The following is a 123,254-nucleotide window of genomic DNA, read 5'->3' on the forward strand; positions in this document are numbered from 1 at the left end:
GTACTCCTCTAGCCTTTGTTGTTTGTTTATTTGTTGTTGTTCTTGTGGTCATTAGACCTTGCTGTCTTGAATAAGATTAAAGAATAGGGTGAAAGCTCAGTTATTAGGATTTGCTTCTTTAGTTGCTAGGGTTCAAAAAGCTTGCTTGAGATACTCTTTAGACACCTATTTTTTTTTTTTTTTCTTTTCTGAACTCTGCACAGATCAAAGAACCATTTTTAAAACTGGTTCTTGTCTTACAGACTTTTTTTAGTCTTTCTTTTTTATATATTCTGGGTATGATTCTTTTGTCACATGAATAAAAATGACAAAGAGTCTACTCTTAATTTGTAGGCTTTCTCTTCAGCTCATTGTTTCTTTAACAGTGTAAAAGCTTTTAGGATTTACAAGTCCTACTTTTCAAGAGTTGGCCTTAATGTTTGTTCAAATGGACTTCTATTCAGAAAGTCTCTTTATAGCTTAGTTCTTCTGCATGTGAACATTTAATTTTCTTACCTTTGTTTAAGATGCTTTTCCCCCCACAAGGATGTGTTTATTTTGTAACTTTCTTAAATATTAGTTGGTCTAAGTTAATTGTATTTTTTATTGTATTTTTGTTTTTTTTCATTAGTCTATGTGTCTGGTTTTGTGCCTAAAACAATCTTTTTATTTCTTAGATTCTGTAACATATCCTAAGATCTCAAATCATAATTCCTCCAGCATTGTTGGTTTTGCTCAAGAACATTGAGTATTTAGATTCTTTTGTGAAATCTAGGAGAGTTTTTGTTTTTTATTTCTCTAAAAACTTGGCACTGAGATTTTGAATGAAACGTCCTTGAGTGTATAAATGGCCACTCTCAATGTGATAATTCTACCCACATTTTCAGTCCCTATGTAAATACTAGAAAGAAAATTCAAACTGAAGAAGTGTTGCAGTAAATATTAAAATGGATTGGCTTATCTCTTTATTGGCCCCAATGGTCTTACTCTGCGGATGCTGCTTTTAGCATGGAGCCAAGCACATGGAGTCTGTCACTCAGCCCTTCACCTGCCTCCTCCACTGGATTTCCTTCACAGGTGGTTCACTCTGCTTGCCCTGCTGCTTCAGTCCCGGGTGGTGGTTACTGCTCTTACATCTTCTTTCCTCCACCGCCCATCACAAACATCACTTTGAAGCTGAGTAACTTTTCAAACAGGTTATATAAGATTATAAATGATATAAGAATCTCAATTCACAAACCCTCTACACAAGAAGATTACATCTAATGGACAATGATACAAACTGCCCTTCCATAAAGACCTATAGAATCCCTTTAAATATTTATATTTACCTATGTCTGATTACAGCCACCAGGATCTAAGTCTGTTTTCCCTGACTCCATCTTGATTTTTGTTTCTTTTTCCCTCTTTCTCTTCCATTTTACTTTTCTCTGCCTACCTCCACTGTCAGATCACATATTGACTTAACATAAATCTACAAAGAAGGATCACTACATGTAAGCAAAGAGAGGATATAAATAATTTTATTTCAGCAAAAACAAGGAAAGCACCAACCCCCCCCCACACATACACACACACACACACACACCACCACCACCAATATGAAAATAGCAGGAAAAAGTTATCACTGGTTATTCATCTCTCTCACCACCAATGGACTAAATTATTCAATAAAAAGACAGAAGCTTACAAAGATTGGATGTGAAAAAAGGATTCTTCATTCTGCTTCATACAAGAAACAACTCTCAGCTATCAAAGATAAACATTAACTCAACCTTAGAATTCTTTTAGTTTTATCATTTTTTTCTGACTGATGTATCAACTTTTCTATCATATTTTCTATGCTTGAGATTCACTTTTCTATCTGTTGGATTCTGCTGGTGATGTGTCTGTATGTCATTCCTGTTTTATTTTCTAGGTTTTCTCTCTCCATGATTGCATTGGTTTGTCTTTTCATTATTGCTTCAATCTCCATTTTCTGGTTTTGAACAGTTTTGCCTATTTCTTTCACATATTTTACTGCATTTTTCTGAATTTATTTAAAGGATTGTTAATTTCTTCTTGAAGACCTCAATCTAACTTCATAAGATTAGATTTAAGTTTACTTTCTTGTGATTCGGGAATGATAGGCTATTCAGTATTTGCTGTTGTGTGATTCCTGAGTTCTGTTGCTGCCACATTGCCCTGGCTGTTGTTGATTGTGTTCTTACACTGGCCTGTCATCATCTTGTTCCTAGATTTGGCATGCCTTTTAGTCCCTGATAAGGTAAGGTATCTGGGTTTATAGGTAGAACTCACCACCAAAAGAAGTAAAATGTTTAGTGGGCCTATTTTGAGTCTGAATAAATCACATTCCTCACTTAGGAGTACTACTATGGTGAATATACCTTGTGACTGCTAGCTTTCTGTCAAGTTTAAAATAAGAGAAATCTCTCCCAAAGGTCCAGGCTGATATGACAACTGATCTACTACTTCGACCATATGATCCAGAAGACTCAATGGAACATGAGGTGTCAATGGCAGATAAGAATGCTCTTTGGAGCCTGTCACAGGCCCCAATAGCTGAATTACAGAATAGACCATTTGGATTTTGAAGCAAATCTCTTCCATTAGCTGCAAACAAATGATTTTGCATTTAAAAGACAGCTCTTGACTTGCTATTGGGCATTAGTTATCATGTGACCTAAGAAGCCCACAAGGTGATAAGTGTTAGCAGACGAATAAATTAGGATGTACACAACAACAGTATACTGTCAAATGTAAGTGATACATTATTGGGTCTAAGCATCTCCTGAAGCCTGCACCAAGTAAATTACATGAAGTTGGCCAAATGATATTTACTCATGTTAAAATAATGTCAGCTGAAAAATGTGTACTTAGAGTCTCATGGTGTGTTTCTTATGATTGATTGACTGAAAAAAAGAAGGCTAGGGCCTAGTTTACTTTTGATTCTGCATGTTATACATGCATGACCCAGAAGTACACAGTTGCAGTGTTACAAAACTGTCTAGTAATGCTGAAAGTCATGTGTTAGGAGATATTTTCACAGAGGGCAATACTTCAAAGATTACACATGATCAATTTGAACTCTTTTAGATTTTTTTTAATAATACAAAGGTAGCATAGAGTGATTAATTATATACATTTATGATATTATGTATGATAGCTTTGGTTGACATGTATTTGGGAAATAATACTAATTTGAAGATGGATTCAACATGTCTTCCACTCACTATAAATCAGAACTTTACATCAAAAGATATTCAGGAAAATCTGAAAAGCTCCGAATAAAAACAGACATTGAAGTACTTATATTTATTTTCTTGCTTATTTTGTCCTTGGACATATTATATTTTGGAATAGGAGTTTCAAATGCACTGCTTTTGCATCTGGCAACAGTCTCTAAGTTTACAAATTAATCACCAATAACAAAAACGTTTATACTAATTAGAAGAAGTAAGATAAACAATATTTCAAATGTAATTTTAAACTGTACTAGTAATATACATGCCCATCTAAGCAAAGTTCACTCATAATATTTATGAATAATTGCACTCTAATTTTATTCACAAGTGGGATAATTGATGTGACCATCAATACAAATTGGACGCAATGAAGGAGATTCTCTGCGTTTCTTATATCCATGTTTACACATGAATTCAGCATTCTCCCCTGAATGGATATAAATCTTTGTATTTTCTCTCCATCTCAGAACTATGTTATGTTTTTCCATAGTATCTTCTTGTATTACACATGCACCTGAAAGACATGTTATCAAAGTTCATTAAATAATACATAAACATGCAGAAATTACCCTCTTTCTATAGACAAATTTCATTTTTCCTGAAAATTAACTGTAAGGGCAATTTCATTATCAGTAACTTCAAAAATTCATTCAGCTATGAATTTATCAACAGAAATGAAAACTTCAGTCATAAATATTAGTTAACTGGTAAAAGAATCATAAAAGACAAAAATGTAAAACTTGTTTATTAATGCATTGTAAGAATTAATCTTAATATATTAATGTCCATATCTTCTATGATTACTAGTAGCATCTATGTGCCCACAGTAAAATACAAGAACATTTTTCATACTTATAGGTGTAAAAATCAAAAATTTTTATGAAAGTACAATAGAATGAGGAGGCAAGTAGAGCTAGAACATAAAGAAAAACTCTGGAAATATCACAATACCTTATCATCATACACCAAGAGTTCCACAGTAACCACACTATAAACACTACAATGAATGAGAAAAGTGTTTGAAAATTGACCTATGCATCTACATGTAACTTATATTAATAGACTTTCCAAAAACTTATGTTAGAGAACTGATATCATATCCAATAAATGACATAATGATAATTGATAACCACAGGGAGATGATTAAAATGTGATATCTGTCATCTTTGACAAAGTCAACTGAAAGTTGATCAAAGATATCGACATAAGCACAAACCACTATAAGTACAATGAAACACAACAGGGAAATATTTCACTGGCTTTGGATACTGTGTGTTCAGATGGGACTCCAAAACATAAGGAAAAAGCAAATGTTGACCTATGGATTTTATCACAATGTGGTACTGTGTATATCACAGAGCAGAAGCCATACAATTAAGAAATTGTCAGCCAGGTGAATGGCAGTAAATGATGTCGTGTTTCCAGGTGTTTGCATACCTTTTATAGGGGTGTCCTATGTCCAAAAAAAAAAAAAAAAAAAAAAAAAACACAAGGAAGTGAAAATACCATATCTGGCTTTGTTTTGTTTTTACTTGATTTGATTTGATTGCTTTGGGTCTGGTTGGTCTGTTGCAAGTTACAACACCATTTTCAATAAATTGAATGTAATAATGCTTTGTACTATATCTGTCTTTTAAGTTATAGTTAAATAATTGAAAATGATTTCAGTTGATAACCTCTAACAGAACTGTCATTAGTCTGTGGAATAGCAAACTTTAATAGAAAAATAATCCAATCAAGACTGGATAAAAGCATAGATACTTCTTTTTTTATAAAAGCACCTAAATATTATTAGCTGCCATTTCATATCCAGTGCCATAGTAAGATACCATCTTAGTCAGTTAAAATAAAATCCAGAAAAAGGAGCCCGTAAAATTACAAATGCTCATGAGTATGTGGTTAAATTTCAAAAACCATTGTTGAGACTATGTGTTTGAGAAGTTACTATAGATAACAACTGAGAAAGATTTTTACATATAGTGTTCCCATATGCTTTTTTTGGTATGTACCCAAAGAAAATGAAATTAAATTACTCAAACTGCATGTATATATTTACTGTAAACTGCTACATGAATTTAGGTAAGATGAAAACACTGTCTGAACTAATAGTAATTGGTGAATTTATAAAGACAGCATGGTATATAAAAGTGTAAAATAATCAGACATTAAAGATATTTATTGTTTTAGTTAGAAAAGGGCATTGGCAGACAGCAAGTGAATTAAACCAAACACAGGATGGCAACTACTTTGTATTCTTTCTCACACAGAGAAAAGAAAGACTATAATTTTTCTAGAATGCATGACTATTATTAATAGATGTTAGTAGTCTTATACTAGGGAAGGAGATGTCGTATGGATTTACTAACAGCAAGATGTATACAGATGTGGTGATTTGAAAATGAATGGCATTCATAGACTCAGAATATTGATTTCTCATTGGAGAATGGTGATATTTGAGAAGGATTAGATGCTATGGCCTTGTTGAAGTTGGTGTAGCCTTGCAAGAAGAAATATGTCTATCTCTTGCTGCTCCCTGCAGAGCCAAATGTTGAATACTCAGCTACTTCGCCACCATCAAGTTTGCCTCTGTGCCACCATGCTCACAAACATGATTATAGTTGATTATATCCCTGAACTTGTAAGCATTTCCCAACAAATGCTTTCTTTTAAAAAAGTTGCCATGGTCATAGTGCCTCTTCCCAGTGATAGAACACTGACTGAGACAACAGGTATAAAATATCATGCTGGTACCCAGTTTTGTGGCCATTAATTTATTTTAGCCAAACTTAATTATAAATAATAACATGCACAATTTTTTTGATTGGTGGTTTTTATAAAAAGGATCTAAAATTCTTATGTTTTTTCATATGCTGATGTTTGACATTGAAGCACAAACAAAACAGGACATGTATTTTGGGAATATTCTATTCTAACAGAAAAATATTCATAATATGAAACAGAATCTCCTATAATCTATGGCAATAAGGTACTTACGTAAACAGGTTGGTGGCTCAGACCAATTTCCTTTTATACATGTTATTGTCTTCTCTCCCTTAAGTATATAATAGTTCTGGCACTTATATTCAACTGATGAAAATGGTTCATATTCTTGTAATGACAAAGAGGTGATGTCTCCATTGTCAATAGGTGGAGGAGGCCCACATTTCTCTGTGGAGTCGAAGGAGACAACATTTGAACGTTTGAGAATCTAGTCAAATTACAGGCTCAAACAGAACCAAAAAGAGAACATTATCAAACAGGTATAAAGGGGCTAGAGAAAGGACTGAAGGAGCTGAAAGGATATGCACTCCCATGGAAAGAACAACATTATCAACCAACCAAACACTTGAGAGCTCCCAGGAACTAAACACCAACCAGTAAGTACACATGGAGAAACCCACGGCTCCAGTTGCATATGTAGCAGAGGATTGCATTGTCTGGTATCAATTGGGAGGAGAGGTCTTTGGTCCAGTGATGACTAGCTTTCTTAGTTAAGGAGAATGCCAAGGCACTGAGGTGGGAGTGTGTGGATGGGAGTGGGAGCATATTCATGGAAGCAAGGGAGGGGAGATTGGAAAGGAGTTGTGAAAAGGGGATAACATTTGAAATGTAAATATATAGAATATCCAATAAAAATGATTTTAAAAAAGAGTAAGAAAATTAAAATTCAGGATATATAATAGATGATCATCATATTCATAAAATTTGGTTTGTGTTTCAAGTGAGGCCTAGCATTTAAGAATAGTGATAAAAAACTAATCATAGGAGGCAGAGAATGGGAGCAACATAAAAGGAGAAGGGAAGAGGGGAGAAAAGAAGAGGAGAAGGATAAGACATGGGGAGAGATAGGAAAGAATACTAGAGTGCCATGAAAATGAATAAAAATATGCAGCAGTGTTTTTAGGTGACTGGAGAATCTCTAGAAAGTCCCAGACAACAAGGATATGAGAGGCCTTCAGGATAAAATGGAATAAACTTAGCCAAAATATCCAACAGTGAGGAGATGGAACCTTAAGATACCACTGCTAGGTAAATATGGCCCACAATTCAAGGACAGGATCGCCTACTCATCTTAAAAATGTTTGACCTAAAATTTTTCTGTTTAAAAGAAATGCAGGGATAAAAATTGAGCACAGTCTGAAGGAAAGCCCATCCAGTGACCCTCCCAATTTGGGGGTCCATTCCATTCACAGGCACTAAACCTTGACACTATTGCTGATACTAAATACTGCCAAGTTGTATTTCCAGAGAGAAGCCTAGCCTGCCTGTCCCTTAGAGGCACTACCAGCAGCTAATTAAAACAGATGAAGATACTTTCAGCCAACCATTGGAATGAGGTCTGAGATCTCTATGGAAGAGATAAGCAAAGGATTGAAGGAAATTGTGACCTCACAGGAAGAACAACAATATCAGCTAATCAGGACATCTCAGAGCTCTCAGAGACTAAGCTAACAACAAAAGAGTATATATGGACCACATAATGTGTCACAAACAAGCCTCAATTGATATAAAAAGATTGAAATAATTCCTTGCATCCTATCAGATCACCACAGCTTAAGGCTGGTTTTCAATAACACCAAAACCAACAGAAAATTTACATATCCATGGAAACTGAACAATTCCTTATTCAATGATAACTTGGTTAGAGAATAAATTAAGAAAGAAATTAAAGCCTTTCTGTAATTCAATGAAAATAATGATACAGCGTACCCAAACTTATGGGACAAAATAAAAGCAGTGCCAAGGGGAAAATTCACAGAACTAACTGTCCTGGTTTTAAAAAAAGGTAGAGATTTTACACTACAACTTAACAGAAAACCAGAGAGCTGTAAACAAAAAGAAGCTAACACATCCAAGCAGAATAGAAGGTAGAAGATAGTCAAATTCAGGGCCGAAGTCACACAAATACCAAAAAGAAACAAAAACAGCAATACTAAGTATCAACAAAACCAAAAGCAGGTTTTTGTTTGGGGGGGGGGGGGGCAAAATCAACAAGATAAATCCTTAGTCAAACTAACTAGAGAGAACAGAGACAGTATCCAAATTGCCAAAATCAGATAGAAACATGGAAAAAGAACAACAGAAACTGAGAAAATACAAAATCTCATCTGATCCTACTACAAAAGCCTATACTCAACAAAACTGGAAAAATCTAGAAGAAACAGTATTTTCTAGACAAACAACATGGACCAGAGTTAAATCAAGAGCTGGTAAACAATCTAAACAGACCGTTATGGGTTTCATGCAGAATTCTACCTGACCTTGAAAGAAGAGCTAATACCAACACCCTTCAAACTATTCCATAAAATAGAAAGAGAAGGAGCACTAAATTTATTCTATTAGGCCATAATTACTCTGATACCTCAACCACACAAGACCCATAGAAAAATAAAACTTCAGAACAATGGAGCTAATGAATATTGACACAAAATTACTCAATAAATTTCTAGGAAACTGAATCCAAAACCACACCAAAACCATCATTCAGTATGATCAAGTAGGCTTCCTCCCATGAATGCAATGTCAGTTCAATAAGAAAATCCATTATCATAATCCACTATATAAACAAACTAAATGCAATATACAACAAACCCTCAGGCGATATCAAATTAAATGAAAAGCATTATCATTAAAATAGGGGATAAGACTAGTATTCCCACTCTCACTACATCTATTGAATATATTATTTGAAGTGCTAGCTAGGGAAATAAGAAACAAAAGAAGATCAAGGTGATATAAATTGGCAAAGGAGAATTCAATAAATATCTGTTTGCAGATGATATGATAGTATACTTAAAAATACCCCCCAAAATACCAGAGAAATTTACAAATGATAAACCACTTCAGCAAAGTGTCTCTATATAAAATTAACTCAAATAAATCAGTAGCTGTCTTTTATACAAATGATAAATGGGCTGAAAAAATAGATAGGGAAACAACATTCTTCACACTACTCACAGATATTATAAAATAATTTGGGGTAACTTCAACAAAGCAAGAAAGAACTCTGTATGAAAAAATTCAGGTCACTCAAGAGAGAAATCAAAGCAGACCTCAGAAAATGGAGAGATCTCCCATGTTCATAGATTGACAGGATTAACATAGAAAAAATGACCATTCTACTAAAAGCAATCTTCATATTCAATGAAGTTCGTATCAAAATTTCAACTCATTTTTTTTCACAGAAAATATAGAGCAATTCTCAATTTCATTTGGAACAATAAAAAACCCCCCATGATTGTAGAAACTATTTTCAACAAAAAGAGAACTTCTGGGGGAAATCACCATTCCTAGCCTCAAGCTCTACTACAGAACAATAGTGATAAAAACTGCATGGTATTAGTACAGTGACAGACTGATCAGTGAAATAGAACAGAAGACTTAGAAATAAAACCACTCACTTATGGACACTTGATCTTTGTTAAAGAAGCTAAAAATATACATTGTGGAAAAAGAAAGCATCTTCAAAAAATGTTGCTGGTCTAACTGGTAGTCTTCATGTAGGTGAATTAAAATAGTTTCATATTTGTCACCTTGCACAAAGCTCAACTCCATGTGGGATCTAAACATACAACCAGATACACTGAATTTAGTATCAAAATTGGGATAGAGCCTTTTGCTCATTGGCATAGGGAGCAATTTCCTAAACACAATTCTAATGGTTCGGGTGCTAAGATCAAGAATTGATAAATGCAACAAATCAAACCTACCACAGCTTCCAAGGACTAAAACACTAACCAATGTGTTCACATGGACAGTCCCATGGCTCCAGGTGCATATGCAGCAGAGGATAGCATTCTCTGCGTTAATGGGAAGAGAAGCCTTTGGTCCAATGAAGGATTGTTTTCCCAATGTAGGAGAATGTCAAGGCACTGAGGTGGGAGAGGATGGTTAGGAGAGAGAGCACCTTTATGGAGGTAATGGGAAAGGGGAGGGGATGGGATTGGGGGGGGGGAGGAGAATAACATCAAAAATGTAAATACAGAGAATATCAAATAAAAAATTTCTTTAAAAATTGATAAATGGAACTTTATCATGAAACTGAAAAGCTCCTATATGGCAAAGGATATAATCAATAGGAAAAATGAGCAACTTACAAATTAGGAAAAAAGTTACTAACCTCACATTTCAATAGAGGGCTAATATCCAAAATATATATTGAAGAAGCTAATCCACAAGAAACCAAGACCCCAATCCAAAAAATGGGATATAGAACTCAACAACAACAACAAAAAAGGTCAGGAGAGGAATCTTGAGTAGCCAAGAAGCACTTAAAGAAATGCTCAAAGTCCTTACTCATCAGAAAAATCAAATCAAAGCAACCCTGTCATTCTACCTTACACCAATCAGAATGGCTAAGGTCAAAACCTCAGGTGACAGCCTATATTACTGAGGATGTGGAGAAAGAGGAACACTCCCCCATTGCTTGTGAGATTGCAAACTAGCTCAACCATTCTGGAAATCAATCGGGAGGTTCCTCTGAAAAATGAAAAGAGATATACTTGAAGACCCAGCTCTACCACTCTGGGCATATATCCAAAAGATTCTCCAATATGCCATAGGAGCACATCTTCCAGTATGTTCATAGTGGCATTATTTGTAATAGCCTGAAGTTGGAAACAACCCAAATGTCCCACAACATAAGAATGAATAAAGAAAGTTTGCTTCATTTTCACATTGGAATACTATTCAGGTATTAAGAACAAGGGTAGTGTGAGTTCGCAAGGAAATTCATGGAACTAGAAAATATCATCCTGGGTGAGGTAACTTAACCCAAAAGAACATGCATGGTATGTACTCACTAATATGTAGATATTTGGGGGAAAATGTGCAGAATACCCAGGAAAAATTCCTTAGACCTCAAGAAGATTAACCAGCTAAAGGGCCCAAGTGAGGATACCTCAGTCTCACATGGCAGGGAGAAGAAAACAATCATGTTAGGGAGGTGGAGACAGATACCTGTGTGGGAGCTGGAAAGGGGACCATGATCAGGTATTGGTGGCATGAGTAAATAGGACTGAATTCTTGGGGCCAGCAGAAAAATGGGAATTGACAATGTTGGATGATAAAAGTTGGGGGAAAGGGGGCTATTGAAAGTACCAGAGATCTGGAAGTGGGCAGCTCTCAGGTCCCAAAGGTAGTGAACTTACATGAGATATCCTACAATAGAAAGAGATTACTTGTCAACGTCCAGTAGAAAGACAGGGCATCAAGTGGAGGTATGAGATTGTCATCAGAAAGTTAAAAAAAAAAATCTCTGACTTAGAATTTTTCCTGTCTAAAAAACTGCAGGGAACAGATCTAAATACCAAAGACAGACACAGATGGTATCTCAGAGTAAAATGATAGAAAAGGTTTTCCAAGAAAATGGTCCCAAGAAACAAGCTGGAGTTGCTTAATATCTAATAAAATAGACTTTCAACCAAAAGTTATAAAGTATGATGGTAAAGACCCTTTATACTCATCAAAGGGAAAAGCCACAAAGAGAAAAATGGCTGAGAAGCTTCTAAATAAATGCTTAATATTGCTAGTCACCAGGGTAATGCAAATCAAATCGACCCCAAGATTCCACCTCATACCAGTCAAAATGGCTACGATCAAAAACTCACAGTACAGGAGATGCTGTCAAGGATTTAGAGAAAGAGGAACACTCCTCCATTGTTAGTGGGATTTCAAACTGGTACAACCATTCTGGAAATCATTCTGGCAGTTCCTCAGAAAATAGGACACAGTACTATCTGAGGATCCAGCTATACCACTCCTGGGCATATACACAAAAGATGCTAAAAGATATAAGTAGGACACAGGTTCTACAATGTTTATAGCAGCCTGATTTATAATAGCCAGAAGCTGGAAAGAACCCAGATGTCATTAAACTGAGGAACGGATACAAAAATTGTGGTACATTTATGCAATGGAGTACTAGTGAACTATTAAAAACAATGACTCCATAAAATTTCTAGGCAAATGTATGGAACTAGAAGCTATCGTCTCGAGTGAGGTAACACAGTCACAAAAGAACACTCATGGTATGCTCTCACTAGTAAGTAGATACTAGCCCAAAATGCTTGGAATACCCATGAAACAATTCAGACCTTAATGAAGCTCAAAAGGAAGGAAGGAAGGCCAGAAGGTGGATGCCTCAGTCCTTTATAGAAGGGAGAACAAAACATTCACAGAAGAAATAAAGGGAGAAATGGAGAAGCAGGGATTGAATAAAGATTATTCAGAGACTGCCTTACCTGCAGATTAATCCCAAATGAAGCCACTATATTCGGGCATTATTTTGATGGCAAGAAGTGCTTAATAGCAGGAGCCTGATATGGATGACTCCTCAAACTCTCTGATGGAGTCAATCTGATACAAATGAGGATGCTTGCAGGGAACCATTGGACTGAGCATGGAGACTGAGCAATGGAGGGGCTAGAGAAAGGATTGAAGGAGTTGAAAGAATTTACAACCTCATGGGAAGAACAACATTATCAACCAACCAAAGCTTCCACAGCTCTCAGAGACTAAAACATCAACCAGTGAATACATATGGAGAGATCCATGGCTCCTTTTCCATATGTAGCAGAGGACAGCACTCTCTGGTATTAATGGGAGGAAAGACCTTTGTCCAGTGAAGGCTAGTTTTCCCAGTGTAGGGGAATACCATGGTGTTTAGGTGGTAGAGGAGGGTTTGGAGAGTGCGTTTGTGAGAGGCAGCACCTCATGAGGACAAGGAGATGGGGAGGGAGATTAAAATGGTGGAAAAGCACATAACATTTGAAATGCAAATACATAGAGTATCCAATAAAAAGGAAAAAAATAAAGTCAATAAAAAGACCTTTATTTCATCCAAAATAGTAAAGATCATTGTAAGTTTTGAAGATCACTGAAGGATGCAAGAGCACAATGTTTCCGTACTTACTGGTGGAAATGCATTTGGGAGGAATCGACCAGCCCTCTTCAGCACATGTGGTGGAGTTCTGATTACTCTGAAGACTGTAGCCTTGATTGCATACAATCTGTACAATATCACCTTGTACGTGGGTTTTACCTGAAGATGTAGAATGTCCATTTTCCACAAAAGGAAAGAAGCATAGCCCTAAGAGAGAGAAAAAGGTATAATTCCCAATATGAGGAATGTTAATAGAAAGTTAGATTGTATATTAGAATATGGTTATGGAATGAAACAAGGCAAACAAGCTATACAAAGGAAGACCCCAAAGCTTGGAAATTTCAGCTGATTCAGATAGGCAGTTTCCCCCAGGGATTCCATGTCTCCACATCACAAGCACTAAGACTGTAAATGGCCACTGTGCATTTTATGTGTATTCTGTATGTCTGAATTCTGGCATTCCTATTTATAGGCAAATTGATCTTGTCTATTGAACTACCTATCTATTCATGGTGCTTTTGAAATATGCTTTGAATGAAATATTTTCACTGATAAAATTCTCTGCATAAATTAGTTATGATATACTTTTTAGTCTTTCTTCAATAAATAATGACTCTTGCAATCTGATTTTTCATTGATCTATATTGTTTCCTTTAATTTTTTACATAAATCCTAAATTGTGGGGCTTGCATACATTTGATTAAGGGTCCATATATTATAGATAAGAAATCTGGGCTGGAGAGATGGCTCAGTGTTTAGGAGCACTGAGTGCTTCTCCAGAGGTTCTGAGTTCAATTCCCAGTAACCACATGGTGGCTCACAACCATCTGTAAGGAGATCTGATGCTCTCTTCTAGTATGTCTGAAGAGCTACAGTGTACTGTATATAAATAAATAAATCTAAAAAATATTAAAAATAACAAATCTAAGGATGAAATAAGTTTTTGAAAATAGAATAGTAAAATGTCTGGCTATGCAATATTTAAGAGAATAGGTAATTCAAAAGCAGTGGATTACTAAGTAATTTTCTTCCATTAAAAGAAGGCCATATTGCTAATAAGCACCTGTTTGACAAGAGCTGTTAGTAGTCACATATATTCACAATCAGCTTTCAATTCATACTTTTCTAGATTACCTGTCGACAGTATGTTCTCTGTTGGATTTTTCTGAGAAAAAAGAATAGTTCATAAAAGAAATCTTGTATCTACTTCTTGGCCCAACTCTGTGATTTTCCAGACCCCACTTTTCCTTCTTACAGATTTTTCTCTCTCATGGACTTAGTGTTTATCTAAGGGTGGTTGTTTACTCACTGAGACACTTTGGGGTTGGTGACCATCCTTCTTCTGTGCAAGTTATGGGAGTCCAGAAGGAGTTTGAAGGAGATGTAAAACTATATTCACAGGAGTAATATAAAGTCTTCCCACCAACAACAGGTAAAAATGGCTCATATTTTTTTTCATCATATAGTTTTCCATGGCTTATTTTTGGAAAATCACAAATGCTCCCTTAAAAAACATAAAGCACGGATAAAGTATTAATCATTAGTAACAAATCATTAATTACATTTTCTATTTTTATTTGATGATTTTGCCCCCTGCTTGTGGGTTAAATGAATACAGTTTAAGTGCCTTCTGCTGTACCATTTGACTAGTAAAGAGTGGAAATCTAGCCTCTTATAAGTATAATAATGCCACAGTGATATCCACTATAATTTATAGTTAGTACATGCTCCTGAGTATGTCAATATTTGAGGATGGTCTTATTAATAAATATAATGTTTATGTTTTGGATTGTAAAGTTTTTGACATTCCTTACTAACGTAGCTTACAGGGCTTTTTAAAAACGTGACATACGATGCTAGCAAGGTCACTTGACTGCAGAGTAAGCAATGGCTAGATGAGAGGGCAGTGCTCAGACATCAACACCCCTCCTCTCTTTTCCTTTTCATTGACATCATCACCACAATATCTACGAGGTATCTGTGGTGCATATTTTAATAGAATAGTAAACATGTTCACTATTTAGTTTAGTATGACTCGAGCAGGTCAGGAAGCAGGAACTGATGCAGAGGTCATGGAGGGATGTTGCTTATAGGCTTGCTTGAGTTTCAGTCCTGACTTCCTTTGATGATGAACAGCATTATAGAAGTTTAAGCTGAATAAACGCTTTCCCCTCCAACTTGTTTCTTGGTCATGATGTTTTGTTCAGGAATGAAAACCCTAAGATAAATTGGTATCAGGACTTGGATATTTCTGTGACAACCTGACCATGTTTCGGGGAGGATTGTGGAAGGAATTTGGAACTTTGAGCTAGAAGAACCATTGGAATATTAAGAGCTTAATATTCTGTAGGAGCTTGGAAGATAATGTTAACAGTGCAGAAGATGGAGGCCTGGCTTGTGAACTTTTAGAGGGAATATTACAGACTCTTTTCAGGACTGTTGCTGTTTTGATTGTATAGATTTTGTGGTTTTGGTATAGGGGGCTGAAGAATCTTCTGTGATTAAAAAGATACCAGAACTACTAAATTGAAAGCTTTACATTACTGGGACTATTGATAGTGGTCTGTTGAAACTTAGAAATTAGTGGTGATTAAGAAGAGACCAGCATCAGTGAGGTGAAATCTTCTGGAAAGTGTTTTCTGATAGTATAAAGAGGTTCCAGAAATAGTCAAGGTTGTGCCTCTTGCAGTACCTGCACTTGGTAGTGTGTAAGAGTTACCCAGGTGGTACTGATTTTTAAGCAGTCATTAAGAGCAGCTGAGTCTCGGCAATGTGAGAGGCCATGTTGAAGTTGAAGGTGCAGCCTCCATTGCAATTAATGCCCCAAGACTAAAGGGGTCATGCTAAAGAAGTTGGGGCTTGGCACCATGAAGAGAGCCTATGAGAGGATATTAGTGATGCCTAGTTGCAGTTGAAGACATTGGTGTTTTGAAGATGACAATATCATGAAGTGACCACCAAGAACAGCAGCAGCAGTGGAGAACAGACCTGGAGCATAAAAGACAAGGTGTGTGCTACAAAGGGTACATGTGGAGAAGTGGTCCAAGCCCTTGAAGGATCCCAGAAGTTTGTGAGCCCTTGGAGGAGCCTGAAAGTTCATGAGTGGATCCCAAACATTGGATGGTTAGAGTTTGACGTTGCTTTTGATTGTGACTGTGCCCTGATAGTTTTTCCTCTTGAAGAAAATATTTTAGTGTAGCCCACAATTAAGAGATTTTGAATTGAAAACAGACTATAAATTTTAAATGAGATTGGATATTTTAAAGGGATTGATTTTAATATGTAAGATTTTATAAAGACTGTGAGACTCTTAAGGTTAGTTAGACCTTGAGGATGAATAGGAAAGTAAAGATTGAGGCTTAATAGTGATATTTTTGTGTATCAAGTTGACAAAGGGTCAATTGTACTGGCTGGTTTTGTGTCAACCTGACACAAGCTGGAGTTATCACACAGAAAGGAGCCTCAGTTGAGGAAATCCAGCTGTAAGAATTTTCTAAACTAGTAATTAAGTGCAGAGGGCCAAGCCTATTGTGGGTGGTGCCATCACTGGGCTGCTAGACCTGGGTTCTATAAGAAAGTGAGCTGAGAAAGCCAGGGGAAGCAATCCAGTAAGCAACATCCCTCCATGGCTTCTGTATCAGCTCCTAATTACTGAACTGCTTGAGTTCCAGGCCTGACTTCCTTTGGTGACAAACAGCAAAGTGAACAGTATAAGCTGAATAAACCCTTCCCTCCCCAACTTGCTTCTTGTTCATCATGTTTTGTGCAGGAATAGAAACCCTGACTAAGACATCAAAATAACCCAAAGAAATAAAAATTGGTGAGGAAAACTTTTTTTGGTCAGCCATGTTTAGTTCCAATATGCAGAGTAATGTCCCATTGCATGAGAATTTCAAGTAGCCAGAGACTGCCTCATTTGGGGATTCATCCTGGAGTAAGGGAATAAACCACCAAACCCAGTCTTTAATGCCGATGCTACAAAGTGCTTGGTGACAGGAGCCTGATATGAATGTCTGCTGAGAGGCTTTACCAGAGCTTTACTGATACAGATGAGGATGCTTGCAGCTAATCATTGGACTGAGCATGGGGTCCCCAATGGAGGAACTAGATAAAGAACTGAGGGAGAAGAAGGGGTTTGCAACCACATAGGAAGAACAGCAATTTCAACCAATCAAACCTCCAGAGCTCTCAGAGACTAAAATACCAAACAGTGAGTACACATGGATAGACCCTGGCTCTATCAGCTTAAGTAGCAGAGGATGACATTGTCTGGCATCAGTAGGAGGAGAAGACCTCGGTGCTGTGAAGGCTCATTTTCCCTGTGTAAGAGAAGGCCAGGGCAGTAAGGAGGGAAAGAGTTGTTGGGTGGGGGAACATTTTCATAGAAGTGGCAGGAGAGGACATGGAAAAGGGGGAACTGGGGATAATATTTGAAATGTAAATACATAAAATATCCATGAAAAAAGCAAAAATAACATAAAAACAGCATTTCAAATTGACTTTCTGATATCCCACAGAAACAGAGTATGCATGTCTAAGGCAGCCAGCTTGAGGACTTCATCCACATTCCCAGGAAGGGCGGAGAACACAACTGAAAGATTACCCATGGTAAAGTTATCTTTGAAGGAAAAGCAACTGGACACTTCAGCTTACTGTTTCAACTCAGTTTTGGCTACATAATGTGGGAACTGATTTGATCATGTGACTTCTATGCAGAGTTATTTGTTCTATTGCTAAATGTGTCATCCAAAACCACTCTCAGAGGGCAAGTCCACATGGCTACTGTAAATTAACAGCCCTAGAAGATTAAAGCAGGATATCTTATTGCCAGAAATAATGTTTTGCTCCCTCCCTTTCTGATTATCTGTCTGGTCTGTCTGTCTGCCTCTCTCTCTCTCTCTCTCTCTCTCTCTCTCTCTCTCTCTCTCTGTGTGTGTGTGTGTGTGTATGTGTGTATCTGTCTGTTTGTGTCTCTGTCTGTATCTATCTGACTACCTCTCTGTCTGTTGGGGGATCTCTCATATCTATTCATGAACTAAGTTGCTACTTATTCTCTTATTATGTCTAACCTTATTCTTAGTAAACAGGTCAAAATTATAAACTTGACCACTGTAAATCATTTTTTCAGATTGTACAGAATATCGGACACTCAGTATTTATAAATGAAATTTTGTGAACATAGGTATATTTAAAAATATATATGTATACACACACACACACATATATATATGTATATACCATTTAGAAACACCTACAAAAGAGGCCATGGTTTGGAGAGTAAGTAGGTATATATATATATATATATATATATATATATATATATATATATATGTATATATATATATATATGTATATATATATATATAATAGTTTGTAGAGACAAATGAGAAGAATTAAATTATAATACATTATAAACTAAAAAATTAAGTTAAAACAAGAAAATAAACATTTTCTTTCATTTAGCAGATTAAAAATTTTCTCTCATTCTGTGACCATTTTTCCCTGATTACCTCTTATAGTGAGATGTGGTAAACTCAATTAGTTAAATCTATGAAATAATGTTGTAAAATTTGTTATGGTAGATTTTAAAACGAAAATGATCTTGTTTCTACTTTTTTCACTTATGTGAGAACTGAAAAACTCTCCAAATAACCCTTAACTATATGTGAAGATTAGGGAAAAAAACTAAAAACATCAAAATATACTTTTTTCTGAAACTAGATTCAAGAACAGTGACTAAATTCCAGAACTGCACCCCTTATTGAAAGAATTCTTTGATTCCATGGATGTGAAGTGAAAAACAACACAATTCCTCATTATCAGAAGACATTTCCAGTTGGTAAAAGATAAATTTGGTTGAAGTAGAAAAAGTTACTCATATTAATGACTATGAAGTTAAAATGCGTGTAGTCTGTGAAAAGGAAATCAACCCCACGCAGATTTAGGAATGTTTAGCATCTGTCTAGATATTTTTTTGTAAGTGATTCTATTTTTAGGTTGAAATTCATTTTGAAAATTCATCTTATTACATTTATTATTTATTCATTTTAAAGGATATTATTTTGTTCTATTTAATTTGCATTTTGATATGATGACACTTTAAAGTTTAGATAACACAAGAAAGAAACCCCCTTTATCCAATTTCTCCTTTAAACAGTTTATCAGCAACTATTTCCATGAGTAGACTGTTTTTTACACTTGAGAATATTTCTTATTTTTCACTAAAACATTTTAGTTTATTTTCCATTTTGATTTTAATTAAAAATTAACTAAATTAAAAATATCTTCATATACAAAACAGGTTTTTTTCACATGTTTCTGCTTACCTTCACTTTTGGCAATAGGGAACGATGAGATTATGAGGAAGTTGGCTAAGAACAGCAGGTGAAGGAACTTCATCTTATCAAGCCTAGAGCACCCCAGCCTTTGTGTTGCTCTGGGAACCCTGTCTTTAACTGTTCTGTGCATGACTTTCTGCTTCAGTGAATTAATGGTAACTAGTTTGGTAAATTCAAAGTTCACAAGGGAGGAGCAAAACAAATAAACAATGTCCAATGGGCATTTTACACTAACATTCAACACTCACATTTACCATTTACTTAGCAAGATAAGAGGAACTGAAGTTCATTTTCAGTAGAAACATGTTGATTTGCACTGAAGACTCCTACTTCCAAATCTTCACATGTGAGTCTACATCCTGAAGTAATGACAGAATGCAGGAAAGTAAAGACAGACCATTGCCAGAGTAGTAGATTGGGTATATGGAAAAGTGATAGCAAGTTTTCTATCAGCTCTTGAACATTCAGAATGAACTCTAATTTGCGTAACTCTATGTAATCATATATAATACACATAACTATCTTTACATACATTGTTATCATACATGTATTGTGTTATCATAGTATTAAATAAAAGTTTCTACTCTAGGCTGTCAATGCTCCCTCTAAGAACCAAAGACCATCAGATAAATAAGGTAATAGAGACATCTGAGTTTTTTTCCATCTGGATTAGCAGAATTATACCCTACTTCTCAACAGAGACTATGAAAGCTAGAAAATCCTGGACAGGTATCATACAGACCCCAAGTGAACACAAATCTCAGCCCAGGTTACTATACCCAGCAAAACTCTCAATCACCATAGATGGAGAGACAAAGACATTCCAGGACAAAACTAAAATTACAAAATATAGTACCACAAATCAAGCCCTACAAAGAATAAGAGATAAAAAACCCAACACAAGGAGAGAAAATACACCCTAGAAAAAAAACAAGAAAATAACTAAGCCAGAAAGAAATTAGGGAAAAGATACCTTTCACAAAACTCACAAACAATGTGAAATACCTTGGTGTGACTCTAACTAAGCAAGTGAAGGACCTGTATGACATGAATTTCAAATCTCTAAACCACCAACTAAAGAGCACACATGGACAGACCTATGGCTGCAGGCTCCTATGTAGCAGAGGATGATGTTGTTGGCATCAGTGGGAAGTGGCCTTTGGTCCTGTGAAGGCTCCATGCTCCTTGGGTAAGGGAATGTCAGGGCAGGGAGGTGGGAGGGAGTAGAAGGATGGGTGGGAAACACCCTCATTGAAGAAGGGGAGGAGCATAGGGGCTTCCTCTAGGGGAAACCGGAAAAGAGGATACTATTTAAAATGTAAATAAATAAAATATACAGTCGAAATAAAAGAAAGAAAAGACAGCCTTCCCACAAAGGATGCTGGGTAAACTAGGTATCCGCAAGCAGAAGCATGAAACAGTATCTCCATCTATCAACCTGAATGTAAATTAGTTCCACATGAGTCAAAGACACTTACATAAGGACTAAAACTTTAAAAATGACTGGAGCGGCAGCGACTTCAGGGCGCAGAATAGAACAGAGCCCGGCCCATCTGCCACCCGGACCAGCAGCTCCTAAAGGTCGAAAAACTGGTGAGTAAGAGATCTAGGCAGCTAGGGAGCAGAGAGATCTCTGCGGAGTGATCACAGAAAGCCCACACCCTGCCCTGCCCTGCCTGATCCAGGGACCAGGAACACAACTTTGGAACTTCTGTTCCCACCCAGCGACTCTGAGGCACAAAGCAGAGCTCAGCCCATCTGCCACCTAAACCAGTCGAGATCCAGGGACACAGACCAGATACAAGGGAAAGGTGAGAACATATCACTGACAACAAAATAGCAAGAGGAAAGCAAAAGAGTATATACCAAGGAAACCAAGACAACCTGGCAGTTCCAGAACCCAGCTCTCCCATAACAGCAAACATTGGAATGTCAAACACTCCAGAAAAAAAAGGCGGACCTGAAATAATACCTCAAGATGCTGATAGAGATACTTAAACAAGAATGGAAGGAAAGGCAAAAAGATTCAGAAGCTTTTAAAGAGGAAGCAAGAAAAACACTCAAAGAACTCAAAGAACTAGTGGAAAACACAACCAAAGAGATGAAGGAATGGAAGACGGAATTTAAAAGAGAAATTGACACAATAAAGAAAACACTAAAAGAGAAAACCCTAGAGGTAGAACACCTAAAAAAGAAATCAGGAGTCACAGAAGCAAGCATTTCCAATAGATTACAAGAGATGGAAGAGAGAATCTCGGGGGTGGAAGACAACATTGTAAACATAGAAAAAACAGCCAGAGAAGATGCAAAAAACAAAAAGCTCCTAATCCAAAATGTCCAGAAAATCTAAGACACAATGAGAAGGCCGAACCTAAGGATAATAGGAATAGAAGAGGGAGAAGAGTATCAACTAAGAGGCACAGTAAATATCTTCAACAAAATCGTAGAAGAAAACTTCTCTACATTCAAGAACGAGATGGCCACGAGCATAAAAGAAGCCTTCAGAACTCCAAATAGGTTAGACCAGAAAAGAAATACCTCCCGACACATAATAGTCAAAACACCAAGTGCCCAAGCAAAGAAAGAATACTAAAAGCAGTAAGGGAAAAAGGTCAGGTAACACATAAAGGCAGGCCAATCAGACTCACACCCTATTTCTCAACAGAGACTATGAAAGCTAGAAGAGCCTGGACAGATATTATGCAGACCCTAAGAGAGCACAAGTGCCAGCCCAAGCTACTATACCCAGCAAAACTATCAATCACCATTGATGGAGAGATGATGATATTTCAAGACAAATCAAAATTTACACAATATCTGACCACAAACCCAGCACTACAAGAAATTATAGGTGGAAAACCCAATACAATGAGGGAAAATACAGCCTAGTAAAAACAAGAAAACTCCTAAACAAGAAAACCAAAAGAAGAAAAAGACACAGACACAACTCAAACCCAAAAAAGCAATAATAGCAGGAAACAAAAACAACTATTCCTTGATATCTGTTAACATAAATGGACTCAACTCCCTAATAAAGAGAAATAGGCTATCAGACTGGATACATAAACCAAATCCAGCCTTTTGCTGCATACAGGAAACTCATCTCAGAGACAAACACAGACACTATCTCAGAGTAAAAGGGTGGGAAAATAACTTCCAAGCAAACAGCCCCAAGAAGCAAGCTGGAGTGGCTATTCTAATATCGAATAAAGTAAATTTCCAACCAAAAGTTATTAAAAAAGATAAGGAAGGACACTTTTTACTCATTACTGGGGAAATTGGTCAGGAGGAACTCTCAATCCTTAACATACATGCTCCACATAGAAAAGCACCCACATTCATAAAAGAAACTCTACTAAAGCTCAAAAAATACATTTCACCCCACACAATAATAGTGGTAGAGTTTAATAACCCACTCTCACCAATGGACAGATCATGGAAACAGAAACTGAACAAGGACATTGCAAAACGAGCAGAGACTTTGAACCAACTGGAATGAATAGATATATACAGAACATATCATCCTAAAGTAAAAGAATACACCTTCTTCTCAGCACCCCATGGCACATTCTCGAAAATTGACCACATAATTGGACACAGAATGAGCCTCAATCGATATAAGAATATTGAAATACTCCCATGCATCCTCTTAGATCACCATGGTCTACAGCTGGTCTTTAACAACAACAAAGACAACAGAAAGCCCACATACACATGGAAACTAAACAACGCTCTATTAAAGGATAACAGGGTCCAAGAAGAAATAAAGAAAGAAATTATAGATTTTCTAGAATTCAAAGAAAACGAAAACACAACATACCCAAACCTATGGGATGCAATGAAAGCAGTACTGAGAGGAAAACTCATAGCCCTAAGTGCTTCCAAAAAGAAACTGGAGAAAGCTTACATCAGCAACCTGACAGCACAGCTAAAAGCCCTAGAACAAAAGGAAGCAGATATACCCAAGAAGAGTAGACGGCAAGAAATAATCAAAATTAGGGCAGAAATAGACCAAATAGAAACAAAAAGAACCATTGAAAAAATCAACAAAACCAAGATTTGGTTACTTGAGAAAATCAACAAGATTGATAAACCCCTAGTCAGACTAGCTAGAGTATCCAAATTAACAAAATCAGAAAGGAAAGTGGCGACATAACAACTGAAACTGAGGAAATTCAAGAAACCATCAGATCCTACTACAAAAACTTATACTCCACAAAATTGGAAAATCTGGAGGAAATGGACGAATTCCTAGACAGATACAAGATCCTAAAATTAAACCAGGACCAAGTAAACCATCTAAATAACCCTATAATACCTAAAGATATAGAAGAAGTCATCAAAAGCCTCCCAACCAAAAAAGGCCCAGGTCCAGACAGGTTCAGTGCAGAATTTTATCAGACATTTATCGCAGATATAACACCAATACTCTCCAAATTATTCCAAAAGATAGAATCAGATGGAATACTACCTAACTCATTTTTTGAGGCCACAATAACTCTCATACCTAAACCACACAAAGACCCTACAAGGAAAGAGAACTTCAGACCAATCTCACTTATGAACATTGACGAAAAAATACTCAACAAAATCCTTGCAAACCGAATCCAAGAACACATCAAAATGATCATTCATCATGACCAAGTAGGCTTCATCACTGGGATGCAGGGTTGGTTTAATATAAGGAAATCCATCAATGTAATCCACCGTATAAACAAAGTCAAAGAAGAAAATCACATGGTCATCTCACTAGATGCTGAGAAAGCATTTGACAAAATTCAACACCACTTTATGTTAAAAGTCCTGGAAAAAACAAGAGTCCAAGTTCCATACTTAAACATAATAAAAGCAATATACAGCAAGCCAACAGCCAACATCAAACTTAATGGTGGGAAACTTGAAGCAATCCCACTAAAATCAGGGACTCGACAAGGCTGCCCACTCTCCCCCTACCTATTCAACATAGTACTGGAAGTCCTGGTGGGAGCAATTAGACAGCAAAAGGAGATCAAGGGGATACAAATCGGAAAGGAAGAGATAAAAACATCACTCTTTGCCAATGACATGATAGTGTACTTAAGTGACCCCAAAAACTCCACCAGAGAACTTCTATAGCTGATAAACAAGTTCAGCAAAGTGGCCGGATACAAAGTCAACTAAAACAAATCAGTAGCCATCCTATACTCAAAGGACAAACATGTGGAGAAAGAAATTAGGGAAAAGGTACCCTTCACAATCGTCACAAAAACTATGAAATCCCTTGGTGTGACTCTAACTAAGCAAGTGAAGGACCTGTACGACAAGAACTTCAAACCTCTAAAGAAGGAAATTGAGGAGGATCTCAGAAAATGGAAAGATCTCCCATGCTCATGAATTGGAAAGATCAACATTTAAAAAATGGCCATCCTTCCAAAAGCAATCTTCAGGATCAACCCAATCCCCATCAAAATTCCAACACAGTTTTCATGGAATTGGAAAGATCAATGTGCAATTTCATATGGAATAACAAAAGACCTAGAATAGCAAAATCCATCCTCAACAACAAGAAAACATCTGCGGGTATCACAATCCCTGAGCTCAAGCTATAATACAAGGCAATTGTGCTGAAAACTGCATGGTACTGGTACAGAAATAGGCATGTGGATCAATGGAATAGAATAGAAGATCCAGAAATGAGCCCTCACATATATGGTCACTTGATTTTTGACAAAGGAGCAGTAAACATTCAATGGAAAAAGGACATCCTATTCAACAAATGGTGCTGGTCCAACTGCTACTCAGCATGCAAAAGAATGAAAATAGACCCTTTTTTATCTCTTTGTACAAAGCTCCAGTGTAAGTGGATCAAAGATCTCCACATTAAACCATATACACTGAAACTATTAGATGAGAAAGTAGGGAAAAACCTTAGAACACATAGGCACAGGAGAAAATTTTCTGAACAAAACACCAATGGCTCAAGCTCTAAGGTCAAAGATTAACAAATGGGACTTAATGAGACTGCAAAGTTTCTGTAAGGCTAAGGACATTGTCAAAAAAACAAAATGGCAACCAACAGAATGGGATAAGATCTTTACCAACTCCACATCAGATAGAGGCCTAATATCCAAGGTATACAAAGAACTCAAAAAGCTGGACACCAGAGAATCAAATAACCCTATTAAAAATGAGGTACAAAGCTAAATGAAAAGTTCTTAGTTGAGGAATATCGAATGGTTGAGAAATATCTGAGGAAGTGCTCTACATCCTTAGCCATCAGGGAAATGCAAATCAAAACAACCCTGAGATTCCACCTCACACCAGTCAGATTGGCCAAGATCCAAATCTCAGATTACAACAGATGCTGGCGAGGTTGCGGAGAAAGAGGAACACTTCTCCACTCTTGGTGGGGTTGCAAACTAATACAACCTCTCTGAAAATCAGTCTGGTGATACCTCAGAAAATTGAACATAGTACTACCTGAAGACCCAGCTATTCCACTTCTGGGCATATACCCCAGTGACACCTTAGTACACAACAAAGATATATGCACCACAATGTTCATAGTGGCTCTATTTATAATAGCCAGAAGCTGGAAAGAACCCAGATGTCCTTCAGAAGATGAATGGATACAAAAATTGTGGTACATATACACAATGGAACACTACTCAGCCACCAGAAACAATGACTTAACCAAATTCTTAAGAAAATGGCTGCATCTAGAGAAAATCATCCTGAGTGAGATAAGCCAGTCACAAAAGAACAGACATAATATGCAGTCACTGGTAGTGGGATGCTCACCCCAGAGACTTGCATTGCCCCAGGAACACCTCACAGACTGTATGAAGTCCAATAAATAACGAAAACAAAATAAAACAAAAATAATAGTCATGCTCAATTCTTACCCACCAAGAACACATTGACAAATTCCGGGTTGCACCCTTTATTACATGTACTGTCTGCTTATTGTAAAAAAAAAAATCTTTACACACCAAGAAAACTTTGACTATTTCCAGGTTGCATCTTGTTTTACATGTACTTTATGCTCATTGTTACTGGTGGGATCTTTATCACACTATCAAACCTTTTAAAAATGTACTGACAAAAATGTATCGTATAATTTTATGCAAAAATGCTTAAAATCTGTACATTTATCTTTATTTTGTAAAATAAAGTTGTTAAAGAAAAAAAAATGACTGGAAAAATAGGAAACATACTTTAGTACAAAAAATAAACATGAACTATGAGTGGAATTCATCATAGCCACTTGAAATTATTACCAACTACTGGCAAACTGGGCCTCATGAAAGTAAAAGGCTTCTACACACGATACACCTACCAGAGTAAAATAACAGTCTACAGACAGATAAAAAACAAGTTTTGTTGTTATACATCTGACAGTGAAATTCTCAAATTAAAATAAAAAAATCTTTTAGAAACACTAACTTCTATTGGTTGAAGCCTGACCATAGCCTTAAAGTGATTATATGACCTGAAAAATAAAAGTAAGAAAAAAGAAAAAGAAAAAGACAACCTGATTAACAACTTACAAGAGTATTTCTCTTGCCTAGTATTACTCTATTTGTCAAATGGTCTTTGGTACTTGGAGGGAACATTGTCACCCTAGATGAGAACGTTTTATTTAAAATTATATGTACATAGTAATATTCATATACATAATAATACCTATGTGTAGGATATATGTGTTCATCACATTTGAAATGTAAGTAAAAAAATATCTAATAAAATATAAAGAACTACTCAAATTATGGTTCATCCTGATTGGCAGGACGTTTATAGTATGATTTGTTATGATTTTCCCATACATCCTTACTGTTATTTTACCTCTCTTCCCCATGAATTTATTTCTTCCACGTCTCCCTAATTAGGGACACCCTACTTTTTACCCATTCCGCTGGTAGGTCATTTATATCCTGCTTTTCATCTTTCCATTGCTCAGCCACCCCTCCGGCAATGGTCTGTCTTGACTTTCCTGTATTCCGTCCTTACTTCAGGACTCACATATGCAGATTTGGACATAGGAGTCTTCAGTGCAAATGAACATGTTTTAAAGTTGTATAATCAAGTCATTAGCCCATTTTTGAGTAACACGTTTGCCATTTTGTTGGTTAATTTTTAAAATCCATTGTATACTCTGTACATTATTTCTCTATCCTATGAACAATTAGCCAACATTTTTTCATCCTATATGTTGACTGCACTCTTTGCTGTTTGTTTCTTTACTTGCATTGAAAAAAACATTTAATATAGCACAATATTTTTATTGATTATTAAAATCATTTACTTAACTATTAGAATGCTATTGGAAAGCCATGGGTTACCATTATTTCTTTGATAAATCTATATTTACGTTCAGCAGTATGAAAGTTTCAGTCCTATTTAAGGTCTTTGATAAGAGGTAGCTTGGAAATTCTGTATTGATATCAAGTTATTCCAACACCATTAATTGTAGACTTTATTTTACCTCCAAGTGAAATTTATCTCCTTCATGAACAATCAGCTGGCTATATATTTGTAGGCTAACATATATCCCATTCATTTTGTGTGACTTGACATCTATTTCTGTACTAGTTTCATACTTTGAAATATCAAATGTAATCAGGTTGGTGATTCGTTCAGCATTACTCTATTTTCTTGGGGGTTATTTTGGTAAGGTGTGTCTCCATATGAACATTATTTTCTAACCTACTTCAACAAACAGTATAAAGGATAAGAACTGTTGAATCTTTAAGTGTGTGTGTGTGTGTGTGTGTGTGTGTGTGTGTGTGTGTGTATGTGTGTGTGTGTGTGTGTGTGTATGTGTGTGTGTGTGTGTGTGTGTGTGTGTCTATTCAGCTCTGGAAATCAACTTGTATTGCTTGTCTGGTTCTGAGATTAGTTACTCATGCTGTTATCATACATTCAGCTTTTGATATAGATACTGGGAATTCTAACTTCAGGTCCCTATATTTGTGTGGCAGACACTTTACTGACAAAGTCACACTACCTATTACCTATTCTTAAGTAATTTCTGTAGAAAATAAAATTTCTTTATGCTATATTTCTCAGAAAAATAATTATTCCCATCTTAAAAATAGGATATTTGGGTGTTTATTTTATATCCTGATATACCACAATTATTTATCGAAAATTACAATCTTCTGAATGAGTCATCAGAGTTGTTTATGTATAAGAAGATAATATATACACTTTATGGTAATTTACTGTAAGCTTTTCTTTCATTTTTCATTTTGTCTTAATGTATGGAATATTTCAAGTGCTATATTGTTCAAAAGAGAGAACAGAGAGTATTTTTGTCTTACTTTGAATACCAGAAACAACATTTTTTCCATTCAATTTAATTTGGATACCCATTTTGTTTGCTAAGATTTGAGATTCTAGATTCTTCTCTTTGTCTTTTAAGACTTTTAGAGCGAAGGATATTGAACTCTGTATTGGGCTTTCTGTGACCATTGACATGACCACATAATTTTTCATTAATTTGCTTATGTGCTACAATGTAATTATACTAGGACAATGTTACATATAGTAAAAATATTTTACAACTTCAACTATTTTTAGTTCAGTGTATTTAGTGTCTTTACTTATGTGAAACAGGGCTTAGTATCTGCCCTTGTTTATTTTTTTACCTCTTATATACCTAAATATGGATGTATTTTACTTAATTTATGTAGTTTATTCTGTAATTTGGTTGAAAATGTTTCATGACTTTGATCTGAATTTTTTCTGTTATGTCTTTGTTAAGTAGATTATGTCTTTTCTTTTCATAGGGTTCCTGTTTTATTTTGGTGTTTTATTTTGATTTTTTCTTTTCTTTCCCAGAGTTAATAATCTCCTCCACCTTATATTCATGCTCTGAGATTTTTCTTTCACTAATTCATTCTCTCTATGAAGATTTCTGTTCAGCTTTTTGTCATGTTTAATGGCATCTTTCTATTATTTTTATTTGGGATTTTTTTGAATTTCTGTATTTATTCAGCTTTATTTTATTGGATATTTTAATTATTTACATTTCAAATGTTATCTCTTTTCCCAGTGGTTTCATCTCCCGAAAGTCAGTATCTCATTTTCCCTTTCCCTGCTTCTATGAGAGTGCTCCCTCACCCATCCACCCACTCTCTACTCCTGGCCCTAACATTCCCCAACACTGGGGCATCAACCTTTCACAGGACCAAGGGCCTCCTGTCACATTGATGCCCAACTAGGACATCCTTTGCTACGTATGTGGCTGGAGCCATGGGTACCTCTATGTGCACTCTTTGGTTGGTGGTTTAGTTTCTGGGAGCTCTGGCGTTCTGTTTGATTGGTGGTGTTGTTTTTCCTATGTGGTTGCAAACCCTTCAGCTTCTTCAGTCTTTCTCTAATTCCTGCATTGCAGAGCCTGTGCTCAGTCCAATGGTTGGTTATGAGTATCTTCCTCTGTATTTATCAGGTTCTGGCAGAGTATCTCAGAAGACAGTTATATCAGTCTCCTGTCACCAAGCTCCTTGTGGCATCCAAAATAGTGTCTAGGTTTGGTGTCTGTATATGGGATGGATTATTTTCATATAATAACTTATTTTACTTATTTCCTGCAATTATGTAGATTATTTTTTATTTTTTCCCTATTACTCTATAATATCTTCTTTGAGTTTTGTCAAACATATTTTAAAATGTTCCATTTTAAAAGAGGAATTTTACACCCCTAACCTGGTGATCATGCCTGTGAGCATGTATATGTGTGTGTGTGTGTGTGTGTGTGTGTGTGTGTGTGTGTGTGTTTGTGTGTATGTATATTTATAGATAATTTCAACCATTTTATATAAATGCTTTAAAGGAAACTTGCCCTCTGCAAGAGCAGTACTTATCCTTAACTTTTGACTCATCTTTCAGAATTTTTAATTGCTAATTTGAGTTTGTCATCCTGTCATCTAATTTGATTTCTTAAAGATGACAACTATTACAGTACTAATTTTGGAGGAGACATACTGTGGTAGGTTAAAAAGTTAAAATGACTCCCCATAGAGTCATTTCTTTGAGTTCTTGGTCCATAGAGAGTAGCATTATTAAAGGTTATGGCCTTCTTGAAGTAGGTATGACCTTGTTGGAGGAAGTATGTCATTGTGTGGGCAGACTTTGATGTCTCATATGCTCAAGCTCTGCCCAAAGTGACATAGACCCTGTCTTCTACTTTTAGGTAAGGATATATAACTCCTGGCTCCTCCAGGACTAAATATTCCTGCATGCTGCCATGTTTTCTATCATGATGATAATAGATTAAACCTATAAAAATATTAGCCAGTACCAATTAAATATTTTCCTTTCTAAGAGTTGCCTTGGCCATGTTGTCTGTTCACAGCAATAAAACCTTAACTGAGACACCTACCATCTTTTGTTTTTATGTATTGATGTCTTTCAATGGGAAATGGGCATCTGGGAGTAGGTTCATAGTTGTACCTTTTGGTAAGGTTACCTGTCTCACATTTATTGAGTGGTCACTTGGATTTGCATAATTTATGTGTTGTAATTCAGCTTGGCAGTCATTGGATCATTTAGTTCAGGTTCATTCATGGGGCTACTCAGTGCTGATATGGAATGGTAGAATCAGAAGTCTGTGCTAGCCTAAGCAAGGTAAACCTCACTACATGAAAGGACACTCTGGAAAACCTAAAGTTTGTCATTGAGACCCTGTCTGGCTTGAACATGTACAGATGCTGTGCATTCTGCCAATATTTCTGTGGTGTCTTATGTCATGACTTCTGCTATGTCTGGTGGAAATACTAATTCCTTTGTGTCATATATCCCCTCTGCTTCCTACACTTTTTCTACCTTCTCTTCTGCATAGCTCTGAGAAATCTGAGAGGAGGGTTTGATGTAGACATTCCTTTTAGGAATGCATGATACAACATCCCTCACAATCTGCACATTGTCCAGTTAAAAAATCAATGTTTTAGTTTCTGTCTAATACAAAAGAAGATTTCTAATTTTAACTGGAAAAGGTACTGGGTGTATCTTAATGTACTTAAGAAAGTTTAGACAGTAAAGTGGATATTGGCTCCATTACTAATCAAAAACCAATTGACATTATTTGCAAAAAAAAAAAAAGATAGTTTTATTCAATAGAGACTTATTGGGAATATCAACCACATTTAAAAAAAGGTCCCATGCCTTGCAGTGGACAACAAACACAACCAAATTCAATGGTACTTTTTTATACATTTGTCTCACATTCCTTTGGATATTTCTTTTGTTTAATTGGCATTTTGACTTTTGCAATATTGTGTATTTATTGTCTTGGTTTCTTTGTATACTTTGATTAGTTTTGTTTCTTTTATTTGTTTTTTATTGATTTGTTTGTTTCTTTTGTTCATTTGTTTGATTTGTTCATTTGTTTATTTGTTTGTCTTCTAAAAAAAAGGAAAATGTTCATGGGTGTGTTAGTGTATGTGAAGGACATGGGTTGAGAAAACCATGGTCACTATAATATATGACCTTTTTTTCAATTAAATAATAGCAAGGTCTCTGTACTTTATTTAAGAATTTAAGGTTGGACATGAGAGAAAAAAGTAATGCATGTGGCCAGCAGGGCAGAAAGACTCTCGGACAGCATAGACTATCATATGACAAGGGGAGGGTTATCATATGGCTCCTTTTTAGTGTACCAGGGACTCAAATGCAAGTCATCAAATAACCAGGGTTTGGGATTCCAGTATTGTGAAAAGTTTCTTGAGACACATGCACTTGACTATGGCCATGTTGGCTCAGGATGCAGATGCCGATGCTCACATGACAAGGGCATGGGGTTGTGAGAAGACTGAAATAAAAATTCAATTAGTTTTTTAAAGATGGATTTCATTGTGTAACATAGGATCTATGCTGGAGAATCTTTTTATATGCCTCTGGAAGTGATGTGCACCCTGCTCTGTTTAGTTAGCATGTTCTTCATATACCAGACAGGCTTGATTTTTATATTAATCAGTAGTGTAAAGTGTGGCAAATTGGTTTTACATTTTTGTGAAATAATATTTTGAAGATCAAGGCAATATGACTAATGTATTGTTCAATTTTAGTGTTGTACAGTGTTTCTCTCTGTCTACTTAGTACAGATTTATAAGATGGTTATACAATACTCTAATAGTTAAAATACCTAGGTAAATTTCTTTCTTTGGGTACATAAATATACCCAAATATATTATACTTAGTTATACATATATCTCTTCGTTTTCTATATTTGATGAATTGATTTTATAATTACACACTTGATTTGAAGTTTCCTTTATTTTTACTTTTTAGGTTCTATTTTGTCTGATGTTAGTAACCGTAGTACTGTTTTTGCTTCCCAATCCAGGAATTGTCTTTTTTATTCTTCTGTTATGGTCTTTATAGAGATTGTCCTTAACATTTGTATGTTGCTTCTATGTTACCTTGGTGATGAGAAAGATGAAAGAGATTGCCAGACTATTGGGATAGGAAGTTCTTTTCTCACTGATGGAGTTATTTCCATTGCAAAAAACCCAGAGTTTTTCCTTCCCAAGGTACATCCAGAAAGCAAGACCCATGAAAGGGAAGCCTGGTCTAACATCAAATCTTATGTCCCCATATTACACATGCCATCCTGTAGAACTCCATGGAATGAGTGCCTTTTTCAGCTAGGACATCCAGGTTATGGTAGTTTATTATAGTGATACTTTTAGACAACTAACTTTACAACTGTGAAACTTAAACACAATTATCTTTGTACTTTTGCTACTAACAGTAAACATTTCATTGAAGTTTGAATAGCTCTCATTTTGTATATTAAAAGGTATAAAGTATCTATTAAATTTTATTCCCTTGAGTATACCTTCAGTTTTATGTTAAACAATTTTTTTTACATTGAAAAACTTTGTCTTTAGACATCTTTCCTTAAAGCAATCATTATTTTAGAAGTTTATACACAAAATGCTTCTTAGACATATTTTTATTAAAAATGAATCATGTAACACTTATGCTCATTAGAAATGTTAAGTATGACAATTTGCTTGTTACATGTTTGTGAAATAATACTAATTTGAAAAGTGAGACAATATATCTTCCATTCACAGTGAATCAGAGATTTAGATAAAGAGGTGTGCAAATGATTGGAGCAACTTAAGACAGCACTGGAGAGAAACAGACACTGAAGCAGCTACATCTGTTTTCTTGCCATCAGTTTTGTGCCAGAACCCATGCCATTTGGATTAAGAGTTTTGACTGCACTGCATTTCTATTTTTGGCAACAGTCTCTCATGCCCAAATTAATCACCATTTGTCAACAGGACCTTGTACTTAGGGAACAAAGGAGTCAAACAATGCTTCCAATGTGACTTGAAGCTGTGTTAGCAATGTACATGCACATTTCAAAGCAAATGGTCAATTATAAGCTATACTAATAGTTCTAACTTATTTGGAGCAGGTGGGACGATTGATGTGACCATCAATGCACTTTGTACGAAGTTCAGGTGATCCTTGTGTCTTTTGATATCCAGTTATACACTGAAATTCAGCATACTCCCCTGACTGAATGTAAACCTTCTTATTTTCTGTTCCTTTGAGAGTTACATTCTTTCTTCTCATAATTTCTTCTGTTAAGACACATGGAGCTGAAAGAAATATTATGAAAAGTGTTCATTAAGTGATATATAAACCTACAAAAAACAACTTTCAAGCATTATGTCTGAATCAATTTAAGAAACATATATAAATATGTACATAGAGTTAATAAATTTTGAGAAGCAAATAGCATAGAATGATATGTTGACTAGGATAATTATACCATTTACATATAAAGCATACATTTCATGACATTCATGGTTCACATTAATTTATGTTTTAAGCCAAGTTACAAAATTTGAACCTTGACATGTGTATAATATTCAGATCTAATGTTCAGTGCTATAAGTATATTTTAAAAGCTGCTTTTAAAATCCCAAATATTAATTACTTCATAAAATTCATCATTCACTCTTAAACTGATACTATGAATAATATTTGATGAATTTTATCTGGTAGTTTTAAAATCAAGTCTATTTAATTATCACACTGGACAAGCAACAAGCATAGGTTTAAGGAAAGGCCAATTAGAAACTGCCCCACCTGGAAAGAAAAATAATAATATCAACCAACCAGATCCCCCAGAGCTTCCAGAGAGTAAACCACTAACCAAAAAGTACCCAAAGTGAGCCAAGGCTGCAGTTGCATATGTAACAGAGGATGGACTTGTCAGGCATCATTGGGAGGAGAGGCCTTTGGTGTTGTGAAAGCCTGATGCCCCAGTGTAGGAGAATACCAGGGCAGGAAGACAGGAGAGAGTGGGTGGGTGGGGGAAGACCCTCATAGAAGCATGGGGAGGGGGCATTGAATAGGAGGTTTCCAGAGGAGAAACCGGGAAAAGGGATAATATTTGAAACATAAATAAATTAAACTAAAAATACAAATAATATTTTATATTTAAAAAAATTGAATACTTGTTTTAAAAAACACAATAGTGTAAACAAATGAAACTTTAAAAAAATCTTTGGATATTATACACATACCCCCACACACTTACATACACACATATAAACACACACACAAACACATACACAGACCTTATTTCAAGATACACATGAGCAACTGTAATGAAAACACTATGGCATTGGGTTACACCAATAAATAAAAGTGAATGAGACTTTAGAAACTGATCTATTCATCTATAGTTAATTTGAGCTTAATAGACTTTTCAAAACATGCTGGAGAGATGATAGGATCTTCAACAAATGACACAATGAAAACTGATATCTATGGAGAGATGATTAAAATTTCATTCCAGTCTCTGAAAATGGGCAAAAATCAACTCACAGTGGACAAAGTATATAAAAGAATAAAAGAAGAAAAACACCGAGTTTAGAAGGATATAATAAAATAATCAATCAAGAAAACACTTCACTGGGATTGTACAATGACAGTTTGAATGTTTGTGTGAAATGCCAAACCATGAGACAGAAAGCACATCTTGACCACTCATGTTAATCACAATGAAGTGCTTGTGTATAGCCAAGAACATAATCAATACTATTAACAAATGACAGCCTGTAGAATTAAAAAAATGGTTGTCAGGTTTTTCTTTTATTCTCAGGGATTTATGTATGTTATAAAGAGTGTTTCCTATCTCAAGATAACATATGGAATTAAAAATAATTTTAAAAAAGAAAAGTAAGGCAACCAAAACTTGGTAAAATGAACAGATATTCCGCAAAAACAAAAATACAAATGTGAGTGAGGAAAAGAAAATGCTTAATAGTATTAAGTCTAATGGTACTGTCAGTCAAAGCTGCAATGAGATCCCTTATGACCCAGTTAGAATGGCATTATATAAAGCAATGTTAAAGAATATCCATGTGTATGTAGAGTAAAAAAAAAAAAACTCATAAGATGTTGATGGGTTATGGGTATATTCAATTACTATGGAGAGCAACATGGAGATGTCATAAAATCCTGAAAATAGATCCTTTAGATATCATAGCTGTGTCACTGTTTTGGTATTTACTGAAAGAATTTAGAATCAGCTGATTCCACCTGCAGGCATATCTTTATTGTACATTGCTTTGTCACAGTAGGTTTAAGATGAAAAAGTGATCTGGACACAGATCGGCCGATGAATGTTTAAGGAGAATATATATATATTGAAATGAGTTCATACATAACAGAAAATTGTTTTTATCATTCTAGTGAAAAATCATAGTGCTGGACATTAAGTAAAATGATCTAACACTGGAAAACATCCTTTGTGTTCTTTCTCACACAGTGAAAAGTAAAACTAAAGTAGTTCTTGAATATGAGGCACTTTTTAGTAGAATTAGATGATGCATTGTGAAAGGGAAACTGTGTATCTGTGAGGCTAGATTTGATCAGTGCAAGGTACATATAGGTGTGGTGATTTGGAAAAGAATGTTCTCAAAGGCTCATATATTTGATTGCTTGATCATCAGGAAGTGAGCTCCTACATAAGGTGTAAGGGTGTGGCCCTATTAGAGTAGGTGTGGCCTAGTTGAAGGATATGTGTTTTTGAGGGATAGGCTTTGAAGTTTCAAAAACCCAATATATAGAGGCTTTGCACACACACACACACACACACACACACACACACACACACACGCACATACACACACAGAGGTAAAGAGAGAGAGGTTACTACTAAAGCTACTAAATATGTAGATTTGCTTGATATTTTACTGCCTAAATATATAGCAAAATACTATGTTTATATAAAAAAATCAAAAAAGTAATCTGCTGTGTTGTAAGTAAACAGAAAGGGTGATGTGTAGATTTATGTTAAGATCTATTTTATTCTATACATGACTGGATAGAAGACAGGCTGGGAAAGGTCGCCAAGCAGAAGTGGAGGCAGAGGCAGGAGGAGACTGTAGGGAGGTTAAAGATGTAGCTTGAGAAGGAGGATCTACACCCAGGTGGTCATAATTGGCATTAGGTAGATATGAATATTTTTTAAGTATTTCTGAAGGTCCTTTTATCATATATGGAAGGGTGGTTTGTATCTTTGTCCTTTGAATGTTAGCTTATTGTACAGATGGTTTGTGGACTGAGAATTTAATATATAAACCAACATGAAAAGACAGAAAAAAAAAAAGACCAGGATTAGGCTTAGTGGCTCCCTCTTTTGGCTGCCTGCAGATCTGAATGTAAAAATTATCAGCTATTTCTCCAAAATATCTGCCTGCATGACATGGGGCTTCTTCCACAACGATAATAATCTAAACCTATGGAACTGTAAATCAGCTCCAATTAAATGATTTATTCTATAAAAGATGATATGGTCATCATATCGCCTCACAGAAATAGCAAACTGACTAAGACAGTCATGGTGGCACCCAGTTTAATGGTTATCTATGCATAAGAAAAACATCAATAATAAAGGATGAAATATATCAGCAGTTTTCAGTCTGTGAGTTGTGAACTTTTGGAGGTTGAATGACTCTTTCACAGCAGTCACACCATCAGAAAACACAGACATTCACATTTCAATTCATGAAAGTAGCAAAATTACAGATAGGAGATAGTAAGAAAAATAAATTTATGATTGATAATCATAAAAACATGAGAGTTGCAGCCTAGAAAATTTGAGAACCACTTACTTTAAATTCTGTTTTCTACTCTGTTATATCTGAAAATCTTGATTTACATACATGGTTATATTTTGGAATCAAACAATCATATAAACAGTACTTTTAACCACTGAATATTTTATTTTATTCTAAAAATTACCAATCTTGAAAGTGAAGTTTTCAAAGTCCACCCACGAGGACAGGGTACTTACATAAACATTTTGGTGGCTCTGACCACTCTCCATTCTTACATGTTATGGTCAAGTTGCCCTGTACTTTGTAGAGGAATTGGCACTTATATTCAACTGATGATAATGGTACATATACTGGTAATGGGAAGGAGGTAATGTCTCCATTGTCAATAGTAGGAGGAGGCCCGCATATTCCTGTTAAATCTAAGAAGAAAACATTTGAGCAGTTGAGAGTTCAAGTCAAAGTACAGGCTTAAACACAACCAATAAAAAAGTACAGTGCTAACCAAGACTTGAGTGATGGATGTGAGGTTACCGAAATAATTGCTTAAAGAAATTTATCTCTAACTAATTAGAGATACACAGTAAGTGCCTCCTTTCTTCTTATTGAAAGCACTTACTAAACAAAAGCAAGCATGTCTGCTCTCTGTCTTCCACTGCTCATCTTTAAGACACCAGTTGTTTACTGTTCCTCTAACCACCTATTCTTGGTCTGCATTCTCATTTTTGTAGAAGAACACATTTGTTGGTAAGAGCATGAAGTTTATCAGCACACATAAAGCAAATGAGGTTTTCTAAAGGGTTAACGTGACTATGGCCATCTATATGCAATACTTTTTCTAGGTACAACAGATTTCCTAAATATAATATTTGTAGAAAACAATATAGGAAGAGGAAAAAAGTGAAAATTTTCGTGGAAGAACTTTATGGCTCAGCTAACTGCTTGATGCTGTGCTATTTGATTCTCTAATTGTAATGACAAGGCTGCTGGAGATGATGATAATCCTGTAATAACATTATATTCTGGTGGATAGAATTTAACAGGAACATCCTGAAACAAACATAACTTCAATGTTGTTAGAAAAAACCCCAAAATATTCAAATTCCAAACAAAATATCTTAGTTTTAAGGAAAATAAAGGGAAAAATATAGGTATAAGGCAAATTCCTGCTTATTTATGAGCTGAGTAAACTCACACAGGATAATGGAGATATTTGAGAAGCTCATAAATAACTCCCTCAAACAATTACAGGAGAACCAGGAAAAATCACTCAAAGAACTACAAAAAAAGCATAACAAGACAGATAAAGAAATTGAAAATGTAAACAGTACTGACAAAAATGTATAATTTTAAGCAAAAAATGTTTAAAATCTGTACATTTATCTTTGTTTTGTAAAATAAAGTCATTTTAAAAAATAATAAAAAAAGAAAATGTAAATAGAAACAATAAAGAAAACAAAAAAGTGACAACACTTGAGATGGAAAAACAAAGAAAGAAATCAGTAGTCACAGATGCAAGCATCAACAACAGACTACAAGAGATGGAAGACAGGATCTCAGGGGCAGAAGACAACATAGAAAACATAGACAAAAGATTCAGAGAAGATGCAAAAACCAAAAAGCTTCTAACAAAATATATCAAGGAGATCTAAGACATAATGAGAAGACAAAACCTAAAGATAATAAGTGTAGAAGAGGGCAAAGAATATCAACTAAATGGCACAGTAAATATCTTCAACAAAGTCATACAAGAAAACTTTGCTGCCCCTAAGAATGAGATGACCATGAACGTATAGGAAGCCTACAGAACTTCAAATAAATTTAACAACAAAAGAAACTCCTCCCAACACATAATAGTCAAAACATTGAATAATGGATACAAAGAAAGAATCTTAAAAGCTGTATGTGGGAAAAAAGCAAGTAACATATGAAAGCAGACTAATCAGAATTACCTCAGACTTCCCAACAGGGACTATGAAAGCTAAAAGATCCTGGATAGAAGTCATATAGACCCTAAGAGAAGACAAATGCCAGTCCAGGCTACTACATCCAGCAAAACTTTCAATCACCATAGATGGAGAAACCACAATATTCCAGGACAAAATCAAATTTACACAATATCTGTCTACAAATCCAGCCCTACAAAGGATGATAAATAAAAAAAATTCAACATAAAAAAGGAAATTACACCCAAAGGAAAAATAATCACGAAAGGAAACCAAAATAAGAAAAGAACAGAAACATAACACTACCTCTAGCAACAATAATTACAAGAAACAAAAATCACTCTTCCATAATTTCTCTTAACATCAATGGACTAAATTCCCCCAATAAAAAGACATAGACTGTCAGAATGGATATATAAACAGGATCCAGCATTTTACTGCCTACAGGAAACTCATCTCAGAGACAAAGAGAGATACTACCTCAGAGTAAAAGGCTGGGAAAAAATCTCCCAAGCAAATGGGCCTAGGAAACAAGTTGGAGTGGCCATTCTAATATCAAATAAAATAGATTTTAAACCAAAACTTATCAGAAAAGTTAAGGAAGGATGCGTTTTACACATCACAAGAAAAGTCTGTCCTGATGAACTCTCAATTTTGAACATCAATGCTCCAAATACAAGGGCACCCACATTTATAAAATAAATCCTACTAAAGTTCAAAGCATATATTATACCACAGTAAATATTAGTGGGATACTTCAACACCCCACTCTCATCAGTGGACATATTATGGAGACAGAAAGTGAACAGAAACACAGCAAAAGTAGCAGAGGTTATGAACCAACTGGAATTAACAGACATCTACAGGACATTTCATCCAAACACAAAAGAATATACTTTCTTCTCATCACCTCATGGTAGCTTTTCCAAAATTGACCATATAGTTGGTCAAAAGCAGGCCTCAACAAATACAAGAAAATCTAAATACTCCCATGTATTTTATGAGGTCATCATGGACTGAGGCTGGTCTTTTTTTTTTTTTTTTTAAACGACTTTATTTTGCAAAACAAAGATAAATGTACAGATTTTAAACATTTTTTGCTTAAAATTATATATTTTTGTCAGTACTGTTTTTTCAGACATTAAAATAAATTTTACATAAAACCATGTGAATATATTTTTTAGTCAGTACATGATTTTTTTCAAGGGCTTGACAGTATGCATTGAAAACCTACTAGCTGCAATAAGCGTAAAGTAAATGCAAAACAAAACGCAACATGGAAATAGTCAAAGTCTTCTTGTTTTGTGAATATATGTATATTTTTTGTTTTCTTTATTTCTTGGACTTCATACAGTCTGTGAGTTGTTTCTGGGGGAGTGCAAGCCTCTGGGGTTAGCATCCCACTATCAGTGACTGCATATTATGTCTGTTCTTTTGTGACTGGGTTATCTCACTCAGGATGATATTCTCTAGATGCAGCCATTTTCTTAAGAATTTGGTTAAGTCATTGTTTCTGGTGGCTGAGTAGTATTCCATTGTGTATATGTACCACAATTTTTGTATCCATTCATCTTCTGAAGGACATCTGGGTTCCTTCCAGCTTCTGGCTATTATAAATAGAGCCACTATGAACATTGTGGTGCATATATCTTTGTTGTGTATTAAAGTGTCTCTGGGGTATATGCCCAGAAGTGGAATAGCTGGGTCTTCAGGTAGTACTATATCCAATTTTCTGAGGTATCACCAGACAGATTTCCAGAGTGGTTGTATTAGCTTGCAACCCCACCAACAGTGGAGAAGTGTTCCTCTTTAGCTTTACAGAAACTTTGCAATCTCATTAAGTCCCATTTGTTAGTCTTTGACCTTAGAGCTTGAGCCATTGGTGTTTTGTTCAGGAAATTTTCTCCTGTGCCTATGTGTTCTAAGGTTTTCCCTACTTTCTCATCTAATAGTTTCAGTGTTTCTGGTTTAATGTGGAGATCTTTAATCCACTTACACTTGAGCTTTGTACAAGAGGCTGGTCTTTAATAACAACAAAAACAACAAAAAGCCCACATATACATGGAAGGTGAACAATACTCTGCTCAATGATAACATGGTCAAGGAAGAAATAAAGACATAAATCAATAATATTTTAGAATTTAACGAAAATGACAACACTGCATACCCAAACCTACAGGATACAATGAAAGCAGTACTGAGAGGAAAACTCATAGCTCTGAGTGCTTTCAAAAAGAAACTGGAGAGAGTATATACTAGCAGCTTAGCAGCAGCAGCACAGCTGTAAGCCATAGAAGAACAAGAAGCAGATACACCCAAGAGGAGTAGATGGCAGGAAATAAACAACTCAGAGAAGAAATCAACCAAATAGAAGCAAAAAGAATGATACAAAGAATCAACAAAACCAAGAGCAGTTTTTTTTTTTTTTTTTTTTTTTTTTTTTTTTTTTTTTTTGGGGAAAATCAACAAGATCGATATCCCCTTTGTCAGACTAACTAGAGGGCAAAGAGAGAGTATTCAAATTAATAAAATCAGAAATCAAAGGGGAGACATAACAATAGAAACTGAGGAAATTCAAGAAATCATCAGATCTTATTACAAAAACCTATACGTAACAAGACTAGAAAATCTGGAAAAAATGTATGAATTTCTAGGCAGATACAAGTACCAAATTTAAATGAGGATCAGATGAAACATTTAAAATGTCCCATAACACCTAAAAAAGGAGAAGCAGCCTCCCAACTTAAAAAAAAAAACAGGACCAGATGAGTTTAGTGTAGAACTCTGTAAGACTTTTATAGAAAACCTAATACCTATACTCTCCAAACTATAAAACAAAATAGGAACATAAGAACACTATCCAGCTTATTCTTCAAGTCAAAATTATGCTCATACCTAAACTACTCAAAGATACTACAAGAAAAGAGAACTTCAGACCAATACTCTCATGAACATTGATGCAGAAATACTCAATAAGGTTCTTGCAAACCAAATCCAAGAACACATCAAAACAATTATCCACCATGAACAAGTCGGCTTTATCCTTGGGATTCAGGGATGGTTAAATTACAGAAATCCATCAATGTAATCCACCATATAAACAAACTCAAAGGAAAAAAAAATGATCCTCTAACTAGATTCTTGGAAAGCATTTGACAAGATTCAACACTCCTTCATCTTAAAAGTTTTGGAAAGATCAGGAATCTAAGGCCCATACCTTAAAATAGTAAAAGCAATATATACAGCAAAAAAGTAGCCAATATCAAAGTAAATGGAGAGAAACTTGTAACAATCCCATTAGAATCATGGACTAGAAAAGGCTGCCTTCTCTCCTTCTACCCATTCAATATAGTAATGGAAGTCCTGGCCAGATCAATTAGACAACAAAAAGAAATCAAGGAGATTCACATTAGAAAGGATGAAGTCAAAATGTCACTAATTGCAGATGATATGATAGTACACTTAAGTGACCACCAAATTCCACCAGAGAACTTTTATAAGTTTTGAATAAACAAAGTCAGCAAAGTGGCTGGCTATAAAATTAACTCAAACATTTCATTGCCTTTATCTATGAAATGGATAAACAGGCTGAGAAAGAAATTAGGGAATCTTTATCCTGCATCATAATCACAAAGAGTATAAAATTCCTTAGTGTGACCCTAACTAAGCATATGAAGTATCTGTATGACAAGTACTTCATGACTCTGAAGAAGGAATTTGAAGAAGATCTTAGAAGATGGAAAGATCTTTCTTGTTCATGGATTGGCAGAATCAACATTGTAAAAGTGACCATCTTGCCAAAAGTAATTTACAGATTCAATGCAATTCTCATCAAAATTGCTACTCAATTATTCATAGAGTTGGAAATAACAATTTGGAAATTCATCTGAAATAACAAAAAATCTGGAATATTGAAATCTATTCTCAACAACAAGAAAACTTCTGTAAGAATCACCATCCCTGACCTCAAGCGTTATTACAAAGCAATTGTGAAATAACTGCATGATATTGGTACAGAGATAGGCAGGTAGATCAGTGAAACAGAATTGAGGACCCTAAAATGAACCCACACACCTAAATTTACTTGATCTTTTTAAAAGTATCTATAAACATTCAATGGATAAAGGATAGTCTCTTCAACAAATGGTGTTGGTACAACTGGCAGTCAGCATGCAGAAGAATGCAAATCCACTCTTTACTATCTCCTTGTACAAAGCTTAAGTCTAAGTAGGTCAAAGATGCCAGCACAAAACCAGGTACACTGAAACTATTAGAAGAGAAAGTATGAAGACCTTATAACACATAGGCACACGGGAATATTTCCTGAACAGAACACAAATGGCTTATGCTCTAAGATCAAGAATTGACAAATGGGACCTTATAAAATTGCAAAGCTTCTGTGAGGCTAAAGACACTGTTAAGACAAAACAGCAGGTGACAGATTGGGAAAGAGTTTTTACCAATTCTATATCTGATAGAGGACTAGTATCCAATATATACAAAGAACTCAGAAAGCTAGACTATAGAGAATTAAATAATCCTATTAAAAATGGGGTACAGAGATAAACAAGAATTCTCAGCTGAAGAACATCAAATGGCTGAGAAGCACCTAAAGAAATGCTCAATATCCTCAATCATCATGGAAATGCAATTAAAAACATCCCTGAGATTCCACCTCACACCAGTTAGTATGGCTAAGATCAAAAACTCAGGTGACAACAATGCTGGTGAGGATGTGGAGAAATAGGACCACTTCCCCACTGTTGGTGGAGTTGTACACTGGTACAACCTCCCTGGAAATCAATTTGGTGGTTCCTCAGAAAACTGAATGTAGTACTAACTGAAAACCCAGCTATTCTACCCGGGTCTATTCCTCAAAGCTGTTCCAACATATAACAAAGATACATGCTCCACCATGTTTATAGCAGCCTTATTTATCATATCCAGAAGCTGGAAAGAACCCAAATGTCCATCAAAAGATGAATAGATGCAGAATGTATGTTACATTTACACAATGGAGTACTACTCAGGTATTAGAAACAATGACCTCATAAATTCATAGGCAAATGAATGGAACTAGAGAATATCATCCTGAGTGAGGTAACCCAGTCACAAAAGAATACACATGGTATCCACTCATTGATAACAGGATAGTAGCCCCCAAAAGCTCAAAATATCCAATACCCAAGAAACAATTCACAGACATTATAAAGCTCAAAAAGAAGGAAGGCCAAAGTGGGGAGGCATCAGTCCTTCTTAGAAAAGAGAATAAAACTCTTATGGGAGGAAGTGCAAGGTCAAAGAGAGAAGCAGAGATTGAAGAAAAGATCACTCAGAAGCCCCCTCACCTGGAGATCTACCACATATGCAGTCATCAAATCCAAGCACTATAGCTGATCCACAAAAGTACTTACTGGGAGAAACTAGACAGAGATGCCACTTCAGGGACTATGCTAAAGTCATATAGATACAGCTGAGAATGCTTGCAGCTAAGGATCAGTCTGAACTCAGGGATCCTAATGAGGTTGCTAAATAAAGGACCAAAGGAGCTGAAAGGGGTTGCAACCTCATGGGAAGAAAACATTATCAATCAACCAAACCCTCCAAAGCTCCTAAGGAGTAAAACACCAACCTCTGTGTCTACCTTGAGAGACCTATTGATCCAGTTTCATATGTAGTTGAAGATAGCATTGTCTGGCATCAATGTGAGAAGAAGCTTCTGTTCCAGAGAGGGCAAGTATTACCAGTGTAGATAAATGCCAAAGGAGTTGAGAGGGGGATCAGGAGAGGGTGCAGCTTTGTGAAGTCAACTGGACTGAAAGGGGGTTGGGAGCAGGCAGGGTAAATGGATAACATCTCAAATGTAAAGACAAAGTACTAATGAGAGAGAGAGAGAGAGAGAGAGAGAGAGAGAGAGAGAGAGAGAGAGAGAGAGAGAGAGACTTGCATATGTTGAATTCATTATTTGAGAAATAAAGAAATACAATGACAAAATTATTGTCTTTATTCATAAAGATATATGAATATATTTTGTTGTACCATTCAATTACAACCCAAAAAGTTTTCAAGTTGTTTCTTAAGGTACATATAAATATTAATGTATACTCTTAATATTAAATAAATAAATATGTAGGTTATCATTAAAAATGAGTGTTGTTCTTGACTTCCAGTTGTTCTAATCTGATAGAATCTTGGTTGAAATTTTCCTATTATTCTTCTTCATTAAGTTTACTAAAATAATGAAACCTTTTCATGTTATTTTATTTTCATTGAAACAAAATTCTTCTCACAAGAATCATCCTAATTTATTTTCACTAATGTGCAATTAGTAACATTTTAAGTAATATTATAAAATGTGATGACCTGCATTTCTATTTTCTTGGTTCTGTTTAAATACTATTTTAACTCTTTTCTTCTACACCCCCAAATATTTTAAATGGTTTATTACCTTACTCTCTCATGAGATGGGTATTTAGCCTTTGGTCTTTTTACTAGGGTCAAATTTTTCATTTGTGGTCATGGATTATCTCACTATACTAATATTTTTATCTTGTTGTATATTCACAAAGGAACAGGCAAAACAAAGAATCATTACCTCATTGTTCATCTTGAGTATTAAACCAACACAAAAGATTCCAAATATATTTCCCAACATATGATTGCTGTACCTCAACATCCAGCTATAACATACTTGGTCTATACCCAATGAACACTTACTTCTACCACATAGACAGTTGCTCAAGTATGTTCACTGTAGCTCTATTTATTATAGCTAGAAATTTGAAGTAACCTAGATATCCCTCAACATATTAACTGATAAAGAAAATGAGTAGTTCCACAATATTATATTACTTATATATTAAAATATAAAATCATGAAATTTGTCAGTGAATGAATAGAGTGAGCAAAATCATTTCTGTTGAGTGAGGTAATGTAGAACTAAGAAGACAGATATGATATGCAGTCACTCATATGTGGAGATTAGCTATTAATTTAATGATAGTTAGCTGAAGTGTATATAGCCATATAGGTTAGTTACAGAGAAAAGACTGGAGATACTCTTTCTAAGAAAAAGAAATAGAATAAGTAATTAACAATGGCTAGGTAGGGTGTTAGATTAAATGGGAGCGGGGGAGAAGACAGACAACCAACATAATACTTTGAGAAACAGCTAAAATTAAGCCTGACTTGTCGAACAGGATGAAAATTAAATGCAGTTGAAGTTTTCAAAACACATTCACACACACACACACACACACACACACACACACACACACTCACACACACAAGTGTGTGCACACACACAAAGAAATATAAATGAAATCACAAAAGAATGGGCGGAGATAGAGCCACACTAAATCATTTAGTGATTTATTATCACTGAATGAAGCTTCCATTATGATGATTTAGCTACCCATAGCTGAATTGTTGGCCAAATGGATCCTACATGAACTCTCAAGCAACTCAGGCTATTGCCAAAGTAACATTGTCATTCACAAATTGGCAGCAAGACTACAAGTTGAAGGCAACTTGAATGCATTTCAGTGAATATAGAATGTTGAAGTCAAGGTACTGAGGTTGAGAGAGTAAATGGGAGAGGGAGAGACCTTCATGGAAGCAAGTTGAGGGAGAGGAGAGAAAAGAGTGAGGGAGGATATAATATTTGAAATGTAAATACATAGAATATACAATAAAATTGAAAAAAGAAAGTTGAATTGGTGCCTAATAGAGACACAAAGACCCCTACAAGCTTGCATTTTTGATACACCTCCATTCTATGTTACCAGAGGAGAAACAAACACCAGTCAAACCACAAACTCTCAGATCTACAGTGGTGTTATGCTTGCAAACTATGTTAGAAAAATGGTGACACAAACTTGGGAAAGTAACCAAAGAAAATCTGACTTGACTTAAAGCCTACTTCATACCCAGCACTACTTAACAAAGATCTTGACAGTATATAGAACAGAGAACTAGGGAAAAACGAAATACTACTATTTTAAGAATGAAAACAAGCAAGCAAGCAAATAAACCACCCTTAAGAGTAAAATGATGCCACCTGCAATCCCTTTATATTCATAGAATGGTGGCATAATTTTGTCAGTATCATAGATGTTTCCTCCTGCAGCTGATGGGAATAATTACAAAGATCCATAGGCAGACATTATGTAGAAATCACTGAATACTCAGCCATAGAGGTAAGTCTCCATCACATCCCTCTCAAGAAGGATCAGGGAAAAATGCAGAAGAGGAGGCAGAATGAATGCAAAACCAGAAAAGATGGAAGACACCAAGAAAATAATGCCCTCTAAGACAAAATGATCTGGATCAGTGTCCTATGAACTTACAGAAACTGAGGTAGAATTCATAAGTCTGCAACACTTGGGTTCCTAGAGCTGAAAGGAAAAATGGATAGATGTCCTCATGCCTAACCAAGAAGAAAGCTCTAATTGATAACACCTTGTAGATAAAATTATAGTTTTATTCACAGTAACCTTAACTAGAAAAGAAATTACTCATAAGTGTAAGCTGAATGCATAACAACAAATAGTCAACAGAAATGAACTCAAAGACTTCTTTGGGGTCCTTGTCTCCTTAATAAATATCATGGCTTCTCATTTTTTTAAAATTTTATATGATTTTAATTTTGTTTTTATTTTATATTATTTATATTTTCTCTATTCTACCTAAAGATACTTTGTGTATATATTATAGCTGCCAGTTTTGTGTTTGAGTTTTGATAGCATTTCCAAGTCTGCAAATAAATGGGTCTTGTATTCATAGAGCTTTCTTTTGCCTTTTCTAGGTTTTTTTCTTGTCTTATTGTTATCTTCTCTCTCAACATGTTAGTCTTCATTGTATTTTACTTTGTTTTATTTTATTATATTTCATAGAGGAGTGTTCACTTTCTAATGAGAAACAGAAGTGGATGAATTCAGATGAGACAGGAGGTGAGGAGGAACTGAAGCAGAGGGATGTTTACAATAATCAGCATATATTATGAGATGCAAACATATTTTACCATAAAAAAGGAAATGTTTTGTCAAGAATACTATAATAAAAAATGATTATAAAATATAGCATCTTGTATCTTAATAGATTTAAGAAAATGAGATATAAACAAGACCTCAATGGAAAGGTTATTCTTTAACAATATGTCTACAAATGTTTACAGCCTACAGTGCTTTCCAAACTGAGTCATACTTTATAGGACTTTATAGATGACAGAAGATCTCACCTCTAGATGTTCTCCTATTTAGCATCTCTAGCATCAGCGCCTCGTTGTTAGTTTACATTCACAAAAAGTGGTCCAAAGATTTTGACAGTGTTGACCGTGGTAACTCTCATATAATAACCAACATCATTTCCCTTTAAAGGGAAACCTATGTCCACTTTAAGTTATGCTACACCTTTATACCCATCCTATGAAATTTAATATATCTTAAAGCTCACCAAACTGCCTTTGATACTGGTTTTCCAATCCACTTGCAATGCATACATGTCAGAATGTTTTGTCCATCAAGTTGATGATTAGGTAGACATTTGAGTGTCATTTGTTCTCCTCCTGACATGTATAAGACTTTTTTCCCTTCTATGAGTATGGCATTTTCAAATTTGGTTAAATTGTCACAAGGTTTTGCAATTTAATTATTCTTCATTCTCTGCCCTCAAACTGTTCACATTTTCTTTCTTTTCCTTATTTTTTTTAAAGGTTTACTTTATGTACATGAGCACTCAATCTGCTTGTATACCTGCATATCAGAAGTGGGCATCAGAACTCATTGCAGATGGTTGTAAACCACCATGCCCTTGCTGGGAATTGAACTCAGGACCTCTGGAAGAGTAGCTCATGCTCATAACTTCTAGCCTTCTTTTACGCCCCCAAATTTTCATGACCTAATTTCTTATTTCATCATAATTTTGATAACTGAGACATAGTCTACCTAAGAGTTTGAATAACATAAGAAGTTTCCTCTAATCAGAGATTCATGATATACCTATGCCAAACAAAGGATTCATTAGTTTAATTAAATTTTCAATTTGTTTGCTTTTGTAAACAGAACTTTAGTATATAGCCTCATATAACCTCAACCTTAATATCTTAAGGTTTTTAAAGTTAAAACTTAAGGTTTTCTTTTTTACAGTAAGAAAGTCCAATAAAGTCATGAGAATAATTTTAATTGCCTTTTCTTAAATTATATCCCGTAAAATAACAGTAGATGAAATAGAGTAAATATTACAAAATTAGAGAATATCTTAAATCACCTTATTTAAAGACCCAGCACTACAACGAATTATAGGTGGAAAACCCAATACAATGAGGGAAAATACAGCCTAGTAAGAACAAGAAAACTCCTAAACAAGAAAACTAAATGAAGAAAAAAACACAGACACAACTCAACCCAAAAAAGCAATAATGGCAGGAAACAGAAAAAACTATTCCTTGATATCTATTAACATAAATGGTCTTAACTCCCTAATAAAGAGACATAGACTATCAGACTGAATACATAAACAAAATCCAGCCTTTTCCTGCATACAGAAAACTCATCTCAGAGACAAAGACAGACACTATCTCAGAGTAAAAGGGTGGGAAAAAAAACTTCCAAGCAAACAGCTCCAAGAAGCAAGCTGGAGTGGCTATTCTAATATCGAATAAAGTAAATTTCCAACCAAAAGTTATCAAAAAAGATAAGGAAGGACACTTTTTACTCATTACCGGGGAAATCTGTCAGGAGGAACTCTCAATCCTTAACTTATATGCTCCAAATAAAAAATCAACCACATTCATAAAAGAAACCCTACTAAAGCTCAAAAAATACATTTCACCACACACAATAATAGTGGGAGACTTTAATACCCCACTCTCACCAATGGACAGATCAGGGAAACAGAAACTGAACAAGGACACTGCAAAACTAGCAGAGACTTTGAACTAACTAGAATTAATAGATATATAAAGAACATACTATCCCAAAGTAAAAGAATACGCCTTCTTCTCACCACCCCATGGCACCATCTCGAAAATTGACCACAAAATTGGACACAGAACGAGCCTCCATCAATATAAGAAGATTGAAATACTCCCATGCATCCTCTCAGATCACCATGGGCTACGGCTGGTCTTTAACAACAACAAAGACAACAAAAAGCCCACATACACATGGAAGCTAAACAATGCTCTGTTAAAGGATAGAAGGGTAAAAGAAGAAATAAAGAAAGAAATTAAGGATTTTCTAGAATTCAAAGAAAACGAAAACACAACATACACAAACCTATGGGATGAAATGAAAGCAGTATTGAGAGGAAAACTCATAGCCCTAAGTGCTTCCAAAAAGAAACTGGAGAGAGCTCACATCAGCAACCTGACAGCACAGCTAAAAGCCCTAGAACAAAAGGAAGCAGATATACCCAAAAAGAGTAGACGGCAAGAAATAATCAAAATTAGGGCAGAAATAGACCAAATAGAAACTAAAAGAACCATTGAAAAAATCAACAAAACCAAGAGTTGGTTCTTTGAGAAAATCAACAAGATTGAAAAACCCCTAGACAGACTAACTAGAGGGCAAAGAGAGAGTATCCAAATTAACAAAATCAGAAAGGAAAGTGGGGACATAACAACTGAAACTGAGGAAATTCTAGAAATCATCAGATCCTACTACAAAAACTTATACTCCACAAAATTGGAAAATCTGGGGGAAATGAATGAATTCCTAGACAGATACAAGGTCCCAAAGTTAAACCAAGACCAATTAAACCATCTAAATAACCCTATAACACCTAAAGAAATAGAAGAAGTCATCAAAAGCCTCCCAACCAAAAAAAGCCCAGGCCCAGACGGGTTCAGTGCAGAATTTTATCAGACATTTATTGAGGATGTAACACCAATACTCGCCAAACTATTCCAAAAGATAAAATCAGATGGAATATTACCCAACACATTTTTTGAGGCTACAATAACCCTCGTACCTAAACCACACAAAGACCCTACAAGGAAAGAGAAATTCAGACCAATCTCACTTATGAACATTGATGCAAAAATACTCAACAAAATCCTTGCAAACCGAATCCAAGAACACATCAAAACGATCATTCATCATGACCAAGTAGGCTTCATCCCTGGGATGCAGGGATGGTTTAACATAAGGAAATCCATCAACGTAATCCACCATATAAACAAACCCAAAGACCAAAATCACATGGTCATCTCCCTAGACACTGAGAAAGCATTCGACAAAATCCAACACCCCTTCATGTTAAAAGTCCTGGAAAGAACAGGAATCCATGGCCCATACTTAAACATAATAAATGCTATATACAGCAAACCAACAGCCAACATCAAACTTAATGCCGAGAAACTTGAAGCAATCCCACTAAAATCAGGGACTCGACAAGGCTGCCCACTCTCCCCCTACCTATTCAACATAGTACTGGAAGTCCTGGCTGGAGCAATTAGACAGCAAAAGGAGATCAAGGGGATAAAAATCGGTAAGGAAGAGATAAAAACATCACTCTTTGCTGATGACATGATAGTGTACCTGAGTGACCCCAAAAATTCCACCAGAGAACTCCTACAGCTGATAAACAAGTTCAGCAAAGTGGCTGGATACAAAATTAACTCAAACAAATCAGTAGCCTTCCTGTACTCAAAGGACAAACATGTGGAGAAAGAAATTAGGGAAAAAGTACCCTTCACAATCATTACAAAAACTATGAAATACCTTGGTGTGACTCTAACTAAGCAAGTGAAGAACCTGAATGACAAGAACTTCAAACCTCTAAAGAAAGAAATTGAGGAGGATCTCAGAAAATGGAAAGATCTCCCATGCTCATGGATTGGAAAAATCAACATCTTAAAAATGGCCATCCTACCAAAAGCAATCTACAGATTCAATGCAATGCCCATCAAAATTCCAACCCAGTTCTTCATGTTATTAAAAAGATCAATGTGCAATTTCATATGGAATAACAAAAGACCTAGAATAGCGAAATCCATCCTCAACAACAAAAAAACATCTGCGGGAATCACTATCCCTGACCTCAAGCTATATTACAAGGCAATTGTGCTGAAAACTGCATGGTACTGGTACAGGAATAGGCATGTGGATCAATGGAATAGAATAGAAGATTCAGAAATGAGCCCTCATGTATATGGTCACCTGATCTTTGAAAGGAGCAGTAAACATTCAATGGAAAAATGACAGCCTATTCAACAAATGGTGCTGGTCCAACTGGCACTCAGCATGCAAAAGAATGAAAATAGACCCTTTCTTATCTCCTTGTACAAAGCTCAAGTGTAAGTGGATCAAAGATCTCCACATTAAACCAGATACACTGAAACTATTAGATGAGAAAGTAGGGAAAACCTTAGAACACATAGGCACAGGAGAAAATTTCCTGAACAAAACACCAATGGCTCAAGCTCTAAGATCAAAGATTAACAAATGGGACTTAATGAGATTGCAAAGTTTCTTTAAGGCTAAAGACATCGTCAAGAAAACAAAATGGCAACCAACAGAATGGGAAAAGATCTTTACCAACACCACATCAAATAGAGATCTAATATCCAAGGTGTACAAGGAACTCAAAAAGCTAGACACCAGAGAATCAAATAACCCTATTAAAAATGGGGTACAAAGCTAAACAAAACGTTTTCAGCTGAGGAACACCGAATGGCCCAGAAACACCTGAGGAAGTGCTCCACATCCTTAGCCATCAGGGAAATGCAAATCAAAACAACCCTGAGATACCACCTCACACCAGTCAGATTGGCCAAGATCCAAAACTCAGATGACAGCAGATGCTGGCGAGGCTGCGGAGAAAGAGGAACACTTCTCCACTGTTGGTGGGGTTGCAAGCTAATACAACCACTCTGGAAATCTGTCTGGCGATACCTCAGAAAACTGGATATAGTACTACCTGAAGACCCAGCTATTCCACTTCTGGGCATATACCCCAGAGACACTTCAATACACAACAAAGATATATGCACCACAATGTTCATAGCGGCTCTATTTATAATAGACAGAAGCTGGAAGGAACCCAGATTTCCTTCAGAAGATGAATAGATACAAAAATTGTGGTACATATACACAATGGAATACTACTCAGCCACCAGAAGCAATGACTTAACCAAATTCTTAAGAAAATGGCTGCATCTAGAGAATATCATCCTGAGTGAGATAACCCAGTCACAAAAGAACAGACATAATATGCAGTCACTGATAGTGGGATGCTAATCCCAGAGGCTTGCACTCCCCCAGAAACAACTCACAGACTGTATGAAGTCCAAGAAATAAAGAAATCAAAAAAATATATACATATATTTACAAAACAAGAAGCCTTTGACTATTTCCATGTTTCGTTTTGTTTTGCATGTACTTTACGCTTATTGTAACTATTAGGTTTTCAATGCATACTGTCAAGCCCTTGAAAAAAATCAAGTTCTGACGAAAAAAATATATTCACATGGTTTTATGTAAAAATTGTTTCAATGTCTGAAAAAACATTACTGACAAAAATGTATAATTTTACGCAAAAAATGTTTAAAATCTGTACATTTATCTTTGCTCTGAAAATAAAGTCGTTTAAAAAAACAGAATGTTGAATACTTCTTGAGAAATACCACTGGGTATTTGTTCTAATAAATAAGATTAGATGAAATAATTGTTAATCCTAGAAAATTTTCATTAACTGAATATCCTGATACAAGGGAATGTTTACGAACACCTCTATTGGCTGGTATCTGAATGTATTTTTTCCTTTCTAATATCAAAATATTTAGACATCTTAAGAGGGAAATGTTCTGATATGGACTTTAACTCATAGTGCCAAATACATATTATAAGGTTATCACATATTCAAGGATTTACAGCTCATTGAATACTCATCCACTAGATTTAAAACTATAGGATATTTTAAAGCATTGATAAGCGAATGAACTGAGATACTACAATGCAGGAATAAGTATAAATAGAAAAAAAATATGATTTTTTTTATAAATATTAAAACCTGTTTACAAATGAAACAATATCAGTCATATACAAACAGAATAAAACTAAACTCCTATGCAACATCAGTATAATTGCAACAATATAATAAAATACTTACTAATGCATGAGGGTTGAGGTGACCATCCACTTTGAAGGCAAGTAATTGATCCTGAAGTTTCTCCAGTACTTGTCACATACCCTTGTTTACATCTGTACCATGTTTTGCTATTTAGAACATATGTAAATTCAGATTCAGAAAAAAATCCGTTCTCAATTTCTATATCTGATAGTGAACAATTCTCTAAAAGGGTAAAAGTAAGAAAAATTTAGTGTATGCACAGCAGCTTAAAGATTTACAATATTAAAAGATACAAAATTAGCCATTAGTCATTTGTACATGAAGACCTGAAATAATGAAAATCATTCACATTACTAGGCCAAAAGAAAAAAGAGAAAACAAAATTTAAAAAAACCCAAAAAAACATATAGGTTTAGAAACATATCATCATAGTCCTTTGAGAATGTTTTTTTTTTTTTCTAACAAAGGAAAATTTAAAGGACTTATAATCTGTTCTAAAATAGTTTTCATGGTTTTGTCCAAATGAATCTATAATCTTAAAGATTGTCAGAGCTCTGGAAAATATTGTCTTCCTTCCTTCCTTCTTTCCTTCCTTCCTTCCTTCCTTCCTCCTTCCTTTGTATCTTCCTCCCTCCCTCTCTCTCTCTTTCTTTTTTCTCCTCTCTCTCTTTCTCTTGCTCCCTCCCTCCCTCCCTTCCTTCCTGCCTTTCACTCCCTCTCTTTCTTTCTTTCAGCTTAAGAATAACTGGATCTTTTAGGAACCCAGAACTCAACATTCACGTGGACAAGGAACACAGAATCATGTCAGTTAACTGAGGACCTTGTAAGACTTTAGGAAAAAAGAAGAAAAATTTGAAAAGTGAGTAGAATTAAGAGTGCAATTTGTGTTATTTAAAATAACAAAAAATAATTTTACATTTTCATCCTATGAAAGATCCCTAAATTAATCAAATTCAAGAAGACCTAAAATACTACTAGGGAAAAATAGTTATGGTACAAATTATTATCAGCTATGATGTGGATTGTATCATTAAAAGTTTTTGCATACTTTAAAAATAGGGAATCTTGTGGACCTTCATTTTACAAAATAAGTTAATAGAATCATTAAAAACCATAGACTATACCACTCTCCCAAGAAAATAAATATGATGAATATAATTATTACAATTTGAAAGTGTGTATTAGTTATCCGTGTACTGAAGCTGCTGCATACAACAGAGCAGTTACACAAAAAACTAAGGGTCTGAAAAATCCACAGATAAATAATAGTTATTGAAAGAAAAATTTAAGTCCCATATCTTGAACAGAACACCAATGGCTCATGTTATAAGGTCAAATATTGACAAATGGGACTTAATGAGATTGCAAACTTTCTGTAAGGCTAAGGACATTGTCAAGAAAACAAAAAGGCAGCCAACAGAATGGGAAAAAATCTTTACCAACTACACATCTGATAGAGGCCTAATATCCCAGGTATACAAAGAACTCAAAAAGCTAGACACCAGAGAATCAAACAACCCTATTAAAAATGGGGTACATACTTAAACAAAAAGTTCTCAATCAAGGAATATCGAGTGGCTGAGAAACATCTAAGGAAGTGCTCAACATCCTTAGCCATCTGAGAAATGCAAATCAAAACAACCCTGAGATTCCACCTCACACCAGTCAGATTGGCCAAGATCCAAAACTCAGATGATAGCAGATGCTGGCGAGGCTGCAGAGAAAGAGGAACAGTTCTCCACTGTTGGTGGGGTTGTAAACTGATACAACCACTCTGGAAATCAGTCTGGCGATTCCTCAGAAAATTGGACATAATACTACCTGAAGATCCAGCTATTCCACTTCTGGGCATATACCCCAGAAACACTTTAATATACAACAAAGATACATGCACCACAATGTTCATAGCAGCTCTATTTATAATAGCCAGAAGCTGGAAAGAACCCAGATGCCCTTCAGTAGATGAATGGATACAAACATTGTGGTACATTTACACAGTGGAATACTACTCAGCCATCAGAAACAATGACTTAACCAAATTGTTAAGAAAATGGCTGCATCTAGAGAATATCATCCTGAGTGAGATAACCCAGTCACAAAAGAACAGACATAATATGCAGTCACTGATAGTGGCATGCTAACCCCAGAAGCTTGGACTGCCCCAGAAACAAGTCACAGACTTTGTGAAGTTCAAGAAAGAAAGAAAAAAAAAAAAACAAAAAAAATTAGAAACCATAAAGATAACAAAACACATTTATACACATCAAAAAGACCTTAAATTTACAAACATCTTTTCCAAAAAAAAAAAAAAAGTGCAACAGGCAATGAAGCAAGCGATTCTTACATACTAAAAATTTTCTCCAAGGCTGGTAAAGGCAGGCAGGAACTCTGCATACCCCAAGGATATAATAAGAGATGGAATACCAATCAATATCTTTCACTGTTGAAGAAGTTGCAACCTCTGATATTTACCAAATGTGCACAATAAGCCATCTCCCTTTAGACTTTTGGGACAGCTTTCTGGCCTGTTGCAGACTTGGAAGAGATGTCCAAAGGGTATCCAGTTCTGAAAAGAGCTCTTTAGTTCCCTTCTTCATTGATTTCACAAGCTCATTTATTTGTCTCTATCTTGCCAATCCTATGAAGGAAACTTCCCTTCTCTCAGTAACTCTTTAAGTGGTTCTGACTGCACTTGAGCAGTGGCCAGTGCTGGTACGAATTAATCTGTTCCCTTGAAAAGAAAACTGAAAAAGGTAGTTGGAGTTATTCTTACAGAGAGACATGGAAGTAAGAATAACCTTTTCTGAAATCATCTATGTACTGCAGTTATAAACCAGTAAAGATTTTTTTCCATCTCTGTGGAACAGAAAAAAATAAAAATAAAAAAGAAAGAAAAATTTAATTATGCTATATCTATTTTTTCAAAATTGATCTCACAAAATAACTTTTTGTACATGTGCAAGCTTATTCTAAAAGTCAAAAGGTAAGGAAAGGTAGCAAGATATTTCTTTAAGGTGCTCAAGAATATAGATATTTTAAAGCTATTGTAGGTATTATATAATGGATGTATTGAATAATAAAATTAGTATAGTGCCTAACAAGACATTTTTATAACCTATACTTTCATTTAATATTTGAATAATTTAATTTTAGCTGTTTAAGAAAGAAATGAGTGTAATGTCTAATTTTAAAAATATTAAGTCTTATATAATTTAGTAGTCACTAAAGAAACCTGTGATATTCGTTACTCTACAAAATAATTTTTATACCTAAGGTTTGAGGAATCATCATCCTAGAAGGAGCAGAAAGACATTTAGGGCAAGAAAACTAGGATGCCTACTCTGAGATAATATCTTCTATCTATGACTGGCAGGCAAAACCCATGGAATCGCAAAAATATGGTTGTCTAAGTGAATTTACTACAATAGCAGTTGACATCCCAATATATATGGAAAAAATCACAAAATCACTACCGCTTGATGAAGAGTAACAACCACTTAATATTTGCTGAAGATTCAATCTTCTCTAGAAATAAGCCACTCTCTGATAAGTTATCTAATCCCAAGTGACAAAAACTAAAACATGTACATTCACACTGCCAGGAGTACATGGACACACTGTGTGTGTGTATATGTAAGTGTGTGTGTATGTGTATGTTTGTGTTTGAACCATTAATATTAAAGAATGGGTTAAGAAGGGGAAAAAAAGATGAGAATGTAGGAGCAGGAATATGATAAAATGTAGTACTCATATGATAGGTGCATCTTCAAAAAATTAATACAATTCTCAACTTTTACCAGAGCAGCTTCTGTCTGAAGTAGAATTCATTCGAACCTATACATACAAGTATTCAACACACAGGTAATAAGAGATTGAAATATGCAGCTTTATTTTGGGTTGTCTTTATCACATTCCCTCTAATCAATGCTCAAGGAACACCACAGAAGAAAGGCAAAAGGAGTAGAAGACTGAAGAAAACACATGAGTTCAAGGAAGCCATATTTTCAAGATATAGGAAAAAATATTCACATATGAGGCCAGAGTGGTTGTGAGAGCATGTCCAAGTCTCGCCCAAGAGTAAGCTAAAACAATCCAAGCATGGAGGGCTGATGGAAGCAGAATTGCACTCCTAGTAGCTGCAGGCAAATGGAGAATCAAGTTTTTTTTTTTTTATAAGTGTGCAATCTGGTAAATTCACTGGTGGGACTGGGACACCTACCAAGGCTTAAAACTTTGACCCACTACCTGTCCTGCTTGCAAGATGGGCTAAGACAATGGTCACTCAGTACTTATGGGAGTGACCAACAAATGACTGGTCTAAATTTAGGCCCAAACCATGTAGGGAGTCCATACCCAACAATGTGTGGATGGCCAGAGTGAAAAGCTGCATGGCTGAGAGAAATGTGGTGGTACCAAACATGTCCCCCACAAAAACCCTTCATGATTCCTAATAAAATTCTGGTATACTCATAGATTACTTCTTGGCCTAATCATCATAAGGGAGCTTTGTCAGGTATCTAAAAGAAACAAATGCAGAGACACATAGACAACAGAGACACAATATACAACAATAGAACAACTCGGAGAACACCAGGAGAACATGGTCCACAGAAACAACTAAGCAGCACTTATAGTGTTACAGAGATTGAAGCTGTAATCATGGATCCAGAGTGGTTCTGTATTAGATCCCCTGTATATACACACTGTGCCTTCTTACTTTGGGAATTTGTGGGACTACAAACAGTGGAACTGGGGTATCTCTGACTTCATTGCCTGCTCTTCAGACCCCTTTCTGCCTGCTGAATTTTCTTTTTCAGCTTTGGTATGGTAATTTCTATGAAGCCTTATTGCATTTTGTTATGGTGAGTTCATCTGATATTCCTCAGATGCCTGCTCTTTCCAGAAGGAAAAGTGAGAATCGTGCATATGGGAAAGATTGGAGAAAGGGGACTGGGAGGAATTGAGGGATGTGGGGCTGTCATGAGGATGTATTGTATGAGATGGGAACAAATAAAAAAGATTAAAAGAAAAACTAAAATTACTATGAAAATGAGCATGTAATCAAACAAAAAACAAAACATCACACTGTATTAACTTTTGACATCATGTAGTTGAGATGATACATAACAGTACCCAATGGAAATTTTAATACCTACAGTAGTAGAATTGAACTTAGACTGAAGAAGGGGAAAAGATAATTTTCTGAAAAGGTTCATTCTAATTACAATTGTAGTCATATAATCACACTGAATTGTCTTTGTCACTGACCTGAATACTAAATATGTGTGAACCAATTCCTAAAGAAAAAATCATTCTTTTAATAGATAAGTCTTGGAATATGTGCATAAAGCTGTTGGTTCTTTCAAGATATTTAAGTTACTTGAAGAAAGAAAATTAAAGCAATATACCTGAATAGGATCTTAAATATTACATACACAAGAAATATATTTAAAATATTGTAAATTCATGTAGAGCAACTCAATTAATGAAAACTCTGGAAATAATATGTAAAATCAAAGTTATAATCAAAACTATAATAAAAAATCAAATAGAAACACAGTAAAGGTTTTTTTAATATATCAATAATGTTAATCATTTAAAATTTTAAATAAATAAAGAAAAAATTTTGGGGATTAAATAATAAAGGACAAACATCTTAAAAAGAATGAAGCCAAGAAAAGTTTTTCATCAACAATGTGGTATAATAAAAGGCAATTGACAAGCATTCAAAAACAGATTATACTTTAAAATATGTATCACATTCATAAAAATAAGACTCAATATTACATGAAAATTTCAAAATTGTTCTGAAAATGCAAAGTAATGTCAGTCAACTCTACATAAATTAAGTTGACAATATGCAGTAAAAAATATCTGTAACTTAAATAACTAAAGGACTATTTTTTAGAATTCTTAACTTTCCAACAAATCAATTACTAAAGTTGAAATAAGCCAAAATTTTCATTTTAAAATGAGTAACTACACTCTTACTTAGGATTATATTTTTAAAAACCTAAATGATGCTAAAAGAAATGCATATCAACAATATGATGTTGTAATAATTTATAGATATTTATTTTAAAGATAATAAAACATGACAAAAATTATTCATTTATAAGTATGTACAACAGAAAGAAATTAAAACAACATAAATATATTGGGACAAAATTTGGAGAAGCACATTGAAACTGGACCATGTACACTATTCAAGAATTATCTTGCCAGTAACATATCACAGAGCATTCAGAATTAATTAGCAGTTCTGTGAAGTACTAATATATAAATGTTGTGTTTAACTATTTTGCCTAATTGTTTAATTTTATGATTGTTTTGACTCAAATGACAAAGCAAGAACATAGTACTATAAAATATAGAAAAGGTTGGTAAATGTATTGTTGCATTGTAACTTAAGATCTACTAGGAGTGTTTCGTTTCCTATAATCTTATCAAGAATATTCAGTATTGCTCATACACACTGGAAACAATGAAGCAATTTACCACAGTTAATACAGATGAAACAGAGAGTCATGAGCATCTTGTGATCTAAGGGCTGTCACTTACTCATACTCATAGGGAAGCATTTGGGAGGAGGAGACCAGCCATTCTCTGTACATGTCATTGTGTCTTGACCATTTGGAAGACTGTAATCAGGGTAACAATTGACTGTTACAGATTGGCCCTGAATATATACTTTTTCCCATGACGAAGATTCTCCATTCTCCACATGATGGAAAACACATTGCTCTACGAAATATAAAAGTTAAAAATTAAACAAAATGCTTTCATGTGTTTAAAACTAAACTAAGTTAAATGTTATGTTATCTTGAAAACTTCTTAAGAAGCATACTGCACATTCAAAAATAAAATTAATAACAAATGTTAGTTTTACTTTGTATAAATAGCATTTATCTTTACTTTGTATAAAGAAAATATGCAAGTAATAAAGTGTTTCATAGTCCCAACTGTATGTACACATTTCATGAAGAACTTCTCACAAAGGACAGAAACTAGCCTTTTGTTCACAAATTCTTTTGTTGGTCTTTTTTTGTCATGAGGAACTTAACTGTAGTTGTGTATGTGCTTTCTCTTTAAAGGATTAAATATAAAGACAAAGGCATTGACTTACTGAGGCATGGAACTTTAGGCTGCCATCCATCTGTTGTGCAACGAAGGTAGTTCCAGTATGACTTTGATGGGGTTACAAACCCGTTGACACAGTAATAGCTGTACTGCTTTCCTAATTGTGCTGGAAAGTAGGGTCTCCGACTTTCTTCATAATATAAATGTCCATTTTTAAACTGTGGAAACTCACATAGTTTCACTTGAAATAAAATAAAATAAAACAACCAGAAAACAATGACATCTGAGATAAAACTCTTGATTAGTAAATGACTCTCAGTTAGTACAAAAAACTAAATGATAGAACAGTAGGTGTATGGGACAAGGACATAATACAAAAACAACTTGGTTTGTGAGGATGTTTCAACATGAAATCAAGTTATAGCTGATATGCTAACAGAGAATTGGATTAGAGATATTTAATAAAATCCAATACAACAGTTTATTTATAATGTTCACAGCAACTAAAATATGGTATTAATATGGGGTCATATAGAGCTATTCTTGTACCATTGTATTAATATAGTGTATTGTTCATTATATTAAGTTTATACATAATATGTGATTACTTTATTATATCTAATAGTTTAAGAAGATTAATTATAGTTTGTACTGTAGTAGGAAACTAATGTCACATTTATCAGGAAGTATGATTCTGCTTCAGAAAACCTCATGCAATATATAAAAAGTCATTTCAACAAATATGTATAAAAACAAATTCCTTCAAGTTTCCTCATTCATATTAGTTTTGGTTTTATGCAAGAAATTTTTCAAAAAAATTTTGCACATTCATCACATTGTTTAAAATTTTAATTTCTTTCTATCCTAAATGTTCTTCTTTAACAAGTTTGAGGATGATAATTTTTATATTACATCAATAAGTTAAATTATTTAACTGAGATTTCTGTTTTAAAATGTAACAAAAGGCCAGTCACTACTATCAGGATTCTGGGCCTACCAACAGACTGCTCAGAACCCAGTAGAGCATCAGAAGCCCTCACCCACCTGAACCCACATGTGAGTCTCCCACTTCCTCCTCACTGACTATCGAGGGAGAGACTACAGGGAACTCTCAGGGCATAGGTATCATGGTACCACTTGGGTGTGTACCCTTCAGGCCTCCATCTATACCTATAAATAGAGCCAGCCAATCACCATCGAAACTCACAGCCATCCCATAGAGACCCAAACACGCAGGACAAATCTTTTTCCAGAACCCAGATCCCACAGATGTACAGGAGAGATAAGGTCCATTCAGAGACAACAAGATGAACTAACATCAAAGATAAGAAGATAGCAAGAGGCCAGGGCATAAATTTAAGCAATAGAAACCAAGACAACCCTGCAAAGAAGGAAGCCAGCTCTCCCACCATTACAAGCACCAAAGGAAGAATCTGTCAAGATGAACTCTAAATTCTGAATATCAATGTCTAAAAACCAGGGTTTTATAAAAAAAATCTACTACAGATCTATGCATACGTTTCACCACACACTAAAATATTGGGAGATTTCAACATTCCATTCTCATCAAAGGACAGACCATGGAAGAAGACTGAACGGGAACACAGTGAAACCAATAGAAGTTATGAACAAAACAGATTTAACAGAAATCTATACAATATTTCACCTTAAAACAAAAGAATATACTTTCTTCTCAGTACCTCACAGCACCTTCTTCAAAAATGACCATATAGTTGAACATAAAACAGGCCTCACTAGATTCAAGAACAACAAAATTATCCTATGCATCTCATCAGATCACTGTGGACTAATGCTGTTCTTCAATAACAACATAAACAACAAAAGCCAAAATACAAATGGAAACTTAACAATCTACTCAAGAAAAGTTTGGTCAATGAAGAAAGAAAGAAAGAAATCAGACTTTTTAGAATGTAATGAAAATGAAGGTACAGCTTACCCAAACTTGTGAGACACAATGAAAGCAGTGCTAAGATGAAAACACTTAGCTCTGAGATCCTCCAGAAAGAAAGTGGAGAGATCATAAACTAAAACCCTGACAGCACACCTGAAAGCTTTAAAACAAAGAAGCAGATCCATGCAAGAGGAGTAGGTGGCAGGAAATAATCAAACTCAGAGTTAATATCAACCAAATAGCAAGAAAAAGAACTAGGGACTGGTTCTATGAGAAAATCTATATTAATAATCTCTTAGCCAGACTAAAAAGAGGGCACAGAAGGAGTATTTAAATTAACAAAATCAAAAATGAAAGGGGAGACATAACAACAGAAATTGAAGAAATCATCAGATCCTACTATAAAAGCCTATACTCAACAAAATATGAAAATTTAGTGGAAACAAACAATTTTCTATACAGATATCTGGTACCAAAGTTAAATCAGGATTAGACGAATAATATAAACAGCCTCATAAACCCTAAAGAAATAGAAGTAGTCATCAAAAGCCTTCAAATCCAACAAACCAACAAACAAAAAGTGAAAGACCAGATGGTTTTACTGCAGAATTCTACTGGACCTTCATAGAAAACCTAATACCAATATTCTCCAAGTAATTCCACAGAATAGAAACAGAGGGAACACTACCCAGTTCATTCTTTGAAGCCGCAAATACACTCATTCCTAAAGCACATAAAGACCCTCCAAAGAAAGAGAATTTCAGATCAATTTCCTCATGAACATTGAGCCAAAAATACTCAATAAAATTCTTGCAAACTGAATCCAAGACCACATCAAAATGATCATTCACAATAATCAAGTATGCTTCATCCCAAGGATGCAAGGATTATTCAATATATAAAAATCTAAAAATGTAATTCACTATATAAACAAACACAATTAAAAAACCATGATTTTCTTTTTAGATACTTATAAAGCATTTGACAAAATTCAACACCTCTTTATGACCAAAGTCATGGAAAGATCAAGAATTCAAGGTCCATATTTAAGTATAGTAAAAGCAGTATACAGTAAACCAATAGCCAACATCAAAATAAAGGATGAGAAACTTGATGCAATCACAAAAATAATCAGGGACTAGACAAGGCTGCCCACTCTCTTCCTACCTATTCAATATCGTACTGGTAGTACTAGCCAGAACAATCAGATAGCAAAAGAGGTAAAAAAGATACAAATTAGAAAGGAAGAAGACAAAATATAGTTATTTGCAGATTATATGATAGTATACTTAAGTGACCCCAAAAATATCAGCAGAGAACTTCTACAAGTTTAGCAAAGTAGCTGAATATAGAATTAACTCGAAAAAATCAGTAGCCTTCCTCTACAAAAAAGATAATAAGGCTGACAAAGAAATTAGAGAATCTACACCTTTCACAATAGTCACAAAGAACATAAAATACCTTGGTGTGGCCCTCATCAAGCAAGGAAAGGAATGTATGAAAAGTATTTCACATCTCTGAAGAAAAAAATTAAAGAAGACCCCAGAACCTAGTAAAATCTTTTATGCTCATGGATTGGAATGATCAATATAGTAAAAATGTTCACCTTACCTAAAGAAATCTACAGATTCAATGCAATACCTATCAAAATTTCAACTCAATTCTTCATAGAATTAGAAAGAGCAGTTTTAAAATTCACTTGGAATGATACAAAACCCAGGATAGCAAAAACCATTCTCAACTCTAAAGGAACTTTCAGGGGAATGACCATACCTGACCCCAAGCTGTATTACAGATCAATTTTGACATACACTGCTTGTTATTGGTACAAAGACTGCTTGGTAGGTTAATGGCATAGAACTGAAGTTCTAGAAATGAACCCATACTCCTGTGGTCACTTGGTCATTGACACAGGAGCTAAAAACATTCAATAGAAAAAGAACAGCCTTTTCCACAAACAGTACTAGTTCAACTGGCAGTCATCATGCAAAATAATGCAAATCGATCCTTTCTTATCTCCTTGTATGTAACTCTGATATATCTATAATGATACAGAGGAGGATGCTTACAGCTAACCCTTGGAGTGAACATGGGAACCCTAATAAAGGAGAAAGAGATAGGACCGAAGAGCAGTAATGGTCTGACACCCCATGGGAAGAACAAACTTATCAACTAAGGAAACCCACGACAGTTCCCAGGGACAAAAAAAAAAAAAAAAAAAAAAAAACAAACAATGAGGTCCCATGGAGAGACTCATATGTCCAGGTTCATATGTAACAAATGATAGCATTTTTTGGAATCAATGAGAGGAGAGGCCATTGGTCCAGTGAATGCCCATTTTACCAGTATAGGGGAATGCTAAGCTCTTGAAAGGGCAGACCTTAGTTGGGAGAGGAAACACCTTCATGGAGCTAATAGGAGGAGATAGTGATGTTATTGGGAAAATGAGAATAATATCTGAAATATAAATACAGAGAATATCCAATTTAAAAAATATACAAATGGAACTTCATAAAATTGCAAAGCTTCTGTAATGTTAAGGACATTGTCAATAAGACAAAACAGCAACCAACAGCTTGGGCAAAGATCTTACCAATCCTACATCTGATAGAGGGCTAATATCCAATAAATCAAAAGAACTCATTAAATCAGACTCTAAAGAATCAAACAACCCTAGTAAAATGGGGTCCAGAGCTAAAAAAAAAGAATATTAATGCAAAGTATATCAAATGTCTGAGAACCTAAAGTAATGTTTTACATCCTTTGTCATCAGAGAAATACAAGTCAAAACAAACCCAACATTCCATCTTATAAAGTCAGAATGGCTAAAATAAAAAAAAAATCTCAGGTGACAACAAATGCTGGTGAGGATGTACAGTAATAAGAATACTCCTCTATTGTTGGTGGAATTGCAAGATAATACAAACTGGAAATCTGTCTGGCAGCTCCTCCGAAATTAGGACATAGTACTACCTGAAGACCCAGCTATTCCATTCCTGGGCATATACCCAAAAAATACTCCAACATATAATAACGAAGGGCACTCAACTATGATTATAACAGACTTTTAAAAATAATAACCAGAGCCTGGAAACAACTCATGTGTCCCTCAGTAGAAAAACTGATACAGAGAGTGTGCTACACTTATACAACGGAATACTATTCATCCATTTAAAAAAAGGAGGACTCCACAAATTTTGCCTGTGAATTGATTGAAAAGGAAAATATCTTAAGTGAGGTAACCCATACATAAAATGACATACATTGTATGTACTTACTGATAATTGGTTATTTGCCCCAAAACTCATCATACCCACATCCTAATTCAGATCATACAAAACTTATAAAGAAGGAAGACCAAAGTGTCTATGTGTGGATATCCAATCCTACTTAGAAGGGGGAACCAAATACTCATGGGAGGTTGAAAGGGGGATAAGGACCTGGGAGGTAGAGAGGACAGTGAGAGAAAAATGGGGGGGGGGACTTTTATATGAAAAGAGCCAGAAAAGATATTAAGAGGGTCAGGAGAATGAATAAATATATGTAGCAGTGGGAGTGGGGATTGTTGGGGAGGGATCACTAGAAAGTCCCAGAGACAAGGGACGCAAGAGGTTCTAAGTATCCAATGGGGATGGCATTAGCCCAAATACACAATGAAGGGAAGAGAGAGCCTGGAGAGATTACCTTCAATAGAAATACATAGCCCCAGTTGAGGGATAGGGCCACCTACCCATCTAAAAATTTTAATGTAGAAATTTTTCTGGCTAAAGAAAATGCAGGGATGAGAAAAAAAGCAGAGAGTATTGAGAGACCATCTAGAAAATGCCCTGTGTTGGGACCCATGTCATCTATATTCACCAAACCCTGACATTATTGCTGATACCAAGATGTGCTTGTAAACAGGATTCTGTTACAGCTGTCCTCTGAGAGGCTTTGCCAGCATTTGACTAAGACAGTAGCAGAGGGCCAGTGGACCCAAATAGAAGACATAGGGAAATAACTGAAGGAGCTGAAAGGGATTGCAACCTTAGAGGACGAACTGCAGTATCATCTAACTGGATCTCTCAGAACTCCCAGGTACTAAGCCACCAACAATAAGTTATACATATGCTACTTCATTTTATTGCTACATAGGTAGTAGAGGACTGCCTTATCTGGCATCAGGGAGAGGACAGGTACTTAGTCCTGTGGAGGCTTGATGCCCCAGGGAAGATTGATGCTATATGGGTGAGATTGGAATGGCTGGGTGTGGGACTGAATGGCTAAAGTTGGAAATGTAAGAGGTAGAGTTCAGTAGAAGCACCGAACAGGTGACTGTCACTTTGCCTGGATGCACCACAATGCGGCTCTAGGCAAGCCCCAAATCCCACCTCCACAGGAGAGAGTGATATAGACTCTAGCCAAATCAGCCACTCCCTAAGTCCCTCCCCTGCACACAAACACACACACACACAAACACACACACACACACACACACACACACACACACACAAACGCACACGCACACGCACAGGTAGCATTAGAAAAACAACGATAGCCAATCTTAGAGGCAAACGTATGGGAATCTGATGGTTGGATCTCAGGCTGTTTAAAAGAGAACAGAACAAAGGAAAGAGGCACAAAAATAAAGACACACATTTAAACCTTCTTCCCAGTCCTGGCTCCTTTGTGATCCTGACTCCTTAGTCCTCCAGAGCGCTTTATACCAGAGCCTTATCGCAGGCTCTGCACCTTTCTAACAGGCAGGCAGGGGTTTATGGCCCTGGCCAGCAGGGTTATAATCTGAGCACCAGACTGAGTCTTGGCTTGCCAGAGTTTATAGGCCTGGCTGAAACCTACTGAGATTCGTTCCCACGCCTCCCAGCTTGAACTCCTGTGGGCTAGGCAGAGGGCACCACAGAAGCAGCCTTCCCTGGGACCTGCACTGTGAGGACCTACCTTCCCCAGGAAGAGCAGAGAGTCAGAATGCCCAGCCCCCCTCCAGACCTATTATGTACAACAGGTGGGTTGGTGAAGAGCCTCTTAAAGGCAAAGAAGAAGGGGTTGTGGAGGGGGGTTGTGGAGGGGAGACATTATATAAAATGTAAATAAATAAAATAATTAATAAAAAACAAACAAAAAACCAAAAAGGGGGGGGAATTATCTTACTGTATGTCTTCATGTAGAATACAAATAGATCTATATTTATCATTCTGCATCATACTCAAGACCATTGGGTCAAGGACACCAACATAAAACCAAAATAGTCCAACCCTGATAGAACAGAAAGTTAGAAATTGCCATCAACACAATGGCACTAGAAATAACCACAGTGAAGGCACTAAGATCAACAGTTATTTACATGAAACCTCACAAAACTGAAAAGTGTCTGTAAGATACCATCTTCCTACAAAAACTATCTATGGGAACAAACAAACAAAAAACAAAACAGGAGCCTACAGAATATGTAATAATTTACACAACTCCAGATCTGGTAAGGGCTAATATTCAGGACCTCTAACACAAGGAGAAAGAGCTGTCACTTACTCTGTTGCTTGCCTTTGGATCCCATGACATTAATTGGACCATCCTGTTGAACATCATTAGAATATGTGTTTAGTCATAGTACAAAATAATATCAAGGTGGGTTGATATCTGTAGTGCTTTGAATATGCTTGGCCTATGGGCAGTAGAACTATTAGGAGGTGTGGCCTGGTTGGAGGAAATGTTTTACTGTAGGGGTGGGAAATGATATATCCTATGTTAAACCTCTGTCCAGTGTAGAAAGATGGTCTTCTATTGCGTGTCTTTGGATCTAGATACACAACTCTTTGTTCCATTAGGAGCACTTCTTCCTGTATGATGCCATGCTTCTCACATGAAGATAATGAACTGAATCTCTGAAACTATAAACTATCTTGAGTTGAAGTTTTGTCCTTTGTAAATGTTGCCTTGGTCATGGTGTCTCTTCACAGCTATGAAACTCTAACTAATACAGAAGTTGGTACCAAAGAGTAGGGTATTGCTGTTATAGAACTGGCCAAATGTTTGCCTAGAAGAATGTAGATGTGGGGAATTTGGAAAGCAATAGAATCCTTTATGTAGGGCTTAATGGGCTGTATTAGTAAAACCATGAAAGACAGTGGTGCTGAGGGTGAATTGAACTGTGGGGGGCCTGGATCTAGATGTTTTAGAGAAGAATTTTTATGTGTTTCCTAGAAACTGTTCTCATTATATTTCAATAAATACGGCTTTTGGCCCCTATCTAGACTAAAATGAGATTGAGATTAATTGCATTTACAAAGGAAGTCTCAAATCAACCAAGCTGACACTCTGTCCTGTGGTCCACTCTTATGAGGAGCATTTTGATCAAGCATAACAAACTATGAAAGGAAAACCACAAAATGTATGGTTCAAGCACTAACATGGCACTGGGAAGTGAAATGGAGCTATATTCTCTGTTCAAAGGTATTCAGTGTAATTAAGGGAGTGGTGACATTGGGTCAAGATTTCACCCAGCTAAGCTTATAGTTTGTGTTTGCAAATGAGCAGGGATAGTTGCATTATGTTAACTATTTCTATTGCCTGGTTATTTGTTTTATTTAGAATTCTAACCTGAACTGAACTCCAATCTAAATATGGAGGGAACACCCATGTTCCAGATATTGAGGCTGGGAAATAGAGGCCTTTGCTTTGACTTTTGACAAGGCACGACAGACGATTTTGTTGGAGATATTGAGACCTAATGTCTGTAAAATGCTTAACTCCAAGCATGGTGGTATACACCTAAATCACTGGAGACAGGAAAAGAGAACAGATCTCTGAGTCCATGGTCAGTTTAAAAGAAGATTTGAGGAGAGCCAAGCCTAGGTAGTAAATAATAGAAGAAGAGGAACATGTTCCAGCCATTCAAAGCCCTGTACTGAAGGAGTCATGCATCAAAGCTGGGTCTTGGTACAACGAAGGAAGCCAGTGAGTGTTGATTGGTGTAGTATAGTTGCAAAAGAAGACTCTAGTGAATTGGAGATGGTAGTACCTTGAGATGATCACCGAGATAGTAGCCAGAGTGGAGTGGCATCAAACAGAAATAATCTAGTCTTCCTCAGCTGAATTATCTATCAAGAAAATGGAGTATTTTTACATAAAAATACTACTCAGTTGATAGAAAAATGGGAATTTTGAAATTTGTAGACAAATAGATGTAACTAGAAAAAAAAAGTCATCCTAAGTAAAGCAACCCAGATTCAGAAATACAAATATAGTATAAACTCACTTATAATAAGTGGATATTATCTGTAAAGTTAAGGAAAATATGCTTCATTTAGAGACCCAGAAAGGCTAAGGAACAAGGAAAACTTCAGTAGGGACAAATGGATTTCCTCAGGAAGAAGAAGTAGAATAAATTTTGTGGATGGATTGGGGGAAGTTAGGATGGGAAAAAGAAGGATCACATGAGGAGAGAGGAAGGGAAAGAAGGAGAGGCCTGGGAGAAATAAGGGAAATAGTTGAAATTACAGGCTATGTGGAAACATAATGCAGTGTAACCTTCCCAAAACCTATAAAGTGACCCTAGTGAGGACTCATAATGGAGAATATATAGCCTGAACAGACTATAATCTCATATCATTAAGGATCCACTGGTGGGACTGGGACACTAACCAAGGCTTAAAACTTTGACCCACTACCTGTCCTGCCTGCAAGATGGGCTAAGACAATGGTCCCTCAGTACTTATGGGAGTGACCAACAAATGACTGGTCTAAATTTAGGCCCAAATCATGTAGGGAGTCCATACCCAACAATGTGTGGATGGCCGAGTGAAAAGCTGCATGGCTGAGAGAAATGTGGTGGTACAAAACATGTCCCGCACAAAAAGCCTTCATGATTCCTAATAAAATTCTGGTATACTCATAGATTACTTCTTAGCCTAATCATCATCAGAGAAGCGTTGTCAAGCAACTAAAAGGAAACAGATGCAGAGACACATAGTCACCAATAGACAACAATAGAACAACTCAGAGAACACCAGGAGAATATGGTCCACAGAAACAACTAAGCAGCACTCATAGTGTTACAGAGATTGAAGCTTTAATCATGGACCCCAAGTGGTTCTGTACTAGATCCTCTGAATATACACTGTGCCTTCTTACTTTGGGGGATTTGTGGGAATACAAACAATGGAAGTGGGGTAACTCTGACTTCATTGCCTGCTCTTGGGACCCCTTTCTGCCTAATGGGTTGTCTTCTTCAGCTTTGGTATGGTAATTTCTACCAAGTCTTATTGCATTTTGTTATGGTGAGTTCAGCTGATATGCCTCAGATGCCTGCACTTTCCAGAAATATGGGAAAGATTGGAGCAAAGAGGACTGGAAGGAATGGAGGGATGTGTGGCTGACATGAGGATGTATCGTATGTAATGGAAACAAATAAAAAAGAATAAAACAAAAACAAATATATTATAATGAAACTATGCATGTAAGCAAAAAAAAAAAACTCTTAGTGTTTTAATCTTTTGACATCATGTAGTTGACATGATACATAAAAGTACCCAATGGAAATTTTAATATTTACAATAGTAGAATTGAACTTAGAATGAAGAAGGGAAAAGATAATTTCCTCAAAAGATTCATTCTAATAACAGTTGTAGTCATATAATCACACTCAATTGTCATTGCCACTGACCTGAACACTAAATATGTGTGAACTGATTCCTGAAGAAAAAATCATTTTTTAGTAGATAAGTCTTTGGAATATTAGCATAAAGCTATTGGTTCTTTCAAGATATTTAAGTCACTTGAAGAAAGAAAATTAAAGCAATATACCTGAATAGGATCTTAGATAACACATACATAAGAAATATATTTAAAATATTATAAATTCATATAGAGCAACTCAATTAATGAAAACCCTGGAAATATGTAAAATCAAAGTTATAATCAAAACTTTAATAAAAAATCATATAGAAACACATAAAAGGTTTTAAATAGATCAATAATACTTTTAGCATAAAGGGGTTTTGAATTTTGTCAAATGATTTCTCAGCATCTAGTGAGATGACCATGTGATTTTGTTCTTTGAGTTTGTTTATATGGTGGATTAAATTGATGGATTTTCTTATATTAAACCATCCCTGCATCCCAGGGATGAAACCTACTTGGTCATGGTGAATGATTGTTTTGATGTGTTTTTGGATTCGGTTTGCAAGGATTTTGTTGAGTACTTTTGCATCAATGTTCATAAGTGAGATTGGTCTGAAGTTCTCTTTCTTTGTAGGCTCTTTGTGTGGTTTAGGAATGAAAGCTATCGTAGTCTCAAAAAATGAGTTATATAGTATTCCATCTGATTCTATCTTGTGGAATAGTTTGGAGAGTATTGGTTTTATGTCCGCAATAAATGTCTGACAAAGTTCTGCACTGAACCTGTCTGGACCTGGGTTTTTTTTGGTTGGGAAGCTTTTGATTACTTCTTCTCTTTCTTCAGGTGTGATGGTATTATTTAGATGGTTTACCTGTTTCTGGTTTAACTTTAGGATCTTATATCTGTCTAGGAATTCATCCATTTCCTCCAGATTTTCCAACTTTGTGGAGTGTAGGCTTTTATAATAGGATCTCATGATTTCTTGAATTTCCTCAGTTTCAGGGGTTATGTCTCCACTTTCCTTTCTGATTTTGTTAATTTAGATACTCTCTTTTTGCCCTCTAGTTAGTCTGGCTAAGGGTTTATCAATCCTGTTAATTTTCTCAAAGAACCAAATCTTGGTTTTGTTGATTCTTTCAGTGGTTCTTATTGTTTCTATTTGGTTAATTTCTGCCCTAAGTTTGATTATTTCTTGCCATCTACTCCTCTTGGGTGTATCTGCTTACTCTTGTTCTAGAGCTTTCAGTTGTGCTGTCAGGTTGCTAGTGTATGCTCTCTTCAGTTTCCTAACGGAAGCACTCAGAGCTATGAGTTTTCCTCTCACTACTGCTTTCATTGCATCTCATCCCCTTCATGCTGAAAGTCTTAGAAAGAACAGGAATCCAAGGTCCATACCTAAACATAATATAAGCAATATACAGCAAACCAACAGCCAACATCAAATTTAACGGTGAGAAACTTAAAGCAATCCCACTAAACTCAGGGACTCGACAAAGCTGCCCACTCTCCTCCTACCTATTCAACATAGTACTAGAAATCCTGGCTGGAGTAATTAGACAGAAAAAGGAAATCAAAGGTATACAAATCGGAAAGGAAGAAGTAAAAACATAACTTTTTGCAGATGACATGGGAGTGTACTTATGTGACCCCACAAATTCCACCAGAGAATTCCTACAGCTGATAAACAAGTTCAGCAAAGTGGCTGGATATAAAATTAATTCAAACAAATTAGTAGCCTTCGTATATTCAAAGGACAAATTTGTGGAGAAAGAAATTAGGGAAAAGATACCCTTCACAAAAGTCACAAACACTATGAAATACCTTGGTGTGACTCTAACTATGAAAGTGAAGGACCTGTATGACAAGAACTTCAATCCTCTAAAGAAGAAAATCAAGGAAGATCTCAGAAAATGGAATGATCTCCCATGCTCATGGATTGGAAGGATCAACATTCTAAATATGGCCATCTTACCAAAAGCAATCTACAGATTCAATGCAATCTCCATCAAAATTCCAACCCAGTTCTTCATTGAGTTGGAAAGAGCAATGTGCAATTTCATCTGGAAAAACAAAAGACCTAGAATAGTGAAATCCATCCTCAACAACCAGAAAACATCTGCGGCAATCACTATTCCTGACCTCAAGCTATATTACAAGGCAATTGTGCTGAAAACTGAATGGTACTTGTACAGAAATAGGCACGTGGATCAATGGAATAGAAAAGAAGACCCAGAAATGAGCCCCCACGTATATGGTCACCTGATTTTTGACAAAGGAGCTGTAAACATTCAATGGAAAAAGGACAGCCTACTCAACAAATGGTGTTGGTCCAACTGACACTCAGCATGCAGAAGAATGAAAATAGACCCTTTCTTATCTCCTTGTAAAAAGCTCAAGTGTAAATGGATCAAAGATCTCCACATTAAACCAGATACACTTAAACTATTAGATGAGGAAGTAGGAAAAACCTTAGAACACATAGGCACAGGAGAAAATTTTCTGAACAAAACACCAATGGCTCGTGCTCTAAGTTCAAAGATTAACAAATGGGACTTAATGAGCTTGCAAAGTTTCTGTAAAGCTAAGGACACTGTCAAGAAAATAAAAGGGCAGCCAACAGAATAGGAAAAATTGGGAAAGGATTTTTACCAATTCTATATCTGCTCAATGATAACCTGGTCAAGGAAGAAATAAAGATATAAATCAAGGATATTTTAGAATTTAAGGAAAATGACAGCACTGCATACCCAAACCTACGGGATGCAAAGAAAGCAGTACTGAGAGGAAAACTCATAGCTCTGAGTTCTTCCAAAAAGAAACTGGAGACAGAATACACTAGCAGCTTAGCAGCAGCAGCACAGCTAAAAGCCATAGAACAACAAGAAGCAGATACACCCAAGAGGAGTAGATGGCAGGAAATAATCAACTCAGAGAAGAAATCAACCAAATAGAAGCAAAAAGAATGATACAAAGAATCAACAAAATCAAGAGTAGTTTTTTTTTTTTTTTGAGAAATTCAACAAAATCGATAATCTCATTGTCAGACTAACTAGAGGACAAAGAGAGAATATTCAAATTAACAAAATCAGAAATCAAAAAGGAGACATAACAATAGAAACTGAGAAAATTCAAGAAATCATCAGATCTTATTACAAAAACCTATACTTAACAAGACTAGAAAATCTGGAGGAAATGTATGAATTTCTAGGCAGATACAAGATATCAAAGTTAAATTAGGATCAGATGAAACATCTAAAATGTCACATAACACCAAAAAAAAGGACCAAATGGATTTATTGTAGAACTCTATAAGACTTTTATAGAAAACCTAATACCTATACTCTCCAAACTATAACACAAAATAGGAACAGAAAAAACACTATACAACTTATTCTTCAAATCAATTTTATGCTTATACCTAAACTACTCAAAGATACTACAAGAAAAGAGAAATTCAGACCACTTTCTCTCATTAACATTGATGCAGAAATACTCAATAAGGTTCTTGCAAACCCAATTCAAGAACACATCAAAACAATCATCCACCATGAACAAGTCGGCTTTATCCTTGGGATTCAGGGATGGTTAAATTACATAAATCCATCAATGTAATCCACCATATAAACAAACTCAAAGGAAAAAAAAAAAACATGATCCTCTCACTATATTCTGTGAAAGCATTTGACAAGATTCAACACTCCTTCATGTTAAAAGTTTTGGAAAGATCAGGAATCTAATGCCCATACCTTAAAATAGTAAAAGCAATATACAGCAAACCAGTAGCCATTATCAAAGTGAATGGAGAGAATCTTGTAACAATCCCATTAGAATCATGGACTAGAAAAGGCTGCCTTCTCTCCTTCTACCCATTCAATATAGTAATGGAAGTCCTGGCCAGATTAATTATACAACAAAAAGAAATCAAGGAAATTCACATTAGAAAGGATGAAGTAAAAATGTCACTAATTGCAAATGATATGATAGTGTACTTAAGTGACCCCCAAAGTTCCACTAGAGAACTTTTATAAGTTCTGAATAAACATATTCAGCAAAGTGGCTAGCTATAAAATTAACTCAAACATTTCATCACCTTTCTTTATGAAATGGATAAACAGGCTGAGAAAGAAATTATGGAATCGTCATTCTTCATCATAATCACAAAGACTATAAAATACCTTTGTGTGACCCTAACCAAGCACACGAAGGATCTGTATGACAAGTACTTCATGACTCTGAAGAAGGAAATTGAAGAAGATCTTAGAAGATGGAAAGATCTCTCTTGTTCATGAATTGGCAGAATCAACATTGTAAAAGTGACCATCTTGCCAAAAGTAATTTACAGATTCAATGCAATTCTCATCAAAATTGCTACTCAATTATTCATAGAGTTGAAAAAAGGAATTTGGAAATTCATCTGAAATAACAAAAAATCTAGAATATTGAAATCTATTCTCAACAACAAGAAAACTTTTGTGGGAATCACCATCCCTGACCTCAAGCTTTATTACAAAGAGATTGTGATAAAAACTGCATGGTATTGGTACAGAGATAGGCAGGTAGATCAATGGAACAGAATTGAGGACCCAGAAATGAACCCACACACCTAAAGTTACTTGATCTTTGTAAAAGTACCTAAAAACATTCAATGGGTAAAGGACAGTCTCTTCATCAAATGGTGTTGATACAACTGGCAGTCAGCATGCAGAAAGATGCAAATCCATTCTTTCCTATTTCCTTGCACAAAGCTGAAGACTAAGTAGGTCAAAGATCTCAGTACAAAACCAGGTACACTGAAACTATTAGAAGAGAAAGTAGAAAGAGCTTATAACACATAGGCACATGGGAATATTTCCTGAACAGAGCACAAATGGCTTATGCTCTATAATCAAGAATTGACAAATGGGACCTTATAAAATTGCAAAGCTTCTGTGAGGCTTAAGTCAATGTTAAGACAAAACAGCAGTCGAAAGATTGGGAAAGAATTTTTACCAATTCTATATCTGATAGAGGGCTAGTATCCAATATATACAAAGAACTCAGAAAACTAGACTATAGAAAATTAAATAATCCTATTAAAATGGGGTACAGAGATAAAAAGAATTCTCAGCTGAAGAACATCGAATGGCTTAGAATCACCTAAAGAAATGCTCAATATCCTCAATCATCATGGAAATGCAATTAAAAACATCCCTGAGATTCCACCTCACACCAGTTAGTATGGCTAAGATAAAAAAACTCAGGTGACAAAAATGCTGGTGAGAATGTGGAGAAAGAGGACCACTTCTCCACTCTTGGTTGAGTTGTGAGCTGGTACAATCAATCTGGAAATCAATTTGCTGGTTCCTCAGAAAACTGAATGTAGTACTAACTGAAAACCCAGCTATTTCACCCCAGGTCTATTTCCCAAAGCTGTTCCAACATGTAACAAGGACACATGCTCCACCACGTTTATAGCAGCCTTATTTATCATATCCAGAAGCTTGAAAGAACCCAAATGTCCATCAAAAGATGAATAGATGCAGAATGTATGTTACATTTACACAATGGAGTACTACTCAGGTATTAGAAACAATGACCTCATAAATTCATAGGCAAATGGATGGAACTAGAGAATATCATCCTGAGTGAGGTAACCCAGTCACAAAAGAATACACATGGTATCCACTCATTGATAAAAGGATAGTAGCCCCTAAAAGCTCAAAATACCCAATACCCAAGAAACAATTCACAGACATTATAAAGCTCAAAAAGAAGGAAGGCCAAATTGGGGAGGCCTCAGTCCTTCTTAGAAAAGAGAACAAAACTCTTGTGGGAGGAAATGCAAGGTCAAAGAGAGAAGCAGAGATTGAAGAAAAGATCACTCAGAAGCCCCCTCACCTGGAGATCTACCACATATGCAGTCAACAAATTCAAGCACTATAGCTGATCCACAAAAGTACTTACTGGGAGAAACTAGACAGAGATGCCACTTCAGGGACTATGCTAAAGTCATATAGATACAGCTGAGAATGCTTGCAGCTAAGGATCAGTCTGAACTCAGGGATCCTAATGAGGTTGCTAAATAAAGGACCAAAGGAGTTGAAAGGGGTTGCAACCTCATGGGAAGATAACATTATCAACCAACCAAACCCTCCAAAACTGCCATGGAGTAAAACACCAACCTCTGTGTCCACTTTGAGAGACCTATTGATCCAGTTTCGTATGTAGCTGAAGATAGCCTTGTCTGGCATCAATGTGAGAAAAAGCTTTTGTTCCAGAGAGGGAAAGTTTTACCAATGTAGATAAATGCCAAGGAAGTTGAGAGGGGGATCAGGGGAGAGTGCACTTTTGTGAAGTCAATTGGAGTGAGAGGGGAATGGGAGCAGGCAGGGTAAATGCATAACATCTCAAATGTAAAGACAAAGTACTAATGAGATAGATAGATAGATATATAGATAGAGAAAGAGAGAGAAAAACTTCCTTATGTTGTATTCATTATGTGAGAAATAAAGAAATACAATGACAAAATTATTGTTTTTATTCAAAAAGTATATGAATATATTTTGTTGTACCGTTCAATTACAACCCAAAATGTTTTCAATTTTCTTAAGGTACGTATAAATATTAATGTATACACATAATATTAAATAAATAAATATGTAGGTTATCACTAAAATGAGAATTGTTCTTGATTTCCAATTGTACTAATCTGATAGAATCTTGGTTGAAATTTTCCTATTATCCTTCTTCATTAAATTTACTAAAATAATGAAACCTTTAGCATGTTATTTTATTTTCATTGAAACAAAATGCTTCTCAGAAGAATCATCCTACTTTATTTTCACTAATGTGAAATTGTAACATTTTAAGTAACATTATAAAATGTGATGACCTGCATTTCTATTTTCTTGGTTCTGTTTAAATACTATTTTAACTCTTTTCTTCTATACCCGCAAATATTTAAAATGGTTTATTACTTTACTCTCTCATTAGATGGATATTTATCCATTGGGCTTTTTACTAGGGTCAAAATTTTCATATGTGGTAATGGATTATCTCAATATACTAACATTTTTATCTTGTTGTAGATTCACACAGGAACTGTCAAATGGGCAAAACAATGCATCATTACCTCCTTGTTCATCTTGAGTATTAAACCAACACAAAAGAGTCCAAATGTATTACCCAACATATGATTGTTGTACCTCAAGATCCAGCTATAACATAACTTGGTATACACCCAAAGGACACTTCCTTCTACCACAGAGAGAGTTGCTCAAATATATTCACTGTAACTCTATTTATTATAGCTAGAAATTTGAAGTAACCTAGACATCCCTCAATATATTAACTGATAAAGAAACCAAGAGTAGTTCCACAATATTATATTACTTATATATTAAAATATAAAAACATGAAATTTGTCAGTGAGTGACTGGAGCGAGCAAAATCATTTTTGCTGAGTGAGGTAATTTAGAACTAGGAAGACAGATATGATATGCAGTCACTCATATGTGGAGATTAGCTGTTAATTTAATGATAGTTAGCTAAAATGTATATAGCCATATAGGTTAGTTACAGAGAAAAGACTGGAGATACTCTCCCTAAGAAAAAGAAATAGAATAAATAATTAACAATGGCTAGGTGGGGTGTTAGATTAAATGGGAGTGGGGGAGAAGACAGACAACAAACATAATACTGGGAGAAACAGCTAAAATTAAGGCTGACTTGTGGACGGGATAAAAATCAAATGCAGTTGAAGTTTTCAAAACACACACACACACACACACACACACACACACACACACACACACACACTCACACACACATGTGCATGCACACACACAAAAAAGAAATATAAATGAAATCACAAAAGAATGGGCGGGGATAGAGCCACACTAAATCATTTAGTGATTTATTATCACTGAATGAAGCTTCCATTATGAGGATTTAGTTACCCATAGCTGAATTGTTGGCCAAATGGGTCCTACATGAACTCTCAAGCAACTCAGACTATTGCCAAAGTAACATTGTCCTTCACAAATTGGCAGCAAGACTTCAAGTTGAAGGCAACCTGAATGCATTTCAGTGAATATAGAATGTTGAAGTCAAGGTACTGAGGTTGAGAGAGTAAATGGGAGAGGGAGCACCTTCTTGGGAGCAAGTTGAGGGAGAGGAGAGAAAATAATGGGGGTGGATATAACATTTGAAATGTAAATACATAGAATATACAATAAAATTAAAAAAAGAAAGTTGAATTGGTGCCTAATAGAGACACAAAGACATCTACATGCTTGCATTTTTGATACACCTCCATTCTATGTTACCAGAGGAGAAACAAACACCAGTCAAACCACAAACTCTTGGATCTACAGTGTGTTATGCTTGCAAACTATGTTAGAAAAATGGTGACACAAACTTGGGAAAGTAACCAAAGAAAATCTGACTTGACTTAAAGCCTACTACATACCCAGCACTACTTAACAAAGATCTTGACAGTATATAGAACAGGGAACTAGGGAAAAATGAAATACTACTGTTTTAAGAATGAAAACAAGCAAGCAAGCAAATAAACCACCCTTAAGAGTAAAATGATGCCACCTGCAATCCCTTTATATTCATAGAATGGTGGCATAATTTTGTCAGTATCATAGATGTTTCCTCCTGCAGCTGATGGGAATAATTACAAAGATCCATAGGCAGACATTATGTAGAAATCACTGAATACTCAGCCATAGAGGTAAGTCTCCATCACATCCCTCTCAAGAAGGATCAGGGAAAAATGCAGAAGAGGAGGCAGAATGAATGCAAAACCAGAAAAGATGGAAGACACCAAGAAAATAATGCCCTCTAAGACAAAATGATCTGGATCAGTGTCCTATGAACTTACAGAAACTGAGGTAGAATTCATAAGTCTGCAACACTTGGGTTCCTAGAGCTGAAAGGAAAAATGGATAGATGTCCTCATGCCTAACCAAGAAGAAAGCTCTAATTGATAACACCTTGTAGATAAAATTATAGTTTTATTCACAGTATCCTTAACTAGAAACGAAATTACTCATAAGTGTAAGCTGAATGCATAACAACAAATGGCCAACAGAAATGAAATCAAAGGCTTATATGGGGTCCTTGTCTCTTTAAAACATATCATGGCTTCTCATTTTTTACAAAATAATTTATATGATTTTAATTTGTTTTTATTTTATATTATTTATATATTATCTATTCTTCCTAATGATTCTTTGTTTATATATTGTAGCTACCATTTCGTGTTTGCGTCTTGATGGGATTTCCAAGTCTGCAAATAAATGGGTCTTGTGTTCACAGAGCTTTCTTGTGCCTTTTCTAGGTTTTTTTCTTGTTTGATTGTTATCTTCTATCCAAACATGTTAGTCTTTATTTTACAATACTCTGTTTTATTTTATTATATTTCATAGAGGAGTGTTCACTTTCTAATGAGAAACAGAAGTGGATGGATTCAGATGAGACAGGAGGTGAGGAGGAACTTGAAGCAGAGGAATGTTTACAATAATCAGCATATATTATGAGAGGCAAACATATTTTCCCATAAAAGCTGAAATGTTTTGTCAAGAATAGTATAATCATAAAAATTATTATAAAATATGGCATCTTATATCTTAATAGATTTAAGAAAATGAGATATAAACAAGATATAAACCTCAATGGAAAGGTTATTCTTTAACAATATGAATACAAATGTTTACAGCCTACAGTGCTTTCCAAACTGAATCATACTTTATAGGACTTTATAGATGACAGAAGATCTCACCTCTAGATGTTCTCCTATTTAGCATCTCTAGCATCAGCTCCTCATTGTTAGTTTACCTTCACAAAATAATGATCCAAAGATTCTGATAATGTTTGCCATGGTAGTAATCGCTCATATAATAACCAACATCATTTTCCTTTAAAGGAAAATCTATGCCCACTCTAAGTTATGCTACACCTTTATACCCATCCTCTGAAATTTAATATATCTTAAAGCCCACAAACTGCCTTTGATACTGGTTTTCCAATCCACTTGCGTTGCATACATGTCACAATGTTGGGTGCATCCATTTGATGATTAGGTAGACATTTGAGTGTCATTTGTTCTTCTCCTGACATGTATGAGACTTCTTTCTCTTCTATGAGTATGGCATTTTCAAATTTGGTTAAATTGTCACAAGGTTTTGCAATTTAATTGTCCTTCATTCTCTGTCCTCAAACTGTTCACATTTTCTTTCTTTTCCTTATGTTTTTAAAGGTTTACTTTATGTACATGAGCACTCAATCTGCTTGTATACCTGCATATCAGAAGAGGGAATCAGAACTCATTGCAGATGGTTGTAAACCACCTTGTGCTTTCTGGGAATTGAACTCCGGACTTCTGGAAGAGTAGCTCTTGCTCTTACCTACTGAGCCTTCTTTCAAGCCCCCAAATTTTCATGACCTAATTCCTTATTTCATCATAATTTTGATAACTGAGACATAGTCTACCTAAGTGTTTCAATAACAAAAGAAGTGTCCTCTAATCAGAGATTCATGATACACCTAGGTCACACAAAGGATGCATTAGTTTAATTAAATTTTCAGTTTGTTTGCTTTTGGAAACAGAACTTTAGTATATAGCCTCATATAACCTCAAACTTAATATATCTTGATTCAGGGTCATAATTGCTAGAATCATAATATGGTGCCATATACGACGCACAAATATATTATGTTTAAAGCAGATTATCAGGCCAAATATGTCTCAATCAGTGAGAATGCTTGCTGCTAAGTCTGGAGTCCTGAGTCCAATCCCTCAGACCCATAAGATGCAAAGAGAGAGCCAAGTCTCACAGGTTCTCTGACACCTACATGTGCAGTACAGTATACACACCTCCACAAACACAAACATGTATATGTGTATACACACAGTATAAATAAATGAATGAAATGAGATAAATGCAAATATTACAATCAATAGCTTGCAAAGCAGTCCTTTTGCTTAGGTTATATTGAATCTTAAGGAAGAACCTAGGAATTTCATTTTAAATAACACAAATATTAATTTTTATTTTAAAATGTTCAAGAGAAAATAGTACTCACTATTACATGAGGGTATATCAGACCATCCATAAGAAGTGCACATTATAGAGCCTTTTGTATGTTTATATTTTGTTTCATATCCAACGTGACACTCATAGTCTAATTTGTCATTGAGTTTAAACCATGTGCTATTACTCTTAGTTGCAGCATTCTTCAGAACAGGCATATCACAAGACTCTAATGAAAAATAAAAGTGATAATTTTATTTCTAATATGTCAGTAATCAATATGAATAATTCTCATGAAAACAAAAGTTTTTATAGATTAGTATATGATAACAAATTAAATAATGTGTTGAAGGAACCTAAGGATACCATCAGTAATTTATTTTCTTGAAAGTAGTTAAAATGAAAAATATACTTCTATATAGCATTAATCACCTTTCTTAAACTTTTATAAAAATTTATTTTATAAATAATTTCTCAGCTCAATTCTTTATACATAAAGACATGTTCAAATGTATATTTTTAAGTAAGTATGATGGCATTTTTCGAATTAAGGTATCAAATTTTGTAGTTCAAATGACTCATAAAATATAAAAAAGTAGATTATGTAAATTTAAAACAGGTATTATATCAAAGGTTTTCTCTGTTACAGTAAGAAAGTCCAATAAAGTCATGAGAATAATTTTAATTGCCTTTTCTTTAATTAGATCCCGTAAAATAACAGTAGATGAAAAATATTAAATATTACAAAATTAGGGAATATCTTAAATCACCTTATTTAAAGAATGTTGAATACTTCTTGAGAAATAGCACTGGGTATTTTTTCTAATAAATAAGATTAGATGAACTAATTGTTAATACTAGAAAATATTCATTAACTGTATATCCTGAAACAAGGGAATGTTTACGAACACCTATATTGGCTGGTATCTGAATTTATTTCTTCCTTTATTTTTTTTTCTGTTATCATTTCTGTTACTCTTGAAATTTTTTTTTTTTAAACGACTTTATTTTACAAAACAAAGATAAATGTACAGATTTTAAACATTTTATGATTAAATTTATACATTTTTGTCAGTACTGTTTTTTCAGACATTGAAATAATTTTTACATGAAACCATGTGAATATATTTTTTAGTCAGTACTTGATTTTTTTCAAGGGCTTGACAGTATGCATTGAAAACCTAATAGTTACAATAAGGGTAAAGTACATGCAAAACAAAACGCAACATGGAAATAGTCAAAGTCTTCTTGTTTTGTAAATATATATATATATATATATATATATATATATATATATATATATATATATATATATATATATATATATTTGTTTTCTTTATTTCTTAGACTTCATACAGTCTATGAGTTGTTTCTGTGGGAGTGCAAGCCTCTGGGGTTAGCATCCCACTATCAGTGACTGCATATTATGTCTGTTCTTTTATGACTGGGTTATCTCACTCAGGATGATATTCTCTAGATGCAGCCATATTCTTAAGAATTTGGTTAAGTCATTGTTTCCGGTGGCTGAGTAGTATTCCATTGTGTAATTGTACCACAATTTTTGAATCCATTCATCTTCTGAAGGACATCTGGGTTCCTTCCAGCTTCTGGCTATTATAAATAGAGCCGTTATGAACATTGTGGTGCATATATCTTTGTTGTGTATTAAAGTGTCTCTGGGGTATATGCCCAGAAGTGGAATAGCTGGGTCTTCAGGTAGTACTATATACAATTTTCTAGGTATCGCCAGACAGACTTCCAGAGTGGTTGTATTAGCTTGCAACCCCACCAACAATGGAGAAGTGTTTCTCTTTCTCCGCAGCCTTGCCAGCATCTGCTGTCATCTGAGTTTTGGATCTTGGCCAATCTGACTGGTGTGAGGTGGAATCTCAGGGTTGTTTTGATTTGCATTTCCCTGATGGCTAAGGATGTGGAGCACTTCCTCAGATGTTTCTTGGCCATTCGGTGTTCCTCAACTGAAAACGTTTTGTTTAGCTCTGTACCCCATTTTTTAATAGGGTTATTTGATTCTCTGGTGTCTAGCTTTTTGAGTTCCTTTTACACCTTGGATATTAGGCCTCTATCTGATGTGGTGTTGGTAAAGATCTTTTCCCATTCTGTTGGTTGCCGTTTTGTTTTCTTGACGATGTCCTTAGTTTTACAGAAACTTTGCAATCCATTAAGTCCCATTTGTTAATCTTTGACCTTAGAGCTTGAGCCATTGGTATTTTGTTCAGAAAATTTTCTACTGTGCCTATGTGTTCTAAGGTTTTCCCTACTTTCTCATCTAAAGTTTCAGTGTATCTGGTTTAATGTGGAGATCTTTGATCCACTTACACTTGAGCATTGTACAAGGAGATAAGAACGGGTCTATTTTCATTCTTTTGCATGCTGAGTGCCAGTTGGACCAGCACCATTTGTTGAATAGGCTGTCCTTTTTACATTGAATGTTTACTGCTCCTTTGTCAAAGATCAGGTGACCATATACATGAGGGCTCATTTCTGGATCTTCTATTTTATTCCATTGATCCACATGCCTATTTCTGTACCAGTACCATGCAGTTTTCAGCACAATTGCCTTGTAATATAGCTTGAGGTCAGGGATAGTGATTCCAGCAAATTTTTTTTTTTTTGTTGTTGTTGTTGTTGAGGATGGATTACACTATTCTAGGTCCTTTGTTATTCCATATGAAATTGCACATTGATCTTTCCAACTCAGTTAAGAACTGGGTTGGAATTTTGATGGGGATTGCATTGAATCTGTAGATTGCTTTTGGTAGGATAGCCATTTTTAAGATGTTGATTTTACCAATCCATGAGCATGGGAGATCTTTCCATTTTCTGAGATCCTCCTCAATTTCTTTCTTTAGAGGTTTGAAGTTCTTGTCATACAGGTCCTTCACTTGCTTAGTTAGAGTCACACCAAGGTATTTCATAGTTTTTGTAAGGATTGAGAAGGGTACCTTTTCCCTAATTTCTTTCTCCACATGTTTGTCCTTTGAGTATAGGAAGGCTACTGATTTGAACCAACTAGAATTAATAGATATATACAGAACATACTATCCCAAAGTAAAAGAATACACCTTCTTATCACCACCCCATTGCTCCTTCTTGAAAATTGACCACATAATTGGACACAGAACGAGTCTCCATCGATATAAGAAGATTGAAATTCTCCCATGCATCCTCTCAGATCACCATGGGCTATGGCTGGTCTTTAAAAACAACAAAGACAACAAAAAGCCCACATACACATGGAAACTAAACAATGCTCTGTTAAAGGATAGCAGGGTCAAAAAAGAAATAAAGAAAGAAATTAAGGATCTTCTAGAATTCAACGAAAATGAAAACACAACATACCCAAATCTATGGGATGCAATGAAAGCAGTATTCAGAGGAAAACTCATTGCCCTAAGTGCTTCAAAAAAGAAACTGGACAGAGCTCACATCAGCAACCTGACAGCACAGCTAAAAGCCCTAGAACAAAAGGAAGCAGATATACCCAAAAAGAGTAGATGGCAATAAATAATCATAATTAGGGCAGAAATAGACCAAATAGAAACAAAAAGAACCATTGAAAAAATCAACAAAACCAAGAGTTGCTTCTTTGAGAAAATCAACAAGATTGATAAACCCCTAGCCAGACTAACTAGAGGGCAAAGAGAGAGTATCCAAATTAATAAAATCAGAAAGGAAAGAAGCGACATAACAACTGAAACTGAGGATATTCAAGAAATCATCAGATCCTACTACAAAATTTTATACTCCACAAAATTCGAAAATCTGGAAGAAATGGACAAATTCTTAGACAAATACAAGGTCCCTCAGTTAAACAAGGACCAAGTAAACCATCTAAATAACCCTATAACACCTAAAGAAATAGAAGAAGTCATCAAAAGCCTCCCAACCAAAAAAAGCCCAGGTCCAGACGGTTTCAATACAGAATTTTATCAGACTTTTATTGAGGATATAACACCAATACTCGCCAAACTATTCCAAAATATAGAATCAGAAGGAATATTACCCAACTCATTTTTTGAGGCTACAATAACCCTCGTACCTAAACCACACAAAGACCCTACAAGGAAAGAGAACTTCAGACAAATCTCACTTATGAACATTGATGCAAAAATACTCAACAAAATCCTTGCAAACCGAATCAAAGAACACATCCAAACGATCATTCATCATGACCAAGTAGGCTTCATCCCTGAGATGTAGGGATGGTTTAACATAAGGAAATCCATCACCGTAATCCACCATATAAACAAACTCAAAGACCAAAAACACATGGTCATCTCACTAGACGCTAAGAAAGCATTCGACAAAATCCAACACCCCTTCATGTTAAAAGTCCTGGAAAGAACAGGAATCCAAGGCCCATACTTAAACATAATAAAAGCAATATACAGCAAACCAACAGCCAACATCAAACTTAATGGCGAGAAACTTGAAGGGATCACACTAAAATCAGGGACTCCACAAGGCTGCCCACTCTCTCCCTACCTATTCAACATAATACTGGAAGTCCTGGCTGGAGCAATTAGACAGCAAAAGGAGATCAAGGGGATACAAATCGGTAAGGAAGAGATAAAAACATCACTCTTTGCCGATGACATGATAGTGTACTTGAGTGACCCCAAAAATTCCACCAGAGAACTCCTACAGCTGATAAACAAGTTCAGCAAAGTTGCTGGATACAAAATTAACTCAAACAAATCAGTAGCCTTCCTATTTCTTCCTTTCTAATATCAAAATATTTAGAAAGACCTCTTAAGAGGGAAATGTTCTGACATCGACCTTAACTAATAGTGTCAAATACATATTATGAGACTATCACATATTTAAGGATTTTCAGCTCATTGAATACTCATTCACTAGATTCAAAACTATAGGATATTTTAAAGCATTGACAAGGCGAATGAACTGAGATTTTACAATGCGATTTTACAATAAGTCTAAATAGAAAAAAATGTGAATTTTTTTCTAAATATGAAAACCTGTCTACAAATGAAACAATATCAGTCATATACAAACAGAATAAAATTAAACTCCTATGCAACATCAGTATAATTGCAACAATATAATAAAATACTCACTAATGCATGAGGGTTGAGGCGACCATCCATTTTGAAGGCAAGTAATTGATCCTGATGTTTCTCCAGTACTTGTTACATACCCTTGTTTACATCTGTACCATGTTTTTCTATTTAGAACATATGTAAATTCAGATTCAGAAAAAAATCCGTTCTCAATTTCTATATCTGATACTGAACATTTCTCTAAAAGTGTAAAAAGTAAGAAAAATTTAGTATATGCACAGCAGCTTAAAGATTTACAATATTAAAAGATACAAAATTAGCCATTAGTCATTTGTACATGAAGACCTGAAATAATGAAAATCATTCACATTATTAGGCCAAAAGAAAAGAGAAAACAAAATTAAAAAAAAAAAAACAAACAACCATATAGGTTTAAAAACATATCATCATAGTCCTTTGAGAATGTTTTTTTTTCTAAAAAAGGAAAATTTAAAGGACTTATAATCTGTTCTAAAATAGGTTTCATGGTTTTGTCCAAATGAATCTATAATCTTAAAGATTGTCAGAGCTCTGGAAAATATTGTCTTCTTTCCTTCCTTCCTTCCTTCCTTCTTTCCTTTCTCACTTCCTTCATATCTCCCTCCCTCCCTCTCTCTCTCTTTCTTTTTTATCCTCTATCTCTTTCTCTTGCTCCCTTATTCCCTTCCTTCTTTCCTCCCTTTCCCTCCCTCTCTTTCTTTCAGCTTAAGAATAACTGGATCTTTTAGGAACCCAGAACTCAACATTCACATAGACAAGGAACACAGAATCATGTCAGTTAACTGAGGACCTCGTAAGACTTTAGGAAAATAGAAGAAAAATTTTGAAAAGTGAGTAGAATTAAGAGTGCAATTTGTTATTTAAAATAACAAAAAATAATTTTACATTTTGATCCTATGAAAGATCCCTAAATTAATCAAATTCAAGAAGACCTAAAATACTACTAGGGAAAAATAGTTATGATACAAATTATTATCAGCTATGATGGGGATTTTATCATTATAAGTTTTTGCGTACTTTAAAAATGGGGAATATTGTGGACCTGCATTTGACAAATTAAAATTAAGAGAATCATTAAAAACCATAGACTATACCACTCTCCCAAGAAAATATATGAAGAATATAATTATTACAATTTGAAAGTGTGTATTAGTTGTCCATGTACTGAAGCTGCTGCATACAACAGAACAGTTCCACAAAAAACTAAGGGTCTGAGAAAATCCACAAATAAATAATAGTTATTGAAAGAAATATTTAATTATGCTATATCTATTTTCTCAAAATAGATCTCACAAAATAATTTTCCATACATGTGCAAGCTTTTTCTAAAAATCACAAGACAAGGAAAGATAGCCAGATATTTCTTCAAGGTGCTCAAGGATATAGATATCTTAAAGCTAATGTAGGTATTATATAATGTATTGATTAATAAAATTAATATAGTGCCTTACAAGACTTTTCTACAACCTGCACTTTCATTTAATATTTGAATAATTTAAATTTAGCTGTTAAAGAAAGAAATGAATGTAATGTCTAATTTTAAAGATATTAAGTCTTATATAATTTAGTGGTCACTAAAGAAACCTGTGATATTGGTTACTCTACAAAATAATTTTTATACCTAAGGTTTGAGGAATCATCATCCTAGAAGGAGAAAAAGACATTTAGGGCAAGAAAACTAGGATGCCTACTCTGAGATAATGTTTTCTTTTTATGACTGGCAGGCAAAACCCATGAAATCACAAAAATATGGTTGTTTAAGTGAATTTACTACAATAGCAGTTGACATCCCAATGTATATGGAGAAAATCACAAAATCATTACCCTTTGATTAAGAGTAAAAGGCAATTAATATTTGCTGAAAATTTAATCTTCTCTAGAAATAAGCCACTCTCTGATAAGTTATCTAATCCCAAGTGACAAAAACTAAAACATGTACATTCACACTGCCAGGAGTACATGGACACACTGTGTGTGTATATATGCAAGTGTGTGTGTATGTGTATGTTTGTGTTTTGAACCATTAATATTAAAGAATGGGTCAAGAAGGGGAAAAAGAAGATGAGAATGTAGAAGCAGAAATATGATAAAATGTAGTACTCATATGAGAGGTGCATTTTCAAAAATTTAACACAACTCTCAACTCTTACCAGAGCAGCTTCTGTCTGAAGTAGAATTCATTCGAACCTATACATACAAGTATTCAACACACAGGTAATAAGAGATTGAAATATGCAGCTTTATTTTGGGTTGTCTTTTTCACATTCCCTCTAATCAATGCTCAAGGAACACCACAGAAGAAAGGCAAAAGGAGTGGAAGACTGAAAAAAAAAACACATGAGTTCAAGGAAAACTTATTTTCATGATATCGGAAAAAGATTCACATATGAAACCAGAGTGGTTGTGAGAGCATGTCCAAGTCTCGCCCAAGAGTAAGCTAAAACAATCCCAGCGTGGAGAGCTGATGGGAACAGAATTGCACTCCTAGTAGCTGCTGGCAAATGGAGAATCAAGTTTTTCTTTTTTTAAAAGTGTGCAATCTGGTAAATTCAATGGTGGGACTGGGACACCTACCAAGGCTTAAAACTTTGACCCACTACCTGTCCTGCCTGCAAGATGGGCTAAGATAATGGTCCCTCAGTACTTATGGGAGTGACCAACAAATGACGGGTCTAATTTTAGGCCCAATCCATGTAGGGAGTTCATACCCAACAATGTGTGGATGGCCAGAATGAAAAGCTGCATGGTTGAGACAAAGGTGGTGGTACCAAACATGTCCCCCACAAAAAATCATTCATTATTCTGTTATACTCATAGATTACTTCTTGGCCTAATCATCATCAGGGAGCTTAGTCAAGTAACTAAAAGGAAACAGATGCAGAGACACAAAGACAACAATTAACAACAATAGAACAATTCAGAGAACACCAGGAGAACATGGTCCACAAAAACAACTAAGCAGCACTTATAGTGTTACAGAGATTGAAGCTCTAATCATGGATCCAGAGTGGTTCTGTATTAGATCCCCTGTATATACACACTGTGCCTTCTTACTTTGGGAATTTGTGGGACTACAAACAGTGGAAGTGGGGTATCTCTGACTTCATTGCCTGCTCTTCGGACCCCTTTCTGCCTGCTGAATTTTTTTTTTCAGCTTTGGTATGGTAATTTCTATGAAGCCTTATTGAATTTTGTTATGGTGAGTTCATCTGATATTCCTCAGATGCCTGCTCTTTCCAGAAGGAAAAGTGAGAACCGTGCATATGGGAAAGATTGGAGAAAGGGGACTGGGAGGAATTGAGGGATGTGGGGCTGTCATGAGGATGTATTGTATGAGATGGGAACAAATAAAAAAGATTAAAAGAAAAACTAAAATTACTATGAAAATGAGCATGTAATCAAACAAAAAACAAAACATCACACTGTATTAACTTTTGACATCATGTAGTTGAGATGATACATAACAGTACCCAATGGAAATTTTAATACCTACAGTAGTAGAATTGAACTTAGACTGAAGAAGGGGAAAAGATAATTTTCTGAAAAGGTTCATTCTAATTACAATTGTAGTCATATAATCACACTGAATTGTCATTGCCACTGACCTGAATACTAAATATGTGTGAACCAATTCCTAAAGAAAAAATCATTCTTTTAATAGATAAGTCTTGGAATATGTGCATAAAGCTGTTGGTTCTTTCAAGATATTTAAGTTACTTGAAGAAAGAAAATTAAAGCAATATACCTGAATAGGATCTTAAATATTACATACACAAGAAATATATTTAAAATATTGTAAATTCATGTAGAGCAACTCAATTAATGAAAACTCTGGAAATAATATGTAAAATCAAAGTTATAATCAAAACTATAATAAAAAATCAAATAGAAACACAGTAAAGGTTTTTTTAATATATCAATAATGTTAATCATTTAAAATTTTAAATAAATAAAGAAAAAATTTTGGGGATTAAATAATAAAGGACAAACATCTTAAAAAGAATGAAGCCAAGAAAAGTTTTTCATCAACAATGTGGTATAATAAAAGGCAATTGACAAGCATTCAAAAACAGATTATACTTTAAAATATGTATCACATTCATAAAAATAAGACTCAATATTACATGAAAATTTCAAAATTGTTCTGAAAATGCAAAGTAATGTCAGTCAACTCTACATAAATTAAGTTGACAATATGCAGTAAAAAATATCTGTAACTTAAATAACTAAAGGACTATTTTTTAGAATTCTTAACTTTCCAACAAATCAATTACTAAAGTTGAAATAAGCCAAAATTTTCATTTTAAAATGAGTAACTACACTCTTACTTAGGATTATATTTTTAAAAACCTAAATGATGCTAAAAGAAATGCATATCAACAATATGATGTTGTAATAATTTATAGATATTTATTTTAAAGATAATAAAACATGACAAAAATTATTCATTTATAAGTATGTACAACAGAAAGAAATTAAAACAACATAAATATATTGGGACAAAATTTGGAGAAGCACATTGAAACTGGACCATGTACACTATTCAAGAATTATCTTGCCAGTAACATATCACAGAGCATTCAGAATTAATTAGCAGTTCTGTGAAGTACTAATATATAAATGTTGTGTTTAATTATTTTGCCTAATTGTTTAATTTTATAATTGTTTTGACTCAAATGACAACGTAATATCAAAGCACATAGTACCATAAAATATAGAAAAGGTTGGTATTGTTGCATTGTAACTTAAGATCTACTAGGAGTGTTTCGTTTGCTATAATCTTATCAAGAATATTCAGTATTGCTCATACACACTAGAAACAATGAAGCAATTTACAACAGTTAATACAGATGAAACAGAGTCATGAGCATCTTGTGATCTAAGGGCTGTCACTTACTCATACTCATAGGGAAGCATTTGGGAGGAGGAGACCAGCCATTCTCTGTACATGTCATTGTGTCTTGACCATTTGGAAGACTGTAATCAGGGTAACAATTGACTGTTACAGATTGACCCTGAATATATACTTTTTCCCATGACGAAGATTCTCCATTCTCTACATGATGGAAAACACATTGCTCTACGAAATATAAAAGTTAAAGATTAAACAAAATGCTTTCATGTGTTTAAAACTAAACTAAGTTAAATATTCTGTTATCTTGGAAACTGCTTATGAAGAATACTGCACATTCAAACATAAAATTAATAACAAATGTTAGTTTTACTTTGTATAAATAGCATTTATTTTTACTTTATATAAATAAAATATGCAAGTAATAAAGTGTTCCATAGTCCCAACTGTATGTACACATTTCATGAAGAACTTCTCACAAAGGACAGAAACTAGCCTTTTGTTCACAAATTCTTTTGTTGGTCTTTTTTTGTCATGAGGAACTTAACTGTAGTTGTGTATGTGCTTTCTCTTTAAAGGATTAAATATAAAGACAAAGGCATTGACTTACTGAGGCATGGAACTTTAGGCTGCCATCCATCTGTTGTGCAACGAAGGTAGTTCCAGTATGACTTTGATGGGGTTACAAACCCGTTGACACAGTAATAGCTGTACTGCTTTCCTAATTGTGTTGGAAAGTAGGGTCTCCGACTTTCTTCATAATATAAATGTCCATTTTTAAACTGTGGAAACTCACAAGATTTCCCTTGAAATAAATAAAATAAAATAAAAAACCAAAAACACTAATATCAGATATAAAACTCTTAATCAGTAAATTACTTTGAATTAATTAAAAAAACTACATGATAAACAGTAAGTATATGGGACAAGGAGATAAAACAAACACAACTTTGGTTTGTTAGGATGTTTCAACATGAAATCAAGTTATAGCTGATATGCTACCAGAGAATTGGATTAGAGATATTTGTTAAAATCCAATATAACTGTTTATTTATAATGTTCACAGCAACCAAAATATGGTATTAATCTGGAATCATATAGAGCTGTTCTTGTACCATTGTATTGACATAGTGAATTGTTCCTTATAATAAGTTTATATGTAATATGGAATTACTTTTTATTTGTTATAGTTTATGAGGATTAATTATAGTTTGTACTGTAGTAGGAAACTAATATCACATTTTTCAGGAAGTATGATTCTGCTTCCAGAAACCTCATGCAATTTGTCAAAAGTTATTTCAACAAAAATGTATAAAAACAAAATTATTTTAGCTTTCTCATTCATATTAGTTTTGGTTTTATTTTACTAATTATTTTATTTATTCACATGCCAAATGTTCTCCCTTTTGGGTTCCCCCATCCTTCCTCCCTCTCACTTCTTTTTTTAAATTGAACAACTTTATTTTAAAAAACAAAGAAATGTACCGATTTTAAAAGCATTTTTGCATAAAAGTATATGAATACACTTTTTCAGTACTTGATTTATTTAAAGGTTTCATAATATGCATTAAAATATTACTAGTTACAATGAGCATGAAGTATATATAAAATAAGATGTACCCTGGCATTAGTCATAGTTTTCTTGTGTGTAAAGATTAAACATAATAATTTTATAATTTTCTTTTTTGGGGGGGGGACTTTGTTTTTCTTGATCTTCATATAGTCTGTAAGTTGTTTCTGGGGTGTTCAGAGCTTTATGCAGTTAGTATTCAATTATCAATAACCGCATATTAGTTCTGTTCTTTTCTGGCTGGGTTACCTCACTCCCGATGATATTCTCTAGGTGCATCCATTTCCTTAAGAATTTCATAAAGTCATTGTTTCTGATAACGGAGTAGTACAGCATTGTGTAAATATACCACAATTTTTGTATCTATTCATCTACTGAAGGCCATCTGGGTTCTTTCCGGCTTCTGGCTATTAAAAATAGGGCTGCTATGAACATTGTGTTGCATGTGTCTTTGTTCTATGTTTGAGTGTTTCTGGGGTATATGCCCAGAAGTGAAATAACTGGATCTTCAGGTAGTACTATGTCCAATTTTCTGAGGTGCTGGGAAGAAGGTGTATTCTTTTGTTTTAGGATGAAATATTCTGTAGATGCCTATTAATTCCAATTGGTTTATAACCTGTTTTTAGTTTCACTGCGTCCTTGTTCAGTTTCTGTTTCCATGCTCTGTCCATTGATTTGAATGAGGTATTGAGGTCTCCCACTATTATTGTGTGGGGTGCAACATATTTTTTGAGCTTTAGTAGGATTTCTTTTATGAATATGGGTGGTCCTGTATTTGGATCCTATATGTTAAGGATTGAGAGTTTCTCCTGACAAATTTTCCCTGTACGAAGTAAAATGTGTCCTTCCTTATCTTTTTTTGATAACTTTTAGTTGAAAATCTACTTTATTCTATATTAGAATGGCCACTACAGCTTGCTTCTTGGGACTGTTTGCTTGGAAGGTTTTTTTTCTTTTCCCAATCTTTTAGTCTGAGATAGTGTCTGTCTTTGTCTCTGAGATGAGTTTCCTGTATACAGCAAAATGATGGATTCTGTTTATGTATCCAGTCTGGTAGCCTATGTCTTTTTATTGGGGAACTGAGTCCATTTATATTAACAGATATTAAGGAATAGTTGTTTTTGTTTCCTTCTATTTTTACTTTTAGAGGTAGAATTGTGCCTGTGTGTCTTTCTTCTTTTGGTTTTCTTGCTTAGGTATTTTCTTGTTTTTACTAGGATGTAGTTTCCCTTTTTGTATTGGGTTTTCCACCTATAATTCTTTGTAGTGCTGGGTTTGTGGTCAGATATTGTGTAAATTTAGTTTTGTTTTGGAATATCTTGGTCTCTCCATCTATGGTGATTGAGAGTTTTGCTGGGTATAGTAGCTTGGGCTGACACTTGTGTTCTCTTAGGGTCTGCATGATGTCTGTCCAGGATCTTCTAGCTTTCATAGTCTCTGTTGAGAAATAGGGTGTGATTCTGATTGATCTGTCTTTCTATGTTACATGACCTTTTTCCCTTACTTCTTTTAGTATTTTTTCTTTCTTTAGGCACATGGTGTTTTGACTATTATGTGTTGGGAGGAATTTCTTTTCTGGTCCACTCTATTTGGAGTTCTGTAGGCTTATTTTATGCTCATGGTCATCTCATTCTTAAGGGTAGGGAAGTTTTCTATTATGATTTTGTTGAGGATATTGACAGTGTCTCTTAGTTGATATTCTTCGCCCTCTTCTATTCCTATTATCCTTAGGTTTGGTCTTCTCATTGTGTCCTGGATCTTCTTGATATTTTGGGTTAGAAGCTTTTTAGTTTTTGCATCTTCTCTGACTATTTTGTCTATGTTTTCCATGTTGTCTCTGGCCCCTAAGATTCTCTGTTCCATCTCTTTTAGTCTGTTGGAGATGCTTGCATCTGTGAATACTGATTTTTTTTAGGATTTCTACCGCCAGAGTTGTCTCTTTTAGTGTTTTCTTTATTGTTTCCATTTCCATTTTCAATTCCTTCTTCAATTCCTTCATCTCTTTGGTTCCGTTTTCCTCTAGTTTTTTTTTTTTTTTTTTTTTTTTTTTTTTTTTTTTTAATTTCTTTGAGTGTTTTTAGTGTTTCCTCTTTAAAAGCTTCTATTTCTTAATGCTTTTCCTCCCATTCTTGTTTAAGCATCTCTATCATCATTTTGAAGTATGATTTCAGGTCTGAGTCTTCTTTTTCTGGACAGATCATTTTACTGTGGGGTAAATAGGTTAAAACTTTTCTGTATACTATTGGAATTTAGGTTCTAAAGTAAAGAATCTCTGGAGAAATCTATGCAATATCTAATTTGTCAACATTAATTTTCATCTGGAAAAAAAAAGTTGCTAAGTGTCTCCAAGGAGGTCATTCATTAATTGAAAGTTCTCCAAAAAGAGAACTATTGGTAAGCATGGTGGTGGAAAATAAAAACTCCCTCGGTTTTTGGAGGGAACAACTTTAAAGGCCACATTTATTTGGTGCAGTTAAGAATTAAACGTGTCTCAGGATGATATTCTCTAGATGCATTCATTTTCTTAAGAATTTCATAAAGTCATTGTATCTGATAGCTGATTAGTACTCCATTGTGTAAATGTCCTACAATTTTTGTATCCATTCATCTACTGAATGATATCCAGTTCTTTCCATCTTCAGGCTATTATAAATAGAGCTGCTATGAACATTGTGGTGCATGTGTCTTTGTTGTATGTTGTAGCTTCTCTGGGCTATATGCCCAGAAGTGGAATAACTAGGTCTTCAGGTAGTACTATGCCCAATTTTCTAAGGAATTGCCCAGTCACAAAAGAACAGACATAATATGCAGTCACTGATAATTGGATACTAACTCCAGAAAGCTCTGAACTCTACAGAAACAACTCACAGTCTATATGAAGTTCTAGAAAAGAAAAAAAAAGAAAAGGAAAAACCATTATGCTTAATCCTTACACATCAAGAAAAGTTTGACTAATTCCAGGTTACATTCTGTTTTACATGTACTTTATGTTCATTGTAACTAGTAAGATCTTAATGTACACTATCACACCTTTAAAAAAAATCCAAGCACTGACAAAAATGTATTTGTATACTTTTATACAAAGATGCTTAAAATCTGTACATTTATCTTTGTTTTTTAAAATAAAGTTCTTCAATTAAAATTTTTTAAAAAAGAATTAAACTTGTCAATTTTAATGTTGCTGTTACATCTAAAATAAACTTATGTGATGTTCTGGTAAAAAAAACTGTAATTTTTTAATCCTAAATGTTCTTCTTTAACAATTTTGAGCATCATAATTTTCACATGACATCAATAAGTTAAATTATTTCACTGAAATTTTTGTTTTAAAACATACAAAATTCCTGTCACCACCATCAGTACTCTGGGCCTGCCAACAGACTACTGAGAACCCAGAAGAGCATCAGAAGATCTCACCTACATGAACCCACAGGAGAGTCCCCCATTTCCTCATCACTGAATATCAAGCGAGAGACCACATGTCTCAGTAGGACAAGGCTTTCTGGGAACAGTCTGTAAGTCCCAGAGACAGAGCTGGGCCACCTCCATAAGGACACCCTGCCTGCTTGCAGAGAACTTAAGATCCAGGGGCAATCTGCCTCCTGAATCCATGGACCCACAGACCCACTGGATAGTTCAAGTCAGAGACAAGATCACCTAAAATCAAAGATAACAAGATGGCAAGATTCAATGAAAGAACCTAAGTAATGGAAACCAAAACATCCTAGTAACATCAGAAATTAGTTCTTCCACCACAGCAAGTAGAAAATATCCCAAAACACCGGAAAAGCAAGATATAGACTTAACCATACTTTATGATGATAAAGGACATTTTTGGGAATCACATAAATAACTTACTTAAAGAAATACAAAAGAACACATGTAAGCAAGCAGAAGCCCTTAAAGAAAAAGACAAAAAACACTTAAACAGCTATAGGAAAGCATAGCCATCAGGTGTAGAAATTGAAAATAAATAGAAACAATAAAGAAATCACAGAAAGAGACAACCCTTGAGATAAAAGCATAGGAGAGAAATCAGGAGACACAGATGCAGGTATCAACAACAGACTACAAGTGATGGAAGAGAAGATCTCAGGGGCAGAAGATAAGATAGGGAACAATGACACGGAGTTCAGAGATAATGCAAAAATCTAAAAGCTCCTAACCCAAAACATCCAGGATAATTGGCACACAATGAAAGACCAAACCTAAGGATAATAGGTGTAGAATAGAGTGAAGACTTCTAACTAATAGGCCCACTAAATATCTTCAATAAAATCATAGAAGAAATCTCCCCTAACCTAAAGATAGAGTAGATCATGAACATACATGAAGCCTACAGAACCCCAAATAAATTGGATCAGAAAATAAACTCTGCTTGACATATAATAGTCAGAAAAACTAATGTTTAAAACAAAGAACACTAAAAGTAGTGAGGGATAAAGGACAAGTAACATAAACACACCAAAGAGAATCACACAAGATGTCTCAACAGAGATTATGAGTGCTAAAAGATCCTGGACAGATGTCATACAGAACCTAAGAGAATAGAAATGCTAGCCCAGGCTACTATACTCAGCAAATCTCTCAATTAAGATAGATGGAGATACCAAGATGCTCCAGGACAAAACCAAATTACACAATGTCTGTCTACAAACCCAGGCCTACAAAGGATAATGGATGTAAAGCTCTAACACAAGGTAGAAAACTACACCCTAGGAAAAGCAAAAAATGATCTTTTGAAACAAAGCAAAAGTAAAACAGCACACAACATAATTTTACCTCTAACCACACCAAAAAAATTACTATTTCTTAATATCTCTTTTTTTTCTGAATCCAATTTTATTTTATTTTTTAAACAACTTTATTTTACAAAACAAAGATAAATGTACAAATTTTAAACATTTTTTTGCTTAAAATTATACATTTTTTGTCAGTACTTTTTTCAGATTTTAACTTAATTTTTATATAAAACTATATGAATATATTTTTTAGTCAGTACTTGATTTTTTTCAAGGTTTGGTTGTATGCCTTGAAAACTTAATAGTTAAAATGAGCTAAAGTACATGTAAAACAAAATGTAACATGGAAATAGTTAAAGTTTTCTTGTTTTGTAAATATTTTTTGTTTTGTTTTGTTTTCTTTATTTCTTGGACTTCATACAGTCTGTGAGTTGTTTCTGGGGGAGTGCAAGCCTCTGGGGTTAGCATCCCACTATCAGTGACTGCATATTATGTCTGTTCTTTTGTGACTGAGTTATCTCACTCAGGATGATATTCTCTAGATGCAGCCATTTTCTTAAGAATTTGGTTAAGTCATTTTTTTCTGGTGGCTGAGTAGTATTCCTTTGTGTATATGTACCACAATTTTTGTATCCATTCATCTTCTGAAGGACATCTGGGTTCCTTCCAGCTTCTGGCTATTATACATAGAGCCGCTATGAACATTGTGGTGCATATATCTTTGTTGTGTATTAAAGTGCTCTGGGGTATATGCCCAGACGTGGAATAGCTGGGTCTTCAGGTAGTACTATATCAAATTTTCTGAATTATCGCCAAACTGATTTCCAGAATGGTTGTATTAGTTTGCAACCCCACCAACAGTGGAGAAGTGTTCCTCTTTCTCCACAGCCTCGCCAGCATCTGCTGTCATCTGAGTTTTGGATCTTGGCCAATCTGAATGGTGTGAGGTAGAATCTCAGGGTTGTTTTGATTTGCATTTCCCTGATGGCTAAGGATGTGGAGCACTTCCTCAGATGTTTCTAGGCCATTCCGGGTTCCTCAACTAAAAACATTTTGTTTAGCTCTCTTCCCCATTTTTAATAGGGTTATTTGATTCTCTGGTGTCTAGCTTTTTGAGTTCCTTGTACACCTTGGATATTAGGCCTCTATCTGATGTGGTGTTGGTAAAGATCTTTTTTCATTCTGTTGGTTGCTGTTTTGTTTTCCTGACAATGTCCTTAGCCTTATAGAAACTTTGCAATCTCATTAAGTTCCATTTGTTAATCTTTGACCTTAGAGCTTGAGCCATTGGTGTTTTGTTCAGGAAATTTTCTCCTGTGCCTATGTGTTCTAAGGTTTTCCCTACTTTCTCATCTAATAGTTTCAGTGTATCTGCTTTAATGTGGAGATCTTTGATCCACTTACACTTGAGCTTTGTACAAGGAGATAAGAACGGGTCTATTTTCATTCTTTTGCATGCTGAGTGCCAGTAGGACCAGCACAATTTGTTGAATAGGCTGTCCTTTTTCCATTGAATGTTTACTGCTCCTTTGTCAAAGATCAGGTGACCATATACATGAGGGCTCATTTCTGGATCTTCTATTTTATTCCATTGATCCACATGCCTATTTCTGTACCAGTACCATGCAGTTTTCAGCACAATTGCCTTGTAATATAGCTTGAGGTCAGGGATAGTGATTCCCGCAGATGTTTTTTGTTGTTGAGGATGGATTTCTCTATTCTAGGTCTTTTGTTATTCCATATGAAATTGCACATTGACCTTTTCAATTCCATGAAGAACTGGGTTGGAATTTTGATGGGAATTGCATTGAATCTGTAGATTGTTTTTGGTAGGATGGCCATTTTTAAGATGTTGATTTTTCCAATAAATGAGCATGGGAGATCTTTTCATTTTCTGAGATCCTCCTCAATTTCTTTCTTTAGAGGTTTGAAGTTCTTGTCATACAGGTCCTTCACTTGCTTAGTTAGAGTCACACCAAGGTATTTCATAGTTTTTGTAAGGATTGTGTAGGATACATTTTCCCCTAATTTCTTTCTCCACATGTTTGTCCTTTGAGTATAGGAAGGCTACTGATTTGTTTGAGTTAATTTTGTATCCAGCCAATTTGCTGAACTTGTTTATTAGCTGTAGGAGTTATCTGGTAGAATTTTTGGGGTCACTCAAGTACAGTATCATGTCATCGGCAAAGGAGGATGTTTTTATCTCTCCCTTTCAGATTTGTATCACCTTGATCCCCTTTTGCTGTCTAATTGATCCAGTCAAGACTTCCAGTACTATGTTGAATAGGTAGGGGGAGAGTGGGCAGCCTTGTCGAGTTCTTGATTTTAGTGGGATTGCTTCAAGTTTCTCGACATTAAGTTTGATGTTGGCTGTTGGATTGCTGTATATTGCTTTTATTTTGTTTAAGTATGGGCCTTGGATTCTTGTTCATTCGAGGACTTTTTACATGAAGGGGTGCTGGATTTTATCAAATGCTTTTTTTTTTTTTTTTGGTCTTTGAGTTTGTTTATATGGTGGATTTTGTTGATGGATTTCCTTATGTTAAACCATCCCTGCATCCCAGGGATGAAGCCTACTTGGTCATGATGAATGATCGTTTTGATGTGTTCTTGGATTCGGTTTGCAAGGATTTTGTTGAGTATTTTTGCATCAATGTTCATAAGTGAGATTGGTCTGAAGTTCTCTTTACTTGTATGGTCTTTGTGTGGTTTAGGTACGAGGGTTATTGTAGCCTCAAAAAATGAGTTGGGTAATATTCCATTCGATTCTATCTTTTGGAATAGTTTGGTGAGTATTGGTGTTATATCCTCAATAAATGTCTGATAAAATTCTGCACTGAACCCGTCTGGACCTGGGCTTTTTTTGGTTGGGAGGCTTTTGATGACTTCTTCTATTTTTTTAGGTGTTATAGCGTTATTTAGATGGTTTCGTTGGTCCTGGTTTAACTTTGGGACCTTGTATCTGTCTAGGAATTCATCCATTTCCTCCAGATTTTCCAATTTTGTGGAGTATAAGTTTTTGTAGTAGGATCTGATGATTTCTTGAATTTTCTCATTTTCAGTTGTTATGTAGCCACTTTCATTTCTGATTTTGTTAATTTGGATAATCTCTCTTTGCCCTCTAGTTAGTCTGGCTAGGGGTTTATCAATTTTTTTGATTTTCTCAAAGAACCAACTCTTTGTTTTGTTGATTTTTTCAATGGTTCTTTTTGTTTCTATTTGGTTTATTTCTGCCCTAATTTTGATTATTTCTTGCCATCTACTCTTTTTGGGTATATCTGCTTCCTTTTGTTCTACGGCTTTTAGCTGTGCTGTTAGGTTGCTGATGTAAGCTCTCTCCAGTTTCTTTTTGGAAGCACTTAGGGCTATGAGTTTTCCTCTCAATACTGCTTTCATTGCATCCCATAGGTTTGGGTATGTTGTGTTTTCGTTTTCATTGAATTCTAGAAAATCCTTAATTTCTTTATTTATTTCCTCTTTGACCCTGCTATCCTTTAACAGAGCGTTGTTTAGTTTCCATGTGTATGTGGGCTTTTTGTTGTCTTTGTTGTTGTTAAAGACCAGCCGTAGACCATGGTGATCTGAGAGGTTGAATGGGAGTATTTCAATCTTCTTATATCGATGAAGGCTCGTTCTGTGTCCAATTATGTGGTCAATTTTAGAGAAGGTGCCATGGGGTGGTGAGAAGAAGGTGTATTCTTTTACTTCATGATATTATGTTCTGTATATATCTATTAATTCTAGTTTGTTAAAATTCTCTGCTAGGTTTGCAGTGTCCTTATTCTGTTTCTGTTTCCCTGATCTGTCCATTGGTGAGACTGAGGCATTAAAGTCTCCCACTATTATTGTGTGGGGTGAAATGTATTTTTTGAGCTATAGTAGGGTTTCTTTTATGAATGTGGGTGATTTTTTATTTGGAGCATATATGTTACGGATTGAGAGTTCCTCCTGACAGATTTCCTCGGTAATGAGTAAAAAGTGTCCTTCCTTATCTTTTTTGATAACTTTTGGTTGGAAATTTACTTTATTTGATATTAGAATAGCCACTCCAGCTTGCTTCTTGGAGCTGTTTGCTTGGAAGTTTTTTTCCCACCCTTTTACTCTGAGATAGTGTCTGTCTCTGTCTCTGAGATGAGTTTCCTGTATGCATCAAAATGCTGGATTTTGTTTATGTATCCAGTCTAATAGTCTATGTCTCTTTATTGGGGAGTTGAGACCATTTATGTTAATAGATATCAAGGAATAGTTGTTTCTGTTGCGTGCCATTATTGCTTTTTTGGGTTGAGTTGTGTCTGTGTTTTTTTCTTCTTTTAGATTTCTTGTATAGGAGTTTTCTTGTTTTTACTAGGCTGTATTTTTTCTCAATGTATTGAGTTTTTCACCTATAATTCATTGTAATGCTGGGTTTGTTGTCAGATATTGTGTGATTTTTGATTTGTCTTGAAATATCTTCATCTCTCCATCGATGGTGATTGATAGTTTTGCTGGGTATAGCAGCTTGGGCTGGCACTTGTGCTCTCTTAAGGAGTGTATGATGTCTGTCCAGGCTCTTCTAGCTTTCATAGTCTCTGTTTAGAAATCAGGTGTGAGTCTGATTGGTGTGCCTTTATATGTTACCTGACCTTTTCCCCTTACTGCTTTTAGTATTCTTTCTTTACTTTGGGCACTTGATGTTTTTACTATTATGTGTTGGGAGGTATTTCTTTTCTAGTCCATCCTATTTGGAGTTCTGAAGTCTTCTTTTATGCTCATGGTCATCTTATTCTTGAGGGTAGGGAAGTTTTCTTCTATGATTTTGTTGAATATTTTTACTGTGCCTTTTAGTTGATACTTTTCTCCCTCTTCTATTCCTATTATTCTTAGGTTCGGTCTTTTCATTGTGTCTTGGATTTTCTGGACATTTTGGGTTAGGAGCTTTTTGTTTTTTGCATCTTCTCTGGCTGTTTTTTCTATGTTTGCAATGTTGTCTTCTGCCCCCGAGATTTTCTCTTTGATCTCTTGTAATCTATTGGAAATGCTTGCTTCTGTGATTCCTGATTTCTTTTTTTGGTGTTCTGACTCTAGGGTTATCTCTTTTAGCGTTTTCTTTATTGTGTCAATTTCTGTTTTAACTTCCCTCTTCCATTTCTTTATTTCTTTGGTTCTGTTTTCCTCTAGTTCTTTGAGTTCTTTGAGTGTTTTTCCTGTTTTTTCTTTAAAATCTTCTGAATCTTTTTGCTTTTCATTTCTTTCTTGTTTAAGTATCTCTATTAGCATCTTGAGGTATGATTTCAGGTCTGTGTCTTCTTTTTCTGGAGTGTTTGCAATTCCGATGTTTGCTGTTATGGAGAGCTTGGTTCTCGTGTTGCTAGATTGTCTTGGTTTCTTTGGGATATACTCTTTCTCTTTCCTCTTGCCATTTTGTTGTCAGTGATATGTTCTTCCCTTTCCCTTGTATCTTTTCTGTGTCCCTGGTTCCCCACTCGTCCAGGTGTCAGATGATCTGAGCCCTGTTTTATGCCTCAGAGTGGCGGGTGTGAGCAGAAGTTCTAATGTTCTGTTTCTGGTTGCTGGATCAGGCACGGCAGGGCAGGGCAAGTTAGGTTGTGCACTTTCAGTGTGCACTCCGCAGAGATCTCTCTGTTCCCCGGCAGCCCAGGTCTCCCACCCACCAGTTGCTCAGCCTCTATGAGTCGCTATTCCGGGTGGCAGATGGGCCAGGCTCCACTCTGCGTCCTGAAGTCGCCTCCGGGTGGAAACAGAAGTTCTAATTTTCTGTTCCCAATCGCTTGATCGGGCAAGGCAGTGCAGGGCAAGGTCGGGTGTGCACTTTCAGTGTGCACTCCGCAGAGATTTCTCTGCTCCCCGGAAGCTCAGGTCCTCCCACCCACCAGTTGCTCAGCCTCTACCCTTAATATCTCTTAACATGAATGAACTCAATTTCCCAATAAAAAGATAGACTATCAGAGTGGACACATAAACAGTGCCCAGCATTTTGATGCATACAGGAAACTTAGCGACAAAGACAGACACTATTCCAAAGTAAAATTCTGGGAAAAAATTTTCAAACAAGTTTTCCCCAGAAACAAGCTGGAGTAAGAATTCTAATGTTTAATAAAATATATTTTCAATAAGTTATCAAAAAAGATAAGAAAGAACAATTTTTACTCATCACAGGAAAATCTATGAAGAAGTCCTGTCAATCTTGAACATCTATTTTTCAAATACAAGGGAATCCACATTTTTAAAAGAAACGCTACAATAGCTCAAATATATACTGCACCACACACAATAAAACTGAGAATCTACAACACCCCACTTTTATCGATGGACTATAATGGAAGAAAAAATTAACAGAAATAGAGTGAAACTAGTAGAGGTTAAGAACCAAATAGATTCAACAGATCTCTATATAACATATCATCCTAAAACAAAAGAATATACCTTCTTCTCAATACCTCATGGTACCTTTTCCAAATCTGATCATATAGTCGGTCACAAAACAGGGCTCAACAGACACAAGATTGAATACTCTGATACATCCTATTTGACCTCCATAGATTAAGGCTTCAATAACAAAAATAACAACAAAAAGCTCACATACACTTGGAAGTTGAACAATGATCTACCAAATGAAAACATGGGCCAGGACTAAATAAAGAAAGAAATGAAGGATTTTTTTAGAATTTAACAAAAATGAAGGCACAACATAACCAAACTTATGCAATGCAATGAAAGCAGTACTAAGAAGAAAACTCATAACTTTGAGTGTCTCCAAAAAAGAAATTGGAGAGAACATACACTAGAAGTATGATAAGTACCTGAAAGCCCTAGAACAACAAGAAGTAGATACACCCAAGAGGAGTAGATGGTAGGAAATAATAAAACTCAGAGCAGAAATTAACCAATTAATAACAAAAAGAACTATACAAAAGATCAATAAAACCAGGAGCTGGCTCTTTGAGAAAATCAACAGTATTGATAAACTTTTTGTCAGACTAACTAAAGGGCACATAGTATATCCAAAGTAACATAATCATAAATAAAAGGAGTGATATAATCAGAAAGTGAGGGATTTCAAGAAATCATCAGATCCTACTACAAACAAAATTAAAAAATCTAGAGAAAATGGACAACTTCCTAGACAGATACTAGATACCAAAGTTTAAAAAGGATCAGATAAACTATCTAAACATTTCCATGAGCTCTACTAAAATATAAGCAGTCATCAAAATCCTTTCATTCAAATTAATTAATTAATTAATAAGCCCAGGACAAGATGGGTTCAGTGCAGAATTCTATCAGACTTTCATAGAAGACTGAATACTGATACTCTACAAAATAATACATAAAATGGAAACAGAAGAATTACTACCCAACTCATTCTTTGTAGCCACAATTACAGTCATAACTAAATCACGCAATGACCCTAAAAGAAAAAGAACTTCAGAACAATTTGTTCTGAAGAACAATAATGCAAAAATACTCAATGAAATTCTTACAAACAGAATCCAAGAACACATCACATGATCATATAGGTTTCACTGTACAAAATTCCACTAACATAATCCACTATATAAACAAACTGAAGAAAAAAATACCCATGATCATCTCATTAGATACTGAGAAAGATTTTGAGAAAAATTAATGCCTGTTCATGATAAAGTCTTGGAAAGTGCAGCAATGCAAGGTCCATACCTAAATAAAGTAAAAGCAATATACTCCAAACCAGTAGCCAATATTAACCTCAGTAGAGAAAAACTACAATCCATCCCACTAAACTCAATGACTACAAAAGTCTGCCCAATCTCTCCCTACCCATTTACTATAAAACTAGAAGGCTTATCCAGAACAATTAGACAACAAGAGAATTCAAAGAAATATATTTTAGAAAGAAACAACTCAAATATCACTTTTTACAGATGATAATATTGTTAAATGACCTCAAAAATTCCACCAGAGGATTCCTACTGCTAATAAATACCTTCAGCAAAGTGGTTGGATGTAAAATTAACTAAAACAAATCAGTAGCCTTCCTCTACTCAAAAGATAAACAGGCTGAGAAAGAAATTAGGGAATTGACACCCTTAACAATACTCACAGACAATATAAAGTTCTTTCATGTAACTCTAATCAACCAAGTAAAAGATATGTATGACAAGAATTTCATGTGTTTGTAGAAAGTAATTGAAGAAGATCCTCATTAAAGTTCTAGATTATTTCTTCATAGAGTTAGAAAGAATCATATCAAATTCAAATAGGCTTCATCTAAGGGGTGCAGTGATTGTTCAATATATAGAAATCTATCAACATAATCCACTTTATGTATATATATATATATATATATATATATATATGTGTGTGTGTGTGTGTGTGTGTGTGTGTGTGTGTGTGTGTATACAAACTCAAAAGAGGGGAAAACATGATCATCTCATTAGATACTCAGAATGCATTTGTCAAAATTTAACACCTCTTCATGATAAAAGTCTTTGAAAGATCAGGAATTCAAGGCCCATACCTAAACATAGTAAAAGCAATATACAGCAAACCAGTAACCAACTTCAAACTAAATGGAGAGACATGTGAAGCAATACCACTAAAATCAGAGGCTAGATAAGGCTATCCAGTCTCCACCGTCCTCTTCAACACAGTAATGTAAGTCTTAGCCAGAGCAATTAGACAAAAAAAAAATGGAGGTCAAAGAGATACAAATAGGAAAGGAAGAAGTCAAGATACCACTTTTTTTAGATGATATGATATTATAATTAAGTAACCACAAAAATATCACCAGAGAACTCCTAAACCTGATCAACAACTTCAGCAAAGTTTCTGGATATAAAATCAACTCAGATCAGTAGCCTTTCTCTACTCAAAGGCTAGAAGGAGAAAAAAATTAGAGAAATTTCACCTTTCTAAATATTCACAAATAATATAAAAATTAAGCAAGCAAGTGATAGATCTGTAGGACAATAATTAAAATACCTGAAAAAAGAAATTGAAGAAGGTCTTAGAGATAGAAAGATCTTCCATGCTCATAGATTAGCAGGCTTAATATAGGAAACAAAATGGCCATGTTGCCAAAACCAATCTAGAGATTCAATGCAATCCCCATGAAAATTTCAACTCAATTCTTCAGAGATTTTGAAAGAGAAATTTGCAAATTTATTTTCAATGACAAAAAACCTGAAGATACCAAAAACTATTTTCAATAATAAAAAATTTTGGAGGAATTCACCATTCTTCACTTTAAGCTGTATTACAGATCAATCATAATAAATACTGCATGGACTAGGTACAGTGACAGGCACCTGATCAATGGAATAGAGCTGGAAACCCAGAAATGAATTCATACATCTATGGTCTCTTAAACATTGACAAAGGAGGTAAAAAGAAAAGTCCAATGGGTGGAAAAATCATTTTCCACAAGTGGTGCAGGCTCATCAGGCAGTCAGCATGTAGAAAAATACAAATTGATCCATTCTTCTCTTTTTGTACAAAGCTCAAGTCCAAATGGATCAAGGATCTCCACCTAAAACCAGGTACACTGAAATAAATAGAAGGGGAAGTGGGATAAGGCTTAGAACACACAAGCACAGGGGAAATTTTCATGAACAGAACTCCAATGGATTTTGCTCTAAGATCAAGAATCAACAATTGGGACCATTTCAAAAAAAAAAAAAAAAAAAAAAAAAAAAACAATTCATAAAAGTGTGAAGCTTGTGTAAGGCAAAGGATACTCTCAAAAGGACAAAATGGCAACCAACAGGTTGATAAAAGATCTTTACTAACACTACATCTGATACAGGGCCAAAATCCAATATATTCAAAGAATTCTTGAAATTAGACTTTAGAGAATCAAATATTTCTATTTATAAAAATAAAGTACAGAACTAAACAAAGAATTTCCAACTGAAGAATACAGAATGACTGAGAAGCACCTAAAGAAATGCTCAACATCCCTAGTCATCAGGGAAATGTAAATCAAAACAACACTGAGAGTCTATCTGACACCTGTCAGAATGGCTAAGATCAAAACCTCAGGTAACAGTAGATATGGCAAGGATGTGGAAAAAGAGGAAGGCTCTTTATGATTATTGGGATTGCAAGCTGGTACAACCCTCTGAATATCAGTGTGAAGGTTCCTTAGAAAATTGGTCATAACATATAACAAGGACACATGCCCTACCATGTTCATAGCAGCCTTATTTATAATAGTCAGAAGCTGGAAAGAACCAAGATGTCCTTCAACAGAGGAATGGATACAAAAAGTGTAGTATATTACACAATGGAGTACTACTCAGCTTTTAAAAACAACAAGATTATGAAATTACTAGGCAAATGGATTGAAGTAGAAGCTATTATCCTGAGTGAAGCAACCCAGTTACAAAAGATTATTCATGGTATGTACTTATATGTATATACTAGGCTTAAAAGCTCAGAATACCTATGAAACTATTCACATACCTTATGAAGTGTAAAATGAGGGAAGGCCGAAATGTGGATGCATTAGCACTTCTTGGAAGGGAGAACACAACATTCAGGAAAAAATGCAGGACTAATAGAGGAGCAGGTATTGAAGAAAAATCATCCATAGACTGCCTTACCAGAATATCTATCCCATACGCAGCAACTAAGTCCAGTCACTATTGCTGTTACAAAGAAGTCCTTCCTGGCAGGAACCTGATATGGATGCCTCTTCAGAGGCTCTGCCAGAGTCATACTGATACAGATGAGGATGCTTGTAGCTAAACATAAGACTGAACATGGGGACACCAATGAACTAGCAAGAGAAAGGACTGAAGGAATGAAAGGGTCTGCAACCACATTGAAAGCACTATCAACCAACCAACTCCCCTCCCCTCCCCCAGGAATAAAACACCAACAAATGAGTATGCATTTAGAGATCCATGGCTTCAGTTGCATATGTATCACATAATAGAATTCTCTGGTATCAATGGAAGAAGAAAGATTTGGTCCAATTAAAGCTTTTTTTCCCAGTGTAGGGGAATGCTAAACTCTGAGGTGGGATAGGGTGGTTAGGAGTGGGAGCACCTTCATGGAGATAAGGGGAGAGGAGAGGGAATGGGACTAGAGGGAAAGGGGATTACATTTGAAATGTAAATATCAGAAATATCCAATTTAAAAAGATTTTAAAAGAGAATCTACAAATGGCACTTCACAAAATTGCAAAGCTTCTGAAAGTAAAGGACACTGTTAAGAGGACAAAACAACAACCCACAGATTAGAAGATGTTTATCATCTAAGATATATCCAATACATAAAAAGAACTCAGTAAATTAGACTCCAGAGAACCAAGTAATTCTATTAAAACGTGGGGTAGAGAGTTAACCAAAGAATTCTCAACTAATTTGCTCAGGAGAACTGATTTGTTCAGAAACCCCTAATTAAATGTTCAACATTCTGAGTCAAAGGGGACATACAAATTAAGACAAGCATTAAATTCCACCTCACATCAGTCAGAATGGCTAAGATCAAAAACTCAGGTACTTGATCAAAAACTCAGATGCTTGATAAGATGTAGAGAAAGCAGAACACTCCTCCATTTTGGGTAGGATTGCAAGCTGGTTCAAGCACTTTGGAAATAAGTCTGGAGGTTCCTCAGACAATTGGCCATTGTATTAACTGAGGACCAATCTTTACCACTCATGGGCTTATACCCAAAGTTGCTCCAACGTATTTCATGGACACATGCTCATGTATTCATACATTATACATATATATCTACATATACTTCTACATATACATATACATAAATATGTATGAGCCTTGTTTGTAATAGCCCAAAGCTGATAAGAATCCAGATGTCCTTCAATAGAGAAATGAATACAGAATATTTGATATATTACACAACAGATTATCACTCATCTATTAAAAACAATGTCTTCATGAAATCCATAGGCAAATGAATGGAATCAGATAATATCATCCTTAGTCAGGTAGCCCAGTCACAAACAAACAAACAAAATCACCCATGGTATGCTTTTACTAATAAGTGGATATTAACCCAAAATCTCAGAATACCCAAGATACACAGACTATATGAAGCTCAAGAAGAGGGATGACCAAAGTGTAGATGCTACAGAGCTTCTTAGAAGGGGAAATAAAAATATTCTCAGGAGGAAATATAGAAATAAAGTTTGGAGCAGAGACTAAAAGAAAGACCATCCAGAGACTGCCCCACATGGGGATCCAGTTCATATAAAGCCACCAAACCCAAACAATATGCTGAAGCCAAGAAGTGCATGGTAACAGGAGCCTTATATAGCTGTCTTCTGAGAGGTTCAGCCTTATCATGACAAATACAGAGGTGGATTCTCACAGCCAACTATTGAACTAAGAATAGGGTCTCTAATGAAGGAGTTAGAGAAAGGACTGAAGAAACTGACAATGCCAATCTAACAACCAGTATTCCCAGGGACTAAACAACTAAACAAGATTACACATAAATGGACCCATGGCTCCAGCTGCATTTTTAGCAGAGGATGGCCTTGTTGCCTGTCAATTGGAGGACAAGCCATCGGTCATGCCAAGGCTTAATTACCCAAACTGAGAATGTTCAGGCAGGGAGATGGGAAGGGCTAGTTGGGTAGATGGGTGAAGGAAAACCTTCATAGAAGCAGGAGTAGGGAGGATGTAATAGGGGGTTTATGGAGAGTAAACTGGGAAAGGAGAAACCATTTAATATATATATATATATATATCCAATAGAAATGACAGGAGGGGGGAGAAAAATTAGAAGAAAGGAGAACAAAATGCTCACTGGAAGAAATACATAGACAAAGAGTGGAGAAGGGACTGAAGAAAAGTTCTTTCAGAGACAGCCTCCCTTGTGGAATCATCTCACATGCAACCACCAAACCCAGTCACTATTGCTGATGCCAAAAGGTGCTTGCTGAAAAGAGCATGGTGTGGATGTTTCTCAGAGGCTCTCCCATAGCCATACTGATACAGATGATGATGCTTTCAGCTAACCATCGGAATGAGCACAGGAACCCCAATGGAGAAGCTAGAAAAAGGACTGAAGGAGTGAAAGGTTTTTGCAACCCTATCTGAACAATACCTATATCAACCAGGCAAACCTCCCAGAGCTCTCAGGACTAAAACACCAACCAATGAGCACACATGGAGGACCCATGGTTCCAGTCACATAAACAGCAGATGATAACATTTTCTGGCATCCATAGGAGGAGAAGCCTATGGTCCTGTGAGGATTTGTTTCTTCAGTGTAGGGGAATGCCAGGGCAATGAGGTGGGAGCATATGGTTGGGAGTGTGATCATCTTCTCAGAAGGAAGAGGAGAAGGAGAGGGAAAGAGAAAAGGGATAACATTGGAACTGTAAGTACATAAAATATCCAAAAAGAAATGAAAAAAGAAAAATACTTATATCATAATTGAACTACTTCTTCAGTAACCTACTTTCTACTAATTAAATTAACTGCACATGTAGACAAAAGGTGTCTTGGATGGGAAATCAAAGAGAACTCAAACAGCAGTTTCAATGACAAGATTAAGGGCACCAGAAAAGTGGATTTTTTTAAATATAGTAACAGAAAAGATATTTGTTACTATATAGATGGAGGAAGTCATTGATTGAGGAAAAAAGTCTCCTTGTTGAATTACCCTGAAAGTTACTACTTTTTCTTCTCCTTCCATTTAAATCAATCTCCATACATTAAACAAGAGCAATTAAACAGCAAATAAAAATAAAAGGGATACAAATTGGAAAGGAAAAAGTAAAAACTTCACTGTTTGCAGATGACATGATAGTGTGCCTAAGTGACCCTAAAAATTCTACCAGAGAATTTCTACAGCTGATAAACAAGTTCAGCAAAGTTTATGAATATAAAATTAACTCAAATCAGTAGCCTTTCTCTACTCAAAGGACATATATGGGGAGGACAAAATTAGGGAAAGGATACCCTTCAAAATAGTTCCATACAATATTAAATAACTTGGTGTGACTCTAACTAAGCAAGTGAAATACCTGTATGACAGGAACTTAAAATCTCTGAAGAAGAAAATCGAAGAGGATCTCAGTAAAAGGAAAGATCTCACATGCTCATAAATTCGTAGGATCAACATTGTAAAAATGGCCATCTTACCAAAATCAATCTACAGATTCAATGCAGTCCCCATCAAAAGTCCAACCAAATTTTTCTTAGAGTTGGAAAGAGCAATGTTCAATTTCATGTGGATTAACAAAAAACCTAGAATATCAAAATACATTCTCAACAACAAGAAAACATCTGCAGGAATCACCATCCCTGACCTTAGGCTATATTACAAGGCATTGTGCTGAAAACTGTATGGTACTGGTACAGATATTGGTATATGGATCAATAGAATAGAATAAACAAACCAGAAATGAGCCCTCACATATATGGTCACCTGATTTTTGACAAAGAAGCTGTATACATTCAATGGAAAAAGGACAGTTTCTTCAACAAATGGTGTTGGTCCAACTGGCACTCAGCATGCAGAAGAATGAAAATTGATCCTTTCTTATTTCCATGTACAAAGTTCAAGTGTAAGTGGATCAAAGATCTCCACATTAAACCAGATACATTGAAACTATTAGATGAGAAAGTAGGGAGAACCTTAGAGCACATAGGCACAGGAGAAATTTTCCTGAACAGAACACCAATGTCCCCAAATCTAAGATCAAAGATCGACAAATGGGACTTATTGAGATTGCAAAGTTTCTGTAAGTCTAAGGACACTGTCAAGAAAACAAAATGGCAACCAACAGATTGGGAAAAGATCATTACCAACCCCATGTCTGATAGAGGCCCAATATCCAAGGTATACAAAGAACTCAAGAAGTTAGACACCAGAGAATCACACAACTCTATTAAATATGGGGAACAGAGCTAAACAAAATGTTCTCAATTGAGTAATATCGAATGGCTCAGAAGCATCTAAGGAAGTTCTTGACATCATTAGCCATCAGGGAAATGCAAATCAAAACAACCCTGATATTACACCTTACAACAACAAGAATGGCTAAGATCAAACATTCCAATGACAGCAGATGCTACCAACCATGAGGAGAAAGAGTAACACTTCTCCACTGTTGTTAGGGTTGTAAACTGGTACAACCTCTCCGGAAATCAGTCTGGCGAGTCCTCAGAAAATTGGACATAGTACTACCTGAAGACCCAGTTATTCCACTTCTGGGCATATACTCCAGAGACACTCCAACATACAACAAAGACAAATGCACCAAAATATTCATAGCAGCCCTATTTATAATAGCGAAAAGCTGGAAAGAACTTAGATGTCCTTCAGTAGATGAATGGATACAAAAATTGTGGTATATTTACACAATGGTGTAGTACTCAGCTATCAGGAATAATGACTTTATGACATTCGTAAGAAAATGGATGCCTCTAGAGAATATCATTTTGAGTGAGATAACCGAGTCACAAAAAGAGACATAATATGCCGTCACTGATAATTGGATACTAACCCCAGAAAGTTCTGAACACCCCAGAAATAATTCACAGACTATATGAAGTTCAAGAAAAAAAAAAGAAAATGAAAAACCATTATGCTTAATCTTTACACTCCAAGAAAACTTTGACTATTTCTTGTTTTACATGTACTTTATGCTCATTGTAACTAGTAAGATTTAAGTCATACTCTCAAACCTTTATAATAATCAAGTAATGACAAAAATGTATTCATATACTTTTATGAAAAATGCTTAAAATCTGTACATTTATCTCTGTTTTTTAAAATAAAGTTGTTCAATTTAATAAAAATGTAAAAAAGATACAAAAATGAGAAAGAGTGTATTTTAAAACAAACATGATGTGAGGACTGAAGAGTTACATAAATAGGATCTCATGATATGGAAACATTAAAAAACAACAAATAGAGAAAATAAAATCTTTGTCAAACCAGATTCAGGCAAAGTTACTAAATTCCAGAATCTAGCTCTTTCCTTAAAGCATCATTTGCCATTTCCTGGATGTAGTGCCTTTATGAGTTATTGGGGAGGTCTGTTAAGTCCTCTCCATAAACAATGTTAATACAGTGGTAACATAGTCTCTACTTACGATATACATGGAGTAATCAGAATAGAGTAAATTGTTAGCATTTTGTTGCTTTTCTTATAAAACAAAATCAGTATTCTTGTCTTATTAAAGATATTTTCATTTGATGTAACATAATTTTATTGAAAGGAAAAAACTTACTCTTTTTAATACTATGAACTTAAAATAAACCCAATCTGTGAAGATAAAATTAATCTCACGTAGACCCAGAGATATTTGGAGTCTGTTGTGTACTTTGTCCTGTTCAACAACTTTGTTTATTTAGCTGCTATTTTATTTAGAAAATTCTTCTTGTTACATGTATCATCTACATATTTTCAAGATGAATTTCTTTTTTCTGCTTAAATTATATTTTAGTGGCTATTCACACTTTTCAAAGAGAACTAAAAAGAAAACATTTTATTTAAGTTTTCTCCTTCAGTGCTCATCAGAGACTATTTCTGTAAATAGATTTCTTACTATCAATATGCTTTTTGTTTTTACATAAAATACTTTATAGTTTATACTTGTATTAATAGTGCTGTATTAAAGTTAAAAGAAAAATTTAAATCCCCATAAACATACAGGAATTATATATATATTTGGCTTAAAAATGCATGTTTCAAATCTGTTTCCACTTACCTTCCCCTTTAGCAGTAGAAAGCCATATGATTAAATAAATGTTGGCTGAGAGCAAAATTGTATAGAACTTCATGTTCTACAGACTAAAACTCCAGATGTGGTGGTGCTTCTGGAAAACTTGTCATTAACAATGTTGTGACAAACATTGAGTTTCAGTGTATTACTAGCATGCAGTTTGGTAAATATCAAAGTTCAAAAGGGAGGGGAAAACAAACAGTAACCAATGTTTTCACAATATTTTATTAAGTTAATTATTTTACATTTATTAAGCAATAAAATATTAACTTTTGGGGACAGTGTCCTAGTCAGCCAAATTGTTATTCAGAAAGGAAGATGAGAGAATACATTTCATTTACCCTTTTCCCTTCTCCCTGAGGTCAACGTATCTTTTATTTTTCTTATGTAGTTTATGTGTTTACATTTCAAATGTTATCTCTTTTCTTAGTAACCCTTCTCATATCTCTCCTCCTGCTTCTATGAGGGTGCTCCCTCCACACAACCATCTACTCCCACCCTGACATTCCCCTACACTGGGGATATGAGCCTTCACAGGATGAAGTGCTTGTCCTTCTATTGATGCTAGATAATGCAATCCTCTGCTACATATATGGCTGGAGCCATGGGTCTCCCTCTGTATACTCTTTTGTTGGTGATTTAGTCCCGGGGAGTTCTGGGGGATCTGGTTTGTTGATATTATTGTTCTTCCTATGAGTTTGCAAACTCCTTTAGCTCCTTCAGTCCTTTCTCTAACTCCTCCATTGTGGTCCCCATGTTTAGTTTGATGATTAGCTATAATCATTCTTAATCTGTAGCTCCTTAGGACAGTTATTTGGTTTTCTTCTTTGTAAGTTAACATGGCCACATCTGGTATAATGAATGCTCATCCTCTGGCAGGAAATTCAGAACAGATACAGCTTATGGTCATTTGGGCCCTGTGATATGGCATTCACCATTTACACTTATCTTCCTCTTGAGGACAACAAAGTGCCATAAGAACAGTCCAAGTATCTTGAGTTTTATTAGACAACTGTTACCAACAACTTTTTCCAGTATTATTGTGTTTGTTAAATGGTTTTGGTTTTAGATATGTGCATTCATATATAGAATTGTATGTATACACACACACACACACACACACACACACACACACACATATATATATAAAATTTGGGTGAGGAGTTAATAATATACTTTCTTATTATATTTCTATGCATATTTAATACTATTTCATTATTCTTCTTGTTTCTTTCTCTTTCCACTTCCCTACGTATGTCCCCCTCTCCTTTTTTCTATTTCTCATATAACATTTTATTTATCCTGCTATTCATCTTTTTGGTGCTCAATCACACTACTACTACAGCAATGGTCTATATTTACCTTCTCATTCCCTCAGTTTCTCTAGTATATAGACTCACCTGAGAATTTTTGGAGTTATGAGTCTTCAATAGGAGATCGTGTGAAGTTTGTTTTTATGGGCCTGGGTTACCACACTTCATATGATCTTTACTCTTTCAGCCATTTTGCATAAAAGTTTTATGTTTTCATCTTCCTTTACAATTGAGTAGCATTCTATAGTGTAGAAATGTTCATGACCATCATTTGAAAGAGATTAAGATTGTTTTTATTCACTATCTACTGTCAAAGAGCAACAATGAACATAGATGAGCAAGTATATGTGGGTTCAGATGTCAAGCATTTTGGCATATTTCGCAGGATGATGTTGATATATCGTAAAGTAGATTAGTTTTAGACATATTGAGAATACTCTACATTGACTTTCTTGTGGCTGCAGCAATTTATAAAATTATAAAAGTCTCATTAGGTTTCCTTTTACCCACACAACTCAAGCATTTGTCGTCACAGTTTTGCTGTTGTTTTGGTATTGGTTGTGGTTGTTAATATTTGCAACGCTGACAGAGACATAAAATTTCAAAGTTGTTTTGATGTGCATTTTCCTAACTACTACGGTGCAAATTCCTTGTTTGAGACATTTATTAGCTATTTTTCTTCTTCTTTTTATCACTTTGCATTACTCTTTTTTTTCATTTAATTCATCCCAAGAACACCCTCCTCTATCTCCTCTTCTTCTAGCTCATGTGCCACTACCCTTTTTTCCCAAATCCTCTTCTCCTATATTTCCTTCAAGAAAGAACAGGTATCCCAGCAATATCAGTCATAACAAGATGCTATGAAACTTGACATAAATTCCTTCAGTTTTCTTCTGTGCACTTTCTGTGCAGATCCTGGACCTGTTGTTGAATAGTACATTACTTTTTTGTTTATTCTTTTTTTCTTAGTTCTTTTTGTTTGGAATATTAATCTTTTGTCACATGTATCACTAGAAAAGATCTCCCTCATTTGTAGGCTTTCTCTTCATCCTGTTTATTGTTTCTTGGGCTGTTCAAAGCTTTTTAGCTTTTACAAGTCCTTCATGTCAAATGTTGAACTTAAATACTGTACAAATGGAGTCATTTTCAAACATCCTTTAACATACCTATATCATGTAGGACATTGCCTATCATTTTGTCTAGACATGTAAGTGTTTCCGTTTTTAGGCTTGGGTCTTTGATGTATTTGGAGTTAATGTTTGAAGTATGTGCTATATTTCCAAGTTTTCACAAGGTCTTTCTAGGTCCTCTGCCTCCCATGACCACTATTGAAAAGTCAGATGCTATTTTAATGTGCCTGCTTTTATGTGTGAGTGAGTCTTTCTACCTATCAACCTGAAAATTCTCTCTGTAATGTAAACATTTTGTGTTTTTGTTATCATACCTCATGGGAAGTTGGTTCTTTTGTCTTTAATGCTCTATTTTTTTCTGCATGTCTACTGTACCCTATTAACCATCTCTTTATATTAGAAGACATTTTTTGTGTGTTTTGTGGAGAATATATTTCCCCTTTAATAACTAGCCATACATTTTTATTTCTTTTATTTTTGTTTGTTTGTGTGTGTGTGTGTGTGTGTGTGTGTGTGTGTGTGTGTGTATGTTTGTGTGTGTGTGTGTGTGTACAGTTCTTCTTTAAGGTTTGCTGGTGTGGCATTATCTGTTTCTTGAGATTTCTTCAGTGTGGTAACCTTTCATTAATTGGAGATTTTTTTTTAGTATCTTCTGTGTGGGAGGAGTTGTGGAAGGACATTATTTAAATTTTTTTCTGTCATGCAATGCCTCATTTTCTCTGTCTATCATGATTTAATGATTGTCTCATAGTCAAATTAACCTTAATAATAAAATAACATTATATTCTGTGGATTTATGATGCTTTTGAACTCTATATAAACTATATCTGATTGGTTAAACTGTTACTTCTCTTAGCTCAGAATCTAATATAACCATGGGTTTACTATCTCATCCTTAACTTGAGTTACTTAATTATTTTCAACAGATTTTAATAGCAGCTAGAAGGACTGGGTAAAATGAATTATTAAATGAGTTGCATAAGCAGAATTCTCTCTAAGAGTAAAAATATTAATTTCAAATTTTGTGTCACAAAGATTTATACCTTTAATTCTGAATCAATATATAAACTCTGTACCAATGTAAAAATTTATACCTCAGCTCTGCTGAGAAACCAGTTCTTTCCACCTCCTCTTAATTTTATAGTATGGTGTATGTTTTCCATTCAGGATCTTTACTTACATTTTAAAAGTGAGTATAAGCCTAACACTTTGAGAGTCATCTGTTCTTGTAATTTATTAATATGCTTATGCTACCAGCAGGTGTGTATACCTTCTAGACACATGCCCAAAATATTTGATTCATGAATCAATCACATAACATACACATGGTGGATTATTTTTAATATGCCCTTAGCAGCTCAATAGTTTAACACTTCCAAACACACTCTCTCCCTCAATATTCCTGAATTATTACTTATTAAAATCTATATTCTAACTTGGTCACCTGGATCCAGTTGATAAGCCTTCTATTGCTACACTCTCAAGGATCCTTCACATGGCTGTACTTCTAGTTTTTCAAGCCTAATTGTTCAAATTCCCTGTCATAGTGATTCTAAAACCTTCTCCTCACCTCTTCCCCCTAGTGCCTTGACCAGAAAATTTAAATAGAAGCCTTTATCTTCCTGCTCAGCCACTACTCTGGACACTTTATTTATCAATTACAGCCAACTGGGTGCAGGGACCAAAGCTCCTGGATGTGTAGATTCATATGTGATTTTCGGAGCTGAATTAACACAAATAGCATTATAACAAGTCTGCAACAGCATACCCAGGGCCCATATGTATAATGCTGTGAATCACAGCTAAGGACACCTCTTTGATACTTGGGTATTTCCCCTTCTTATGTTTTTGTCTATTTCTGAAGATACCCCTTTTCTACCCAACAGTTATTTGTAGACTTCATTCTCATGGCCATCTAGCCATGCCCCCTTCTACTACCCATACTCAAACCCAAAGCCCCTACTCATTTCCCAATCCATTCTCTTACTCAATTCCTTCCTTCTATTTAACTTCCATAATCACTCTATCCTCCCCCCTTCCAAGTGAGACTAAAGAATTCTTGTTTGTGCATTCCTTCCTGTCCAACTCCTTGGGTCTGTTGAGTGTAGCATGGATATCCTGCGTTTTACATTTAATATCCACTTATAAGTGAAAACATACCATGCTTGTTATTTTTGAGACTACTTGATATTCTCAAAATCTATCTTTTTCTCTGTGAAATTCATGATGGCATTTTTCATAGGTAAATAGTATTTTATTGTGTACCATGTGCTCTTTATCCATTCTTCAGTTGAGGGATATCTAGGTTGTTTTTAGTTTCTGGCTATTGTGAATAAAGGTGCTATGAAGATAGTTGAGCAAGTGTCTTTGTGGAACGTTGGAACATTTCCTGGGTGGTATAGTTAGGTATAGTTAGGTCTTGAGGTAGAACTCTTCCCAGTTTTTTAAGAAACCCTGTCACATCTTATTAATTTTGGTTGAAAGTCTATTTTTCTGGATAGTAGAGTGGATACTGAAGCTTACTTCTCGGGTCTGTTTACTTGGAAAAATGTTTTTCAGCCCTGAGATATTAAGAGAAGACCTAAGCTAATATTAGTAGAAATAGAAGAAGGTAAATTGTTCCAAATTTAAGGCATAGAAAATATTTTCAGCAAAATCATCAAACAAAACTTTTCCAACCAGAAGAAAGAAATGTCTATATACATTCAAAATCTTATAGAACATCAATTAGACTTGATCAGAAAAGAAAATTTTCTGAACACATAAAAATCAATACATAAACTCTGCAAAAAGACTCTTAAGAGCTACGAGGGAAAATGGCAGGTAACAAATACAGGCATACCTACAAGAATTACACCTGATTTTTCAACAGAGACTATAAAAGTAGAAGAGCCTGAACAGATATCTTGCAACCTCTGAAAAAAACCAGACAAACAAAAAACCACAGTTCCCATCCTAGTCTACTATACCAGACAAAACTTTTATTTACCATAGGTGTGTAAAACCAGATATATCAAGACAAATCTAAATTCCAACAATATATACCTCATTTCCAGTCCTGAAGTAAATCACAACTAGAGGAAAATCTCGACCCAAGAAGGATAGCTATATTCAGGAAAACATAGGATAGAAGTAATACTCTTTCAGCAAAAATAAAGAAAGCACACACACACACACACACACACACACACACACACACACACACACACACCTCACCACCACCACCACCACCACCACCACCACCACCACTACCATCACCAACACCACCAACATCACCACTACTACCATGAAAATAACAGGGAAAGCAATCAATGGTTATTAATCTCTCTCAGCACTAGTAGACTCAGTTACAAAAAAAATGACAGAAGTTAACAACAGATTGGATGTGAAAATTGGATCCTTTATTCTGCTTCACAAAAGAAACAACCCTCGGTTATAAAAATAATTATTACACCAATCGAAGGATTCTTTTAGCTTTATCATTTTCTCTGACTGATGTATCAATTTCTTTCATCATATTTCCTATGCTTGAGATTCTTTTTTCTATTTAATGTATTCTGCTGGTGATGTTTCTGTATGTCATCCCTATTCTGTTTTCTAGGATTTCCGCCTCTAGGCTTTAATTGGTTTGTCATTCCTTTATTGTTTCAATTTCAATTTCTAAAACAACCATTCCTTGAACAGTTTTACTAATTTCTTTCACATGTTTGATTGTATTTTTCTGAATTTATTTAAAAGATTGCTAATTTCTTCCTGAAGACCTTTAACTAACTTCATAAGATTAGATTTAAGTCTACTTTCTTGTGATTCAGGTATGATAGGATATTCAGGGTTTGCTGTTGTGGGATTCCTGAGTTCTATTGCTCCAACATTGCTCTGGTTGTTGTTGATCTAGTTCTTACATTGGCCTTTCATCACCTTGTTGTTCTTAGTTTTGGCATGTTTGGTAATCTCTGATAAGGTAAGGTCTCTGTGTTTATAGGTAGAGCTCATAATCCCCATGACAGCAGGGTCCTGAATTTTTAAATTATAGATGGTTGTTCTTGGTAGTAGCAGGTTTCTATGGAGGCAGGCAGAGATAGTAGGTCCTGAAGACTTAAGAACATCCAGAACTAGATTAAATACTAATTTAGATTGTAGAGTTCTCTCTCCTGCCAACAACATCTCTGGCAAAATGACCACCTGTAGACTTAAAGAATTCTTTATTCACCATCATGGTATTTTACACAATATTGCATCTGACCAAGGCCCATAATTACAGAATTCACTGGTCTTTCATGTTCCCCATTATCCTGCAGCAACTAGTCTAATCGAGAGATCAAAAGGCCTTTTGAAAACACAGGTATAATTTAAATTACAATGGGATATCTGGAAAAGCACTTGCAATGTTCTCCAGAGGGCAGAATGTATTTTGAATATTCATCTAATATATGGTATGCTGTTTCTTGTAGCCAGGATTCATAAATCAAGGATCAAGGGATATGAAACAGAAACACACTATCAACATTGATAGAAATGGAAATTTTTTTTTTTGTTCCTGAGACCATAAGTTCTGCCATCCTAGAAGTTTTGTTTCAAGAGTAGAGAATGTGCCTACAAAGATCCAAAACAAATATTCTATTGTGTTGGAAGTGGTAATATATATTAACCATATTTTAAGAGTATCATTCTGGCCTTTTATGGAAAAGTTAAAAATCAAACAGTATA

At 35.1% G+C, this 123,254-nt stretch overlaps 2 protein-coding genes across 2 annotated transcripts; both read right to left on the reverse strand.

Annotated features, from left to right (window-relative positions):
* Window positions 1-3,541: 3,541 nt before the first annotated feature.
* LOC308421746 (complement factor H-related protein 2-like) lies at window positions 3,542-19,506 on the reverse strand (the record flags this gene model as incomplete). The annotated part of the gene is made up of 5 exons (XM_080918160.1): window positions 3,542-3,738; window positions 6,219-6,392; window positions 13,138-13,314; window positions 14,417-14,611; window positions 19,434-19,506. 5 exons carry the CDS (start codon window positions 19,504-19,506, stop codon window positions 3,542-3,544), a joined length of 816 nt encoding a protein of 271 aa, XP_080774286.1.
* A 14,339-nt stretch (window positions 19,507-33,845) lies between these two features.
* On the reverse strand, window positions 33,846-116,162 carry LOC308421747 (complement factor H-related protein 4-like; the record flags this gene model as incomplete). Its single annotated transcript, XM_080918161.1, has 8 exons — window positions 33,846-34,045; window positions 37,759-37,941; window positions 61,099-61,281; window positions 61,664-61,858; window positions 83,223-83,393; window positions 93,143-93,325; window positions 93,708-93,902; window positions 116,090-116,162. 8 exons carry the CDS (start codon window positions 116,160-116,162, stop codon window positions 33,846-33,848), a joined length of 1,383 nt encoding a protein of 460 aa, XP_080774287.1.
* Between the last annotated feature and the right edge of the window lie 7,092 nt (window positions 116,163-123,254).

Source organism: Micromys minutus (assembly GCF_963924665.1).
Source record: "Micromys minutus genome assembly, chromosome: 6".
Classification (NCBI taxonomy): domain Eukaryota; kingdom Metazoa; phylum Chordata; class Mammalia; order Rodentia; family Muridae; genus Micromys; species Micromys minutus.